A 144179-nucleotide genomic window follows, 5' to 3' on the forward strand; every position below is an offset into this window, starting at 1 on the left:
AGAAGAAACACCTTGGGTTCTGATTCAAGGGAAGAAACTGACATTAAAGGAAGGGGGTTACTGTACAAGGTATAAGATAAATTATGCAGGTTATATATACTGTGAGTGTACAATAGACACATCATAGGCACACTTTAGTCAGGATGCCTGAGTTCTTCTAATTTGTCTCTGGGTTGGTAGAGTCCAGGGGTTATCAAACCAGATATACTTTATATACCTTATATACACGAATATAAGCCGACCCGAGTATAACCTGAGGTACCTAATTATTACCTGGGAAACCAGAAAAGCTGATTGACTCGAGTATAAGCCTAGGATGGGAAATGCAGGATGTGAATTAACACAGAGACCAGAGGGGAGAGACGGAGTGCAGCCACAGACACATCCTTACCAGTTCAGCTGCCGGCGTAAGTGAATCACTACGGGTGCTTCTGCGAATTGGAGCAGTCCACGTCATAGGATGGCTCTGATAGGTTAGATGTGTGTAAACAAACATTCAAAGTCCTGCAGTGTCAGCGGGGCTTCGAATGAACAGCGGAGGAACGGCAATCACCTGCGGGACGTTACATCTTGCTGGGGTACCACTGACCCGTGTATAAGCCAGACCCCAGTTTTTCAGCACAGTTTTTGTTCTGAAAAACTCAGCTTATACACTAGTATATACAAATATATATATATAATATTCGAATATATATATACACATACACATATATATACATACACATACACACACATATAATGTATATATCCCTCCTCTGCTTATACTGCCTATTTAGTGTAATATGTCAGGTTTACTATAATTTTAAAAACTCAGTTGATTCTAGTGAAATTGGTTGGGTGATAAAAGGAACTAAAAAGAACTTGCATCTAATGGTTAAATTTGAATTTAATATCACAGATAAAACAATTAAGTGAAGTTAGTAAGAAACCCATGATGTGAGGCCTTTGGAGAAACCCTTCCTTTGTGAAATGTCAGAGTCAAAGTTCCCAGTCCTTTAACCAAAGACGAAAATTGTTTTCAATATTCTGGGGCAGAACACATGAAGGTATTTATGTGTTTTCATTCTGAACACAAGGAAGTTCAGTTTATAATATTCCAGTGACCGGTTTCTCAAAGCAAGAACTATTACCCCCTAGGGGGCCCGGGAACAATCCAAAGAGATGGCAAAAGCAACACATCTACACTTTATCCTGAATTACGGACTATAGTGTAAAAAAGTTAAGGGTCAGGGGGCCGCTGAATAATTTTTATTTTCTGAGAAGGGGGAAGTAGGACAAACAAGTTTGGGAACCTAAGTATCTAAACTACAATGCCTGCACACAAGCAATATCGGGGGGGGGGGGGGCGGTAAAATGAGCCATGTGTTTGCCTTTCAGAAAACAATTATTCTTATTTACCTCAGAAACAATTTCAAAGATAGATGGCATGGCATGGAGTAATACCCATCTTTATACACGAAACTCTACATAAAATAGTAAAATACTTTATTATAAATCTGCAACCCACATATTCTGATTCATGGAGACATTTTAAAATGCCTCAGAATTGCTACGAGGACGATATTTTCATTGAAATTGCTTTTCTACACAAAGGCGTGCTGTCCTTTATTACCTCTATTGAATGCTTTATATGTCTTGGAAATGGTGTGTGCTAATTTCTGTGAAAAGTAATAATGCTATTTATTTGAAAGGTCCATTTTTTTCTGAGACAAAAATCAATGCTTCTTAATCAGTTATCTAATTCACAAGTGTTGTAGGTATAAATCAAGTTACAAATTGAGTTAGACACAGATTCATTTTGACAATTGCCTTCAAGTGAAATAGCCTGGACTCAATAAAATTCCCTCCATTGATTTCCAGGAATGGCATTTGGGATAGTCTCTTGGCATTAATGTGTTGGTCATGGCCTGGTATTTGTACTCAGCTATGATAGAAGAGTAAGCTTAAATTGATAAGATTGGATAAATAGCATTATTCAGATGTTCTGGATGACAGCCTATCCAACGCAATTGCATTTGTCATCCAGTTTCTATGTGTTATAGCACAAAAGATTTTGAACTGTGCATAATTTTGATGGTGAAATTCAATTCACTTCCTTCTATAATACATATACTACAATTAGAAATTTCCATTATACCTATTCGATCATGTGATAAAAGAATGCATTTTAAATCAACCTTTATGTCAAATATCTCATTTATGGAGCTATGCCGTTTTAAATTGGACAAATGGATTATCTTACAGATAAGGAAAATAGTATTCAAGACCATTAAAACGATCTTTATTAGTTTTGTGACTTACTATTACACATACTTGTATAATAAATTTTAAGAGCTCTGAATCCCTCAGCTTTTAAAATAGGAGAATCCCCATTTGCTGAATTATGGTAAATTGTTAGGCTATGACAATTCAGGTCTTGGTACAGAGAGCATCATCCCATAATGACATGCTAGAACAGTAAAGAACTGTCCCCTGGGGATCCCAAGACTGCACTCTTTGCAGAAAGGACTGCCACATCCATCGAGCAACTGGTGGATTCAAAGCTCCAGCCGTTCAGTTAGCAGCCTACCATTTAACCAGTGTGCCACGGCGACATCAGTCAGTCAGAATCGACTTGACAGCGATGGCTTTTTACTTGTTCTTCTTTGGAATGTTGAAATATGGCTAACGCATTCAATAATTCTCTCTGCTCTTTTAGGCAAATAATAAATATGCACATTAGATAGTGTTATGAGATATTCTGAGCTCTCAGAGCAAGTAATAATAGTGATTTATGCTTCTGTTGCCCCTTTGTTACAAGCTCATGAAAGTCTGTATGGTCATTCACTAATTGATCACCACGACCCTCTTGGGAGTTAAATGGTTGGTATTTCTTCATAGCTCCTCTTGGATCTGGTCACTTCTCAAGAGGCTAATATTTTAATCAATCTCTGCATCTCAGTAGCCATATAACGTGAATGGATGATACTGGTTGAATTATAGTTCAGAAACTCATTGATATTTCTCTTCAGAAGATAGCACAATTTATAAAAAGTTATCCTCTGACCCTATGCACGCTTCCTTTACTTTTTAATTTTAGCTCAAGCACGTTGCCAGGGTTTCCTGCTGCCTATTCTACAGAACCAAAAGATTATAATTGGAAGTGACCTGTACAGTTGCAGGCTCTTACTCAAAGCATGTTTCCCCTCCTTGGAATTTATGAAAGATATGCATTGGGCCAGGACCAGTAATATGTTTCCTACAGTTTGCCATGAGCAAGCTCTCATATGATCCTCTGCCGAACGCACCAATGGGAGGTTATTGCAAATTCTTCAAGATGAACTATTGCAGTTAGGACAACTTGGGTGTATTTTTATGCTGAGACAGAATTTCTCTTTTAGAAGTCCAAAGATGATCTGAGCAATTAATAACGAACTAGCTTCTTTTATTTCAATTTGGAATGGATATATTTCTTTGTCTTACCTATCCCATGGTATATCCTTACACATAACTTTATCCCAAAATATTGACATGGCCCCGAGAAGCTTTGTAGATCATCCTCAAAATCTTCTAATGTCCATACTTGGCTTTAATTTTTATTTTCAGAATTGGACATACTGCTAAAAAACAGTAATTTCCAATCCCCTCCTCCCTCTGGAGTAGGTACAATGTGAAATGCTTTCCATGGTTAGCTGCCACCAAATGGATTCTGATTCATGGTGGCCCTGTGTGTGCAAAGCAGAATTGACCCTTAGGGTATATCTATATTTATGCTGAGTGCTCACGAAGAATTAGGGTGGTCTAGGACGGGGAAAAGTAAGGACAGACTGCCAGGCGGAGATCTGCAAACACAGTGTGATGTTCTAGATATATTAGGCGAGTACTAGAAAGGAATAGATATGGAGCAAGTATCAAGGTCACTAGGAACTTGGGCATGAGTAACAATAGATTTTGGTGAATCTTATAGCTGTCATTTATTAGCTGAGATTTTTCTGCAATCATTTACCTTCTTTGCATTGTTGTTATCCTTAGTGATGCTGGAAATCCTTCATATTTATCAGCAAGTGCTTGAAGTCCTCTTCAGTTCCAACAAGCAAGGCTGTGTCATCTGCATATCAAAGGTTGTTAATAAGCTTTCTCACAAACTTGATGCTGCACTAAAATTCATATATTCCAGCATCTCTGTTTGTTCAGTGTATAGATTGAATAAGTATGGTAAAAGGATATAACCCTGACACGTGCCTTTCCGGATGTTAAACCACGCCATTTCCCTTGTTCTGTTCCAATCATACATGCCTGTTGGTCCAAGTACAGGTTCTGTACGAGCACACTGTAGCATTCTGGAATGCCCATTCTTTTCAAGGTTATGTATAGTTTGTTATGATCCACATAGGCAGACCCTTTACATAGACAGTGGAGCATTTTTAAAGGATTCTCTGCTTTCAACCAAGATCCATCTCTTGTTCCTCATCCTCTTCTGAATCCAGCCTGTATTTCTGGTAGCTCCCTGTCAAGGTACTCCTGAAACCATTGTTGAATAATCTTCAGCAAAATATTACTCGCATGTAACAGCAGTGAAATTGTTCTATAATTTGTGTGTTCTGTTGTTTCACCTTTCTTTCTTTCTCTTGCTGTCGTTTGGCCAGATGGCTGTGTTCCAAATTTCTTGGCATACATGATTGAGTGCTTACAGTGCTTCATGTGCTTGTTGAAACATTTCAATCAGCATCCCATCAAATCCAGGCCTCATGTCTTTCTCCAGTGCTTTCAGTGCAATGCTTTCTTTCTTCAATGCCACTGGCTCTTGATCATTCGCTACCTCTTGGTGTTCTTCAAGGTGAATCAATTCCTTCTGGCATAGTGACTTTATATTCCTTCCATCCTCTTTTGATGCTCCTGAATTGTTCGATTTTTTGTTTATAGAAACACTCAATATTTCCACTTAAGACTTGAATTTTCCCCCCTTCCAGTCCTTTCGGCTTCTGAAGTGCCGAGCACATTCTTCTCCTTTGGCGTTCCACCTCCAGGTATTTGCACATTTCATGCTAATGTTTTTCTTTTCTTCTCGAGTTGATTTTTGAAATTTATGTTCAGCTCACTTGATTTCTTTCACTTATTTGAACTATGCTTATTTAAGAGCAAGTTTCAGAGTCTCCTCAGACATCCACTTTGGTGTTTTCTTTGTTTCCTTACCTATTACTGATCCTTTGCTATTTTCATGTATGATGTTTTTGGTCTCATCTGACTACCCGTCAGTTTTGGATCATCAGTGTTCAATGTGTGGAATCTGTTCATGAAGTCATCTCTAAAGTCAGGTGTGACTCAAGGTCATATTTTTATTCTTATGGACTTGTTTTCAATGTCCTTTGCTTTAACTTGAACTTTTCCTTGAGCAATTGATAATCTGCTCCACCGTCAGTCCCTGATCTTGTTTTGTCTGATATTGAGCTTCTTCATGAGTTCTTTCCTGAGACATGACCGGGAACCAATGGTAAAGTCCAGACTGCATGAAAGCACCGGGGAAAAACACAAGTCGAGGATTTGTTGGAATACCTATTAAAATGTTTCAACAATTAGATGCAATGCTAAAAGCACTCATTCTCTATGCCCAAAATCTTGGAGAAAGTTACGTGGACAATTGAGTGGAGGAGAACCATATTTGTACCCATTACAAAACCAGTGACCCAATAAAATGCAGAAATTATCAAATAATAGCATTAAACTGTAGGCAATTAATATTTTGCTGAAAATAATTTTAAAATTGCTGCAATGTAACATGGACTGGGAGTTACCAGAGATTCAAATTGGATTGAGCGGATTGCACAGCTGAGGAATAGTGTTGCTAAAGTCAGGTACATCTTGGCTGAAAGCAGAGAACACCAGAAAGATTTGTACTTGTATTATACTGACTATGTAAGGTCATTTAACCATTTGTATAACAAAGTAGGGATAGCATTGCAAAGAATAGGAATTCCAGACACATACTTGATCTCTTTGGAACTTGTACATAGAACAAGAGGCAGTCGTTTGAACAGAACAAGGGGATAGTGCATGGCTTGAAATGAGAAAAGGTGTACATCATGGTTGTACCCTTTCATGATACCTATTCAATCTGTGTACTGAGAAAACAAGCTGAGAAAGTAGACAATATGAAAAAGAACGCGGAATCAGAACTGAAGGAAGACTCATTGGCAACCTTCAATATGCAGCAAGCACAACCTTAGTTTCGGAAATCAAAGAACACTTGTATATACTGATGAAAATAAAAGGCTCCATCCATCAGTATGAATTGCAACTCAGAGTAAAGTGAACAGAAATCTTCACAACTGGCCCAATAGACAGCATCATGATAAGTGGAGAAACTACTGAGATGGTCAAGGATTTTGTTTTACTGGTATCCACAATCATGTTCATGGAAGCTCTGGCCAAAGTCTCAAAGGACACATTGCACTGGGTAACACTGCTACATAGACCTCCTGAAACTATTGCAAGTCAAGCATGTCCCATTGAGGACTAAAGTGTGCCTGACTCAAGGCATGGAATTTTAAATCACCTAAAAAAAAGATGAAAGAATAGGAATGCTGAAGAAAATTGGATGCATTTGAGTTGTGTTAGTAAAGAATATTGAACATACCATGGGACAGTGTGCCAAAAGACCAAAGTGATGTGATGAAGAGAGAGTACAGAATCAGAGTGCTCCTTTGAAGCAAGGAGAGGAAGAATTCCCCTCATGTCTCTTGGATTAGAGGGACCAGTCCTGAGAAAAGGAACTTAGGCTTGGTAAAGTAGAGGGTCAGAAGAAAAAAAAAAGAGGATGAGGTAATGAGGTAGTTAATTAATTGTGTCAACCTGGATGATAAACACATGTGGGGTTAATTTAATTGAAGGGTGGAGGCATAAATGACTCAGTGAGCCTCACCTTTCTAGATCTTGGGTCTCTTGTTTTGTGGTGGCTGGACCAGGGTGCAGCTGCCTTAGCCAGTTCCCTGCTTTGGCTGACAAGGCTCACTTCCTGCAAGACATCCCTAAGGAGAAACCACATGGACCTACCTTGATGCAGCCCTGGGTGCTGGAGCAGCCGTGTGGAGACCCCTGACAGCACTGAGATGCTTACACATTCACTGCTACGGCTTTCCTCCTGCAGTTGGTGTCATAGTGTGTTTTGTGAGACGGGGGAGGACTTTGTGGATTGGTGTCAGACATATGGGTTAATGTTGGACTTGTGGGCTTGTGCAGCACTGGGTTGGGATGTTTTCTTGATGCACACTTAACCTTTATATAAAACTCTCTCTTATACACGAGTTTCTGGGGATTTGTTTCTCTAAAGTATCCAGACTCACACAGAGGAAGACCCTCTGTATGGTGAATTGACATAGCGACTATAACAATGGGCTCAATCATAGCAACCATGGTGAGGATGCTGGAAAATGGGACAGTGTTTTGTTTCGTTGTAGATATGGTTGCTATGTGTCGGAATGGCCTCAATGACACCTACCAGCAACAGTAACCATGAGATATAATCAACAACTGTCAATCCAAAGATTACATGGAGCTTCATAAAGAGCCCTAGTGGTATAGTGGCTATGTACTAGGCTGCAATCCACAAAGTCAGTAGTTCTAAACCACTGGCTTCTCCGCTGGAGAGACAGGGCTTACAAGTCCCAGGAAGAGTCAGTTTCAGAAGCTCCCAGGGCAGGTCTACTCTGTGTTGTGGAGTCACTATGAGTTGACATCCACTTGATGGCAGTGAGTTTTTGGAGGGGGTCTAGTAAGTTTATGATAATGGATGAGGAACAATTTAAAGAAATTGGTGTGAAAGGTTGGACAAGTTTTAAGAATGGAGTCAATATCTTTGAAGTGTGCATGTTAAAAGTTGTTTATTCGGTATATGTTATTTTGCGTATATTCTCAACAAAATAACAATAGTACTAATTTATTTCAGTTCATTAATGCTTAGGACATTGATCCTTATGCATTTACGTTTTAATTTTTGACTACTTCCAATTTTCCTAGACTCATACTTCATACATGCCATGTTCCTATTATTAAAGGATGTTTGCAGCTATTTTGTTTCTCTGTTTCAGGCGTGGCACGAAGGTCAACCCTACTTTGAGAAGCCAACTTTTCCCGAGTTGTGTTTTGAGTGCCTTCTGAGAAGCTAGTCTCTGGCACTGTTTCAGACTATATTCTATTGTTCTTCGTAAGGTTTTCGGTGACTAATACCCCCCTAGGAAGGAATGACCGCCTTTTCCTTACTAGTCTCTTTTTCTTTGGGAGCTCTTCTGAAACCTGGCTACTGTGGATGACCCTGTTGGTATTTGATTCAGCATCCAAGCATGTTCCCACCAACCTTGGAACCATGTGACCTTTCATCAACTAGCTTTCGATCTCCTTGCTTCCTTCTTTACCTTTCTGTCTCATTGGCTTGCAGCTATGATCTAGTCCAGTGGTTCTCAACCTGTGGGTCGCGACCACTTTGGGGGTTCAAATGACCCTTTCACGGGCATCTCCTGATTCATAACAATAGCAAAATTACAGTTATGAAATAGCAATTAAAAATAATTTTATAGTTGTTGGGGGTGGGGGAGTCACCACCATATGAGGAACTGTATTAAAGGGTCACAGCATTAGGAACATTGAGAACCACTGATCTAGTCTGAAGAGGGTTTCAGGTTGCATTGAACCCATGGATTGGAGTTGGACTTGGCTGGGATGCCTTCTTAATATAAAATTACATCTTGATACAAAGTTCTTTCTTATACCTATATGAGTATCACTGGTTTGTTTCGCTAAACCATCCAGTCTAACACAGTGATCCAATATTGATAGTTCTTCAAAACATATGTTCTAGGACATAAGTTCTAAAACTTATTTGGCCTACCACTCTCATCTCAGAAAAAATAAAAATAAAACAATTACTCTGCTCCCCCTTGAATTTAAGAACTTTCATAATAGAGCCATAGTGCGGAATTGAGTGTAGCTTTGTACCTCCCTTGGATGATTCCATAACCCCCAATGGAAATGCATGGCCCACTCTGAGAAACACTGCTCTGGGCAGTTTTTAACTCATAAACGAAAGTATTGTTTGGTGTTAAGAAGACTTCAAGGGATTTTGGGGTTTAAAGTTTACACCTTATCTCAGGGCAAAAATTTCATGGGTTTGTCTAGTCTTCATGCTTCCAAGAAGTCTGTAATCCATGGGAATTTGAACTTCATATATATAATTATATAATCATTGATCAAAATATTTGGTAATGGTAGTTGGACACCATTAAGTTCTTCTGGTCCCATGGAAGGAGTTGTTCATGCAGGCAATTAGCGATAAATACAACCCTCTGCAACCCAAATTCCCGATTATTCTTCTTTCTGTGTTACTTCAGGAAAATAGAAACCCATTGTTGCTCTTGGATGGCTGCAAGATTTTGAGACTTTAGGCTTTACACAAAAAATCACAACAAAAGTTGCTGAGGATGTGTAGATATGGTAACCCTTCTTTATTGTTGGTGGGAGCTCAAAATGGTATAGTTTTATGGAAATTAGTGTTTACCCTTAAAAAAATAGCACTTCCATGTGGCTCACCAATTCTAATTATACATCCTTAAAAACTGGAAAGCAGGGACTGAAACCAAAAATGTTTATTGCAATACTAATCTCAATAGCCAAAGGTGGAAACAACCTAATGGTAATGACCAGAGAAGTAGATAAGCAAATTGTTGTATTACATACTGTAGCATAAGACATTATAGTGAATCACATACGTCAATTACAAAAAGACAAATATTGAGTAACCTTATGTAAAAGGGCAAGAAAAGGCCAAGAGCAGCGAGACTGGAGTCTATTCATGATCACCAGGGGAAAAATTGTGGTTTTCTGAGTTTCAGTTTATGGTGATGGAAAATTTCTATTCATTAAAGGTAGTGTTGCACAACCAATTATTATAAGTGCTGGCAAGATAGTGTACAATTGAAGAAAGTTTGATTGGTAAATGTACAGTGATAGGCATATTGACAACAATGACAAAAATAAAAAATAGTGTTGGATCTTTATGTGCACAAAATTCCTCATGGGATTTGGATCCTTGGCTTGAAATATACAATTATGGCTTCATTACACATTCCAGTTTAAGAATGTGTATTTTCTTATTTGGGGAGGATAAATGCCTAAGAATCACTTCATATTCATGTAAAAGCTAGAGAATGAGTAGGAGACTGAAGAATTGATATGTTTGAATTGTGATATTGGTGATACTATTGTGATAGTCTAGGTACTTTAGAGAAACAAATCCACAGAAACTCATATGTATGAGAGTTTTATATAAAGGGTAAGTGCACATCAAGAAAACATCCCAACCCAGTGCCGCCCAAGCCCACAAATCCAACATTAGCTCATATGTCCAACACTAATCCACAAAGTCCTCCTCTATTTCACAAAACACACACCATGAAGCCAACTACAAGAGGAAAGCTGAATCAGCAGTGAGCATGTAAGCATCTCAGCATTGCAGGGGTCTCCACACGGCTGTTCCAACATGTCGGGCTGGATCTGGGTAGGTCCATGCAGCTTCTTCATGGGGATGTCTTGCAGGAAGTCAGCCTTGCCAGCTGAAGCGGGGAGCTGGCTAAGGCAACTGCACCCTGATCCGTCCATCAGAAAGCAAGAGACCTGAGAATAGAAAGGCGAGCCATTTCTCTCTACACCCTTCAATTAACCCCACATGTGTTTATCGGCCAGGTTGGCACAATAAACTAACTAGCTCAACTATGGACTGCCAGAAGAATAAATGATCTGACTTGCAAGGAATGTAGTCAGAATGTTCCTTAGAAAGGCAGATAGTGAGACTTTTCTTGGCTTACTTCAGATATGTTATCGGGAGAGGCTATCCCCTGGAGAAGGACATCATATTTGCTAAAGTAGAAGGCCAGTGAAAAAGAGGAATAAGCTCAAGTAGATGGACTGAGGGTCAACTGGACTGTAACAGTGGGCTCGAAGTAAGAATGGTACTGGTTGGTGACCTTTAATTTTGTCGTATGTAAAATTGCTCGACCTTGGAACCAAGCCAATGGCATCTAAGAGCCAGCAATAACAGCATGGTTGTCTAATGCTGAGTTTTTAAAGAAACTGAACATCTTCTCATGATTTTGCCCCAAGAATGTCCTCTTGAGGGATGGGTTTTTGTTGGCGTTTCATTAATTTTAAATTGGATCTAGCATTTTCTGGGTTTATATATTTTAGTACTAGGAGTATTCCATCTCCAACATATGTGGTTGAGAAAATATTTTTAGAGCCTACTGCTTGTCTTTTCCTTATCTTCGCAAGGGCTTTGCAGAGACAGACATGCGATCAAGTGATCAATTTTTCAAAACAAATGGTGGTGAGGATACTGGCGAAGTGGAACCTTTAACTATTGTTGGCATTCTAACCCATGTGAGATTAAATTCCAGTCCATTTAAAAATAAGCCTCTATGAGAGCTGGTCCAAGAGGCGGTTTGAGCCTGGATAGCTCTTGGCCCAGAACAGAGTGAAGAAATTTTAGTTATGCCAGACGGCTAGCTAAGGGACGAACACGCAGGCAGTTGTAATTTTGCTTATCAGACAGGCAAGATCCTGGGAAGGGTTAGGAGAAACATCAGCAGGTAGTAAATCAGGGCCTGGCAGGATAGACTACATTTCTTGCTAATTGGGTAACCAGGGTATCAGAAGGGGACTGGAGGCATCTCCAGAGGGTCAATGTCCTTCAGGATGTGCATGTGGTGCGGGGAGGTGGGACAGGGGGCACTGGCTGGGTTGAACACAGACCAAACAAGGGTATCATATATACTCGTGTATAAGTCGAGCTTTTCAGCACAAAAAATTTGCTGAAAAACTGGGGTTCGGCTTATACATGTGTCAGTGGCATGAATGGATGTCATCTGGTCAAGCCCGACTTACAAAAGGGGGAAAGCTCATGAAGCGTGACATAGAGTTAATAGCAAAGTGGGTTTGAGATGCATGGGAAGACATTCCAGAAGACGTGGTGTGACGTGCCTTCCAGAAATGTAGTATTAGTAATGCTGTGGATGGCAGTGAAGACTAAGCTTTGTATGAAAATGACAGCAGTGATGGTGATGACGGCAATCTACCAGCCATCCAAATAGATGAGTATTTAATTGCAGATGTGACCAATGAATTAAGTGCAATAGAGAGTGCGTTGATGGTGATAAAGTTGTTTTGTAAAATAATTTAAATACACAGAAGATTGGGCAAAGTGATTTCTCTCACACATTATCAAGATTGTCTTAGTTATTCTAGGTCTAATTCTTTTTCATACAGTTAAAAATAAGCTAGTGAAGCAAAGGTTTAAAAATGACCTTTCAGAGATTTCTATAGGATGTTTTAAAGCACAGATGAATTAGGAGAGAATTGATATCTTTATTATGGTGTACATTTTATTTCCTCTCACTTATTTAGATCTTCTATTTTCATTAGTATTTTAATTTTCTACAAGTCAGTAATATGTATGTTTTGATATATTATATCTAAGTATTTAACATTTTTTGATGATTAGAAATAGTACTGTGTTTTAATTTTCATTTCTACATGTTTACTCTTATAGAGAAATGCTATTGAATTTTGTATGTTGACTTTGTATCCTTGTTAGGCTTACTATTTAAGTCTAGGTGGATTTTTATTTTATATATTTTGAGGGATATTTTATGTAGATAATCATGCTGTCTGAAAAAGACAGGTTTCTTTCTTTCAACCTGTGTATTTGTATCTCTATACATTTTTTCATAATGATGGATAGTGCTGTAAATTAAGCATTAGATTTTTCACTGCAGCCTAGGAAAAACTATATCGGGTCCCTATGGGTCAGAATCAGCTCAATGGCAGTTAGTATTGCGGTGGGTAGATATAAGCTGAATAACAAGAATGAGAAGACATCCTTGCGTTCTTTCCCATCATAGAGAAAAAAACAGGCTTTCAGTGTATTTATCATACTATCATGTTAGCGGATTTAATTTTGTGGTTGTTTATTTGTGGCTCCTTTTTGTCAACTTGAAGCAGTTCTCTGCTATTCTAGCTTGATGGAATATGTTTGTTTTTTAAATCATGTTAGATATTGGATTTTGTCAGGATGTTTCTATACATCAACACAATACAATAAATACTATGCATTTTTCCTTGTGTTGCCAGCCTTGTGAATTACATTGATTCATTGTCAAATGTTGAAACAACTTTCGCTATTGGAATACATTTTACTTGGTCATGATGTACAATTATTTTTATCCCTTGCTTGGTTCAATTTGCTGATATTTTTGAGAGTTTGCATCTAAATCCATAAGTGATATTGAATCTGTACTTTTTTGGGTTATATTTTGGCACTATTTTGATATCCAAGTAATACTGAGCTTATAAAATGGACGTGGAAGTGTTCCCTCTTCTACTTTCTGAAAAAGATCATGTTAAACTGGTGACACTTTAAAAAAATGTTTGGTAGAATTCTCCAGTAAAACTTTGGCTTAACATGTTATATGGCCACAGTGGTCAAAACAGTGTGCTACTGGTGTACCAACTGATACTCAGACAAATGGAAATGAATTGAAGGCACAGAAATAAAAACATCAGCTTATAGGCAACTGATTTTTGATAAAAGCCCAAAAATATCAAATGGGAAGCAGAAGCCATCTTCAATAAATAGTGCTGGAAAAAATGGATATCTACTTGCAGAAAAATGAAGCAAGACCCTTACCTCACTCCATACACAAGAATAAACTCAAGGTGGATCACAGACCTTGAGGTAAAACCCTAAACAATTAGGGCCATTAATGAGGGAATTGGGAAAAACCTGAGAACCTTGGCACAGGGAATACATAGGCTATCGGAAATAGGGAAGGACACAAATACAGAGGAGTCACAAACTGAAAAGTGGGATATACTGAAGATAAATCACCTCTGTACATCGAAAGAATTCACCAAGAGAGTAATAAGAGAGCCCACTGACTGGAAACGCATCTTTAGCAATGACACATCAGACAAAGGCCTTATTACTAAAATCTACAGTTCTTTTCAAGCTTACAATAAGAGAAAAACTAAGTGTCCACTGAGGAGGTGGGCAAAGGACCTGAACAGAAATCTCACAGGGGCAGAAATCCGAATGGCCAATAAACATATGAGAAAATGTTCCTGATCATTAGCCATAAGAGAAATGCCAATTAAAACAACTATGAGAGGCCACCTAACACCCTCAAAGATAGCCCAATTCAACAAATCAGAAAGCAACAAGTGTTGGAGGGGCTGTGGTGAGATAGGAACTCTCATCGACTGCTGGTGGACCAGTAGGTATGTACAGCCACTATGGAAATCAATTTAGCAATTTCTAAAACAGATGGAAACTGAGTTACCATATGACCCAGCAATCCCCCTACTGGACATATACCCAGAAGAGGTAAGAAACAAACCACCACCAGACATCTGTGCTCCAGTATTCATCGCGGCACAGTTCACAATTGCAAGGAGTTGGAAACAACCCAAGTTTCCATCAACAGACGAATGGATTAAAAAACTGTTGTACATACATACAATGGAGTACTGTGCATTGCTAAAAAGCAGTGATGAACACATGAAGCATATCACCGCATGGGAAGAACTGGAGGAAATTATGCTAAGTGAAGTAAGCCAAGCGCAAAAGGACAAGTACAACATGAGTCCGCTGAGGTACGCTGAAAAAAATAAATGCAAAAGAGGCATAGGGAAAAAGCTACTGTATACAAACATTCCTGGGGTGAGGACCACGTAGTATGGCAGGGGCCAGACCAAATCTAAGGGTAGCCAACTAAAAAAGAGGTGGGGAGGGAAGGAGACATAATTGTGTAGCGGGGAAACAGGGCACTAACCCACCCAAGGGGGGGGTATTTGTTTATGTCTCCACAGGGAAAGAAGGACCAGATTTCAACCTGGTGTTCCGGGATGTGAATGCAGCATGCTGGCATTGAATAGTGAGGCAGTGGAGCGGTCTCAGGGCCCCTCCCAATCCCAACTAAATGGACAACCACCCCTTCCCTCAGAAGATTTACTTTAGAGGACGGCACTGAGGCTGCAGCTAGGGTAGAGTGACATGTCTGATCAGAGCACATGGGAGCAAATGAAGGAAGAGAGAGTGGAGCACATCCTGGCCCACCAAGCCTGGAGCATGATATCCCTGCTCAGAATAGCCAATGCACAGAGTTGAACATATGGCTGGCCCCACTATGAGACACGATGTCCGTTGCTGACCCATGGCCCTATGGGGGACAATACTGGAGACATAGTGTTGGGATTGGTTTGGTCTGACCCTACCACACTGAGGCAAAACAGCAAAGAAACAGTGAGAGCACAGCAGAGAGGTCCCGAGGGAGTGCCAAGGATAGACTTTGGGGCCAGGATGTGACACCCCATGGAACTCGACTGGAGGACACTCCTAGAGGTCAACAAACAGACTTTGAATTATTTACAGGTTTTATTTTTGTTTATCTATTTATTTATTTTTGGTCATTGTTTTTTTTCATTGTCATTGTCGCTGTGTTTTCTTTTGTTGCTTTGTTTTGCTATGTCTTTTTTTGCATATTATTAGTTCTGCAAGTCTATCTAGAGAAGATAGGCTGGATTCACAGTCTGGAGGAGAAAACAAGGGACTGATAGTTCTGGGGGACATGGGAGAGGGGGAGGTGGGGTAAAGGAGGTGGTGTTGACTAACCCAGGGACAGGGGAACAACAAGTGATCCAAAACTAGTGGCATGGAGGGTGTGAGAGTTCTGGTAGGCATTCATCAAGGGCAATGTAACCGAGAGAAATTACTGAAACCCAAATGAAGGCTGAACATGATGGTGAGACAAGAGGAAAGTCAAAGGAAATAGAGGAAAGAACTAGGAGGCAAAGGGAATTTATAGAGGTCTAAATAAAGGCATGTACATATGTAAATATATTTATATATGATGATGGAGAAATGAATCTATGTGCATATATTTATAGGTTTAGTATTAAGGTAGCAGAGAGACATTGGCCTCCACTCAAGTACTCCCTCAATGCAAGAACACTTTATTCTATTCAACTGGCATTCCATGATGCACATCTTCCCAACAAGCTCACTGAAGACATACGTGTGCATAAGCAAATGTGGTGAAGAAAGATGATCGATCCAGGCCTTCAAAAGATATAGCATCTGGGGTCTTAAAGGCTTTAAGGTAAACAGGAAGCCCTCTAGTTCAGAAGCAACAAACCCACATGGAAGAAGCATACCAGCTTGTCTGACAATGGATGTTGAAGCGTTCAGGTTTCAAGCAGCTAAGAAAAATAAATCCTATCATTGTAAATGAAGGGGTGTGCAGGTTGGGGACCTAAAGCCCAGCTGTCGGTAATGGGACATTCCCTGACAGAAGGGTTACGGGGAGGAGACGAGCCAGTCAGGTACAGTGTAGCAATGATGAAACATACAACTTTCCTCTAGTTCTGAAATGCTTCCTCTCCACCACTATCACGATCCAATTCTGCCTTATAAATTTGGATATACCAGAGGATGTACACCGGTACAGATAGGAACCAGAAACACCGGGAATCCAGGACATATGATCCCTTCAGGACCAGTGGTGAGAGTAGTGATACTGGAGGGTGGAGGGAAGGTGGAGTAGAAAAGGGGAACCGATTATAAGGATCTACATATAACCTCCTCTCTGGGGGATGGACAGCAGAAAAGTGAGTGAAGGAGGGAGACATCGGACAGTGTAAGACATAACAAAATAATAATAATTTGTAAAGTATCAAAGATTCATGAGAGGGGGGGAGTAGGAAGGGAGGGGAAAGATGAGGGGCTGATACTAAGGGCTTAAGTAGAAAGCATATATTTTGAGAATGATGAGGGAACAAATGTGCTTGACATACAATGGATGCATGTATGGATTCTGATTAGTTGTATGAGCCCCCAATAAAATGATTTAAAAAATACACACACATAATTTTGTCTTGGTTTAAAATTATGAATTCATTTTTTTCATGCTTATAGCACTATTTAGATTATTTGTATCATCTCATTTGGAGTTTATTATTTGTGGTGTTTGAGGAATTGATATATTTTACAAAGTTGTTTAAGTTGCGTGTTAGGTGAGGTTCTTCGGAGATGATGCTATTGTGTGAGCAAATACAGAATTTTATACCTAGAGAATGGACCCACAGTTGTAGAAGCAGTTAAGTCTAGCTTGCAGGAGATGTCTAAACCTTGGGTCAGATGTCAAGCTGGAGGCTTTGACTGGTTTGGTAGCTACAAGAGCTGCTAAACCAGGAAGCAAGAAGATGAGCCAGGAATCGGAAAACATACAGGCTGGTGGAGGAAAAGTTGGATGAATCCACCTAAGGTTGGCAGACAATATGGCAGGGTGTTGATAGCTCCCAGGTTGGTAGACAACATGGTGATAGATGCAAGATCTGGACCACTGAGAAGAGAGGCAAGCCTTCTCTTAGGTCAGTGGTTCTCAACCTTCCTAATGCCGCAGCCCTTTAATACAGTTCCTCATGTTGTGGTCACCACCCAACCATAAAATTATTTTCGTTGCTACTTCATCACTGTCATTTTGCTACTGTTATGAATCCAGCGACCCCTGTGAGAGGGTTGTTCACCCCCAAAAGGGTCGCGACCCACAGGTTGAGAACCACTGCCTGAGAGTCTGCTTAAATCAGAGTTAGTGACACCCCCCCAAAGACATTTCCTTTCAATTTCAGCAGGGTGGTGGTCTGAGAGAGGAGGCTAACCACTCAGGTTCTTACCACTGTTTTGCTGCGCACAGTACTTTGCATCATGGGATTGTGCACATTTTGGTAGATCACACGATGAGGGAGGTCTCAATTGCCAAACAAGAACGCTGACCAGCCGGATTGACATAAAATCCATCACCAGTTGTTTATAGTAGTCATTCAATCTTTTTCTTCATTTTAATTGTCTGATTATGATGTGTCTTGGCATAAATTTCTTCGGGATCATTATATTTGGGGTTTCTCACACTTATGAATTTGTAGGTTGTATGATTTAAGTTGGGGGAATTTTCAGTCGTTGTTCAAATAATTTTCAGTTTTATTCTCTTTTCTCTATGGAAGTTTGATGGTCTGAATGTTTTCCTCTGTTGTAATTGTTCCTCTGGTCTCAAAGACAATGCTCATTTCTTTTTTCCTTTAATCAATTTTCTCTGTTTTTCAGATTGTGTACATTCTGTTGATCACTTGATTCTGTCCTGTGTCCTCTCTGCTCCACTATTGAGCCCAATAAATTACATCTATCCCCGTTATTATATTTTTCAGTTTTAAAATTTAGGCTCTTTTAGGCTTCCATTATTTTCCAGCAGCCCATGTGGCACAGTGGTTACTTGTTAGGCTGGTATGGACAAGGTCAGCAGTTTGAAACCACCAATGGCTACTTGTGAGAAAGATGCTACTTCCTACTCCTGTAAAGAGTCACAGTCTCAGGAATCCACAGGGGCAGTTGTACCCTGTTCAATAGGGTCACGAAGAGTCGGAATTGACTTGATGGCTGAGAGATTATTTACTACCGATTTTGGGCTGCCATTTATTTGAAAAGAATTTGTAGTTGTTTGATGAAACATTTTTATAATGACTGTTTAAAAATCTTTAGATACATCCAGCATACATTTTCTCAGTTTGACCTCAATTAATGTTTTTTTTTAATTCAAAATGTGATTTCTCCTGTTTGTGTTTTTTGCATGAGGAATAATAGTTAATTGTGTACTCTGCTCTGGCCAATTTGACTGTTTATATTGGACGCTGATATTTTTATGTGAGACCACAGGCAACCTGTTCAGGTTTATTCTTCAGGTTCTGCCCTGGGTTTTGTGGGTTGTGGTTCCAATGGCAATTAAGGTTCATTGACTTGGTGTCTGGTGCTGTCTGGTGTCCACTGGCTCCTCTTTGTGCTACTTGAAGGGTTGGGAGGAATGTCACCAGTTCAGGCTGCCTGGGCCTGTGGGTGGAAACGGATTCTCTGGCCATAGAAATACAAAACCTTTTCTAGACACTTACTATGGACAGATTGCTCCCACTGGTGCCACTTGGCAGTCCTATGTCTTTTCATTGTGGGGGAAGAGGAAAAAGGCTCTTTGAACTGGGATATTTATTCCATTGTTGTCCTTTTCAGCTTTAAAATTTACTTTATATAGAATATAGTATAATTCTTTATGTAGTATAATTATATAGGTATATATAATTATATATATGCATATATCTGTATTATCATTCATTTTCCTGGTTCCCTGGTGTCTCTCATTGGAAATGGGAGGATCAATGTGCAGAAAAGTAGAGCGCCTTATGTGGGTGCTCCGTGTCTGTGGGGCTTCTGACCAATTCCATCTGCCATTACTGCTGGGCTCACCTGGTGGTATAGATGTCATTCCCACTTTATTTGTGGGACAAGTGAGCCTGTATAACTCACTCCTGCTGATCCGTAGGATGTTGGGACATACTGGGCCTGAGTGTCCTTCTGATGAGATGACAAGACATTCTCTTGCTGTGCTCCTCCTTCAGTTTGGGGTCTGCAATCACCCCGCTGTCCTAGCTTCACATTTCAGGGTTCTCATTTAGCTGCATTTTAGATTATTCCTGGGGTTTGCTTGCACTTAGTGGGGACAATCAGGATGAGACAAATACATGTCCTCTTGCTCACCCTGGAAATATCGACTATGTATTCATACTACCCAATGACATGGAAATAATTGACTGCCTGCTGTTGCTTACCCTATTATATGGATTTATCATCAAATTTCATCATGACTCTCACTGCTACTGAATCCATGATGACTCATAGTGACCCCCCCAGGGGGTTTCTGAGACTAACTGTTTATGGGAGATGAAAGTCCAGTCTTATTCCTGTATGACTTCAAAATATTTTGAAAGTACTAAAAAAAAACCTTGGTTATTATGTTAATTCATAGTTCAGTAAAAATTAAGATTATTTGTTTGGGCAGCCCTTTTAATTTGGGATCCGCTGATTACTGTCTTTCTTTGTGATTTGCTCCAAGTTATGGTAAATCTTTAAGGTTTCTGAAACCACTGAAGTTCTTTACAAACAGCTGGGATCCCTCCAGATTCCTTCCCTCAAACCCAAACAGCGGTCTGAGCGGCTTACAGAAAAAAGGAGGAAAGTAAAACTGAAATGGACTTAGAGTCTTGTGACAAACAAGTTCACTTCAAACAGTAACACACACACACACACACACACACACACACACACACACAAAGAAACAGCTTGGATCTATATATCATGCCTTGGGATGTGAACATGGAGACTTGCATTTTTTCCCCAAAAAACCATTTTGTCAGGAGTTACTACAGATATATGATTCCATACTTTGATCACATCAAAAAATAGCGTACAATTGCTATCCCAATCAGTTTCAAAACATTAGTTTCCTTCTTGAACTCCTTGACATCAGCTCCTTCCCCTTCACCACGGAACCCAACAGAAATCCTTATTCTATTATCTGTCCCTATAGGTTCATCGGTCCTGGATTTCATGTACGGAAAAACAGAAAAACATAGAACGAAAATTCAAGAGGGCTACTCCAATGACATAACACATCTGAGATAAACCCCAACATGTAAAACAAAACAAAAGCATACAGAAAATGTTGAACAACAGATCAGGGGAGATCAATTGACAAGGTTTTAACCACTCAAGTCAGGCTTATCGTTTCGATTTCTAGCCTCTCTCTAATACACTCTGCTCCGTAACCAGGTTCTTCCCAGCCCTCCATTGTGGAGAGAGGGGAATCACCTGAGGCTGATATCCCAGGTAGATCCCACAAATGTATCTTGGGTTCGCACTGTCATCCATAGCCTTCTGCAAAGTAGATTCCCTCAATTTAGGCTCTGATACTATTCCCTTCGGATCATATGATTTATAATCCTTTGGTCACGGATGTTGGTGCACTTCTATGTGGATTTACTGGACATCTCACTTAGATGGCTGCTTGTTTGGAAACAAGCCTGTAAGACTCCAGATGCTATTTTATCTGATAAAGAAATTAGTACTGCCTAATTTCTTCAACACATTTTTCTGTAACACCCATATCTTCTGTGTTCCCTTCCTGAAGGCGAGTTTTGAACGAGGCCATGATGTAAGAACTGATTTTTCTTAGACAAAAGCTAGGATTTAGTGTGAGCTCAAAACCATTACCTGGATCTAAGTTTGTTTGTTTGTTTTTAAACTGTCTTTAGCTCCCTTTCAATACCTCCTTGTTAATTTATAGTCGAGAGTTTTATTTACCATCTCCGAGGGGCGTGAAGATTTTCTTAATATTGTCTGATTAACCCTTGGTACTAATTTCTTTTTGTGTGTGTGTGTGTGTTTTTGTTTTTTTTTAATTTTAACAATTTATTAGGGGCTCATACAATTCTTATCACAGTTCATACATATACATACATCAATTGTATAAAGCACATCTGTACAGTCTTTGCCCTAATCATTTTTTTCTCCTCTTTTCTTTTTTTACATTTTATTAGGGACTCATACAACTCTTATCACCATCCATACATATACATACATCAATTGTATAAAGCACATCCATACATTCCCTGCCCCAATCATTCTCAAGGCATTTGCTCTCCACTTAAGCCCCTTGCATCAGGTCCTCTTTTTTTCCCCCTCCCTCCCCTTTCCCCCCTCCCTCATGTGCCCTTGGTAATTTATACCTCGTTATTTTGTCATATCTTGCCCTATCCGGAGTCTCACTTCCCCCCTTCTCTGCTGTCCCTCTCCCAGGGAAGAGGTCACATGTGGATCCTGATTAAAAGGTACTAATTTCTTAAAGCACTGTATGTCGGCTACCCCCATATTGCAGTGCCTGAATTATTTGCTTGTACAGAATCATTCCTTTCATGGCTGGATGCTATTTACACAAACAATCAGAGCTGGTTGTCAGGGAAAACTTGTCCCGTGCAGTGGGACATCAACAACGTGGGTACCTGAAAGAGGGACTGCGAACGAAGATGGGCAAGGGCGTGAGAAATGGAGGCAAGACAGGAATCTGATCAAGCCTCATTTATTGAGCTGAGAGCAGAGGTTTAAATAGCCAGCGAAGGGCTGGCACCATTACGTCACATGTAAAATAAGGTACAGCTGAGGTAGCCAAATAGTCGTGCATCTCCAAATAAGGGAGAAATGGCAGGCAACTTATCAAACAGGTAAGTATGCTAATGAAACATACCTTATGCCTGGGGGGAGATGCCACCAGGCATGTATTGACCAATGAACATAGCAGCTGCTAGTGAAAGAGCACCAATCCTAGCAAGGGTCAAGGAAGCCACCCTCTGGCAGGAATTGAGACAAAGGGCAGTAAAGTCACAGGGCAGTTTGTATGGCAGGAAACTGAGAGTAAATTCATAGAGGTTGTACATGGCTTAAATCCAGGGTGGGGGGGGACACACAGTTCCCTACATGTCCCCCTTCTTTACCAAGACAATTACAGGCAAGAGGATGATTTTAATATGGAGTATCCCTTCGGGGACTGCGCCTGGCTTAGGTCGTCGGGCCACTGACTCATCCTACCCATCATTGGTCTCAAGGAATGCACATTTTTCAAAAGCAAACCTTTTTCTGGCTTAGGTTGGTATGAGCCATGCCCAATCTTACCCGTCATTGGCTGTCCAGCCCAGCGCACAAGGGAAGGGATGAGTCCGCGAGTGGGCCACCCCTGTCCATCGTCTCTAGCCGATGATAATGCACCTGGATAGGTCTAGCCTGGATTGCCTCAATTTGTTGTTTTGCGAATGCCATGAGTTTGTTGAACAATACAGGGCCCAGGGAAATAATGATCAGAATTACAACGAAAGGTCCAACAAAGGGGGCAATTTTGGAAAAAAGGGGGGAAGTTTGTATGCTTAGTGAAAGTACAATTATTGCAGTAATAGCAGAGGCAACTAAACAATACAGTTAAAATACTTGCTATAAGCAAACCTACAAAACGCTTAGATTTGGTTAATGCTTTCTCAAATCTTTTCCAATACCTGTAACCATCTTTTTGAATACCAAGGCCCAGTAACATTCACTGGCAACATAACTAAGACGATTAATACAAAATAGCAATGACAATACCTTCAAGGATCTAGGTAATACAATTAGACAAATTACAATTATTACAAAACATGTTAAACTTACAATCATCATGATCTATAATAATATTCACTGCCAAAAGTACATAAGACAATGTTACACAGGCAGTAATGTTCCCTTGCAGTTTGGAGGAAGTGTCCATAAGCTTCACATTTCCAAAGTAGTCTCTATTTTCCATTCGGCAATATTTTTGATTATTATTATTTTTTGATTATTATTATTTGGTTGCTGGACCAATCGAGGATATATGTCTCTTTTTTGATGTTATACTGGATGGGTTTGTCCATGAGACACGATCTCCACAATATGGTTTTATTAATCTTTCACGTCTCTAGTCCACAAAAAGAGAAAGGATTGCGCAGATGATAATACATTTCCTTGATCTTGTACAGGGAACACGTGAGTCATTAACCCACACCATGATTTCCGGACTTCCCAGACAGCAGGATGTAAGAGTGGTGGATCAGTAACTTTAGCCTAGTACTGCTCACTGTGAGAAGTTTCCAGAAGCACTTGCAGGCAAATTACCATCTGCATGGTTTGCAAACTGCACCAAAGTTTAGGGAGCCACCAAGCTTCATCAGCATCTGGTGGGAAAAAGCACAAACATGCCCTCACCCCCAAATTAGGAGGGGAGCTGGCTCTTGCCATTAAGTGGATGTTTCCATTTTACACATGCTTTGTCTTTATATTTGGCAATCCTTTTCCAAAGGCAGACAGCAACAGACTGACCTTGTACATCCAAATTCCAAAATGTTAAAATAAAGTATGATTAATTGTGAGGAGTAGAAGGGTATATCTCCCCCTTTTAATTTTATCTAAATGTCGCTTAATAGTCCCATTAGCAGGTTCCACAATACCTTGGCCTTGAGGATTATAAGAGATTCCAGTTATGTGTTTAATTCAAAAAGTGACACAAAATTGAACAAATGATTTACTAATATAAGCAGATCCATTATCTTTCTTTAAGCATTTACATATACAAATTATAGCAAAACAACGTAACATGTGCTGAATAACTAAAGACGTTTTTTTTCACCAGTCATAGGAGTGGCTACAATAAATCCAGAGTAAGTGTCCACTGTAACATGCAAATAACTCAATTTACCAAATGAAGGAATGTGAGTAACATCCATTTGCCAAAGATGTCCCAGGAGTAGTCCTCTGGGATTAACACCTAAATGAGGAACTGGTAAATGAGTTCCACAATGGGGACAAGATTTTGCTATGTCCCTTGCTGCTTCTTTAGATATGTTAAATGATGTTTTAAAGCGTGGCTATTTTGGTGATGTAGTTGATGAGAACGCTAGGCTAAAGTAATTTGACCTTCAGAAAAACTGGCAAATGCCGCTGCAGCTTGAGTTGCGCAATCAGCTAAATTGTTGCCTTTTGCCAAAGCCCCCAGTCGGGAAGAATGAGCTCTGATATTTGCCACAAAGTAAGGATACTTGCGATTCCAGATTAATTATTGCAATTCACCAAATAAAGCCAAAATAGGTTTATTTTGTGACTGAATACAAGCAACAGTTTCTAAATTATTTAATACTAAAATAACATATAGGCTGTCTGAATAAATGCTAGGGCAGATTGAGCTGGAAATTTTTTAACCATATTATGTAACTGCAGTTCCATTAGAGGAACTATCAGTAAATATTGTAAGGATATGACATATGGGTCTATTTTTACAAATACTGGGGAAAACAAATAACTGTGTTTTTTTTTAGCAAACTGTAATAATTTATCTGGAGGATAAATATTTTTCACCAATCTACAAAATCCAGCAAATGATAATTCCCATGAATCACAACTTTCCCATAACCAAGAAGTTTGGGGTCTGTTATAGGGTATGACTATAGAATTAGGGTCTTTCCCAAAATATTTAACAGACTTGGATCTATCTTTCAACAGTAATTTAGCTATTTATTTATTTTTCTTTTTTAAATTTTTTTAATTTTAACAATTTATTAGGTAGGGGCTCATACAATTCTTATCTCAGTTCATACATATACATACATCAATTGTATAAAGCACATCCATACATTCCCTGCCCCAATCATTCTCAAAGCATTTGCTCTCCACTTAAGCCCCTTGCATCAGGTCCTCTTTTTTTTCCCTCTCCCTCCCCTTTCCCCCCTCCCTCATGTGCCCTTGGTAATTTATACCTCGTTATTTTGTCATATCTTGCCCTATCCGGAGTCTCCCTTCCCCCTTCTCTGCTGTCCCTCTCCCAGGGAAGAGGTCACATGTGGATCCTTGTAATCAGTTCCCCCCTTCCAACCCACTCACCCTCCACTCTCCCAGCATCGCCCCTCACACCCTTGGTCCTGAAGGTATCATCCACCCTGGATTCCCTGTACCTCCAGCCCTCATATGTACCAGTGTACAGCCTCTGCCCTATCCAGTCCTGCAAGGTAGAATTTGGATCATGGTAGTTGGGGGGAGGAAGCATCCAGGATCTGGGGGAAAGCTGTGTTCTTCATTGGTACTACCTCGCACCCTAATTAACCCCATTTAGCTATTAAAAACAAAGTTTTTAGAACTCTTTTTCCTGAAGAAACTAAATATACCCAGAATAATGGTCTTTTCTGCCATAACACACCAGATGTAAAAGTACCAAGGTTTACCATAATTAATGTACATCATTTGTTGTTCTTGAATACATAAATTTACTAAATTTAAAGTTTGTTCTGCTAAAGGGGAAATCTCCTGAGTCGAATTTGGATCAAGATCTCCTTTTAAAATATCAAATAAAGGCTTAAGTTCTCCTATACTTATTTTTAAATATTGTCTAAACCAATTAATATCTCCTAATAATTTTGAAAATCATTCAAAGTTTGTAAGTGATCTTTTTCTTATTTCTATCTTCTGGGGTTTAACAAAACCTTTCTGTAAAATATGTCCTAAATACTTGTAAGGTTCAATAACTCGTACTTTTTCTTCTGCTATAACTAACTCATGCCTTTTTAATGCTACTCGCAATAAGTCAAAAATAAAGAGAACCATCTTTTGGTCCCTATGAGCCATCTAAATATCATCCATGTAGTGAATGATATACAACGATGTTTCAGAAGTTCTTACTGACTTTATAGCTGCAGTTACAAACTTTTGACATAAGGTGATGCTATTAGACATTCCCTGACGTAAGACTCTCCACTGATGATGCTCCATAGGTTCTTTAAAATTAACACTAGAAACACTAAAAGCAAATCTTTTGTAATCTTTGGAATCCAAGAGAATGGTATGAAAACAATCTTTTAAATCTAAAATGTGCTTATATGCATTGGCTGAAATAGCAGAGGGGGAAGGGAGCCCAGGCTGCAGGGCTTCCATAAATTCCACAGCATCATCAATCCTCCTTTACTGTTTCCTTGCAACGCAACTGCTATAGCAAGCCCTGAGTAAAGGAAGGTTTAATGTCTAAACATAGTTTGATATAATTCGACAGGTGAGGTTGAAAGGTCTTAGCACTACCTGGCATTTTAAAAAGCCAATTGTTTAATTTTTTAATAAAATTTCTGATTTGAATTAGACAAAGGGATGAAAAATTAGCACATACTTAAAGGTTACATAGTCTACAAATGATGGCAATATTTTCCTTGAGAATGTTTTTCCATTGGTATAATTATTTTTTAAATACTCAAAAAAGACTCAATTTTAAGCAGTAATAAACACAAGCAAATGTGATTTTATCCTTAAAGTAAACATTCAGAAAAACCTCTCCATACATACAAGTGAAAGAGTATGTAATACACACACACACACACACACTGTTCACATAAGCAGCTTATATCTGCTGTATTTTGAAAACTCTTAAGAAATTTTGATTTCCACAACAAGCTAATGACTCATACTCTTGGTCCCAGGCTACCGCCTTTTCCATTGTTTCATCCCAGCAGGACTGAGTCTCCTGCACCAGGTTTCAAAGTCCTAAATCCTTATCATGATAATGTATTGACCCGCCCTTTAAATGCTTCTGCCAGCTTTCAAAGCCCTCAGTGGCTTCAGTAGCAGAGGGAATTTTTCTTAGCCACAAAATCTGAATACTTCTCTAATCTTTAGTAGCTTATTTTTATTTCTTTGGCTTTTAACATATTTTGAAGCATATTTACATACATATATTTATTTACTAGAACTCTGTCCCATTATTTATTACTTCCAACTTTTCACCACTTACTCTTAATTTTCTATGTAAATATTCATGGCCGTGATACTTAGTGATGTCTGTCATGGGATCCTCTGTTTTTAATCACAACTTTTAACCTTACTCCCTGCGCTTTGAAAGCATCACCGTAATTTGTCCTATGAATAATTGATGCGGACTAATTTCTTGACAATCGTCAAACAAAAACTCACCGGGTTATTCGTCATCACAGGTTAAAACGATAGTGTAGAGGGCTTGATAAGTCAATCGGCCGAACCTTGCTGACTTGTCTGCTTCCTCAGTGGGTTCAGGCTGCTTGAATGAGGAGCGTTTTCAGGCTGCTTGAATGAGGAGCGTCTCAAAGCTTCCAAGCGACAAAGGCACGGTGGCTGGATGTTGCAGAGTATCACTGAAAATCAGCACTTTCGGAGGCCCGCTTTTGGAGCCAAGCGGGTGCAGCAGGCGGCTGCTACAGGATGGTGCGGCATGGCAGGACCCGCGTTGGCGCGCTTTATGGCAGCGTCGGCACGCTTTACGGCAGCGTCGGGCTCGCGCCTAGTGCTCAGTAACTGCAAGCCTTTTGCTCCGAGACCGTGCTAGCGGCTCTGCAGGTGTTACAGCCCAGAGCGGCTTTAGCAGCTCAGTGATGGTGTCAGCTCAGTTGCAGCGCTGTGTTAGCAGCGGGGCGCCAGTGGCACCGTTTTGTTTCAGCATCTCAGCTCAGTGATACAGCATAGAAATATGGCCAGATGCCAGCGTCGCAGGAGCTGAGGCTTCTCTCGTTCTCCCGGCACGTTGGGGCGCCAAAATGTCCCATCCGGCGGGACATCAACAACGTGGGTACCTGAAAGAGGGACTGGGAATGAAGATGGGCAAGGGCACAAGAAATGGAGGCAAGACAGGAATCTGATCAAGCATCGTTTATTGAGCTGAGATCTGAGGTTTAAATAGCCAGCGAAGGGCGGACACCATTACATCACATGTAAAGTAAGGTATAACTGAGGTAGCCAATAGTCGTGCATCTCCAAATAAGGAAGAAATGGCGGGCAACTGATCAAACAGGTAAGTATGCTAATGAAGCATACCTTACGCCTGGGGGGAGATGCCACCAGTCATGAATTGACCAATGAACCTAGCAGCTGCTAGTGAAAGAGCACCAATCCTAGCAAAGGTCAAGGCAGCCACCCTCTGGTGGGAATTGAGACAAAGGGCAGTAAAATCACAGGGCAGTTTGTGTGGCAGGAAACTGAGAGTAAATTCATAAAGGTTGTACATGGCTTAAATCCAGGGGGGGGGCACACAGTTCCCTGCAAAAACTTATAATAATATTCACTGAGAATGTCAGTCTCAGGTTTGCCGGAATAATATATGTCTTAATACAGCATATAGGGCATTGATGTAGCAAGACCATGATTGTCTACCTACCCACAGTTCAACAATCTTGGTATAGTTGTCTTCCGCTTCCTCAGACACCATGAATTTTCCGTCTTGAGTCTTCAGGTTACATTTGTGTCTGAGGTAGCGTCTAGTTCGCCCAGTGGATTTTCTGCATCAAATCTCCTTGATATAGCCTTAGGAGCATGTCATACATCCTTAAAATCTAGGATCTAATGCCCCAGCATTCCATGGCACCAGGCCTGGTTCCCCAGCATGTGCCCAGAAGCTAGGGGCAAATTTTTATAGATATAACTAGTGATGTATGGAATATATATATATATATATATATATATATATATATATATATATATATATATATATATATATATATATAAACCTGGAGGCACTGCTGAATAAACATGGGACTGCTAACCAAAAGTCAATGGTTCAAAGCCACCAGCCACTTTTTTGGAGAAAGATGGGACTGTTTCCGTAAACATTCATAACTTTGGGAGTCACTATTAGTTGGAATAGACTCAATGACAGTAGATTATATATATGTGTTTCCTGAACTCATCTGTGCTATTCATGAGGAAAATGAGGCCTGAAAGTAAATAATGATATTGAAGAAAATTCAGCATCTGATATAGTCAAAGTTTATTGTGCCAATCTGGCCGATAAACACATGTGGGGTTAATTGAAGAGTGGAGATATAAATGGATTGATGAGCTTCGCCTTTCTAGTTCTTGGGTCTATTGATTTGTGATGGTCAGATCAGGGTGCAGCTGCCTTAGCCAGTTCCCTGCTTCAGCTGGCAAGGCTCACTTCCTGCAAGATATCCCCAAGAAGAAGCCACTTGGACCTACCCCGATGCAGCCTTGTGTGCTGTAGCAGCCGTGTGGAGACCCCTGCCAGTGCTGAGATGCTTTACACGCTCACTGATTTGTCTTTCCTCCTGCAGTCTGCATCATAGCGTGTTTTGTGAGAAGGAGGAGGACTTTGTGGATTGGCGTCGGACATATGGGTTGATGTTGGACTTGTGGGTTTGAGCAGCACTGGATTGGAATGTTTTCTTGATGTGCACTTAACTTTCATATAAAACTGTCTCTTATACATGAGTTTCTGTGGATTTGTTTCTCTAAAGTACCCAGACTATTACAGCATCCTTGCACTTAGGACCATGCGTTTTCACCTGATCAAAGCCCGTATCATTCAGCAATGGTGCCACCATGATGGGGCTCCTGACCGGAGGTTGCATGTAACATAGCAGGAATCAGAAGGCCTTTCCTACTCTGGAATTTGTCCTTATACAAAAGTTCAAAACCTTTATAAGGGCCCTAGGATTATCTGAACTGAGGCCCTCCCTCTGATCCTCCTTCAGTGGTACTTTGGTTTTGTCTGTCCCCACCCAACCCTATTCCTGACCCTAAACCTAGATATAACCCCAACCCTTATCATGTCCCCAAATCTTACTCTATCTCTAATCTTCAATCTAACCCTAAATCTAACAGTCTAGTGCTTTCCCTAATGCTAGATCTAACATCCATCCTAACCATAGATCTAACGATAACCCTAGTTCTAATCCAAGCCCAAACCCAATCATTCTCTAAGTCTTACTCTACCTTTAATTTTAATTCTAAATGAAACCTAACTCTAACTCCAAATCAACACTAATTATTTTTCCTCCCTCTAATTGACACTCTACTTATGTCCATTTTACTAACCTTAGATCTAATGCTAACGGAATTCTATACCTAAGCATAAGGCAAATCGTATTAATCTATCCCTATACCTAAGCATAACCCCAATCCGCCTTTCTTTTCTTTCCCTTCCCTTCCGTTTTTTTTCAGATGTACAATTTTAGTGATACCAATCACACTGGTTATATTGTATAACCATCACTCATAATCTGGCAAACTTCTCATCAGCATAACCAAACAATCACAGCTTCCTAATCAATAGCTTGCCCTCAGGCTAACATTTTGTGGTTTTGACAAACTGTTTTCATAGTGATTCCACTGCTTTATAATCCCACTGACACTAGTGGCCGTTTTTGTGTATGTGAAGTGGAATCTCTACAGGTGTAAGAGCCACTTTTAATACTCTTTTTAATTAAGTTGGCACCCAACTTCATTCTTTTTACATGTATATAATCAATTTTCCCACACCGTTTTTTGAGATTACCCTTTCCCATTAAACTGGTTTAATACTTATTGAAAACTGTTCATAGGGCATGGGTATATTTCTAGACACCCAGTTTGATTATTTTAATCTATGTGTCTCATCTCATGCCAGTACTTTGTAATAAGCTTTGAAATTGATAATTCTGAGTACTTTTACTTTATTATCCTTCCTCTTTTTTGGTGAATATTTGGTGTTTCACTTTTTCCGATAATTTTTAGTGTTCATTTGTTATTTAAAGAAAACAGGAAAGCCTGCTTGGATTTGGAGAGTGGTTGCATGGTAGCGATAGACTAATTTGGGTCCTATTGCTAATTTAACAAGATTGATTTACAATCCATAAGCACAAAAGTTATTTTTAAGCATCTCAATGATGTTTTGTAGTTCTCAGTGAAAATTTATTTGTTAAATTTATTTCTAAGATTTTATTCTCTTTGATATTATTGAAAAGAGGATTGTTTCCTTAATTTTTCAGGTGGCTCATTAGTAGTGTATAAAATACAGTTGTATTTTTATATTGATCTAATGTTTTATAAGTTTGCCCATTTAATAGCTCTAGCAGCTTCTGTGTGTGTATTCTCTAAGTTTTTCTCTGTATACAAGATCCTCTTACCTGTACAATGAGATAGCTGCTTTTCTCTCCAATCTGAAAGACTTCTTATTTTTATTGCCTAATTTCCCAGTCTAGACACTCTAACACAATGCCGAATAGCCGTAGCAAGAGGAAATAGGAATGCTCCTTTGTGATTTGCTCCTTTGTGGACATACTGTAACTTTCACACTATGGACATACGGTGCTGTGGTCCAGGGACCAAGAAATAGTCCATGAGCCTCTCTTTTGGGTTATTGTCCATCCATTAGCAGCCAGAGATCACCAAGTGTACTTTATCTTTGTATCAAAGTTCTAGAGGACAGGGGGAGAGGAGGGTGCATCTCATTCTTTGATTCTGCTTCTATCTTGGAAACGGTGAATTTAGTAAATGTGTACAGAATACATAGAGACGGGTGAAACTAGGAATGAGAGAGATGTGGTTCCGTCTTATGAAGGGCATTTTCCCAATTAAGAATGGTCCATTATTTAGCCAATGCTATTTTAATTATGCTGTGAGTTTACTAAGCCTTTGTGCATGAGATTGTAAGCTGGCCATCGTTTATAGCACTGCATCTCGAGGATATACATTCTGAGCTCCAAATAGCCGAGTTACAAATCAACTCAGGAACGCAGCCTGTCTGCGTGTTGGGTATTGCTTGTGCTGCAGTTCTTCGAGTAAATTTGTTCTACTCATTACCTAAAAAGGCCCAATTGTATATAGAAGGCAATGGTGTAGTCTGTGTAGAGAAATGGGCAGTTTATCAAAGATAGACAGTATTTATTAATATGAAGTGGAGAAAATTATGGACAAACTTCTTGTGCTAGTTGTAAATTTTTGTTCTGAATCAAAAGAAGGCTGACGGAGACGTCCAGGTGCATCCTGTAGCGAATGAGGAAATCATAGCTCTTAGTAGCCGGCTTGCTTGGTAAACTGGGTGAGGAAGAACCTGGGAAAGGAAGGGCAACACTGAAGACAAGGGGCAAGAGAGCGATAACTCTCACCCACTGCTATTGAGTCAATTCCAACTCATGGGGACCTCTGAGATGCCAAATCAGAGGCCAAGATGTTCACTTGATCCCATGTTGTGTTCAGTTGGTTACCAGAGTGAACAGTAATGGCTAGTTGAGTGGTTTTGATGAGGGAATTATGCAGCCTCTTTTGTTACAGGGTCAGATACTTAGGAAATCGACTATGAGCCAGCTAGCAGCAGGCAGGATGTTTCTGAGGGAGGATTCTTAGGATTGGTACTGAAAAACAACAACAACAGCAACAACAGCAAAATAGAAAAAGAGCAAGGATGTAGGAAGATGCTGGGCTTTGATGCCATCACTGCAAAGCCTCCCTCATCTAACTCAGAAATGAACTCCAGGGCTGGAATGGCCTTTCAGAGTTGCTATGGGGTAGGACAAGGGGCTCACCTTTTTACCACCCTGTCCTTCAGTCACTGGAGACAAACCGTCCCTGCAAAGAGAGTTTGAGTTATGATCGCAGAGTCCTAGAGCAGGCTGCCAGTGTCTGCCAGCAGTGGGTTAAGCATATTTCTCCCGAGGAAGCAAAGCATCAATGACATCCCTTCAGTGGGAAGGAAAGTGAGCGGGTAGCTGAGAACACATGGAAACAGTGGGGAGGGGTTCACACTTACAGGTGCTAACCAGAGGTCTATGGGCCCAGCGGATTCGCAGATTACAGGAGTCTGGGCACAGTGAAAGGACCATGACTAATAAAGACCCTGATTTATTTTGTCCATCGACTCACATGTTGATGTGTCCTGACAGTGTTAGTTAGTCCTTACGGAGCCCTGGAAGTAAGCATTATTCACTCTGTGTTCTAGAAGGAGACTCAAAAGTAAAAGAGATTTGTACACTAATAGCCGAGAAGTGCTTGAAGTAGAATCTAATATTTCATCTGCTTTCCAATGCCCCTGTTCATTTCTCTGTGTTCAGATCGGATGATAACAGGGGGCTGGAGGCCACCCCACTGTGTTGCTTACATGAGTCTTACAGAACCCCATGTTCTTCTTTAATGTACTTGAGAATCATTGGGGATTCTTCTTCTTCTTCTTTTTAAGTGCAGCTTCTGATTCAATGTATATGGAGTGGAAAGGTTAATTCTCAGGGTACCGAACCAGATTGAACTAAATTGAGGTCCTTTTATACCGCAGAATAAGAGACATTTCTGACTCAAGTGAGGTGATCCATTATTAATGAAGCAGGTTTGCAAATTAAAGTCACACTACACTGAGCGGTGTCCAGAAAATGTAGACTGATATTTGGTTGAAGATGTGATCTTAAGAACCCCATCCACCTCACCCAGCTAGTGCGTATGGAATGAGACATCTGGCTTAGTCATGCTAGTTCAATAACTTAAATTGATTCTTAAGCTAAGGCATATTATAGTTGGTTAAATATTTTTCTGATTTTTACTTTCCATAGTGATAATTTGGTGTATGGAGGCATATTTATTGTGGCCTGAAAGTGTCAGGAGGAAGAGTGGGGGCCCACCAGCCAAGTGCAGTGGCACAAACGGCCTCATCTTGGAGCACCAATTTCCTTCTGATTTGGTGCTAAAGGCTGAACACATTGACGCAGCTTCTCTCTTAACCGTGTTCCAGAGGATGCCCTGCAGATACCCGCATCTTGTTCCGAGGGCCTTCTGGGTGGCCCTGAAATCTACTCGCATCTCTGGTTTCATGTCTAACTCTCCTCTTTGCTGCTTCTGCCAATCTTGGGGCCACTTGATCTCCAGATTAGAAACCTCTTTTGCCCGCTGGCATTTTCTGTCACCTACCCGAGCCTCTCCCCAGTGTAGGCGTGAACAGCAGCCTGCTTCCCATATCTCTCAGAAGCTGGGAAAGGCTCTGGATCACTTGCACAGACTTTTTACCTCTAACCCACCACCAGGAAAATCACCACTTCATCATCTCACGCAAAATTGAGGCCCAAACACGATGCTCCTTCATCTCTCTACCATGCCTTCTTGCATCACCAGAATAAGAGGGCAGGGCACGTATTGGCTTCTGTATCTGCCCCCCCCCCACCCTGCCCCCAACACACACACACTTGCAGGTCCCTCAGTGTACGCAAATGCCAACCCCTCTTGTTCCTCTAGAAGTTTCCTGGGCCAGTCCTCTTTCCTCATGGGCTTTCTGCCTTCTTTGTCACAGGGTGATAGTGGCGGGGTTGCTATCGGGAACAGGGAGAGACGGAAAACACATCCGTTTAATATTTCAAAAATGTTCTTTTTCTATCAGCTCTAGCCATGCAATGAATCATCTTTGTACTTTCTCAGCATCCAATTTCCTCTATGCAGTGCATTCCCACTGCTATTTGCCTTAATTTCTACTGATTTATGATGCCCCGGAATTAAACATTTTGCCAAAGTGGAGGGAAAAGCCTTTATAAAACTTTGCAAATAGTTAAATGGTTCAATTCAATAATTTAAAGAATCCTTTCATCGCTTGATTGTGTGGTCAGAATAATGAATTTTTCAAAGAAAAAAAGGAAGGAGCTGTAGTTAAATATCTCAGAAATTGAAATATTCATACGCTAAGCCATTTCTGATATAATTTTAATGGTCATTTAAAGCCCACAACATATGATCAAAAATCTAAGAGGTCAAAGGCACAATTTAAAACCATAAATATTAATGACTACTTTAGTCATTCTGTTTCCTTTAACATCTTATCAGTATGAAAGTTTACTTTCATTCCCCTTTAATAGGTCATTTCCTACACTTGACAACTTAGCAATGTGTTTAGAAGCCTGTATTCAGGAGTGCTGTGTACTTAGTAACCTTGCTACCAAGAGCACTGGCTTCTCCTGGAGTTTGTTAGAGATGCAGAATCTCAGGCCCACCAAGCTCTCCTGAATCAGAACTTAAAGAACACATTGTCCCGGTAGCTTGTGTGCACATTAAATCTCAGGAACACTCTTCAGCAACATTGGCGAAAACCCTCAAAGAGGGTTATGCAGTATGTTGTTATGAACTTTTCATAATAATAAATCAAATCAAGTGGTGGTAAGCTATTTCTTTTCATTTGGTTTTTGGAATACAGTTTTTTTTCAAATATGGGCCTTCTTCATTGGTCCCTAACCCCCAGGGCTTATTTAAAGAGACAGCTGTTCACTACTAGGTATACTGGGTTAAGCCTAGTCCGGATTCACATCATTTTCTGCATCAATAAAGCCAACGGAGAGCAGCTGGGACATAGCTTCGAATCAGCAGTTCTTCAGGCCACCTGTCACAACAAATGACATGAAGAACACTCCCATGCAATCTCACCTCGAATTCTCCCCCCTCGCTCCCCCAAGAGTAGCCTGCAGTAATTAAAAGCAATAAAAATGGCTTGTCAAAAGTAAATCTTAGTGAAAAGTAACCATGTTGTAGGGCAGGGGAGCTCATTTTCCTGATAGTTCTTTTCCTATACATCAGTTAAAACAGCAGGAGAGGGAGAGAGAGAATGGTGAATTATTAAATTCCCTGCAGCCTCACCAGGAGATGCCTCCACAGCCAAGGCAAAACGTGGATCTAAACAAAGATCTTGCTAATGTAGGCCAAGCCCAGAAGTGCCCGGATAATTGAGGATAAGAGTTGCTTTGTTCTCCCTTCCCACTCCTTGCTAATTTCTTCCTTCTCAATCCTCCCTTTAGTTTTATCCTCCCCTTGCTCTACCTTTTTACCATTCCAGGAATACCACTGAGCACCCACCTCTTCCTGCGCACACCCACCCTTTTCTGTTCAACAGTTTTTTGTTATGTGGTTAAGTCAGTAGCTAGAATGACTTAGAATTAGGGTGTATAACTTGTCCTTAGGGGACCAGAACACACCCAGACAGGGGACTAGCACTCCTAATATCAAGGGTCAGAACCTTAGGGAGCGTAAAGGCAGGTAAAGTCACAGGATCCAAACCATCTGCTCACAAGTATAAGATTCCATCCTTTATTAAGGAGGTCCAGCAATTACTATAAAAAAAGGGTAACGTCTCTACTACATCCCAGTGTCTGCAGTGTGTTCGTTCATTTACTTGTTATATAGCTATGAGGTAGGTATAATGATTGTTATAATTGTCAGCATTATGGGAACATTGGTGGCATTGTGGTTATGTGTTGGGCTGGGATCCGAAAGGTTGGCACTTCAAAACTACCAGGTGGTCCAAGAGAGAAAGACAGAGTTTGCTACTCCCAAAGACTTTCAGTCTCAGAAGTTCGCAGGGTCACATTTACCCTGCTGCGATGAATCAGCATCAACTCAATGGCGGTGAGTTTTGAGTGAGAATGCTTGAAGAAGTTAAGAAAGGGTTCCATAGCGAGTCCGCAATTGTATCAGAATTCAAACCACATTTGAGTCCTGCTTTAAGAGCCTGCTTTTCTAAGGCGTGTGAGATCACATGGGCTGGGGAAAAAAAATCAACCAAGTATATTTCCAATCTTAAGAGAATTATCAATTGCAGGCCCTCATTTTGGGCAGAAGCAGTCATTGGGAACAGAGCATGGAGCAAGCTGGTGGACTGTACTAAGAATAACTAGGTATAACCCCCCAGGGGCAACCACAAGCAAACAGAAGCAGCATAGCTCCCATGCACTTGAGATATGGCTCTGTGGAGCGTGGAACTCCCTCTGATGACCACTGGACGGGTTCTAGAGACCGGGGGTAATGGAATCTCAGGGTGGAGATGGGCACCAAAAGAGAACAGACACTTTCCAGAGCTACCTTTTGCGACTCTAGAATTTTAAGTGGCAGTTACAAAGAGAAAGACTAAGCTTGGCAGAAAAAAGAAACGCTAATAACGAGAAAGCTAAAAATGGAACGGAATGTTGGACGAAGGCAATGCCCTTCCTGCCTCTAGAACTTTCGGAAACACCCCCCCACCCCTTGCTTACAAAGCATTTACTGACTCCCTTTGCATTTCTGATAAAAAGGCTTAGCAATCCTGGTAGCTCCAAAGCCCTAACTACTGTGATCCCTATACGGCGTGCTGAGTTCACTCACTATGAATTCCCATCCGCTCACTCTTTTCTGTCTGGGGTTTGAGTGCTGGGGTTAGGGGTTTAGCAGTTCTTCCTGGAGCAGGACTATTTTGAGTAGTGCTAGATATTTCGCATTCCTTGCGTCTGTTCACTAAATGTCAGCAACACCGCCATACTATCATGTGGCAATCAAAATCCCCCCCATGCCTCCCCCCCAGTGCTGACACTTCAGTGGACACTCACTTTGTAGCTTTCTGTCATCCTTGCGCTCTGACCTGTAAAATCCTTCTCATCTACGGGTGATCATGTTTGCCTTAGATCTCCTTCCCGTGATGTTTCTTTCTCTTTTATTAAAAATCATTTTATTGGGGGCTCATATAACTCTTTTCACAATCCATCCATCCATCCATCCATCTATCCATCCATCCATTGTGTCAAACAAATTTGTACATTTGTTGCCATCATCCTTCTCAAAACATTTGCTGTCTGCTTGAGCCCTTGGTATCAGCTCCTCATTTTGCCCCTCCTTTCCCACTCCCCCCTCCCTCATGAACCCTTGATAGTTTATAAATTATTGTTATGTTGTCCTATCTTTCACCCATGCTGTTTCTTATCACTTTTCCTTTTCCCATCTCTATGGCATTTCCTTCAAGAACATCTCTCAGCCTTATTCAGAACCATTGGCAGCATCTAAAATGATTTAATTTTATTTTTATCCCCTTCCTTCATTCTATTGAATCTTCATGAGAAGGGGAGTGTTTGTGTCATTTCCTCCATTGAAGGCTGGCACACAGAAGAGCTCTCCGCTCATCACACACCTGCTGCCTGAGTCAATTCCACTCATAATCACCCCAGAGACAGAATAAAACTACTCTATTGAGTAGTCAAGGCTGCACATCTCTATGGAAGTGGACAGCCTCATCTTTCTCCTACAAAATTGGTAGCAGCTGAGTGCCCAACCACTGAGCCTCAAGGGCTCCTTCAGTTCCTTCACCCCAACTCATAGTGACCCTAAATAGGGTTTCCAAGACTGTAAATCTTCATCTTCCTGCCATGGAATGGCTGGTGCTTTTGAACTGCCAGCTTTATGGTTAGCAATCAAACACTTTTCCAGGGATACTATCAGCACTCTCGCCAGCTCCCCAGAAGTACTCCACTATGGTCTGAATGAATAAAGAGTAAGGCAATCACTTTCTCAGTCTTCCTCTTCTAAGGATTTAGAAAGATTCTAAATCCTTAGAAGAGCAAGACTGTATCGTGTAGGATCCAAGGTTCCATATTAACTCTAAAGTTCAATTGCATTCTTTCCTATGTGTTTTTGAAGAAAGAATTCTGTTAATGAATCTCTGATGCCATACATGCATTTATTTACCTGAGAATGAATGTTACTGTGCAGTTAATGGTCAATGATAAACACCTCACTTGGAGATGATATTTTAATGATGACAGAAATATTTACCTCATTAAAACAAAACTGCAGGAAATAGAATCATAAATCAGGCATCTGAATACCAAGCATAGTCTACTCTTTCCAGAAAGATTGGGAAGATAATGGAATCAGATGAGAATCCTGAGTAAGTTTCTTGATATAAATAAGGAAACCAAAAATAATTAAATAAAAATCTAAGTCATTCATCCATTCTTATTGCCTATCCCTTGTATAGGATCCTTGGTGACACAATGGCTAAATGTGGGGCACAGGGGCAGATTGAGGGGGGAGAGGCAGTTGCCTGAGTGAGTGTGTTCATCAGAGGCTCTGTGGGTCCAGGTCTTCCTAAGGGAACACCATTCTGAGATCTAGTAACGGCCTTCTCATCTCTAAGGCTGAGAATATCTTTCTAGAGTTTTGATTTCTTGGACTGCTTGGCCATGGTGCCATCGCGTCTCTGACTTCTTTATAAATGCTCCATTGGGAAGTAATTCCTTGTTCATTTCCCTCTATTGAATTAGGAATATATGTGTGCAATCTTCCTATCTGAATTCAACTTTATCTTTAGGCAGATTTTTAACCATTTAAAAACCCAAAGCTCCTTTTCCTAAGAACAATGAAGCCTGTTTCCTCAGCACTTGGATAAAAATGTACACTACTCAAGTAAACTTTGGAATAAGGTTTCTTTTATCTTGTCTAGTCAAGGCAGTGTAGGAGAAAAGAAAATGGGTGGAGCCACTCTCTAGTTGAGTCCCAGCTAGATGGAGACCTTTACAGGAGGATTTCAAAGAGGATGTGGAACAAGGGCAGTTAAGTGAGCAAAACTGCAAGTGTGAAGATGAAGAGGATAGAAATGCGTAGGTGTGAATCTGTGTGAGGAAGTGGGACTGGGTGTTTGTAGGGGTGAAAGTGAGTGTGAGCAGGAGGGACTCTGAGTGTGTAAGTGGGATTAGGGTGTGCATTCATTTGTGTAAGTATATAATTGGGTGTGTGCATCCAAGTGCTTGTGAAAGGGATGAGTGTGGGGGTTCAGTGTGACTCACTCACTCACTCACTCACTGCCTCTGAGTTGATTCAATTCACAGTGACCTTTTAGGGCAGAGTAGAATTGCCCCTGTGGATTTCTGAAATGGAAAACCTTTACAGGAGCAGAAAGCCTCATCTCTCTCCTGTGGAGTGATAGGTGGGTTCCAACTGCTGACCTTACCGTTAGCAGCCCAACATGTAACTCAGTAGACAGTGTCCTCTTCAGTGAGACTAGTGTTAGTTACTAGTGTATATGAGTGAATAAGGCTATTGTGAGTGGTGAGTGTGATAGTTAAAGAATCTGTTGTCTATTTGAGACTTGAGTGGAGGGGTGGAGTGTAGCCTGTCAATCAGATCACAATTTGATGACCTCATTTGGAAGCGCTAAGAAGATAAATAGCTCACTGGGGGCAGGGCAAATAGTCACTCCTATTAGGCATTCCTGAGGACAAGACACATGAAGCTACGCTAGAACCTGGAGCTGAGGGAGCCATGTGGAGACCCCTGCCAGCACTAAGATGCTTCCACTTCCACTGGATCCACAAGACATTCCACTCACTGACCTGTGATCTTCCTGCATTTGGCATCATTGCATGTGCTGCGTGAGTCTGAAGAAGAACTTATAGATTGGTATTGTACATACAGGCTAATATTGGATTTATGGACTTGATCTGGACTGGGCAGGCATGTTTACTCAATATCCAATTGCTATTGTATGTAAAACTCTTCTTCTACACATATGAGTGTCTATGCATTTGTTCCTCTGGTCTACCCAGACTAACACAGTGAGTATACTTGTCTTTGGCACTAGGACAGTGTGTCTGGTCCTGGGGTTGACCCAGTGTGAGGTGAAGGCAGAGGAGAATTACTCTATTAATGAGACCAGGCAAATATGGGGCAATGTTTGGGAATGAGATAGAATGAAACTCTATGGAAGTTATTAGAAAGACTGAGTGTATGTAAATAGGCATAAGCAGGATTGGTTGTGCCAGGAAGTTTGTGTGATTGTGTGTTTTGGGTGAGTGAATATGAAGAGTGTGAGATACGAGTGACACTGGAGATGAGTGTGAGTCTATGTTTGAGTGTGAAGGGCTGTGATTTTATGAGGGAAAAGGATGGAATTTGAGTAGAGTGGCTGAATGTGAGTCAACTGACTGGCCAAGAGAGTGAATGGGTGGGTCTTTGTGAGACTAAGCAGACTGACTAAAACTGTGTAGATTGACTCATGAGTGTGAAGAAGTGTGCGTAGAATTCTGAGGAAGTGAAATTAGTGTGAGTAAATGGGACAGCTGTGAATTATTGAACAAGTGAGTGTGAGTAGGGCTGAGTGTGAATGGAAAGAGCAGAATATAAATTTATGAATATATGGGGTGAGTGGGCATGGTTGTGATCGAGCGTGTCCCTAGGCATATGTGAGTGGGGACTGACTGCATCCATTGACATATTGGTAGCAGTAGGCATTAGTCAAGGAAAACCAAAATCAAATACACGGCTATCCAGTTGGTTTTGAATCATCACGGCTCTATAGCCAAATATAGAGTAGACATTTAAAGAATAGAAGTCACACTGATGATACAAATGAAAGCTGCTTAACTGACAAGAATAATCAAGGCATCATTACTAAAAAATAAATGAAGGATAAGAATCCAGAAGAGCAGAGGACAAGATGAAGGCATAAATTCCGTGGCACCCCCAGCAGAACGAACACTTGGGATCTATTAGGATGGGAACTTGGTAAGCCCCTGGAGTGTTAGCCTGGGTTGACTACACAAATTCACTGACACTCATATAGATGTAAGAAAGAACTTTATGTCAAAGAGTAATTGGATATCAAGAAAGTATCCCAGCCCAGTCCAAACCAAGTCATAAGTCTGACCTAGTCTATAAATCCCCTTTCAGATTCTTGCAGGCAAAAGCAAGATGCAAAATATAGGAAGATGACCAGCCAGTGGGTGTAAGTCCTGGGACTTTATGGCTGCAGGCCCATGTTCAGGGATTGTTCAGGTAATCAGGTAACTTAACATGAAGGTGAAGGCAGAGAGAGAAGGGAGGTTTCCAGGATCCTCCTTATGAGAAGGCCATGCCCACAAGGAGGTACCATCAAGCTGTGACCTGATTGACAGGCTGGACTCCCCCCATATCTTCTTATGGGTATCATGTTGGCACAAAAACCTAATGATCACCCCTGGGAAGCTGGGAAGCTTGCTCACCATGCTAGCTACAGAGAGAATGCGTAGATGCCTCTTGACAGCATGGATAGATCACTGCCAGTCCACTGAGAGCTCACTGGTGAGACCAGGTAGATGATAGAAGGTCCTGTGAGGGGATCATATGAAATTCTGACAAAATAATTAGCTTTTTGTTCTTTCCCCCTTCTCACTTCCAGAAAAACTTGAAATCTTTCATCCAGCACACACATCCCAAGACAAACATCTTCTCTTCATTTTGTGCAAGCTCACTTGTGTCACAGAACTAGTATTTTATGGCTAGAAATAAAAAAATGAGTATATGAGGGGGACACCCCCCAAAAAACAAAACAAAAACGGAAAAGCTTCACTGGGTAGAGTTTTCTTAGTATGTATTTTTCCCACTAGGTGAGCTACCAGTAACTCCCTCTGAGTTAGTGCACCCAGTGTCATTGCCTGGAAAGGTTCTCTCTGGTCACAGTGAATTTTTTTGTAAAAGCAGTTTCACTCAAAGGTCATTTTTGTTTTGTTTTCTTTTTGTGTGTGTGTTGGTCTATTTAAGAGAACACCGTGCAGCTGTGAAATTTTGTTTCCTGCTTGGGAAAATTACTGCAGAAACTTTTGTGATGTTGAACATAGCTTACAAGGACAGTGCTATGTGAAAAACTCAAGTGTATGAGTGGCTTCCTTGTTTCACAAGAGGTGAAATGTTGATTGATGACAAACCTCATTCTGGACATCCATCAATTTCCTGAATAGACTAAAATGTCCACAAAAATCATGCACTTGTGCTGGAAGACCGACAACGGACCGTTGAAGAGGTAGGGAAGCTATTTGGACTCTCTTGGAGGTTGGGTCAGTGAATTTTAATGGAAGATTTGAGAATGAGAAGGGTCACTGAAAAATTTGTGTCTCAGGTTCTTACTGATCAGGCAAAAGAACATCTAGTGGACACATGTCAGGCTTTGAAAGAACAGCTCTGAAGTTACCCAGACTTTTCCCCCAAGGTCATTACTGGGGAGGAGACATGGTGCAATTTTTACTACCCCAAAGCAAACAACAATAAAGCCAGTAGAAAACACCATTACCACCTCACTCCTCCCAAAGTTTATCAAGTGAAATCAAAACGTAGAAAAAGTAAAGAAAAAAAAACGAAGCAGGTGCTGTCAGCCATTTAAACAGATGAGTTTGAAATGTTTCCAAAATTGGAATAGCAGATTTGGCAAATTTATGAAGTGTAATTGAGAGTACTTTGAAGGTGATAAAGCAGTTTCTAAAAAAATTAAATACATAACTTTGAAAAAAATTCAGTTTTTGGTGGGTACCACCTTGTAATGAGTAATGAGTAGACTATAACTCTAAGCTCAATAAGGAAATACAGAAATTGGAATGGAAGCCTGGACCATATCTACATGCCAGGACTATTTGAGCTAAGTTGTAGCACAGTTACTTAGATGACAGTTTGTTGCTTATATACAATAAATGACAAAATATTAACACTACTTTTATATAGCTTTTCCATCAAAACCAAAGGATAAAAAGCATTGCCTCCAAATTACAGAAATCTTTATGAAACAAAAATATCCAAATATGAAGTTATTTTTTCTACATGTCTCCTCTGTTTGGGTCTGTAGAGTACTGAAGGAAGTGTTTACCTTTCTTTGACCTTTCCCCAAAGGTGGCTATGCCCTTTGATTTAAACCAGGTCAACATAACAGTCTATGTACCTCGGAGGACTCAAATTGTATTCCTTTGAAATCTTCTTTGAGTTTGAGGAGCAAAACAAAGGCTCAAGGGGAAAGATCAAGATTGTGGGGTGGATGGGGAAATTCTTATAGGGATCCCTTCATACCCCTCAAGATTGAGCAGCTATATTGACATGATGGGGGGGAGGAGCATCCTCAGTGCAACATTTTGTCCTTTTTTCTCGCCAATGTGGTTTTCAATTTTCTTAAAACCTTTTCATAAGAAGCCCCCATGATTGCTCTGTGCCTTTTAAGACAATCAATTGAAATGAGTTCATTGGAATCTCCAAACCAGTCCCCATAATCTTCTGCACTGGCCTCTCTGCATTTAACTGGTCCAGCAGATCCGCTCTGAAGCTACTGCCTCGATTATATTATTTTTTTAAGGTATCTAATAAGACTAAGACAAATATATTATTGAGAGAACTTTGCACCTACCCACTGATAGAAGACAGGTTTAAAAATGTTTTATTTTACATAAACCTGTGCTTATATGAAATAGATCTGTGTATGCTATGTCAGGAGTTTGTTAAGTTCTAAAACCACAGGTAAACTTCCAGAGGGGTGTAAGGACCCTTTGAAATCATATGCAAAAATGTTGATATGCATTGCTTTTAAGAGAGCAGTCAGAGTGCACACCTGGGATTCAAGGGGGGAGATTCTGATGCCCCATGGTTAAAAGCTGCTGCTTTAAAGATACCCCCTGTTCATACATTGAGGTACCTGTGAGAACTCTGTCTCAGTGATTTCCCTAATGTCTCTCCTGCTGCCTTTGCTAGTGCTGAGTCTTTGTGGAACACCCGGGTCTTCATTTTCAATGGGTTGCTGCTATAGCAACATTGGGTATCACTAAGCTCAACTTTAAAGGTAGGAAAAAACAGGAAGATGAGGGAATTTACCTCAAGAGAACAAGATAAGAAGAGGAAATTCACTTTATATGAGTAAATATAAGTAAAAAAATATCTGCGTATATAGTAATGTTTCAGCAATTTCCCTAGTGATTAGTTCTTTTAAAAAAGTTTCACTCCTTTAACATTTGTGTTTGTCCAATTGACTACCCCATTTTTGTATGCCAGTATACCAGATACATTTGCTCCTGTTAGATAACATTCTTTCAAAATTGAGAATAATCTCTGTCTCTTGCTCCCACTGCATTGTGCTGTCATTATTTTAAATATGCCCTTTCTATCTGTGTTGGTTCTACATCAATTCTATATCCAGGGGGCAGATCCCGAGTTTGATGTGCGTTGGTTCAGTGCAGATTAGTTCGTTAACACAAGTAAATAGTGGTGGCTCTGCTCATTGTGTAACCCACCACTCTTTCCCAAAAGCCTCTTAAGTATTTTAGGCGTGTTTAGTAGGAGAATCCAGTCCTGGAAGAGGACGTTCTGCATGGTAAAATAGAGAGGCAGTGGAAAAGAGGAAGAGCTTCGACAAGATGGATTGGCACAGTGACTGCCATGATGGCCTAGCACACACCATGCTGAGGGTAACACCAGGCTGGGGGTGTTGTGTTCTGTGGGACATAAGGTTGCTGTAAGTCAGAACCAAGTTTCAGGCAGGTAACAACAACAAAAGTGTTTATCATGCCTATTGCGTTGTGTGTCCCCTTGGCCTAAAGTTTATACGATTTTGGGTCTCTCTTCAGGAAGACCCTGCTGCCACGGATATTGAGTTCTGACTCAGAATGACCCCGTGGGGAAGAACACAGCTGCTCCTTACAGTTTCCCAGACTATAAGTCTTTGTGGGACAAGCGTACTTTATCTGTGTTCTGCGGATGGGCTGATGGGTTTAAACCACTGATCTTGCAGTCAACAAGCACATGTGTAACTCACTGCATCAATGGGGGCGCCTTCTTTATGAAAAGGAATAATGTAATTAAATTGTGAACCCACACATGCTCGGACCTATCTCTGATCCATGGAAGGGGCCTCATGGCAGTCAAGGCTCCGGAAGCTTATATTGAATCACCATCATCCCCTGTGAATACACAAACATGAGGAACAAACTTGTTAAACTTTCTTAGGTCGGGGTCTTATAGTCACTTTAGCTATTTTGGGCTTCAGTTATAAGTTAGTGCCCCTTTCATAAATGATACCTGACCAAGTTATTTATTCAACGTCGGCTTGAGAATTTATATGAATTTAGACTGCATGGATGCATAGGAATCCAAGTACTATAGGCAGGGTGCTATTGCTAGGGGCTGTCAAGTTGCCTCGGACCCATATCGAAAACTGCATGGTCCTGCGCCATCCTCTGCCAGAGCCTATTGATGTGGCCATCTTGTTGAGGGACTTCCTCTTTTTACTGCCCCTCCACTTTACCGAACATGACTTCTCCAGGGACTTGGCTTTCCTGACATTATGTCCAAAGTAGGGAAGACGAGTGTGGTAGTCACCTAATCTGGTGTCAATTTAAGGATTACGAGTGTAGGGGCAGAATCTAGGCTGTCAATCTGGAGATAGCCAATGAGACTTCTGTGGGCATGGCCTTCTCCTGAGAATTCTGAGAAATCTGGTCCTTCCTACTTGGAGGCAGAAGCCACCTCTCTATTTCTGCTGCTCCTTGGGAGACATTGCAGAAGACAAGCCACATGGACACAACCAGACCTCATGTTTCCAATGACACGGGACCCAAAGACTTTCTACCTACTGGCCTCTGACCTTCTGCATTCGGCGTCACTGTGTGTGTTTCGTGAGGCTGAAAAGGACTTTATAGATTGATATAGGAAATATGGGCTCATGTCGGATGTATGGACTTGATCTGGACTGGGCTGGGATGTTTTCTCAATGCTCAATTGCTCTTATACATAAAGCTCTTTCTTATACACATATGTGTGTCCGTGGACTTGTTTCTCTAGTCTACCCAGACTAGCACACAGAGTCCTGCCATCCTGGCCTCCGAGTCTGAGGCGCCCTCTCTTCATGGTAGTTCCAGTATTCTTCTTCAGCATCACAATTCGAATGCAACCACAGGAATACAATGCCAAAGCGTAGCTTAGGGAAGAATCGGTTCAATTCACAAGCTCAAAAGAAGGAGAAGAGACAAATAAAATTGCAAAGAACTAAAGAGAGTTGTGTCCTTGAGATTCGCAGAGAAGAGTGTCCTGATGGGGAAAGAAAAGTCACAGAAAAGAAGCTTTGAAATCAAAAGTCAGGTTGTGCCCTAAGTAAAAAATTGCTTCATACTCCTTGGCTCTTCATAAATCACAACGAATAAAGCCAAGTGTTATGGTGTAATTACCAAGGATTTGTTGTTCCTATTAGATGCCATTGGTGCTGAGCCATAATGAATCTATGTACAACAGAATGAAGCACTGCCCTGTCCTGGGCCATCCTCAGATGTGTCCTGTGCTTGAGCCCATTACTGCAGCCACTGTCAAGCCATCTCATCGAGGGCCTTCCTCTTCGTCACTGCCCTCTATTTTACTAAAGATGATGTCCTTCTGCAGGCACTGCGCTCTTCTGACAACACGTCCAAAGTATATAAGATGAAGTCTCTCCCTCCTTGACTCTAAGGAGCATTCTGGCCACACTTTTTCTGAGCAGTTTTGTTTGCATGTTCCTATCAGTATTTGTTTATAGAACACATCTATTTCTTTTCTCCTGAACTTGTCTCAATCTTTCTTGTTCACTCATCGTTGGTCTCTCAGCTCATTCACAGCTATTTTTTTTAACAGCTACGCCCAATGGTTAAAAAAGAAACCAAAGCTAAGTTCATTGGTGTGAAAACTCCTGAAAGTGCCAATGAACTTAGAAAACACAAATTTCAATTATGATAGAAATAATTTTAGTTTATAATAAATTTGTAGGAATCTAAGGACTCTGATCTTTTGAAGAAATATCTGATGACAACAAAATCTGCCTGATTTGGGAAGCTGCAGCTAGAAGAGAAGAAATGTAAAGCCATCCTTATCAAAGGCCAAGGTCAAAACATTGCATTTTTCCTACTACATAATGCAAAGATGTCTGGAGAGGAGCCAGGCAATTAACAAGATACCTAGAGGGAGCTGTTCAGGGTGAAGACTGCGACTTTAGCAGCCTGAGGAGACATTCCCTGTTTCTTCCAAGTGAAACATAAACCTTGATTGTACCTTTATTACAGAAGGGTCTGTATTTGCCAGTGAAATATGGGAATGCTCTCTCCTGAACGGCATAGCACCCAGCTATTTATCTAAAAAAATCTTTTTTCCCCTTCTGTTCCAGTCTTCAAAAAAGATACCAAAGGGATTGTAAAATGGTACAGCCACTTTGGAAAATAGTATGGCACTTCCTTGGAAAGTTGAAAACAGAAGTCCTGTGTGATTCAGCCAGCTCACCATGACGTGTATATCACAGGGAAATAAGAGCCATGACTAGAATGGACGAGGGTAGGGCAGGACACAAACACATGTTAATCACAGCACTGTTCCCTATAGCACAAAGTCAGAAACTACACAGGTGCTTATTAATGGGAGAATGGGTAAGCACTACACATTCCTAAATAATGGTCAATCTGTGAAACACCTCATGATATGGATGAACCGGAGGACATAATGCAAAGTAAAATAAATCAAGTACAAAAAAGACAAATACTGTATGAAACTGTTCTTATAAAAATATCAAGAAAATGTTTTCATACATAAAGAAGCATTTCTCAGCTGACTCATTCCAAGGGTAGGCTAGAAAGGGTGAAGCAAATCAACAACTTGGGGCAGATTCATATTAAATTGGATGAGGTGGAAACAGCATGTAATAAGAGACATGTCAGCATAAAAAATGAAGACAAAGGAAGACACTGAGAGGAGTATATGAATTAAAGGTAGTGCCTTTGACAGATAACATTTCAGCTTATGTGCATACATATTCTTCAACCACTTAAAAGGGAGCCCTGGGTATAGCGGTCACATGATGCTAGGTCAGCAATTGAAAACACCAGCCTCCCCATGGAAGAAAGACGGGGGCTTTCTATTCCCGTAGAGGGACAGTCTCAAAGGTCGATATGAGTCAGTATCTACTTGATTGCAATGAGTTTTTTCTTCTTCTTTCACTATTATCTGTCAGATTTTCATAATGTGGTGGTTTGGGTGTTGCTGTCATGCTGGAAGCTATGTCATTGGTATTTCATATACTATTAAGGTCATCCAAAGTGAACAAGTTTTAGCTGAGCTTTTAGACTAAGAACTTCCAAATTAACCGGATTAAGAAGAAGGAATAGGTTACCTACTTCAGAGGAATTAACCATTGAATATCTTATGGATAGCATGGAAATATTGTCCAATACTGAAAAACGTATGCAAAGCAGCAGACCCTTGTCAGACATAGTGTCTGACTCAAAATGTCAGCTGCCATCTCAAAATCGAGTTGACCATAATTATATGAAAGAGGAAAGTCTGTGGAAATAAAGCCTTTGGAACCTTGGCACTACTCAAGATGAGAAGAAACAGCTGCAACCATTAATGAATACTTGGAATTCGTAATGCATGAAGTATGAATCTATGAAAATTGGAAGTCACCAACAATTAAAGGAGACACATGCAGATCACTGTCCTAGGTGTTAACTGAAATGGACTGGTATTGGCCATTTTGTATCACACAAGCATATGGTTTACTATGCTGGGAATAACTCAATCAAGAAATGGCATCGCATTCACCATCCAAAAGGGCATTCCAAGGTGTACCATGAATTACAATGCTGTCTATGATAGGATTACATTGATTGACATTCAAGGAAATCTAATCAATATATCTATTATTCAAATTTATGCACCGACTACTAAAGGTAGTGATGAAGAAATTGAAGAATTCTACCAATGTCCTCAGTCTGAAACTGATCAAAACATGCAAGGAAGATGCATTGATAATTATTGGCAATTGAAATGCAAATGTTAAAAACAAAGAGGAAGGAACATTAGTTTGAAAATATGATCTTAGTGAGAGAAATGAAGCTGGATATTACATGATAGAATTTTGCAAGACCAATGACTTTTTCATAGCAAAGACCTTTTATGTTGACAACACAAAAGGTGACTATAAATGTGGACTTCACCAGATAGAATGCACAGATATCAGCTTGATTACATCTGTGGAATTAGATGATGGGGGTGGGGGAAGCTCAATATCAGCAGCTAAAATGAGGTCAGGTGCTAACTGTGGAACAAACTATCAATTGCGCATATAGTTCAAGTTGAAGCGGAAGAAAATTAAAATTAGTCCACAAGAGCCAGAGTTAGAAAACCAAAAAAAATAAGAACACATTCAGCATATCTAAAACGGAAAGAACTAAAGAAAAATTCAAGTCTTGGGGGGCAATTCAAAAGTTCCTACGGGCAAAATATTGAATGACGCAGAAAGCATCAAAAGAAGATGGAAAGAACACAGAGTCATTGTACCACAGGTGGGAACCAGTTGACCTTCAGCCACGTCAAGAAGTAGCATATGAGCAAGAACCAGTGGTGCTGAAGGCTGAAGTTCAAGCTACATGAATGCATTAGTCAAAAACAAGGCTCCAGGAATTGATGGACTGCCAACTAAACTATTTCAATAAGCTGATGAAGCACTCACTGGTCTATGCCAAGAAATTTGGAAGACAACTAGTTGGTCAATTGACTAGAATGAATCTGCATTTTGACTCATTCCAAAGAAAAGTGACATAACAGAATTCACAAATGATCGAGCAATATCATTACCATGACATACAAGTACATTTTTACTGAAGATCATTTAAAAACATAAACCATCTCAGCTGTACATTAACAAGGAATGCAAAAGGTTCAGGTGAGTCTGAAGAAGATGTTGGTGTCAAGTGGATCTTGGCTGGAAGCAGAGGATATCAGAAAAATATTTATGTTTGCTTTATTGACAAAACCAAAGCATTTGGCCATCTGGATCATAACAAACTGTGGATAGCTTTGAGAAGAATGGGAATTCCAGAACACTTCATTTTATTTATGCAGAACTTGTATATGGATCAAGATGCAGTTGTGTGAACAGATCAGGAAAAACTACATGATTTAAAATCAGGAAAGGTATGTATCAGGGTAATATCCTCTCACCACACATATTCAATCTGAAAACTGAACAAATAATTAGAAAAGCTGGATTATATAAAGAATAATGTAGCATCTGGATTGGAGAAGACTTATTAACAATGGTAAATATGCAGATGACACAACCTTGCTTCCTGAAAGTGAGGAGCATTTGAAGCACTTGCTGATAAAGATCAGACATTGCAACTTCAATATTAATTAAAACTTAATATAAAGAAGACCACAATCTTCACAATTGAATCAATGGGTGACAGCATGGTAAATGAAATGATTGATGTGGCCAAGGATTTCATCATGCTTGGATCCATAATAAATGCTCATGGAAGCACCAGTCAAAAGATCAAAGGACACATTGCTTTGGGTAATCTGCTGCATGACACCTTTCTAAAGTGAAAAGCCTGAAGGTAACTTTGAGGACTAAGGTGCCCTTTGGTTTATTTGATTACCTCATATACATGTGAAAGTTAGATATTGAATAAAGAAGATGTGTTTGAGGTAAGATTCTGGCAAAAATATTGAAAATACCAGGGTCTGTCTAAAGGACAAACACATCTGTCTTGGAAGACGCACAGACAGAATGCTCCTTAGAGGCAAGTATGGGGAGGCTTTGTGTCGTGTCGTGTGTTTTGGACATGTTATCAGGAGAGACAGGACAATGGCGAAGGAGAGTAGAGAGGCAGGGACAATAAGAGAAAGACCTTTGACAAGAGGCACTGACACAGTGGCTGCCACCCTGGCCTGAAACTTAAGAACAAATGTGAGGATGATGCAAGGATGGACAATGTTTCATTCTGCTGTATGGAGGATCATCGAGATGGAAAACAGTCACGGCACCCAAAACAACAGCTTATGCATATGATTAAGCTATATGTGGGCGAAAGATAAGGCTTTCTACTCCCACAAAGAGTTATAGTCTCAGAAACTCAGGAACAGTTTTACTGTGTCCTACAGGGTCACTATGAGTCAGATTTGACTTAATGGCAACGAGTTTGGTGTTTTATTTTAAATATACCCGTGCATCCAGTAAAGTATACTAACTAGTACAAGAGACAAGGTTATGAAAATTCCTTCGCCATTACCAAACTTAGACAGGGTTCGCTAGAGAAACAAGACGAGAACACTTATGATTTTATATACATATAGATATATACAACATAAGAAATAAAAAGCTAATTAGTCTATAGAGCAGTACAAATGGCTCAGTGCAACTCACTTTCATGAGACAGCTAAGACACTGGCAGTCCTTCAAGTCTCGTGGGTCACCAGGTGCAAGTCAAGGAAGTAGACAGTAGAGTCCTCTGTAGAGCAATTCAGGCAATTCTGCCACAGGCAGCAAACAGCAAGGCAGGTCAGCAACAGTCAGGCAGATGACAGGGTCCGACAGTCCTCAGCTTAAATGATGTATACACCAGCAGTGTAGCAAAGCAGGTCTTGAAGGAACTTCAAACTACAGAGACACAGTCCACAGGTTGGGTGTCTCACAGGTAGTGTAGCTCCTAAGTTGAGGCAGAGAACCAGCTAAGGTAGCCGCACACTGGTCAGATCAACAAAGAGCAAGAGACTGGAAAGGCGAGGCTCGCTGAGTCATTTATCTCCCTGCCCTTCAATTAAACTGCCCTTCAATTAAGCCCACACTTGTTCATTGGCCAAGTTGGCACAATAAACCTACCTATCACAATCTTTTAGGAATGTGTTCTTGGACTTGAGGTCTGAGAAGCATTGTCTTAAAGCACACCAATATCGATTGGCATAACGGAGTTCACAAAGACAATGATCTAGACCCTTTGGTGTTAATTATCACCTGGTGCCTTAAAGGCTGTAAGAAGCCATCTAAAGTGCAACTATTGGTCCCTCCCCACCCTGAGCAAAGAATCAGCCCAGGGAAGTAATGAACCATGCATTCCTCGTCCTTCATGAACTTGAGATCAGGAGAACTGGATGGTACCTGACTCCTACGACTGATCACTCTGAAAGTGATCACATTAGAAGGTCCTGGATGGCGTAGGAGGCAAAGTATGGTACAAAACTCAAAGTTGTATGAGCGACTCAGCTTAGATAGAGACCCCTGGGATTCAGAGACTGTGGTCCGTAGTCACCCTAAAGGCCTGGGTGTACACTTAGCTCTCAGGGACCTCAGGGACAATTTTCGACCAAAAGAAGGAGCAGGAGAAAAAGAAGAAGATGAAGACGAAGAAGAAGAAGAAGAAGAAGAAGAAGAAGAAGAAGAAGAAGAAGAAGAAGAAGAAGAAGAAGAAGAAGAAGAAGAAGAAGAAATCATTTAAAAAACAACCACTCAATCAATATATAAGGAGTCCTTGGATGCGATTATTCTTTTGGAATGAGCAAATTACCATCCTATTAAGAGTTTTATTTTAAACTGTGTCTTGGGTTTCTTTAGAGTTTTCTGATTTGATCAGGATTTCTGCATATGAAAATAAAATGATATTAACGTGGTGACACAGCAAAAGGTCATGACTTGGATTTTTAGAAACTTAAAAATATCATGTTTGACATCTGCATGGTAGTCATTAACAACATTCACCCAATATTTCCAGTACTTCTGTATCTCCATCTGATTTCATGGTTGAATTGAACCAATGGCCGTCTTTTACCTGGGTTGGGTTATATGACTATTTCAAGCTGAATCTTTATGAGCGAAGGTGGCTTTTGTTTTTCTTTGGCTGAGTGTGAGACTCTCCACAGCTTGCTTTTTCTCTGTAATGCTTGAGATGGTGGACATTCACTGAGCCTGAGCTTATGAATGACTAAGATCAGCACAACCTCCTGTCGATTTAGCGTGGACATGCCAAGTGAGTACCAAAAACCTCTTTTGTGTAAGTGATTGACACCTTGGAGCTATTTTCACAGTATATTTTAGCCTCTTTAGACATTTCCAGTCACATGAAAGGCAAACTTGGAGACGGCTCACTGATGAATCATGCTGAGTTCAACAAATCACCTTTGGCAGGTGCAGCTACCATTTTTAGAAATAATCAATATCATTTTATTGGGGCTCTTATAACAATCTATGCATTGATTGTATCAAGCATATTTATACCTATGTTGCCATCATTATTTCCTAAACATTTACTTTCTATTTGAGCCCTTGGTATCAGTTGCTCTGTTTTGCCCTACCTTCCTTTCCCCCTCCCACCCTTGTGACCCCTTGATAAATTATAAATTATTATTATTTTCAGATCTAACACCAACTATTGTCTCCCTTCTCCCATGGTTCTGTTATAGACATGAATTAAAAAAAATATGACTCCAAAGTTTGCTCACACTATGCAATTTTTTAAAAACTTAAGTTGAATCAATCACTTGGATAATTTATTTTTGCCTCAAGAACTGTTTACAGACTGTTTTGAATGGCGGACACCAATGGTCACTCCCTTGGTATATTATGGGCAGTGCCAATTTTCCCGAGCTTAGTTGAGGCTACAGCTAACCATAATCTTGTTGTGTAATGTTTATGAATGTGATTCAAAATGGGCAGCTTTGTTATTCTGGATCTCCCAGGGCATATACATGATTGATTGCAGAATTAGATAGCCTAAGGTAATATAGAGGGTGTTGGTAGGCCCCTAAAACACCGAATTTGTTGGTAGAAAACAATTAGCTCTTTCTATGTAATGGAGTCACTTTTTTTCCCTTAAAAGCAGGAGCCAAATGTCACATTGATTTAACCATGCTTCTGGGAAAAGTATCCTGCACGTTTTTCTCCCATTCACTGACATTTTTACTCAATGTCATAAAGTTTTAGTACCATGAAATCAATGAGAATTTGGGATACATTTCAAATTTATTTTGAACTATTGATAACTTTAAAAATGAACCAATCCCTTCCTCTTGGCAACTCTCGCCTGCCTTTCTTTGTTACTTGAAAGTGCTCTAGTGATCTGGTGTTATTTCCCCACTGGCACCTCTGTATGGAAGATGCATCTCTTCCTGACCTTACTTTGATTGTTATTATACTGCTATAAAACTGTATTATAATACTTGAATTTTGGTAATGTATAAATCATTGTCCCATGTTAAAGATTTTTCACAGGCAGAAGAATCATATAGACTTCATGATCTCCATTTTTTTAACTTCTTCACCTCAAGGTCTATTCTTTTTTAAAATATTTCCATTTTTGATGAATAAAACAATCATTTACTGAACTATTAAGTAAGACACATGAGAGTCACTATAGATTCTTCGTATGTGTTCATACCCTACTGCTTAAACATCTGTAGAATTTATATCTCCCTCTATATCTTTATTAAGGCTGTACAAGTTCTATTCATTTTTTTCTTCTATGAATTAATATAGTAACTCCCTAGCCAGTTCACATTCCTCCAGTCACCGCTTTCTCTAATTTATCTTTCGCAGGGCAGTCAGAAGGCTCTTTCTAAAGACAAATCAGAACATTTCACTTCTTTGAGCAAAACCTATTAGTGGTTCTCCATGGAATTAAAATTGTGTTTCAACTCTCTTATAAGACACATAAATCCTCTTGTAATTATGAGCCCCTTACATTTTGATTTACTGCTTTTGTGCTTTCCATTGTTCCACAATTCTTTAGGCTACCAAATATCCATGTTTTCTTTAATTTCTACCCATGGTTTTCTTTTTGCTCTGAATAGGAATAGGGTGTCAATTCTGATGTTTCTGGGAGTTGCCTGATTTTATGCTCAAAAGTTTCCCATCCTTGGGAAAACCAGAATTATTTACCACTCTGTTTGGAAATCACTTTTCCCGTTGGTCTTCCTCACAAGCTCGTAGGTTTTCTTCCCCTTTTTCTTAAGTGTACTTTTTCTAGAAATACAATTGCAGTCCAATTTTCTCTCCAGGCAGTGATGTGTATACCTACATTACCCCAGTGAAAAAAAGCATTCCCCTATTCTACTTTTATCTAATTCTTCTATACTGAGCTTGTCAAAGCAAGTCACTCCATTTTGCCAGGTTGTAGGTCCATTTTTGAGCATTGTTTCTAACGCGTCCTAGGCCACTGATCAATATCGTTGTCTATAGACCATCTGTCATAATACTGGGAGACCTGGTGGTGGAGTGGTTATGGGTTGGGCTCCTGAATGCAAGGTCAGCAGTTCAGAACCATCAGCATCTGTGAGGGAGAAAGATTGGGCTTTCTATTTCTGTAAGGAGTTCGTTTCAGAAACTCACAGGGGGAAGGCCTGCCCTGTCCTAGGGGAGTGCCACGTGTCAGCGTCGCCTCCACGGCGGTGAGATTTTTCTGTTTGGGTTTGACTTTCATAATGCTACACTCAGCATATGCCAATATACAACAGCGTCGTTGCTGCTGTATGCTGAAGGTGACATCGTAGAATTACCCCATAGTGGTTTCTAGGCTGTAATCTTTCGAGAAGCAGGTTTCCAAGTGTTTTTCTCCCATGAAAGTATTTTTTCTCCCATGAAACATCTGATGACTCCAACTTCCCAGCTTTAGGTCTGCAGCCAGGAGCATTCCTATGGCACCGCTAGGGCTCCTTTGGACCCACACAGCAAGAATCACAAATACTTCATTGATTAAGTTAGTACAGTAATGTCAATGTTTCCATCATCTTCATTTGCAACATAAAGTGTGTCATCTTTTCTTTCTTACTTTCTGTTACTGCTATTAGCTCATAAGTAGTTCTTAGCTTTTTCATTTTCTTCATAAATCATCCTCAGTATGCTTTATCTGCACTTGAGAAGCTCCCTCCTATTTATTTTTCTTAAAAAGTTGTTCACATTTTAGAGATGTTTGGAACCCTTAAGGACATTTTCAAAAAAGATTCTTAAAAATCCCCCTGAGGCCCAGAAATGTCCTGTGATTGCTGTGTGTGTACAGTCAGTTCTTACTTGTAACCATCCTGTAGAGTCGAATTAGCACATGATGCTTCCTAGCTTGTATCATTATGGAAGCAGATCCCCAGGACTTTGCTTTCATTTTCAAGAGCTTGTGGCCTCAGTTCTTGTCAATAACTTTCGGTTCTGCTTTAAAAATGAAAGCTCTTTCACTTCTCAAAGGATGTTAGAAATAGTTTTTTAAAAAAAATCTATCTTATCCTCTGTATCGACTCTACTTCCTGCACATTTTTTCATTTGTTTTTTACGTTAGGGGAGTCTCTCAGAGACGTGTGGTACTTGACTCTCCACTTATATTTAAGAATGAAGCAATGGAAAGTTGAAAACATCCTGGCTTGAGTCAGGTGCCCCTCAGTTCTCAGGGTAGCACTATTCTCAGGTGGCATCCTCATTTTTTCTTTCAAGACTTCATAGAGATTTGATGCAGCAGATTTTTCCAAGGAAATGCATTATTTTGGCTTCTTCTGCTTGCATTGATATGACTCCAAGGAAAATGAAACCCTTGATAACGTCAATCTTTCCCAGTTTATCATGATGCTATTTATTGGTCCAATTGTGAACATCTTTGTTTTCTTTATGGTGAGGTGTATGTAATCTAAACTAAGGCTGCAGTCTTTGATCTTAGAAAGCAAGTCTCACAAGTATTTTTATCTTTCAATGAGCACTGTTGTGTATCTATCTCAGGTGCTTCATGAGTGTTTTCTGATGTTGGCTTCTTCTTCATATATTCCAGTTTCTCTGATCATTTGCTCAGCATACAGAATAATTAAATATAGTGAAGGATACAACCCTGATACGTTGTTCCTGATTTTTAATCATACACTACCCCCACAGGATCTCTACAACATCCTTGCTTTTGGTTTTAATTCCCTAGTTGTTTTCCCGTCTATGGTGTTGTTTGCTCACCACACTCTCCCGTCTCCCCCACCTTTCCCCCCAAGATCCTCTAGGGCCACTGGCCCCATTACTTTCTCTCCAAGCTTGCTTCCCATTCCTGTCTTAAATAACTAGGCAAACCAACCATGTCATAGAGTAAACAATAAGAAAACAAAACACTGGAAAAATAAAAGGAAAAAAAAAGAAGAAAAAGAGAAGAGGAGGGAGGGAGGGAGGGAGGGAGGGAGGGAGGGAGAGAGAGAGAGAGAGAGAGAGAGAGAACACATACATGGTTGCAAGTCTTTCCTCTGGCTTTTATGGCACTCCCCCCTGTGGTCCTAAGGGAGTTCTGGGGCCTGCCCCTCTTAGCGTGGAGTCTTTTAGGGGGCTCCTTAGGGCCTTTGTGTTTTGGCTTTTCTCCAGTTGCTGTTCTGTTATGCTCCCTCCTTGATTTGTTCTGCTGCGGAGGACTCAGACCACACTATCTCCCCATTATTGTCCTCTGTCGCAGTACACTCCAGTGAGGGACATGTCTTGATTTGTTGTTAGTCCCACAGTCCTCTCTGTGCCTTAACAGCTCTGTGCAGGGACATCATCCTCCGGGCTTGGTGTGTCAATATAGGGACTAGGTTGACTGTCCCTTTTTTCTTTTTTCCTTTTTGGTTTGTTTCTGTGTGGCATGGCAAGTCGGCCCCTTACCCCTACTCAAAAGTTTAGTGTTGTTCTCTGGCTCACATACTTCTAAGGCGGGGGTCAGTTTGGCTCTGGTTGAGGTTGGTCCTGTAGCCCAATCTTTTCATGCATTGCTCATGGTTACGTTGTCCTCATGTTTTGGTGGCCCATGGTGCATTCTGCATGCACACTCCTAATTCTGTGAAGACATATCCATACTCTCCCCCTGGGTGGGTTAGTGCCCTGCTCCCCCCATGCCTTCATCTCAGTTTCTCCCCCACCTTTACTTCCTACTCCTTCCCCCCTTTCTCCTTTGTGTTGGACTCACATGCACCTCCCTGAGTTTGGTCTGACCTCCACCTAACTGCCCGTGCCTCCACCCATATATTGTGAGATATGTGTCTTTTCTTCTATACCTACCGTGCTGATTCTACTTACCTCAGGGGACTCATACTTGTCCTTTTGTGATTGGCTGACCTCGTTTAGCCAACCCTTCAGCTCTTCCCATGAAACGTGTTTCATGTGCTCATCTGTGCTTTTTAGTGATGTATAGTTCTCCATTTTGTGCATGTGCCAGAGTCTACTAATGTACTCATCTATCGATGGGAATTTAGGTTGTTTCCAACTCTATGGAAATTTAAGTTGTCTCCAACTCTTTGCGATTGTGAATTGTGCCACAATAAACATTGGAGTGCAGACAACTGGTCGTGTTTTATTTCTTACCTCTTCTCGGTATATGCCCAGTAGAGGGCTGGCTGGGTCATAAGATAGATCAATTTTCATTTTCTTTAAATATTGCCAGATTGCTTTCCATGGGGGCTGTGCATATCTACACGGCACCAGCAGTGGAGGAGGATATCTCTCTCGCCACATCCCCTCCAACATTGTTGCTTTCTGATTTTCTGATTTGGGCTAACCTCACAGGTGTTAGATGGTATCTCATGGTTGTTTTGATTTGCATTTCTCTGATAGCTAATGATTGGGAGCATTTTCTCATGTGTTTATTGGCCATACGTCTCTGCTCCTAGTGAAATATCTTTTCAGTGCTTTTCCCCACTTCCTTAGGGGGATAACTGTTTTCCACTTTTTGAAGGCCAGGGGGGTATTGTAGATTTTAGTAATAAGCCCTTTGTCTGTTGTTTCATTGTGAAAAATCCTCTCCCAGTCTGTGGGTTGCCTTGTGTGTTTTATTCTTAGTAGATCCCACTTGTCGATTTCATGTTCACTTGTGTGTGTACCTTTCCCGATTTCAGTTAGTCTATGTATTACCTGGGCCATGGTGCATAAGTTTGTCCCGATTCCTTTGTTGATAATCCTGATAGTTTGGGGTTTTACTTCTAGGTCTGTGATCCACCTTGAGTGTGTTCTTTTGCCTGGGCAAGGTACACATAATTTCAGTGTTCTACATGTAGATATCCATTGTTTCCAGCACCTCTTGTTAAAGAGGGCATCTGCTTCCCACTGGATGCTTTTGGAGCCCTTATCGGAGATCAGTTGTCTTTATGCTAATGGTTTTATTTCTGGGCTTTCTGTTCTTTTAAATTGGTCTGCGTGTCTGTCATTATGTTAGTGCTACACTGTTTTGACTACTATAGTTGACTAGTAGGTGTTAAAATCAGGTAAAATGAAACCCCCCACTTTGTCCTTCTTCTAGAGGTGTTTCTGCTAATTCTGGGCTTCTTCCATCTCCATATGAAATTTGTGGTCAGTTTTTTTTCAATTCTTTGAGAAGGTTGTTAGTATTTGAATCGGATGAGTATTAAGCTTAAAAGCTACTTTGTATAAGATTGACATCTTTACTATGTAGAGCCTTCCAATCCACGAGCATGGGATGTTCTTCCATTTGTGGAAGTCACTTTTGGTTTCTGGTAATAGGTTCTTGTAGTTTTCCTTGTATAAGTCTTTAGTTTTTTTTGTTAAATATATTCCTAGATATTTCAATTTGTTCTTGGCTATTGTGAAGGTTACTGCCTTCTTAAACTCCTCTTGCATGGTCCTGTCTGATGCATATAGCAAACCAATAGACTTCTGTTTGTTTATCTTGTTTTCTACCATTTTCCCATATTTCTCCACCATTGTCGGTACTCCTGTTGTAGAGATTTGGGGATTTTCAATGTACAGAATCATGTCATATGCAAATAATGATAATTTAACCTCCTCCTCTCCCAGTTGGGTACCTTTAATGGACTTCTGCTGTCTTATGTTGTTTGCTAAGACCTTCAGTACGATATTGATAGAAGTGGGGACAAGGGGCATCCTTGTCTGGTCCCCTTTTTCAGTAGGTTTGTTTTCTTCTTTTCTCCATTGACTATGATGTTGACTACTGCTTTTCATAGATAACTTGTATTAACTTGAGGAATTTTTCTTCCCTCCCTGTCTTCATGAGTGTTTTAATTTGGAATTAGTGTTGGATGTTGTCAAATGCTTTTTCTGCATCTATCAACATTATCATGTGGTTCTTGTACTTCTTCATATCAATGCGGTATATACTATTGATGGATTTTTGGGTGTTAAACTATCCCTGCATCCTTGGGATGAATTCAACCCGGTCATGGTGGATGATATGTTTTATATACTTTGTATTTGATTGGCCAATATCGTGTTAAGGATTTTTTCATCTATGTTCATTAGAAGTAATGGTCTGTAGTTCTCTCTTCCTGTGGGATCCTTTCCCTGTTTGGGTATCAAAGTTATACTGGCTTCAAAGAATGAGTTTTGCAGTTTGTCATCCTTTTCTACACTCTGGAATTATTTGTGGAGGGCCAGTGTTAGCTCTTCCTTGAATGCTTGGTAGAATTCCCCCAGTGGAGCTGTTTGGTCTGGGGGATTTTTGTTGGGAGCTTCTTGATTACCATATCTATTCCTTCTTTTGCTGTGGGTTTTGGAGGTTCTTGGCTTCTATTTGGAATAATCTAGGGAAGGATTGTTTTTCCATGTATTTGTCCATGTCTTCCACATTTTAAAATTCATTACAATACAGTCTTTCATAGTTCTTTGTGTCATCCTTTTAATTTCATTGGGGTCTGTTGTGCTTTCTCCTATTGCATCCCTCATCCTGGTTATTGATGTTTGCTCCTTCCTTTCCTGGGTTAGGTTTTCCAATAGTCTGCAAATTCTGCTGATCCTTTATAGAGCCAACTTTCTGCTGTATTAATCTTTTGAATCGTTCTTTTGTCTTTCCCCTGGTTTAACTATGCCCCGAGTTTTATAATTCCTTTTCTTTTTATATTGTATGGGTTGTTCTGTTGACTCTGTTTTAATTGCTGGAGGTTTTGTGATAGCGTATCAGTCATAAGACTCTCTTCTTTTTTCATATATGCATTTATTGATATCAAGATACCTTTGATAACTGCTTTTGCAGTATCCATAATTTTTGATACATAATATCAGGGTTCCATGGCGATTCAGTAGCCAATGGCAGTGACTAGTCTTTGTAACTGGAGTGGGGCTAAAGCCTGTAGGAACCTAATAGAAGACCAAGGTGGGAGTGGGGGTGTGATCGCGGAAATGGGTGGGGGTGTGATTGAAGGAGGAATAACCCCACTGCCACTGGTGTAGGTGCCGGAGGGGGGGGTATGAGAGAGGGGGTGGGGGAAATGTCTCTACAGAGTGGAGGTGCCTGGCACTGGTGGGGACAGCTGTCACTGCCATGGGACAGGCTGCTGCAGTTGGAGGTGGCTGGAGGGGCGGAGCTCCATGTGCAATGGTAAGGCTGAGGGGGGCTGATCTGCAGGTGTTGGTCATGTTGGGGTCTGAGGTATTGTGGGTGGTATGAGCTAGGGAGCCCCAGGGTCCTGGTCGCTTATCCCCTGGGCTCCAGAACCAGGCTATATGTGAGGAATGTATGCCCTTCAGACTGAGGGTGTACTCCCTTGCTTGCTGCCCGCAGGCTGAGGATGCTGGGGAAGTGCTGAGCCACAGATTGCTGCAGGCCCTGCAGGTGTGGAGGGGTCTCAGGAACCAGTAGTGTATGTGGCTGGGTGGGGGTGTGGAGCAGCCGCAGGCCACCAACCTGCTGCAAGTAGACTTGCAGGTCAGTCCTTGGGATCCTGGGTGGATGGAGAGGGGAACCGTGGGAGAAGAGCGGGGCAGTGCTGTGAATCAGCAGTTGCTGTGCAAGGGTCCCGCTATAGCTGCGAGAGTCTCGGCAGGGCAGTTGACCAGCTCCTGGGCAGTGACCGTGCCAAGGGGTGGGGTTGGGCAATTCGTCTGTGTTGACCGTAGAGGCGGTGCATGGGAGCAGCCCCTCAGGCTCAGCCGGGAAGTCCCAGGGATCAGGTCTCAGATCTCCTCAGTGGGAGGGTCTTCTCGTCAAGAGGGGGAACCCTCCGAGTTGTCATGGGGCGGGGGGATCCCTTTACTCACCAAACTCCTCCCACTAGTCCTTCTGGACACAGGGCTCGCCGTTTGCTAAGGAGCTCTCTATATGTGCCGCTTCCCTGGGTACCTCCTTCACTCTGCCTAATGTGTTTTTCTTTATATGAAATCCAGGTAGAAAAATCTAGAGTCAGTAATTAGATTAATAATCTCCTAGGGGAATGGCATGAGAAGTTGAAGAGAAAGGGGAGTTAATAACAATGAGTACAAGGAAAAAGAAAATATCGCCCCCCAAATCTTAAGACGGGAAAAATATACAGAATCATGGTGCCAAAAAGAATCAGCTGACTTTCAACCTTTTTAGAAGGGAGGGTATGATTAAATATCACTTAACACCATATGCAAGTAAAATGTGCTTAAGATACTCAATGTTTGCAGCAGTAGTACAATGACAGGATTTTCCAGAAATTAAAGACAGAGGACATCAAATAAAATGCGTAATTATTAATGTCAGTGAATCTTGGATAAACTCGGGACTTCCAGAAAGATGTCTAGTTATGTGTTATTGGCTGTGAAATGATATTCAGCTGTATGCATTATAACAAATTATCAATATGATTTCAAAGAATGAGAATTGTCTCCTACTTTTCTTCTTAAGCACTTGTGCATTTTATTTTTAACCCCCTTTATTGCTAGTTAGGGGAAATTTCAGAGAGAAGAAATAGGTGTATGTTCAATCATTGATTAAAGTTACTTGACTCTTCATTTTATGCTTCTATTCATAAATTTATTATGCTCTTGTCTGCCAAATTTCCTTGGTATATTCGTGGGTTGTGTTACATTTCATACATGCTCTGCTTTTATTCTTCTTTGTAAAGAAAACTTTCCTTGTGAACTGGTGAGGGTTTACAGAGCAGATCAGTTTTCCATTAAACAATTCATGAATATTTTACTTATTGTCCCTTCCAAAGCAGAGGCATTTTTCATTTTCCATTTCCAAACATTGTAATCGTAACAAGGGTGTTGCTGACAGAAACACTTCCTGTACAGGACATAGCCTATACAGAAAAGAATACTTTACTGAAAATGAGCCATCCTTAGAAATGAGGAAAATCAAAAAGCCAAAACAGGTTTTCGCTAAAAGAAAAAAAGTGTCCAAATCACCCTTTTACATAAATTTTAAGTATTATTTTCATGTAAAGTAAAAAGAAAATAAAACATGTATTTTTTGAGTGGTTAATTTTCCAATTGCTAATTATTTTCTTTTTTAGTTTTGGATCAGATACCACTAAGGAGTGAGGTCTTCTTTTCTACAACATCAAACCAACTACCTTTTAATCTCCACATCTTATCGATTTTCCTTTCCAGCTTTCTCACTTTGTATTGCCTGTACCCTGGCCAGTCTACTCTCACCACTCACTGGCTCTGATGAAAATGGCAAATACATTCTGCTCTTTCCCTGCGGCCTTTCTCACCTTCCTATAACCTGTTCTCCACACGGTGTTCATAGTAGTGGTTTAAAAATAGATTTAACCCAGAGCAGAGATGCTAAACCTGAAAGAATCCGCGTTGAACCTTAGAATTCTGAAGTCCTTGAAATATAGTCAAATTGTTGCATTTGTGTTTATTTTATTCCAGGGAGAGGCTTTCACATTTCCCCCACATATTTTGTGATAACACAACTATTACAACTACTCTATAGAGAATTAAGATGATGACTGCCCATATGACTAGCTGATCTTAACACACACACACACACACACGCACATGCACACGCACACGCACACGCACACAATCTCCCGTGCTTATCTAGAAAGATAGCTATGTGAATCCCAAACAGCATTTGTGAACCATTGCTATTCTTTTCGCCCTGCATAATGTTTGCAAAAAAATGACTGGTGACTCGTTTATTATAAAACAAGCCACTGTTAAAATGCATCACATATAAGATGTTTTGGAGACTATGAAAGGTATACTTAAATTAGAGAAAACTGCAAGAACAGATAGCTATTTTTAATTACATGCGACCAAAGTGACGTTTTTGATAGCTTTGTTAGTAATTCAAAAATCTGGAAATACCAGAACTGCATAAGAGATTTGGGTCACTGCCTTTAACACAGACACTGAAGTTTAGAAATCCCTACCCGACCGTGAACAGTTGTGCTTTGACTTTTTCTTACATATGCAATTATGAAGATTTCACCTCATTGAACACTTTATGTTTATGCACATGAATATTTACTGGAAAATAGAGCTGGGCGTACTAAAAAGAATCATCCAGCCTTTCTGAACTATATTTGCTTGTTTGTATAGACAGGTTATTTCACAAACACACAGGCTACAAATCAAAGCAATGTGACACCTTCTTATATTATCAGGCAATATGGAGTAGAAAAAAATTGAAATGGAGTTTGTGGACTTTCATACTCGGTGTGACAAGCTAATATGTGGGTGATGGTGTGTAGCTCTCAAATGAGATTGTGTTGTACCATCAGAACTAAGTAAAATGTCTACGGAGAGAAGGAAGCTTCCCAGTCTCAGACAGACTCACTGGACTGGATGAGCCATCGAAGGTAGATTGGAAAAGTGTAAGTCCACAAACATTTGCAGACAATAAAGTACATGAAGTGGAGAATGGGGAGAGACTAGGCTCGCATGAAGAACTTTAATAACTGAACAGTTTCATTTCTTTTTATTAATTTCAGTATAGGGAGGGACGTGAGACAAGGAAGCCACCAATTCTAATGGCTTTTTCCCTTGTCTTTTTCCCTTCCAAAAGGCAATAGTTAGTTTTAGGCAAGCATCATAAAGTAGGTAGGTATAAGATAGAATCAAAGTGTGATTTTATAGTTGTTGTTATTCCTAAGAATACCTGCGTTCCCATAGGCCTAGTCATACACAGGAGAATTCTATATGAATGCTTGGCCTCTGCACCGAGGTGCCGCTGGTCATTTGGAAAAGATGTGCCTATTGGAAACGACAGGTCTGCTAAAAAGCGTTGCTGGGTTTCCTCCCAGACCTACTTACTCCTGATTCAAGGCTGTGCTTCTTCTCTCTGTACATAGACAGGTGAATTATGTTACGTGCTGGGTAAGATGAAAGGGAGGAGATGACTTACCTGAAACCATCTGATACTTTATTTTCTCTGTTAGTATTGACATTATGTCAAAAGGGGATCACTGAATCATACAGGACTAAAGCTTTTTTTTTTTTCTCTTAAGCCAGACTGTTGGGGGCTCCTCTCCTGCTGTGCTGAGTTAGATTGTGCAGGCACAATCAGATCAACTGAAACTACTTTCCTGATTAAATGGACCAAGTGTTTCAATTGAGACCTAAATAAATGGCATTTCTGTGTTAGATTTTACATCTAAAATTTAATAGAAATCGTCCCCTCCATTTTCAAACAGGGTCATAGAAGAACAGGAACATCACTTTGATGTTTGTTATTACGTAAAATTGCGGATCAGGCTATTTCTCCCTTTTCAATTTAGATAGCTTATTATTTTTTATTTTATCATTATAAATATAAAATAATTCTTAGTGATCCCTTACAGCTGCTGGGAAGCTGTGGTTGCTCTGTGGTTAAGGCATTCACTTAACTTCTAATCAAAAGGTCAGCAGTTCAAATCCATGAGCTCATCGGGCAGAGAGAGACGTGCAGTGGGTTCTGTAAGCTCTTACAGCTTTGGTACCCAGTGCAGCAGTTCCACTCGGCTCTAAACTTGCTCTATGTTGGAACCATATTGAGGGTAGTGGGTTTGCAGTGGGTACCAGAACATTCTGGTGGTTAGAGTACTAATCAAAAGGTTGGCAGTTTGAACCCGCCAGCCTTGCCATGGGCCATGGATGTAGAAGTTTGCTTCTACAAACACACAGAGAGTATTGGAGAGATGATCATAGTGAAAATGAAAAATCCTGACTTGAACGATTAAAACCTTATCATTGATCTTCACTTTAATACACGTTGAGCTTGATCTCATTTTAAAATATTTTCTTTTTCTCTCTCTTCAAATTTGCGCTTACCTGTTGTATTTTGTTAGTGTTGGTAGTGTTCTTGACCCTCTATTATGTATCTTTCTATGTTTCTTAGTATAAGCAACCCAGGTAGGGCCATTCTACAGAGACTATAAGTAGAATAAGGAGCTTTTGGGGAGTGCGACAGTGTGTGTGTGTGTGTGTGTGTGTGTGTGTGTGTGTAGCAGGGATCTTGAATGTGCTCTGCTGATGGCTCTTCTTTCTTGATATTCTCGTGAGATTTTCTGTGATGGTTCAGTCTTACACCCAATGCAAAACTGACCACTCTAGAATTGAGTTTTCTACACCTTATTTGCGAGCATCCACCATTTCCTGGGTGGGGGTTACAAAGGCTATGGAAAGAAGAGTCATGGTAAGCAATTTCACTTCACCACATTTGCCAACTGAGAAAGATCTTAACAATTATCATTTGATCTGTGCTCTGATAGGGAATTCAGTTCTGCAATGTCAGTAAATTTCTGGTTCAATTCATCTCATCTGCCAAAGACATCATTTTTGTAGTGAGGAAATTATACTATTGATCACCACTGGAAATTATTGCTTATAAAGTTTTTTATTTGGATAATGTTATCTTGGTTGGTCTAGCAGATGATACTGGTAAAAAAATAATAAAGCTGTTTCCAACATAGTACCGTTGACTTGTAAACTATGATACTTATGATGTTTAGTGTCTGATGTATATTTAGCCTCTGATAATGTAGTCTTTTGTTGAGGAACCAAATGATTCGTTTTCATAATTCTATTAATAAAGAAAGCTACTCTCTAGTTCTCTTTCTTGGACATCTCCCTCCAAAGAAGCATATTTACTGGTGAAAACTTTTATTTCCTTAAACAATTTTTCAGAAAAGACATCATAGCCACTCTAGAGTTAGTCCTTACCCCAAGGCTGAGTTTTACTGACCTTTTTTCCCCAAGGCCTTCCAATTGGTGGGGTGGCCTAGTGGTTGCTAGTTTGGTTACTAAGTGCAGGGTTAGCAGTTTGAAACCACCAGCTGCTATCTGGGAGGAAGATGGGGCTTTCTACTCCTATATGGTTTAAAATCAGGAAAGGTGCGTTTCCGGTTTCTAACCTTTACCATACTTGTTCAATCTATATGCTGAGCAAATCACCAGAGAAGCAGGATTATATGAAAACAAATGTGGCATCAGGATCAGAGGGAGGCTTATTAACCACTTTAATATGCAGATGACACACCCTTGCTTGCTGAAAGGGAGGAAGACATAAAGTGTTTGCTCATAAAGTTCAAGGATTGCAGCCTTCAATATAGATTACAACTTAATGTAAAGAAGATGAGGATCGCCACAACTGGGCCAGTAGGTAATATCAAAACTGATGATATGGTTGAGCTCACCAAGTCAACCACAAGCAATGCTCATGGAATCAGCAGTGAAAAATCAAAGGATGTGTTGCAGTGGGTCAATCTGCTGCACAAGACCTCTGTAGAGTATTGAAAAGCCAGGCTGTTATTCTGAGGTCTAACACAGTGGTTCTTAACCTTCCTCATGCCGTGACAGTTCATATTGCTGTGACCTCATGTTGTGGTGACCCCCCCAACCATAAAATTATTTTTGTTGCTACTTCATCACTGTCATTTTGCTACTGTTATGAACCGGGTGATCCCTGTAAAAGGGTCATTCAACCCCCAAAGGGGTTGAGATCCACAGGTTGAGAACAGCTGGACTAATATGTGTCTGACCCAAGCCATGATATTTTCAACTGCCTCATATGCATGTGAAAGTTGAACATTGAATAATGAAGACTGAAGAAGAATGGATGTATTTGAATTGTGGTGCTGGAGAAGATTATTGAAAGTACCATGCACTGCTAAAAGCCAACTGATCTGTCTTGGAAGAAGTACGGCTGGAGTGTCCTTTAGAGGCAGGGATGGCAAGACTTAGTCCTACATACTTTGGACGTATTGTCAGAAGAGACCAGCTCTTGGAGAAGGACATCATGCTTGCTAATGTGGAGGGGCAGCAGGAGAGATGAAGGCCCTCAATGAGATGGATTCACATCATGGTTGCAGCAATGGGATCAGGCATAGGAATGATTGTAAGCCCGGTGGAGGACGGTGCAGTGTTTTGTTCTGTTATTGACAGGGTCACTATGGGTGGGGACTGACTCCATGATATCTAACGACACCAGCAACAACAACTGTAAAGAGTTACAATCTTCAAAACGCACAGGGGCAATTCTAACCCATGCTGTAGAGTCCTTGTGTGTTGGCATTGAGGGAAGAGCAATGTTTTAGGAATTCATTTTCTCTGCAACTTTGCCATAGGCTTGGTAGCAATGGATTTTGGAGTTCTTTTTCTTTGCAGCTTAGAAATAAGAATTCATTTCCTACTAAATCCGCAATATCTTGGAACTTCGGAACCTTGAAGGCAGAGGGAAAGCTGGAAGAATTAAGGGTGTCACGTGATCTCCCTTGTGCGTGTTACCTCTATCTTCTTCATACCTGCAGCATTTCCCCTTAGGATACTCATGTCCCAGGGCTCCGCAATTTTCTGCAATCACCACTCAGAATTCACAATGCAAAGGAAAACAGATCATGTCTTGGGGGTATTGGTAAGTCTTAGCTCAATATTCAGACATCCATCTGCAGAATCGATGTCTTATCCCCAAGAGTGTGGAAGTTGGTGAAATTAGGTTAGGTGATAAGCCACCATTCAAGTTCCAAGAACCAGAGGTTCAGTGAAAGGAGGTAAACCAGACGCATAAGCTGATGGGCACCCTCCACTCATGATTCTAGCTGGTCATGAAATCCCTTTTCCTGCTTCTGAGAGGGCTCATTTTACACCCAGCAGGATGGCGTGCATGTTGCATCTTGTCAGCAAGCACTCACAACGGAATCCAATTCGTATCTTCCCCCATCTTCTCTCTTCATTCAGACCCAACCGGGAAAAGTCATTTGGTGGGAGTCCCAGAGACTGTGACGAGAAGAAGCCCCCTAAGTAACCCACTGCCCTTACACACAGAACACCACCCATGGAGCTAACGTGAAGGATCCAAGCCCCGTTAAAGACACTTTACTCACTACCGCCTTTCTGCAACTTCCTTTGCTTCTTACCCTCCTAGCTCCACAGCTTGACTTCCCCATGTCAGTTTGTGTGGTAGGAATCTAACACCATTGACAATCTTCTGAAAACCTTAAGTGCCATTATCTCTGCCACTTGTTAGAAGTTACTCTTAATAGCTTGGGTTTGAGGTACCTTACCACCTCACTAGCCTTTCAGTCATAGAAACTCCACTCCATGAATGTGCTGTCCCCAAAGAGATAGGGCATTGTTGACCTAACAAAAGAAAAAAGTCACCCAAGATGAAGGAGCTGCAGTGAAGGGCTTGGCCATAGAGGAGAAACATAGGATATATGAGGACAATTTAAACATATTCTCCAGGAAACAATCAGAGCTGTTCTGACCTTGGACACAGCTTGTATCTCTTTCGTTAGGCATCTGAGGGGATTTGAGTGAGGCTAGTGAATAGTAAGAGTTGAAAGAATAAGAGCCATATGACCTCAGTGAGTAGTATTGTCAGACCCACATTTTGGATACAGATTTCTCATGCACAATGTGCCAACACTGTCTGGGCTCTAAGGAGAGATTTCTCCTGAATCAATTGCCTTTCTCTGAGCCCAGGCCTAGCTAGCCTAGTTATCTTAACTCTGAAGCATGGATAGAGTTCTTTTGCTCCTTGGGGAATGTTTAAAAATACATAAAGCAAAGTTAGATCACCTTAAGCCCATTATGAGCTTAAAAGCATGCAGTCGGCGCTGCCAAATTTTCATTTGCTTGGAGAGTTGGAATAATAATGATAAATGCAGACAGAACTAGGTTTCCCTTGCAGGTGGAATTTTGTGAATCCGTTGTGGAGTTTTGTTGAGGACTTCATCCAAGGAGCTAAATTAAATTTCTGCAGAGAGGCCAGAGGGGGGCACCAAACAATCATGATTGATAGAGTGGTTTGCCTGAGCTTTTGCACGAAGCTGCACACCAGGCCTGTGAGGCCTGTCGCTTGCAGGCATTTCGGGCAGTAAACACATGGAAAATTAATATGCAGGCTCTCGGTCTCCTGAGTCCCAATTCTGTTTGCAGAATCATTGTTAAATCAGGAGCTGACACCCGGCGTCAGAGGGACAAAACATGCTCAGTTAATGGGGAGACGACAGTTGACGGTTGTCTAAAAACAAGGTAGACAGTCACTGCACACTTTGTGTTTCTTTCTGACCTCCTTGGGGACAATGATGGGGCTTTCTTCTGTAAGTTAGTCTCAGAAACCCACTGGGACAGCTTACGCTGTTCTGTAGGGTCCCCATGAGTCAAAAGAGGGTGCCAGGGGCTTAGGTGGAGAGCAAATGTTTTGAGAATGATGAAGGCAATGAATGCACAAATGTGCTTTACACAATTGATGTATGTATGGATTGTGATAGAGTTGTATGAGCCCCTAATAAAATGATTAAAAAAAAGGAATTCTGACATTGAATTCTAACTTGAGGGCTGGGCATTGTTTATTGTCTCATTTCACTGACTCATGCTGCATGGTGGAAAGCATTTGAAAGTAACACAACAAAACAAATCAACAGAGCAATGTATTTGGAAGGTGGGGATACAGAGTGGGGGCCTCTTTGTAATCATTCTTTCTGAGGAATGATCAGCAATTTCCCAGCTTCAGTTGTTCAAGACAACAATGAAGATGGTTGTTTCAGAAATGTCTCTTTGCCCTTTTGAAAAGGCAGATACATTTAACACATCGTAAAATCCCTGTTCATCCATGACTACTAGACAACAGTCTGCTTCCTTGGCCATATTTCCTTAATGAGAATTTCTAAGTTGAAGGCACTGAAAACTTCCATCATAATTGTTGCAATATATCGCGTATGTAAAAGGAGTGTTTCTTGTATGCCTATACGTCCTGTCCCTGAGATTGTAGCTATTTTCCATGTATATATTTCTAGCGGCTTGATTTATGGAAGGGGGGGTAGGACCAGGGGAAAATTGCAATTTTCTTTTCAACTGAGGGCAGTATAGGTATGCTTTCTCTATTCTTTACCAAGGCACCATGAACTTCAACTTATAAAAAAAACGTCACTACCAAAAGGTATTAGTTATAATCATGTAAAATTTAATAACCGTTAAAGCCTTGGCCTCTTGTTATTACTTCAATTCTCTTTTAACATTCTCTGTGGTTTAAGGGTATTTCAGTGCCCTTCTTCTACTTCTTATGATGTTGAATCGATGCACATTTTCTTTGGTTAGCCTATACATATTTCCCATAACTGAGATATTTAATAAGTAAATTGGTGTCTGAGTAAGAGAGGCTGTGAAAATCCTTCCAACTGATGGCACTTTTCCAGGTGATTTGTTCAATGGTTGTTCAGGAATTTGGACTCTGGAGACTGACAAATGAATCTAAGCTCTGCCACTTACTAGTTCTGTAAATGTGTCAATGTCGTTCAATCTCTCTATGTCTCAGTTACAACAAAGTATCATGTATTGCATGAACTAAATGAATTATTGTATTAGAATATAACTTGTTACATAGCAATTGCTTCATAAGCTTATGTTAAGTAAATATTTAAAAGTGATATAAAGCCTATTATAAAACCTTACAATATTTTTATTTCTCCAGAAAAATATGGCACCAGGTGATTTTTATAAGGCATATACAAAACATATACAAAAGTTTATTTCTACTTATGCAGCATCTAGCTCATCATTCTCAGTAGAAATCATTAAGAAAGGACAACTGGAGCAAGCAGAATCTTGTACAAGGATCGTATTACAACTGACACCTCAACATAATATACTTAACAAACCTTTATACATTTACTACACTCCATGCGCTGTTTTCAGCACTATACAAATATTAATTAATGTAATCCTTATTCTAACCTCAGAATGCTCACTGAATTTCAATTAAGTGATGTGGGAACATTCTCTAGCCAGTGTGTGACATGATAATCCGCCAATAAATATTTGTTGAAGGAATGAATACATGTGGGTGACTCCATCAATCGATCTATCTTGTTTGCTTATCAAAAACCAAACAACAAGCCGGGATGTTAGAATGCGTGTTGGAGGAGCTCTGCTGATAGTGGTTGTGTGCTTGACTGTTAACTGCAGGGCCGGTGGTTTGACTCCATCCGTGATTTTATGAGAGAAAAATATGGAAGTCTTCTGATCTAAAGATTCCAAACCAAATCTAGTGCTCTCGAGTTGATTTTGACTCACAGGGGCATGGTAGAACTCCTCCACACAGCGTCTAAGGATGGAATATCATTATGGAAACAGGCTGCCTCATTTTTGCCCCTCTGGAGGGCTAGTGGGTTCAAATTGCCAAACCTAGCAGCCCAACACCTAACTGACGAGGCCAGTAGGGTGCTTGTGAAACGTACAGCCTTAGAATCTCAGTTCTCTTCGCGTCCTGTCAGTCTCTATGAGTCTGACGTGACTAGGCAGCAACAATTGAGACTCCTCTGCCACTGATGGATTACATTTCAACTAAAAGGGCCAAGGTGGCTTGAATGTTGCTGTTCCCTTCTCATTATTAAATGATTTATTATTTTAATATTAAGCTTGGAGGTCAGAGAATTGGTTAAGTCTTTGGTGACTTGCAGACTTACACTTAACCTATATTTAACATCTGAGTGTCCATTTGTAACGGAGTATTTTGGTCATTAAGATTTGCCATTTGTCTTTGCTCTTTGAATGCATTCTTTATTCTAATGTGAAAAATCATAGTTATAGCTTATCTTCATTTGTCACAGTCTTGAGAAGATTAGCAAATAAGTACATAATATATTTTATAATAATTTCTTATAAATTAAAATATACATGTGATAAGGCTGAGCCATAAAGCACTTAAAATATGCCACATCTAGTTAAAAATCCATTTGTGAACATTTGAGAGGTCAATGCTAGAATTTCAAATTAAGACTACAATAAATAGCTCTAGTCAACATGTTATTGCTTCAATCAATTGCAACCTCTTTTCACCGACACCAAATTAATTACATTCAATCTTAAACCCTCTTCCTTAAACACATTAAACAGGATGGAAAAGAGTCAATGTGACAGCAACCTAAGACCGTAAGACTACCCCTTACTTTTCTCTCCCTCTCTCTCCCTTTCTTCCTTCTTTTGCATGCTATCCAGCTACACATCTAAATATTTCTCTCTTCCTCCTTATACCAAGTGGCATGAAATTACTTTTATGGAATGATTGGGGGGGATATTAAACACTTAGAAAAGTGTGTAATTTTATAAAACGAGCTCAAGTTCTTTGGTGGTATGAACGTGACACCCTATGATGTCTGAGATGGACAGTTATTGATACTGTTGGGACAGACAGCGATGGAATGGGTTCAGGGATGTCAGCAAGCCTTTTACGATGTTGATAGAAATCACAACTGAGAAGTCCACAATGGGGGTAGAAGTAACAATTGAGCCTCTTGGCTGCTCCTGTGCTTGATCCAGGAGTCAGAGAGGAAGGATCTCTAGAAGTTCTTAAATTGACAGTCAGTGACATCTTTCTGAACTCAGCCAAGTTACTGGCATGCTTGGAGGTCGGGAAACTGGATATCAGAATGTCCCTAAAAACCCCATCAACACTTTCCATGTGTATAGTACTGGGAGAGGGATGAGGGAACATTATTTTCACTTGATGGGTTACATGCTTGGATATGGGAGCAGGTGGTAGGGAAGGGCCAACTAATGAATGAGGATCTCCTTGGAAAGTCTAGATTGCAGTTTGAATGAAAGCCTCAGTTTGACAATGGATACACCCTCAGGCAAGAACAACTGTTTTCCAGTAAGGGTGGGACACCTAACAGCAGTAAAGGACATATTTTCTCTGTCTCCAGAGGTATCCAGGAATTCCTGTCCCTGGATTCTGAGGCACAAACTGTTGTTTTTTATATTAGTGTGTTAATCTGGGTAATTTAGAGAAACAAATCCTTAGACACTCAGGTATGAGAGAGAGTTTTATATAAAAGGTAAGTGCGCATCAAGAAAACATTCTGAACCAGTGCTGCCCAAGCCCACAAGTCCAACCTTAACCCATTAACTCATATGTCCGACACCAATCCACAACGTCCTCCTCCATCTCACAAAACACACGCAATGATGCCAACTGCCGGAGGAAAGCTGAATCAGTGAGACTTTTAGCATCTCAGCACTGGCAGGGGTCTCCACACGGCTGCTCCAGCACCCAGGGCTGCATCGTAACAGGTCCATGTGGTTTCTCCTCAGGGATGCCTTGCAGGAATTGAGCTTTGCCAGCTGAAGCAGGGAACTGGCTAAGGCAGCTGTACCCTGGACTGAACATCACAAAGCAAGAAACCCGAGAACTAGATAGGTGAGGTTCACTGAGCCTTTTATCTGTCTGCCCTTCAACTAACCCCACATGTGTTTATTGGCCAGGTTGGCCTAATTAACTTTAACTCAATTAGTAAAAAGTTTAGAGGACTCCTGGACATAACAGGATAACAGTAGGAGACACTTCGCCTGGAGGAAAGATTGGACTTCTTTATTTGGTCATAAAGTTGTTCATGTAAATAACTAATAAACATTTGGGCATCTCAATAGGTATTTGTAGGAAAAAGATTGGATTAAAATTGGAATTTATGAATTATGCTATAACACATCATGGGGGAATCTGGGAAGTAGGACTCCAACTTGCATCTTTCTCATAGGCACGCCCCCATGCATATAAATGCCATGTAAATCCTCTCTGCCCTTTACACATCCTCCCTTGAGTATAGTTACATGCATTGTGGAATTCAGCACAGCGACTAGCACTAGCTCAAGTCAGATGGATCTTTTTATTTCTCCCCTTAGTTATTTATTAGTTTTAAATTAAAAGATCATTTTATTGGGGGCTTTTACAGTTCTTCTAACAATCCATGCATCAACTGTATCAAGCATATTTGTACATATGTAATCATCATCATTTTCTAAACATTTACTTTCCATTGAGGAATATTATGCATTTCATAGGCGCACTCCTGCTCCCTAACTGGTTCATCCCCTCCCTGTGACCCTCTGTGATCTTTAATACCTCTCTGAACTTGCTTCTTGAACTCAAACTCACTGACATGGGGGAGATTTTCACACATGCTGGCTCTGCAGGATGTGGTAGCACCACTTCTGTGGGTTTCCCAGTCAATAGCTCTTTATGCTAATAGAAAGCCCTCTCTTTCTCCGAGGGAGAGCCTTGTGGTTTGAACTGTTGACCTTGAAGTTATCAGCCCAACTCATAATCATAATGCCACTAGAGTTCCCATATTTGTTCATCAAGGCAAAGGCGAGAAAGGCTGCAAAGACACTGCGCTACTAATCACGAAGTCAGCAATTCAAACCCACCACAAAGTCAGCTGTTCAAATCCACCAACCATTCTGCAGGAGAAATTTGAGACTTTCGGCTCCCATAAAGAATTACAGGCCCAGAAACTCACAGGGGCAATTCTATCCTGTCTTGTACGGCTGCTGTGAGTTAGAATAAAGTTCATGCCAGGGAGTTAGTTTGAAGACTGAACTCAACCTTCCTTTGCTAATTTGCCCCCAAATTTGCCCTTTATCTAAACTTCTGCAACTTTGTTTGACTAGACTGTACTCTTCTTAAGGCCACAGTTGTGGTATCTTCTGTGTGCTGACCCACGAACCAGGTACCAAAAATCCACATTTGCTTAATGTGTCAGTGTTCCTGAACAAACCCAACCACACTCTTCCAAATTACAGGTTCCACACCCAACCAAACCCATTGCTGTTGAATTGATTACGAATCCCAGCCACCTATAGGATGGGGCATGGCTTCCTATGGGTTTCAGAAGTTGTATATATTTACCAAGGCAAAGATTTTAAACGTGCAATTAGTTTCAAATAATGAACTGCTGATGGGTTTGAACTATGGGATGTTTGGCTTTCAGCACAATGTTTAAACTCATGATGCCACCATAATTCTGCAATTTCAAGTCCATTCAGGTCATTTTGTTTACTTGATTCCTCTAGCTTATTTTAGGTTTATTTCCCTCTAGCATACTCCCTACTAGACCTAAAATTCATTGTACCAAAAATAACTGACTGACATTCATTCAACCATTTTAAGAGGTGGTATATGATCAAGAACTAATGATACTGAAGGAAGTAATCTATGGGGCACTGTAGGCATTAGGCAAAAACAAGGCTTCAAGATTGACAGAAATCAAATAGAAATGTTCCATCAAGTTGGTAAAGTACTGGAAGCAAACACTCACTTCTGCCAAGAAATTTGGAGGACAGCTACCTGACTGGAAGAGATTCATATTTGTGTCCATTCTAAAGAAAAGTGGCCCAACTAGAATGACTAAATTATTGAACACTATCTCTACTATCACTTGTTGCTGAAGATCATTCAGCAATAGTCGCAGCAGTACCGAGACAGGGAGCTACTGGAAAGTCACGCTTGTTTTAGAAGAGGCCATGGAAAAGGGTTATCATTGCTGGTGTCAGATGGATCCTGACTGAAATCAGAGGTTATGAGAAAGATATTAACTTGTGTTTCATTTCATATGAGAAGCCATTTGGCAGGACGGATCATAACAAACTATGGATACCATGCGGAAGAATGGAAATTCCAAATAGTTCAGAGTGCTCATTTGGAGCCTGCACAAAGACTGAGAAGCAGTGATTTGAATAGAACGAGGGCATGCTGTGTTACTTAAAATCAGGAAAGGTGTGTGCCGACACTCTATCCTTTCACCATCCGTGTTCAATCCATAGGCTGAGCACCAACCTGAGAAACAGGACAGTGTGAGGCAGACAGCATCAAGACCGGAGGAAGGCTTTCTGACAACCAGGCATATGCGGATGACATCACCTGGTCTGCTGAAAGCAAGGAGGACTTGGTGCCCTCCTGAAAATTAAGGACTTCAGTCTTCAAGAGGGATTGCAATACAGTGTAAGGAAAATAAAAATCCTCCCTCCCGAGTGGGCCAGTTGCCAACATCATGACAGCTGGAGAAAGGATTGCAGGTATAAAGGAGCTCATTTTGCTTGGATCCACAATCGATGCTCATGGAAACAGCAGCCAGGAAGTCCAACAATGTGTCTCATTGGATAAATCTGTGACATAGAGTTCTTTAAGGTGTTGAAGAGTGAGGATATTTCTTTTTTTTAAAAAAAAACATTTTATTAGGGGCTCATACAACTCTTATCGCAATCCATACATATACATACATCAATTGTATAAAGCACATCTGTACATTCTTTGCCCTAATCATTTTCAAAGCATTTGCTCTCCACTTAAGCCCTTTGCATCAGGTCCTCTTTTCCCCCTCCCTCCACACTTCCCTCTCCCTTATGAGCCCTTGATAATTTATAGATTATTATTTTGTCATATCTTGCCCTATCCGGCGTCTCCCTTCACCCCCTTCTCTGTTGTCCGTCCCCCAGAGAGGAGGTCACGTGTAGATCCTTGTAATCGGTTCCCTCTTTCCAAACCACTCACCCTCTACCCTCCCAGTATCACCCTTGACACCCCTGGTTCTGAAGGTATCATCCACCCTGGATTCCCTATGCCTCCAGCTCCTATATGCACCAGTGTACAACCTCTGCTCTATCCAGACTTGCAAGATAGAATTCAGATCATGGTAGTGGGGGGTGGGGGTGGGGTGGGGAGAAAGCATTTAGGAACTGGAGGAAAGCTGCATTCTTCATCTGTCCTAGGTCGCACCCTGACTGACTCATCTCCTCCTCTAGACCCCTCTGTGAGGGGATCTCCAGTGGCCGACAAATGGGCTTTGGGTCTCCACTCTGCACTTCCCCCTTCATTTACTATGGTAAGATTTTTTTTTTTTGATGATGCCTTATACCTGATCCCTTTGACACCCCGTGATCGCACAGGCTGGTGTGCCTCTTCCATGTGGGCTTTGTTGATTCTGAGCTAGATGGCCACTTGTTCACCTTCAAGCCTTTAAGACCCCAGACACTATCTCTTTTGATAGCTGGGCACCATCAGCTTTCTTTACCACATTTGCTTATGCACCCGTTTGTCCTCAGCGATCGTATCATGGTGGTGTGTACCGAATTATATGATTTTTTGTTCTTTGATGCCTGATAACGGATCCCTTTGGAACCACGTGATCACACAGGCTGGTGTGTTCTTCCATATGGGCTTTGTTGCTTCTGAGCTAGATGGCCACTTGTTTATCTTCAAGCGTTTAAGATCCCAGACACTATCTCTTTTGATAGTGCCCAGCTATCTTCACCACATTTACTTGTTCACCTGCTTTGGCTTCAACAGTTATGTCGGGAGGGTGAGCATCATTGAATACAATTTAATAGAAGAAAGTATTCATGCACTGAGGGAGTGCTTGAATAGAGGCCCAATGTCCTTCCACCACCTTAATACTAAACCTATAAATATAGACACATAGATCTAGTTCCATATATATATATATATATATATGTGTATATATATATTTGCATGTACATGTCTTTGTCTAGACCTCTATAAATGTCCTTTGCCTCCTAGCTCTTTCCTCTATTATGAGAATTAAGATGTGCCTGACCCAAATAATGGTCTTTTCAATCAACTCGCGTGCATAAATAAAGAAAACCACAGAATAATTGATACATTTGAATTATGGTGTTATTGAAGATTAATGAGCTGTCAGAAGCATAAACAAATCTATCTTGGAAGAAGTATAGTCTTTACAAACAAGGAGGGTGAAGCTCTGTCTCAGGTAGTTTGGACATGTTTTTAGGGGAGACAAGACCTTGGAAAAAAACATCACGGGTTAGATCAAGCAGAAGTTTATCGTCTGTTTAACTTGCAGAAGGGCAGCCCAGGGAACGGCACCATGCTGCCTGGCTACTTCTCCTGGTCCTTTGCTGGCTGCCTGGCCAAGACGAGAGAGAACGGCGTGCTGCCTATGATGTCTGTGATGAGAGAGAGTCCCCGCTACTGCCAAATGCGGGGACTGTTGCACTTGGAAGGTCTCCAGCATCAGTTCCTGTTTTGCCAATGTGCAATATCCTGTACGTGGGGTCCACGTTCCATATGAACGCTTTTCGAAGAACTATCCGCAAGGGAGGTATCCGAGCTACAGGAAAAGTCAAGGTTGACATTTCTGAGTTTCCGCCCAGGTGACGTTGTCTTGGTCAAAGTGATCTCTCCGGATAAGGAGCGGCCCAACGTCCAGCTGACCATAGCTGAGATTGAGCTGGCGTGGTGGTGGCCCAGCGTGAAACAGGGGTCCAGATGGTGCCCAGCAGCTGATGTGAGATTCAGTATTCTAAAGGTCACACTAAAGAATTCCTGGAAAAAAGAATTTCGGAAAGTGGCACGTGTCCAGCCTAAGAAGCCTCTCTTCACCCTACAGAGGGCGGCGGCCTGATTGCAAGAGTACGTGCATGGACGTAGCATGAGGGAGTCACGGTCTTTGTTTAGGTAAACAGCAGTTGAGAAGATGTGCAGGGTAAGCGGTGTCTCATTCCGTTGAAACCAGCCTCAGGGTACCCGACAACCTTAACAACATAGAACTCTTCGGAGCTCTAACTATTGCAAACCCTCCCTACCCCCTACCGCCCGCCTCCAAACAAAACTTTGATATAGTTAGATGTCATCTCTGGTGGACAGAGATGCTGACATACATGTTCCCATAATCAACACCATTATTCTACTTGATGTTTTCTAATAAGTTGAAGAAGAAAAGTTTAGAAACGGATCTGATGAGAAATATTCTAGAACTACAATGCTCACGTTTATGATTCTATTAATAATAAAATAATTTATTTCTCCATAGGCATCACTTCCATAGGAACCAGGGTCAAACATAATATTAAACATGTCTTTTTTATGGTAGGCTCTTAATGAACATTTGATGTTAGTTACATTATTTTGACATGTATGTATATATATTTAAATGTGTTGTTTTTACTTTTGACTTCCTGATATGTAATAAAACCCCTCAATCTGGATTATTGTGATACATTGCCAAGAATAATGCAATCGGATAGGAAGTTATTATTTATGACCAAATTTAAAATGCTTTGAGGTTAATAGAGGCGTCTTTGTCTCCAGGCAGCTTAGAAGACAACGGGCTGTTTTACAGAGGTGATACTTAGTTGTTTTCTTAGGTTCACAGTGGTCTATTATTCTAATTGTTAGTAGCACAGAGGGAGAAACAAGTACCTAGGCATGATTATGTGTTCTTTGTTCTGTTTCCGTTTTTCTCCCTAGAAGATTTCTTTTTCAAATATATACAGCATTTAAATAAAATCAGTTTTTATGCAAACATGTGGCATAAATTAATATTCTTTCTCGGTAAGTAGATGGTGATTATTTTTATAATTCTCTTATGGATTTGATACCACTTAAAGAATATATAACTTAAATCCTGAAAAACTTTTCTTCTTCCTAAATAATGCCAAGAAGATCATCTTTTCCCTTTCTTTTCTGGATTTGGGCTGTGATTGAGCTATCGGAAGAGGATAGAGTCGGAGTTGCTTTCCTGCCTATAGATCAATAGAACAATTGGGGGAAATGCGAATACAGCTACAATTGCACTCTGGAGCCTGCGTGCTGATAAAGGCTGGGGCTATAGACTGCTTACACTTAGTTTTCAATCTACTGCCAACTGGCGCAATATCTTAACGGCCATTTAGCTTGATGAAGACTACTTTTACCCTTTCTCCAAATAATTTGATGAAACATCTCATTCTCTGTGGCGCCAGGAAAAAGCAGATTCCATTGTTTGGTTGCATATAGTATATTCCAATTCAAATTAGTGGCATATAAAGTCATCATTTTGTTTGAACACAAATCTTATTAAATTGAGTGTGTCTTTAATTCCATAAAATTGAATTAAATTTTTTAGCCTGTTATTTTTCTAGTTGGCAATTTATTGAGTTAATAGAACACAAGTTACACAGCCTTTTGGAGAAATATGTTACATTCTGTTCCATTTTTCTTTACCACGGTATGCTTTTAAAGAAGTCTTATAGCCTAAAATTTTTTAGGAAATAATCAGAACTATGACAATTTTATAGGTAAATATTTATTTAGATGAATTTCCCTGAAGCATTATTTATTAAAAAAACTGGAATGACTATAGTCTCTAACATCAAAGAGCTTGCTAGGACAATTGTGATCTTCCCATTAGTGTAATTATATATATATTTAAGGTCTAAAAGAGCAGGAACTTCTTGGCAATGAAGAACATTGAAAATAAAAGAAACTGTATAAAATTGAATTTTGATTAATAAACACAAACAAATGTATATAAGACAATAAATCACACTCTTACTACTGTTACCTCTGCATTGATTGATTTGTTAGGCCATGGTAAGTTTCCACTATAGTCTAGGTGGAATCCCTTGTTAGGGAAAACGTTCAGTGTTGTTGGCTACTATCAAAAGGTAGACAATTCAAGTCTAATCAGAAGCATCTTTGAAGAAAGGCCTGCCTATTGGTCTACTTCCCCCAAACCAGCCATTGAAAATCTGAGGGAGATAGTTCTACACTGAAACCAATGGGGACATCGTGAGTTTGAGTCCACTTGATGGCAACTGGGTTATGTTCTAGGTTCTAAGCAAAGCACTTTTGAAGGCCTGAAAAAGTTAAATTCTTGGAGGAGATAATGAGATTATTTTAGGGAACACTGATAATCCACTGGATAAATGGATTTTTTAGGTGAATGGTTTTAAGACATCATTTGGGAGTTAAAATTCACAAGAAAACAATTTGGAGGCATGTGAATTATATGTGATCAGACTGTCTAAAACGTAGCATATACTAGTAGCAAAAGGAATTGAAGTGTTAATTATTAAAACATCAAAAACTGAAAAAATAGAAAATAATGTTAAATGTTTACACTTCCATTTTTCCCCCGAATTCCAATGATTCGTTGGTTAATTTTAGAACTGAGTACTTACAAGGTTCATGCTAGAATCCTTAGGCTTCTTTGGACTAAGAGTGCTAACCTTCTGGGGAAGTAAACCAAAGTTTTGGAATGCATTTTTATTCATGAAGGTGGTCTCTTTAGATTCCCGAGGAGAAGCTGCTGGCAGCTGACGAAAATACGCTACCCCTGTTCTGACATGTATGTCCATCAAGTCCAGCGGATGGTGAGTACTTGAATAACCTTTCCATAGCCGTGACTGACAGTGACATTAGCAAAAAGGTTTGGCGACACAGAACTTCTCTGCGTAGGCTGCACACCAGCCTCAAGCTCTACAAGGAGTTGGATGTTTCATTTGAATCTATGTAAATTCAATGTTTCATATTTAATAACTTCATTACGATGGGAAGGAAAATGAGGTTCATGTGATTTTTGGCGGGCAAGATCTTCAATAAGGAAAACTATTTCCTGGATAACTGAAGGGCTAATAGCCACTGAATCAGGAATAAAGAGGGCTCTCTATTTGTTGAGACATTCACTCGGGTCAAATTTGTGAAGAAAAGGTTGAAAGGGATTCAGAAGCATCTCTACTTAAATCCCATTGGATTTAAATACATTTTATTGATTCAAACATTTTTTCTATAAAAATTAAGTACTCTACCAAAAAACACAAACCCTGAATATTGAATTATTGGAATGACTTTATTAATAGGTGACTGGGCGGTAAACCAAAATTATATCTTGAGGAAATTTAGGCATGTTCAGGGATACAATGAAACTAGGGTTATCTTTATAAAAACAAAAAACCAAACCCACTGTCACAGTCATAGGAAGCCTAGAGGACAGGGTGGAACCATCCTGTGAGTCTCTGATACTGTAACTCTTTACAGGAGTGGACTTTTTTCCTTGGATGGGCTGGTGGTTTTGAACTACTGGCCTCTCAGACAACCACCCAACACATAACCATTATGCTATGGGGATGGTCTAAATCTCATTAGCTAGCTAAGAAGAAAATGCTCACTATTTGCTTCTAGAGATGATTGAAGGCTGTGAAATAGAATTTACTGATCAAGGAGAGAAACTTTCTGTATGAATGCAACTTAGACATTCGAGCCAAGCAAGAGTGGGATAAAAATCCACCCATGGACACAGCTTATGGTGGATAAGGGAGGCAATGCAGCAGCAAAGAGAAACAGCAGCTCACGGAGGAGATTACTCACAACTGAGAGAAACATCCTTACAGCCAGGATTTTCCTGGGTGCTTCGGAAGAAAACAGCTGCCACAGACATGTAGTTGGGGCAGAGTGCATTAAGTTATGGATTTAGGCACCGGTAACAAAAAGATAAGACCGAGTTGGTGGTTTATATTGAAAACCCAGGGAGAAAGATGTGATGATTGCAATAAATATTTCATATCTGTTGATACCACTATTGAAGATACAAGCAGTGTTGAACACAGAAAAGGAGACGAGAATCCAAATCAGAAGAGAAGCGAATGGTTTCCTTTGGCTTGCCTGGGTCTCCGTTTGGGGGGATCTGGAGGCTTATCTCAAGGCCGGACTGCAATGCACCACAGATGAGTGAAGAAAGAGTGTGTGTTGAGCTTATGCTTCTGTATCAGGGCTATTTTTCATTCAAAATGTTCTTTTGGATCCTAATGAGAGAACCCTGAAGAGAGTTTTATATTTTGCCGAGGTAGCTTATGTGCGATACTACAGAGGGGACAAAGAACCAAATGGCTCAGCGTAAAGCAAGTGGATTGAGCGAGGCTAAGGGAGGAGGTCTGGGGAGAGAGGAGGCAGTTGATTCACAGACGCAGAGTTTGAGGCAGACAAAGTGGAAGAGGAATTTATGAATAAATGAAGAGCAGTTTATGAATGGGAACGCTTGGCGTTTTTGAGAAGCCGTGTTTGATTTCTCTTTCACGTCTACATGGCCATTTTAGTAAAGTGATGTCTTTTAGAAGCTCAGAGTTTTGTGTGTGTGTGTGTGTATTGAGATATGACATATAGAGCCTGACTTTAAGGCACAGGTGGCAGGAGAGGAGGGACACCCAGTTCTATGTGACTTATTTATTTTAGACAGTATGACATCACTATTCTATAATCTGTAATATATTTGATAATATGAATGTATGTGTTCAATGATTTTTCATCCCTTAAAAGTGTTTATAAAATGCTTATTTAATCTCCTTACATATTATTATGGCACCTAACCACCACCACAACAAAATAGTATTATTACATGTAATTAATTAAATTGAAGAAATTTCTGCTGACAGTTGTCAAGACTCTCTGCCTGGAATGAATAAATCGATGTCCCGATGAACAATTTCAAGACAAAAAACAACCTTCATTTGTTAGCATGCGCTCGACGTACTTTTACGTGCTATGCCTTGTCAAAATAATGAAATCATTTATAAGCTCTTTCTCAGTCTCAGTCAAAATCAAATTCCTTATCCAACTAACGAGCAACTACCAAAAGGACATTCCAATCACTTGGACCATCCTTTTAGTAAGTGAAATATACATTCAGTTGGTGACACAGGTGAGGTAAGTTTGGGAGTACTTATGAACTTTCTGAACTGACGGTTCAGCACCAAGTAAGTTAAAGCGTTTGTAATTTACTGGATTTTAAAAGCTTGGTGCATTTTTCCTTAAAAAAGTACCTGAGGGATTAAAATACAATTTTTAATTTCAGTAACTACATTTACTTAAAACAGGAATGATATATTATAAAATAATTTAAAAGCATATGTATCAAGCATTATGCCCAGTTACTCTAGGAATACTGAAGGATACATAAAAATAAGCCTCCCTTGAATTCCCTCAGTCCATTGAGCAAGGATGTGAACAGCGTTTTCCCTAAGAGAGAGTGCAATGGAAAGATATAGTTAGGTTAAAATTGAATATCTTACCATTTGTTTTCTTTTTTTGACCCATTTTAACTTGTTCTAGTTGCTATTACTTTATGCTATCCTTTGGATTGAGGTTTTTCCTGTGTCTTATTCTGTTGTTGCTTAGTTTCTTAGGGTTCTTACAAGGGAGGTTGGGGGGAAATGAAGAGCTAGTAATAATGGTACAAGAATGAAGAAAATGTTCTGAGATTGATTGTGGTGACGGATGCAAAACTCTTTTTAACATATTTAAACCACTGTGCTATAGGACACATGAATTATATGTCCAAACGGTTGAAATATATTCACTTTATTTGTAAGAAGGGTGAATGTCTTTTGCAGTTCTGCACTTGTCTGGACTAAGCATTCTTGAGGCAGCTGAAAGAACACCTCAACCGAATGTCATTGCGTGGATTCTAGCGCACAGTGACCCTATGGAGAATTTCCATCATTGTCAATGGTACCGGGGCAGACAGCATCCTCTTTCTCCTGAAGAGCTGCTGCTGGATTGGGGCACCAGCCTTACAGTTGATTGTCCAGTGCTTATCTGACAGCACCCCCAGGGATCCAGTAAACTGATAGGTGTCAGTGACTCAGGGGTTCATCTTGGAATGTAGATATGTATCTTTTCTTCTCGGTTCTTTCTCTGCAGACCTGTAGCGTGTGCGCGCCACACACACACACACACACACACACACACACACACACACACACACACACACACACACACACCCTCGCCAGTATCAGCTGCCATACAGCTATGCAGGTCACACACACTGCATCCACACGCAAGCTGCCTGTGAGTTCAATGTCACGGGCAGCCTACACAGTGTCCTTTTGGTAAAGTAGGTTGGTAAAGGGCTCTTCAGCTTTATGCTCTGTACGAGAAATAGCCTAGAATTTAAAAAGGGGTGGTGGTGGAAGGCGTAAACCTGCATACGTGTGATTCAACTAAAATATTTTCCACCCTATAACTGTTTTTATCTTGATTTCTTTCTGTGTGCCAATAGGTTACAAACCTAAAAGTGACCAAGATAATTATTTTCTGACTAAACTCCTCTTTTAAGTGAATATTGAATTCATTCAAATTTAAAATTCATGTTAGCTTAATTGGTTACCTCTCTATCTTCCTTTTTGGGGGGACCAAGTCCTCTGGGTTTAGGTATTTTGTGCCGCTTATTTGCCGACCATGTCCTCTGCCTGGTTCCCTCTACCACTGACATGTCTGCTCTGGACATGTCTGTTCTCCCAGCACCAGCTGTGGAGCAGGAGTGTCTACGTGGTGGGGCTTCTCTTCATGACATCTTCCTTTCTTACCTTTGCTTATACTGATGCTGTGGATTCCTGAAGTTTGACCATGACCCCCATTTAGTCTCCAGGGTAGCAGTCTGCTCTGTTGCTGTGATCTCACAGTCACTTCTCTCACTGAGACACCAGCATCACCTATTGTTTTGCTTTTCCTTCTCAGACGGAGGACACTGCAGGATGCCTTCCATTCACATTTAGGTCCCAATGACTGTGGGGGATATGGCTCCAGGCCTCCACTCTGATTGTAGTACCCACTTGTATTCCAATACAGCTGTCCCACACTGGCCTAAGTTTATGGAAGGGATTAGCTCCCAGATTGACAAATGGCACTTTGCTCCCTCTTGAACGAATCCAGGATTTTTTTTAAATTTTTTTAAATTTTATTTTAACAATTTATTGGGACTGATACAATTCTTTTCACAGTTCATACATATACATACATCAATTGTATAAAGCACATCTGTACAGTCTTTGCCCTAATCATTTTTTTCTCTTTTCTTCGTTTACATTTTATTAGGGACTCAAACAACTCTTACCACAATCCATACATATACATATATCAATTGTATAAAGCACATCCATACATTCCCTGCCCCAATCATTCTCAAAGCATTTGCTCTCCACTTAAGCCCCTTGCATCAGGTCCTCTTTCCCCCCCCCTCCCTCCCCATTCCCCCCTCCCTCATATGCCCTTGGTAATTTATACATCGTTATTTTGTCATATCTTGCCCTATCCGGAGTCTCCCTTCCCCCCTTCTCTGCTGTCCCTCTCCCAGGGAAGAGGTCACATGTGGATCCTTGTAATCAGTTCCCCCTTTCCAACCCACTCACCCTCCACTCTCCCAGCATCGTCCCTCACACCCTTGGTCCTGAAGGTATCATCCACCCTGTATTCCCTGTACCTCCAACCCTCATATGTACCAGTGTACAACCTCTACCCTATCCAGCCCTGCAAGGTAGAATTCGGATCATGGTAGCATCCTGGAGGAAGCATCCAGGATCTGGGGGAAAGCTGTGTTCTTCATCGATACTACCTCACCCCCTAATTAACCCATCTCCTCTCCTAAACCCCTCTATGAGGGGATCTCCATTGGCCGACACTTGGGCCTTGGGTCTCCACTCTGCACTTCCCCCTTCATTTAATATGATATATATATATACATATATACACATACATATATACATATACACATATATACACATATATACACACACACTTATATCTATTTTTTTTGCATGATGCCTTATACCACATCCAGGATTTTTATCTGCTCTTTTTAACCCCACCCCCAATGCTAGATTCAAATATGTAAATCTCTGCAATCACTCACGCCTTTTAGCCACTCCTTTTTCTGTTAGCTCCAGAGGAACACCCTTATACCTCATCCTTCGTTTTGTCAAAACTGTGGCAGTGTTTGTCAGTATTAGGGCTTTGAGTTTGTTGGAAAGGAAAATGAAATTTTAGGAATGTAGAAAAGAGTTTTCAAATTAAACAAAGTAGCCATCTACTGTGCAACTATTGGTCTTTCCACGTCTGAAGGGACCCAGGGGGATGACCAATCAAAGACGCATGGAAACACTTAGCCCAATGAGCTAGCACCATGTGAGTCTCAGTCTTCATGATCCCAAGACCAAAAGAACTAGAGGGTGCCAGGCTACTACCATCCACTGCTCTGCAACAGGATCACCTGTGGAACAAAATTTATAACCATAAAAGCGATTTGGCTTCCTAGTCTGAAAGAATCTGCTGGGACTCACAAGTCTATGGATCGTAGTCACCTTCAGATCTGGAATTGAACACACCCCTGTGGATCAATTTGCAGTAAAACAATAGACAGGCCTATATGGGAACTATAACACTAAGCAGGTACACACATCTTAAAATAGTTAACCATTTGAGATTTAAAGGGAAGTATTTACCCAAGGACAACGTTCAGGAGAAAAAAATCTGGTTGGCTCCTCAAGGCTGAGCAGAGGTGTGTCTATAATTGTTGTTAGACACTACTCAGTTACCCTACGTACAACATCACGAAACACTGCTCACGTAGGGGACAGGCTTGGAATCATTTCAATGATGGAGTCCACTCCTGCAGCCAGTGTGGCAACCCAGTTTGCTGGCACTCTTTCTTGTTTTTGCTGCCCTTCTACTTTACCAAGCCTGATGCTCTTCTCCCAAGACTGATCCCTCTGATAACATGTCTGAAGGACATAAGACAAAGCCTCCTAATCCTTACCTTGAAGCAACCTTCTGGTGTGCATCTTCAAAGACCAATTTGCTCTCCCTTCTCCTGGTTGATGTTGCTGTCAGACGCCATCGAGCCAGCTCCTACGCCTACTGACCTGACGGGGAACCGAAGGAAAGCTTCTTGCTTCCACGCCATCCTCCCAATTCGTGCTATTCTGGAGCTCATTGTCATTGCCACTGGGTCAATTCATGTTGCTGAGGCTCTTTCTGTTTTTTATTGACCTATGTTACCAAGCAAGATGTCCTTTTTAAGGGACTGGATTCTCTGATGAACATTTCCAAAATATGTGAGACCAAGTCTTGCCCATCTCACTTCTAACTATCATTCTAGCCATACTTCTTCCAAGACAGCTTTGCTTGTTCTTCTGGCAGCCAACACCATCATTTAAATGCATACCTTTGTAGTGGTCTATTTTCTTTACAAATATGTGAGGTGATTAGCAATAACATGGCTTGGGGAAGGCTCAGTTCAGTCCTCAATATATTATACAACAGATTTGCCCTATGTGATATACCATTTGACTTCTTGACTGCTGCTCCCATGAACCTTGGTTGTATACCCAAGCAAAATGAAATCCTTGGGAACTTCAATGTTTTCTCCATGTATCATAAGGTTGCTTATTAATCTAGGTGGGTGGATTTTGGTTTTCTTTATATTGAAATGTAGACTGCAGTCTTTGATTACCATCAGCAAGTGCTTCAAGTTCTCCTTGCATTTACCAAGCAAGGTTTTGCCATCTGCATAGGATAGGTTGTTAGTAAACCTTCCTCTGAGCCAGCTTCTCCGTTACATTTCATACAGTCCGGCTTCTTGGATTGTTGTTCAGCATACGTATCCAATAAGTATGGTGAAAGGGTAGGACCCTGACCTATACCTTTCCTGATTTTAAACCATATGCTATTCCCTTGGTCTGTTTGAAAGACTGCCTCTTGCTCCAGGTACAGGTTCTGCATGAAGTATTTCATTCCACAATGAAATATTTTGGAATTGTAATCTATCTCAATGATATCCATGGTATATTCAATATTATTCACCAACATCAAAATTCAAAATCTTCGGCTTTTTAAAACAATGTTATTGTGACATAATCCACATGTATAATTCAATACTTCGATCGTATCAAGAAGAGTCTGTAGAATCATCAGCACAATCAAAGTTAGAACAGTTTCTTCTCCCTTGTGTCATTGTTCTTAGCTCCCCATTCCTCCCGCTCTCTTCTTCCAAATCTCCAAGGAAACACTAATCTGTCTGTATATCATGCATCCTGGATCTCATATACTGAAAAAGATACAAAAACAAAAAAACAAGGGACAAAAGATGACAACAATGACATAAATTAGAAAAAAAATTTAAATAAAAAAAGTGGAAATATTATAAAAACGAGGACTTTGCAATGGGATTTTTAAAAGCGAGGTCAAATGATAAGGTGTGACGTTGTAATCTGGTGTGTTATTTAGATAATTTTAAGTCAACTTGAAAGTCCATGAAAATGTAGGGGTGGAATCCAATATGCCAATGAAGTCACAGCCTAATTGTACTCCCTTGTGTGTGTGGCCTTCTCATAAGGACAGACCTGGGAGCCTCTTTCTCTCTCTTCCTCTCCATCTTCCTGCCTCTGAGAGTTGCTGGAACCTGCTGTGTTTCCACCAACCTTGGACCCACTGACCTGTGATCTTCCTGCATTCTACGACATTGCATGTGACTGGTTGAGTCTGTAAAGGGACTTATGGCTGAGTATTGGATATAAGGATATTAGTTGGACTGGGCTAGAATTTTTTCTTGACATATAAAGCTCTTTCTTACACATATATGTCATTGGATTTGTTTCTGTAGTCAACCCGGCCTAACACCCCTAGCTACATCTGCCGTAATCCACTTTCCAATGCAGTGTGCATGACAGCAAGGCCCTGGTCTATATTCAGAGGGCAGTCATCAGAGGCTTAATCCACATGTGTTCCCCATTTGCTTTTTTATTTTTAAAACGGATACAATTTTTAAATGTGTCAAAAGTGAGATCAAATAAGATGTTACAATTCTTCCTAATTACACCTATTATAAAAGTCTACATAATACTCTCTGACTGATCGATCATAAGGCCATTAATCACAACCATTGACCATGGTTAGAGGGGATGTGCCCTCTCTATGTGCTCACTCTATGTGTAGACCCTGCTCATGGATTTTGAGCTTCCACGTTCACTCATAGCCTTCTGCAAACCAGGTATTCACAGTTTTAGCTCTGAAACCATTTCCTCCTTAGGATTTAGATGATATTATTTACCATTCTTGGGTCACACAGACTGGTGTGATTCTTCTATGTGAACTTAGTTGATGCTTCACTGAGATGACTGTTTGTTTGAAAACAAGCCTTTAAGGGCCCAGAGGCTATTCTTTCTGATAGCTGTGGTAGCCAAGCACCATCTACTGTATATATTCGTGTATAAGCCACGTTTTTATGCTGAAAAAGCTACACTCGGCTTATACTCCAGTGATGGTCCCCACTTACCTGTTCTCCGGTGTAATGTGGGTGTTCTCTGGTCTCTCCAGCTCATCTGCGGGCACCTGCAGCCTCTGTGGGTGGTCCCACGACTGCTGATATACGGCTCTTCTTTTCTCCTGCACGCCGGCAGCCTCCGTGTTGTCCGTGTTATAGTGGGTAAGAACCTGCCGGCTTCTGTGTGCTGGTACCTGGGGCGCACCGCATCCTTGTCAGATGAATGTTGGAAGTGGCCGCTCTTCTTCTCCCTCTCTTCTCCAGGGTTGTGACCAATGACGCAACCTCTACAGTCTTACCGTGCTTGTTCACGTCCCCTTGCTCCGCCCAAGCATTGCTGAATACAAGCACCGGTATCTCTCTGGTATTGCCTTTACAGTCCGTTTATTTGTAGTACTCCGTCTGCTATATTTTATTTTTTATTTCCTTTTTAACACCAATCTGGACCTATTGTTGACTCTGCTTGCATAGAGCAGCCTGTTAGGGCTCATCACATGCTGACTTGTGTGCGCACTGTGTTACTGCATGTCCTGTATTAGCACTTCCCATACGTGTGCGATAATGCTGTGCATGCAGTAACGCAGAGCATGCACAATGCAGCTTGTATCTTAGGAGCCCTGACACAGGCGGCTCTATGCAAATAGTCATGTCATCACATTCTGGAATATCATCAGCCTGCGATAGGCCTCAAACTATACAAGCTGCGTTGTGTACATGTGGTAAGGCAGTGTATATAGTAATGCAGCACATGCAGTAACGAAGCGTGTATAGTATGAACCCTGACACAGGCTGCTGCTCTATGCAAACATCATCATGTCATCAGATTCTGGAATGTTATCATATCAAAGTCTCCAAATCCTGAAGTACTGTCAGCTCCCTTGGCGAATTAGCATGTTTTGGGTCTTGTGGTGTCTTTGAGTGCGATTCTTTTGGGGGATGAGGTAGTTTATTCTGCCAACCTGGCAATAAATACATGTGGGGTTAATTGAAAGGTGGAGGGATAAAGGGCTCAGTTAGCCTTGCCTTTCGAGTTCTTGGGTCTCTTGCTCTCTGATGGTCAGACCAGGGTGCAGCTGCCTTAGCCAGTTCCTTGCTTCAGCTGGCAAGGATCACTTCCTGCAACACATCTCCAAAGAGAGGCTTCATGGACCTACCCTGACGCAGCCCTGGGTGCTGCAACAGCCATGTGGAGACCCCTGCCAGTACTGAGATGCTTACACATTCACTGACTTGACTTTTCACCTGCAGTCGGCATCATTGCGTCTGTTTTGTGAGATGGAGGAGGACTTTGTGGATTGGTGTTGGATATATGGGTTAATGTTGGACTTGTGGGCTTGGGCAGCACTGGGTTGGAATGTTTTCTTGATGCACACTTAACCTTTAATAAGACTTTCTTTTATACATAAGTTTCTGAGGATTTGTTTCTCCAAAGTACCCAGACTAATACAGGGGAATCTGTTTTCCATGGTGAAGTCTATCTGTCTTTTTACATTCTGTTGCCAATTGATTTTGCTTGTTTATTTGTGTATCGGTAGTTGCCTGGATACCACCATTTTTACTGTAAATTGACCTCTTTTAAAAATTATAACTAGGGCTTATTTTTGGAGTAGGGATCATAGTATATTTTGAGAATTCAATCGCTATGGTACGACATCCTTTTCAAAGTATTTTTTTTTAAATCCTGTTAGAAATGTATCTCAATACTTCTAATCCTGGACCAAAACAAAGACACAGGTCAGAGAAAGCTGGCTTCAAACTCAAGGTTGTGTCAAGAACAGAAGAAACCAATAACACTATTGCAAATAGGGAGTTTTGTGTTAAAGAAAAACAAGGGAGGGAGTGGTGGAAAATGAAAGCTGATTTGGAAAAGATTCCAAAGGCAAAAAAAGCTTGATATGGTTTAATGACTTCATATGGGGCTCTAGAGACTGAAGTTCATAATTGGTTTATGGTGTGTCATCAAAATGTTTACTGCGTAACATGCATGGGAATTCATTTACATGCCCTTCACATGGCTACAGACGACAAACTAAAAGCACCAGGCATTGAAACTGTTGTTACGTCAGCAAGATGGGGTGCCCTCTTCATGAATAGGTTTGCCTTATGTTTGCAGCAAAGAAAAAGATTTGACAGGAGTTGTCAAAACACCTTGATGAAAAAGGGATGGCATTCCATTCACTTACCATAAAATAAAGGAGGATCTATAACTATGACCTGTGAGATAGTGGGAATATGGATGAAACACCTATAACCTTTGGTCTTCCAAGCAACGGAACTGTGACAAGTTTGGGAGACAAAATTATTTTACTCAGAACCACAGGAAATGAAAAAACCCATTTCATAGTTTTCTGTCATGTTTGACTAATGGAACTAAGTTGCAACCTCTGATTATTTTTAAAAGAAAAACTTTGCCTAAAATGGTCAAATTCTCACCATGAATTACAGTGCACACACTATTAAAGGCTGGCTGGATGAAGACAGAACAAAAAATGGCTGGAAGAAAGTTGGAATGGATGACCAAGAGCAGCCTTAAAGAAAAAACCACCACTGCTAGTTTGGGATATGTTGAGAGCCCACACATCTGATGACATAGAAAAATTGGCACAGTCTTCTCAAGTTACTCTGGCCGTTATTCCAGGTGGGCTTACATCTGTACAGCAGCCCCTAGATGTGTGTTTAAATAAACCTTTCAAAGACCATGTGCGAAAGATGTGGCATGAAATGATGTCATTTGGTCAAGCCCGACAAAAAGTTGGAAATCTGATGAAGCCCGATATAGAATTGATAGCAAAGTGGGTTCGTGATGCATGGGAAGAGATTCCAGAGGACATGGTGCATCGTGCCTTCAAGACATGTGGCCTCAGTCATGCTCTGGATGGCAATGAAGACAGCGCTTTGCATGAGAACAACAGCAGTGAGGGTGATGACTGCGAACTCAGTGAGGATGACAATGTCTGTGCTGATAACCTCCCACCAGCTGAAGCTGAAGCTCTGTTTGGACCTACAGATGATGATGAGGAATCCAGTTTTGAAGGATTTTGACTCTTGTGTTTTAGCGTGGTTGCTGATTGAGCTAAGGTTTTTGCACTTTTAAAGTTATTGTTGATACCATATTTTGCTGACCCTCTTTTCCACTTACAGAGCTAGTTTACTGTTTTTCTTTTAAATAAATATTCAAAAACATTTAAACTACTGATGCCTCAGCTAATGTAATTTTATTGGTATCTGTTTTTATTTTGAAATTTATCAGTAGCTGCTACATTTCCCACCTTAGGCTTCTACTCAAGTCAATCTGTTTTCCCAGTTTTTTGTGGTAAAGTTTGATGCCTTGGTTTATATTTGGGTCAACTTATACTCGAGTATATCTGGTAATTTCTTCACCACACTTTGCTAAAGCACCCATACCATCAGTGATCTTTTCATGAGGGCAAGTCCCAAGGCCCTTCAAGCAGGGCCATTCCATAAGAAGTACACACTCTTAAACTGAGGTTAGAATTAAGCATGAGCCCAAGGTCCATTCATATATCCATGGTCTATATATTTGTTTGGTTCACCCTAGAGACATCATTGCCATTTTATAATGGAGATCATTATCAGTCATTTCCATGGGACAATCACTAATTCCATTGATAGTGCAATTAATTTAGCTAATGATATAGAAGTGTTGATATAGATGATATAGAATATATCCAATGATATAGAATATATTTTCTAATGCTTAGAAAAGTCCTGATGCACAACTCTATGAAGTAAGGGCATAGTGAAAAAGCCCCACCCTCATTTCTAATGTGTGGTGTGAATAAGCTTGAACACAATTCCCACTTGGAAACAGATCTTTCCTTACCTCCCAACAGTTCTTTACTGATAGCCAGCTGTCCTAGTGACATGCACTCTCTTCAATCGCAAGCCACTCTGAGCTGGATTGGAGCTCACACGGTCGAAGGACTCTGTCTTTAGAACAACTACCAGACCACTCTTCTCTGATCCATCTGCACCAAGCCACGCCAGAGTACACAAACTGCTGAATACACAGACTCTCACCCCTGCTAGCTCTTATTTGCCCAGTGGGCTTGTTATTTAATTGAAATTTCTCATAGAACTCATGGGTAGTGCCTGTACTTTCATTTCTCCATTGATTATAACCAGAAGGGATACAGACAAAGAGAGATAAAAGACATAGGTCTATGAGGTTCCTGGTGCAAAGCTTTGGTTTTGCAATGGATGTATGGCCGTCTATAAATGGAAGTCCCAAATTTTCTATACAGGGTCTTTTATTGGCTTCATTGTACAATCATGATGTGGGGGGGGGGGTAACAGTTATTGTGCGGTACTGATTGGGGCTTTGTGAATATATATATATATATATATATAATATATATATATAATATATATATATAAAATATTTCTTCCAAAATGGCACCTATAAGAAGATATGGGTGGAGTTTAGCCTGTCAGTCAAGTAGCAGTCTGATGAGCTCCTTTGGAGGTGAGACCAAGATGTGTAGCTCTCTGGAGGTTGGCCTGTCTCTCTCTGCCTTGATCTTTCTGCCTGCTGGCCACCCTAATAGCTGCTGGGGACTCTGCCATGTTTTCCACATGACTTTGTATCCACTGGACTGTAAACTTCCTGCATTCTGTATGGTTGCATGTGGCTGCGTGATTCTGAAGAGGGACTTCAGGTTTAGTACCAGAATTATGGACTTGAGTTGGACTAGGCTGGGGCTTTTTTCTTGATATATAATTGCTTCGTTATAGAAAGCTCTTTCTTACACATATATGTACCCCTAGACTTGTTTATTTATTCAACCTAGCCAAACACAGGCCTCATTACATGGTCATTATCCATTTCGTCATTTAATATACTGAGGGCAACTGACTGAAAGCAGAGCGCATTTGTATACATTGAAGTGTTGTCTGGCTGTTTCGGAAAAGAAAGATGTTCCATTGCTTAGAGATTTTCAGGAACCAGAGCGAAGGTCATGTTAAGTTCTTTGTATCACACTGATCATCAAACCAAACCAGCGATTACATAAAGCAGTGTGTTAACTCCAGTTTATATTCTTGCACTGCATTGTGTAGACCCTCAGTTTACATGTTATCACATTGGACCTATTGACAAGTTGCATCATTCAAGTGTATCTTAAGAGCAAATGTTTGAAACTTCTGAATTGACTGTACATTTCCTGAAGTGAAAATTTCTTCTCTCTCCTATTTATGTGAGGTATATATGTATGAGTACAAACAGAAGGATAAATATAAGGATATATATAAATATAAGGATATATATCACAGATTAAAAAATTTCATAGAGTTTTATATCACTGTTTTTATTATTCTCACCTGATCCAGGTATCTTGTGTTCCAGCACTACCTGTCTTTTATTTGTGGGGGCCACTAAGTAACCCCTAAATGCTAGAAGTTGGTTGGCTCAAGTAACTCAACATTTGCACAGTTTGCCTCATGAAAGCAGGAGAATTCTTCTACAGTCACCTCACCTCTCTATCATCGGGTGGTCTCTGGTTGCAAATTCAAACAAATTTCTCTTAAAGAAAGGAGAGTGAATGGCCAGAAATATCAATATAGTCAAACTTTAAATTAAGGCTATACTTAATTTATTATTTATTAAATTAAAAAAATAACAAAACACTGTCTGTTAGGTATATTTGCTAGGTACAGGAAATTGAACGTTGAATAATAAACAGCATGGATTCTTGCCTTCAGAGAGTTTACATTCTATTAAATAAGAATGTGGCAATGGGGGTTGGAGGAAGGCTTATATTCAGCTGACACAACCTTGTTTGATTAATGTGGACTTGCAGCACTTGCTGATGAAGGTCAAGATTTGCAGCTATCAGTAGGGATTACAACTCAATGTAAAGAAGATGAAAAAAATCATAACTGAACCAGTAGGCAACATAACAATAAATGGAGCAAAGATTGAATTCAAGAATTTTGCTTTATTTGGATAAATGATCATGGAAGCATCAATCAAGAAATCAAAAGACATGGGTTGCATTGGATTAATAGGTTACATAAGACCGCTTTAGAGTATTGAAAAGCAAAGATGGTACTTTGAGGACTAAGGTGCAGCTGACCCAAGCCATGGTACTTTCAATTGCCTCACATGCATGTGAAAGTTGGACATTGAATAAAGAAGACCAAAGACGAATCCACGCATTTGAATTGTGGTGATGGAGAAGCATATTGAAATACCATGGACTGCCAAAGGGAAGAAGTAGTCCCAGAGTGCTCCTTAGAGGCAAGGACGGCCAGACTTTGACATACTTTGGACATGTTGTCGGGAGAGACAATTCCCCAGAGAAGGACTTTGTGTTTGGTAAAGTATTGGATCAGCCGAGGAGAGGAAGTTCCCAAGGAGATGCATTGACCCAGTGGCAGCTTCAGTCAGCTCAAGCTTAGGAACCATTGAGAGGATGCCTCCAGGCCGCACAGTATTTAGTTCTGTTGTGCAAAGGGTCACTATGAGTCAGAACCAACTAGATAGCACCTAACAACAACAACAACAACAACAACATGTGTATGTTAGATCTACTAAAAGGTCTTGAGAAAATCTGAAGTGGAGATATGAGATAGAAAATATCAGGGGAGCTGGCAACTTAGAGAGGCAGATTTGGCCTCGCTGAGAAGATAATTTTGAAGAAAACGTGGATTGAGAAGGAAGATGAATGACTGTTCCAGGCAAAAGGAATAACAAAAGCAAAGGTTCTGAGGTGGGGGCATGCTGGGCTCTTTGTGGAGCCGTAACAACACCTGTGGGAGTGGGTCAAGAGAAAGCTTAATTTCAAACACTGAAGAATACACAACCAGCAAGCTTGTAAGTCTATTGAGCATGGCCCACCTCGAAGGAACATTACTGATGAAGCAGAGCGTAGGAATGACTGCTCGGATTACGTCTGTCTTCACTGTGGGTGTCCCGCACAAGTGGATGGGCTGACAGTGGCTTAGGCAGAGATCGTTCCCCCCATGATAAGTAGTTGAAATTAAATAGGAGGTTTCAACAAGTTCGTGGAAAAATGGAATGAAAGGTTAATGGGGGTTTTCTGTGAATTTTTGATGCCCCTTGTGTAAGGGTTGATGCAAGGAAACAGTAATGATAGGGAGATGAGAACATAAGACGTTCCCTTGATTGCTTGTTTCTCAGTGAAGCAGGAGCAAAGATGCTATGAAAACGGAGTGAAGAATCTGTATAGGAGATTTGAAGAGGAAGAAAAGAATCTGAATACAGTCGTCTAGAAGGTTAGCAAGTGAATAGAAAAAAAATGGGTTGGATATAGGGAACATGATACAATTTATAAACCTTGGCCCTCTCCATAGTACCTGACTATAATAAGGTTGAAATGAGTTTCAAAATGACTACATTAGGTGTCTTTCTGTAAACATGTTCTGCTTTGTGGATGTATTGAAACATGGATATAACCTGGATTAGGTTAAAACTCAGATATTTGGGGAAAAAGTTATGTTGATAACTACTTTGTGAAATTTATTACTTAGAATAATTACTAGGTCACAGATAGTTGGAATGATTTATCACACAGTCTCAAACTAGTTACTGGTATTAATTAGGACTTGAATTTGTGAATCTTTTAACTTTGAAGGCTATTCTAAACTGTATTTTTTTAACTGTATTAGATGGTTTGAAGATTCTTAAAATCTATTTAAATAAATGTGTTTAATTATATTTAATATTGTATGACTTTTAAAATCATAATAAGGTCAAGTACGCTGTTTTTTATGGAAGGATGGAATAAATAGACAAGGGCGAGAGGAAGCCCAAGTTAGATTCTAGGGAGATGTCATTTATATCTGGTTTCCTCTTATTTCAACTTGTCAAGAGGGAGTCATTTACATATGATGGGATAAAGGGAAAATATGCAATCAATTCTCTGTAATCTTTAATCAAATACATAGCCCCATCCCAGCTCCCCAGTGCTTGCTATATTCAGTGGCAGCATATCTTTGAAGTCTGCAAGTGCATGGGCAGTGACTGTGTCCGAAAGTAATTGGTAGAGAAAGGAGAAGCAACATAGAGCATAGAAAGAGTATCTGTCACAAAAAAAAAATGTTGTCAATAGCTTCATAGTGTCAGCCATCAGGAATTCCGGACAGTGGTTGGCTAGCAGTAAGATTTGTTTTCACTCCGTCTGTTCATCTCCACAGTTGAAAAACGAAACTGGTTCATTGGCTTCTGTTTGCTGTTTATAGTTAGCACCACTTTGTGAGAATAGAGCCATTGCTAACAGATAATCTTATTTTTCCTACATTCTGATGTGACAAGTGCAAACTAGATAAGACAGAGTACTTTCAAATCAAAGCTATTGTTGAAACAAGAGGCGAAGTAAATGATAATATTGTAATACTTCTGAGACTGCAGAACAGAAGAGGACTAATTTTTCAGAGGTTCTAAAGATGTTATTGGTGGTGGGTATTATCCAACCTTCTCTAATGGCAGCCTCATGCACAACAGAACAAAACCCTGGAGACATGGTTGTAGTCACTGTGTAAATCCATTTTGTTGAGTGTTCCTCTTTTGGGGGGCTGACCCTCTCTCTTATAAAGCATGATGTTCTTTGCCAGGGACTGGTGTTTCCTGATAACGTGTCCAGAATACATGAGATAAAGTCTGACCTTCCTTGCTTCCAAGAAGCATTCTGCCTGTGTTCCTCCAAGGCGGATGTTTGTTCTTCTGGCAGTCCACAGTACCTGCACTATTTGTCATCAATACCAGGATTCAATTGCTTTCCCCTAGTCTTCTTTATTCACTCTTAAGTTTTCACAAGCACATGAGGCTAATTAAAATAGCGTGGCATGGGCCAGGTGCACCTTAGTCTTTAAGGTTATATCCTTGCTCTTCGACCCTTTAAAAATGTTTTGTGCAGTAGATTTTCCCAGTACAGTAAGTACTTCATTTTATGTGTTGACCGCTGCGTCCGTGAGCGTGAATTTCAGATCCAAGTAAAATGCTTGGTAACGCAAACTCTGCTCTGTTTATTGTGAAGTTCTTCATTGGCTCAGTTGTAAGGATTTCTGGCCCCCTTCTCCCCCATTTTCTTACACTGAGTGGTAATCCATACTGAAAGTTGTAGACTCTTGTCTTCATCAGCAAGTACTTCAAGCCCTCCTCCCTTTCAGCAAACAAGGCTGTGTTATCTGTCTAGCACAGGTAGCTAATGAACCTTCCTACACTCTTGATGACATGTTCTTTTTCATATCATCTAGCTTCTCCATTTGTTTTTGCTCAGCATACAGAATGATGATGTAAGGTGAAAATTGGATGTGATCTTGCTCCACACCTTTCTTGATTTTATATCACACAGTGTCCCCTTATTCTGTTCCAATGTTTGTCTCCAAGTCTATATAAAAATTCTGCATGAGCACAGTGATGTGTTCTTGGACCCCCAATTTTTTCATCGTTTGCTGTGTCCACACTGTCGAATCCCTTGCTGTAGTCAATACAACTCAAGAAACATCCTTCTGGAAGTCTCTTCCTTCAGCCAACATCCATCGAAAGCTAGTTAGATGAGTGAGTGGGATACATGTGCCTATGTTTTACTTTTTATTATTTGGTTACATAGTTAACACCTTACTATGGATCAGTGAAAGGTGCCCTTGCGGTGCTGCCAGGAAAGCACAGACCTTGTAACCACCTGATCTGTGCTCCTTATGCACCAGGTGTGCTGTAGGCGAAAGACGAAGTTATCTGCTTCCAGCTGAAAATGAATAGCATAAAAGGATTTCAATTTTTATGCTGTTGTACAATATTAAGAAGATGGGTGATCTTTCTCTGTGTTTTTTGCATATCCCATTATGAACATTGAGGCTATTTCCATTTTGTTACTATTGTGAATAACACTACTTTGATTATACTTATATATGACTGTTTGTAATGGGTTATCACAATCTTGGATAAAAATACCTGAAAATCTAATGTGGAGTCAAGACAATGTGCATTTTAGGTAATGTTAGACACCATCAAGTTATCCCTACAGATCCCTGTGCCATTCATTTTCCACCAAATGAACGTGTGTTGCTCTATAACCTGGCAACACTGAATTATACCAAACCTTATCATTTTGGTAGAGCTGCTGAAAAGTTGCATCTTGCTATAATTTCTAGGTACTAGAGGCTGAATCTATGCACTTGTACTTTGGGTTGTCCTCTGTACATATTTCACCCCCCCAATTTTTATGTGTGCCTACACGATTATTTTCACTCCAAATACATGTACTGCTACATGCATCGCAAATATTTTCTCCCAATCTGTTACTTATCCTTTAACGTTAACACAATTTTATGTTCGGAAATTTAAATTTTATATAATCATCTGGCTCTCATTTAGGAAAGCTTTCAAACTTTTATCTTGTAATACTTTGCATTTTTATACCTTATTCGTTTGTATCATGATCTTTTAAACGTCAGATCTTTTATTCATCTGTCATCCATTTTATGTTAATGTCCTTATGTTTTTATTCTCTATTCTCGACTCCAGCATTTGTGTAAAGCAGATTCAAGCTGTATGATCAATCTTCAAGTTGATTACTTTAAGACAAATGTAATGATAGAAAATAAACGGAATTTCCTTCTAGTTAGTACTAGAAAGTATTCATAAAGTCCTTTGTCTTCGTAGCTCTGGAGCAGGTGAATTTTTGACTGCGCTCCTTTTTGCCTTCCTTACCCCTCTTCTCTGCCTGGATACAGGTGGATGGTGTAGTCCTCCCTGGGTGGGGAACAGGTGAGCAGGTTTCTGACTGGGCAAGGGTAGTGGCTCCTTTTCAGAGAGCAGAATTGGCATTGAAATGAAACTTTTGAATTCCTTCTCCATTTCAATCCAGGTGAGTCACCCTTCAAAATGTGTGCTATCCAAGACCTAGAAAAAATGTTTTGAGAATGTGGGTATATCTAGATGACTTTCAAAGACAAAGGACAACCACATACCCGGGGACGCACTGTTCTGGAGTTGTAACTTCAAGAGGTTGACAAGGCAGGACTCAGGAAGGGTTATAAGGTGGGACTTTGAAAAGGGATGCTGAAAGGAAGCATCCCTTCAGCAGTGATAAAACCAATCAGTAGATTCCTTACTCTCAATACCAATGCTTCCCACATACTAGGTGAGTTCACTTTGATATTCATCGCAGATTGATAATACTTTGTCCTCAGTAAGGAGAACAATAGAGAGACTACAAAGAGTCTGAAAGAACATACCACTGAAATGATTGTCCATAAAGACGAACAAAATAAAAATGTAAGTGGGAAGTGACAGCTATTTTTTTCTCTCTGATTTTACCAGTTTCCAACCACATCAAGAGACTGCTCCCAGGAATTTTGTAACTTGGATGCCAACAAGATTCCCCACAATCTTCCGGCTCACTTGCTCATGTGCTTCAGAGTAGGCACAAGGAATCTGTTTAGTAAGACATGCTCTGCACATTGTCTAATCATATCCACACCACTTCATATCACAACAAACATCACATGACACAGCACAGCACCATGCACCATGCCGCCCCAGCTTTGACATGCTGAGTCATTGGTCCTATTTATCTTTTCTGTAACACTTAGTTGACTGTTCTGTAAGATGACTGGGGGATGCAGACAGTTAGGCTTTGGGTGAGTAGCTGAAAGATTGGTGGTGTGAAGACCATTACCTCCGACGTCCTATAGAGAACTCTGTTTTGCACACACGGAGTCCCACGGCAAGCAGTAGCGGGCTAGATTTCACGTGTGCTCATTACTTACTGTCCAGTCATCCAACTGGAATGTCATGTTCAAGGTGAGCATTCTGTGTATTCAGTTCAGGTTGTATCTTCAACGCCTCCAACAACAGTACCTGGTGTTCAAGAAATATTTGTGTGGAATGAACGAATAGTCGATCCAAATTTCTCAGCTAAAAGGTCGGGGAGGCAACACCTGAGCTGCCATTATCTGATTCCTCATTCTGTGCTCCTAGAGATGCCCAGGTATTTTGTTGACTATGAATGTGATATTCTGGGATAAAGTAATGATACTTGCCGTGGATATTTTGCTTGTTTCTTACGCCGGACATTCCTCTTAGAGTAGCACAGAGGGGACGCTAAATTTGCTGAAGTAAATGCTGTTGTCGGTCACTCTGGAGTCTTTGTGAGTTCAGGCAGCGGAAACAGACAGAGGCTGTCATCCCCTGAAAGACTTCCACTCCGCCTGTGGCTAGACTGCACCTCTCTATGAGGCCCTTCGTGCAAATCTTTCTCTTTCACACTCGTTTCAGTAACGTGCACTTTCAGTCAGAGCTCTCTACTTTTGTGAAAAATGGAATCGATACAAGATTAGTAGAATGGTCCTTAAAAACCAAGAAGGCTTCCAACAGGATGCAATCTTCTATTTGGGTAAAGATAATACTATTTCTTTCAGAGAGCCTGTTTTCCAATTTTCCGAAAATTATACATATTACCTCTTCATCTTATGATATTTCTACGTGGAAAATAGAATCAACTACATACAATTTTAGTAAGAAATCTGTGTAGCTGCGGTGAGCAAAATAAACCCTAAGAGTTCTGGCTTGTTTATTTAGATTGGAGACACAGATCATTTTACTATCTGAATTAAAAAAAAAATGAAGCATACTGACAAGTTGGCATGGAAACCTTACCCACTTTCCAATTTCATCTCAAATCTGAAGTTATTTATAAAATGACCTTAATCTCTTCCACTGATGCAGAACTTTCCTAACTTAAAACAAGGAATCATTTGCTACTTTTGCCAAAATATTTGCTGACTTTGTGTCCTAAGAAACTTTATGTGTATGGTGATGTAAATCAGATTTTGATTTTAAAATTAATAGTTGAATTTAGGATAGTCCTTGAAAAGATTTGTTAAGACATGTTGCAATGTTAGTATCACCATAAAATAATGTGATTTCTATTAAGCTTGATGCTTAAATATTTGTTTTTAGAGGTACCATAAGTGTTTGTTTTAACTAAGTTATATAATTGAGCATTCATTAAATTATATTCCAAAAGTCTGAAAAAAAGAGAATCTACCTTCTGTCCCCAAAATATTCCAGTGAAAAAGCAAGAAAATTAATGTTTGGACTACAAGGCGGAATAACAGAAAACAATAGTGAGCAACCCTGAATTCTTCATTATCATTTGGAGGAATCTGTGCCGCACGATCTCTAAGTTCTTGCTGTACAACTCTGGCACCAAAGGAAGACAAACACATGTGAAAAGAAAAACTTTTAGAAATGAACTATGAAATTATGGAATTTAGTAAGCTGAATACTTAAGCTAAAGGAAAAAGCTTGTATTTTCGGATTATATATGCACCATAAATATAATCCATCAGACTGCTAGAACCATTTCCTTCTGTGATGTTGCTAAATGAGTGGATTATCAATGTGTACAGATCCCCTGTGACAGGCTAGACATTTCCCACTAGGTTTTCCAGACTGGGAAGTCTGGACAATAAGGAAGGCCAGAGAAGAATTGATCTATTTTAATTATGATGCAGGCAAAGAGTATTGAAAGTACCGTGAACTCGTGGCATAGGTTACAAGTTGGACCGCTAGCTATAAGGGCAGCAGTTTGCAACCACCAGCTGCTCCTCTGGAGAAAGATCGGGTTTTCCACCCTCAAATAAACCCACAGGGGCAGTTCTACCCTGTCCTACAGGGTTACTGTGAGTTGGCATTGACTCAAGAGTAGTGATTTGATATGGGCTACCACAAGAACAAGCATATCTGTGTCGGAGGAAGTATAGTTAGAAAGTGAGGATGGTGAGATTGCATTGCATGTGTTTTGGTTGTTATAAGGAGACAGAATCCCTGGGAAAAGGTGCCATTCTTGGTAAAGCCTAATGGCAACAAAGACGTTTGTCGGCAAGATGGGAAGTTTTTGGGTAAGATGGACTGACACAGTGGCTGCAACAGAGGACTGAAAATAACAACCATGGTGGGGACGGCACATAGCCAGGCAGTGTTGCATTCAGTTTTACATAGGCTATTTAGGAATTGAAGTCCACTGCAGGTCATCTAATTGCAAAAACAATAGTTATTGGACCAGGTCACCAAGCATTTCTTCTGCAGAGCAGGGGGTTGGGCTTGAACCGGCAAGCTTTCTGTTAAAAGTCAGGCAGTGCAGGTGCATAAGCAGATGTGGTGAAGAAAGCTGATGGTGCCCGGCTATCAAAAGATACAGCATCTGGCATCTTGAAGGCGTGAAGATAAGTGGCCATCTAGCTGAGAAGCAACAAAGCCCACACGGAAAAAGCACGCCAGCTTGTGTGATCATGAGGTGTGGAAGAACAAACAAATCATATCATTGTGAGTGAGGGGAAGTGCAGAGTGGAGACCCAAACCCCATCTAAAGGCAACTGAACATTGGGAATAAATCATGATGACCTATATATAACCCCCTAACTGGGGGACAGACAACAGAAAAGTGGGTGAAGGGAGACATCAGAGTGTAACACATGAAAAATAATAATTTATAAAGTATCATGGGTTAATGAAGGAAGGAGGGTTCGGAGGGGGGGGAGGGGAAGAAGGGGAAGAAATGAGGAGCTGATACCAAGGGCTCAAGTAGAAAGAAAATGTTTTGAGAATGATGATGGCAGCAAATGTACAGATGTGCTTGACACAATGGATGGATGGATGGATTGTGGTAAGAGTTGCATGAGTCCCCAATAAAGTAATTTAAAAGAAAAGAAAATAGATATACTTGTAACTGTAAAATAAGAATATAACCCATTAAATTTTCTACAAAAAAGAAGACGATATTCTGATATCTTGGTGAAGATTGTAAAAGATCCTCTTAATATAATTGAATGATTTAATTGTATGAAATGTTAAGTATATCTCAGTGAAAACATGATAAAAAAAAAGCCCGACAGTAATGGTTATGCCACTAGGGTTCCTTTTCCCCATCTTATAACCCTGATTTATTAAATCATATTAAGTATGAGGGAAGGGTTCATTTAGATTACTTAAACAGTGTTGGATATTGCCTCGTTAGCATGTTTATTCTCAACACCTTTTGCATCTATTGAATACTTGAGTGCCTTTTTTCACATCACTATGAGCGAAGTATCTATTATAGGCTTTCTGCAGCTACACATCCAGAAATTGGTCAACTGGTGCTTTCTTGGAAATTTTATTTCAGATGAGATTTATTTTTGTGTGACACTGTTGGTATTTTTTTAAATTTTTGATCATTCTATTAGGGGCTCATACAACTTCTATCACAATCCATACAGACATCAATTGTATAAAGCACATTTTTACATTTGTTTCCCTCATCATTCTCAAAACATTTGCTCTCCACCTAAGGGCCTAGCATCAGGTCCTCATTTTCCCCTCCCTCCCCACTCCCCCTCCCTCATGAAGCCTTGATAATTTATAAATTATTATTTTGTCATATCTTGCTCTGTCCCACCTCTCCCTTCACCTGCTTTTCTGTTGTCTGTCCCCCAGGGAGGAGGTCACATGTAGATCCTTGAAATTGGTTCCTCCTTTACAACCCACCTGCCTTATGCCCTCCCAGTATTGCCACTGGCCCTGAGTGGAATCATCTGCCCCGGATTTCCTGTGTTTCCAGTTCCCATCTGTACCAGTGTATATCCTCTGGTCTAATCAGTTTTGCAAGGCAGGATTTGGATCATGACGGTGGGGGGAAGCGCGGAAGTATTTAGGAACTAGAGGAAAGTTGTATTTTTCATTATTGCTACATCACACCCTGACTGGCTCTTCTCCTTCCCAAGACCCTTCTATATGGGGATGCCCAGTGGCCTACAAATGGGCTTTGGGTCTCCACTCCGCACTTCCCTGCTCATTCACTATGGTAAGGTTTTTTGTTCTGATGATGCCTGATACCTGATCTCTTCAACACCTCATGATCGCACAGGCTGGTGTGCTTCTTCCATGTGGGCTTTGTTGCTTCTGAGCTATATGGCCGCTGTTTACCTTCAAGCCTTTAAGACCCCAGACGCTATATCTTTGATAGCCGGGCACCATCAGCTTTCTTCAGCACATTTGCGTATGTACTCAGATGAGATTTATAATGCCATAGATCTTTACTAAAACCAAACTCACGGCCATCAAGTCAATGCTGACTCATAGAGACTTCCTGTGGGTTTCTGAGACCAGAACTGTTTACAGGAGTCAAAAGCTCAGTCTTCCCCCGCCCCATGGGGCTGCTCGTAATTTTGAACTGCTGACCATGGGCATCACAGCCTAATGTGTAACCACCACATCACTAACTAACTCTCTAATGTTTGATAGCTACGTTGATGCAACGTGATACTGGTGGAGACTCATGGAGAGCCCAGCCACTCATTGAAAATCCTTTGCCATAGCAACCTTACTATATGGTGGGCCCAAAAGACATCATCCATTTGTAGAAGATTGTGAAATGAAGTGGAAATGGATTCCAGGGAATTTAGACTAGGGCTGGGGATGATCTTTGCAGAAAATTCTGTTGCTAAACCTGTCAGAAAAAAATAAAGTCTCCCTTGGTTAAAAACAGAAAGATATAGAAAAAAAATCTTTCTAGCCAAGCCCAATATACCTGACTTATGTGTTGGTCATTTTCAAGGCTATATTGTTCTTTTTTTATTGTAGATAAATAGCAGCTAGGGAGTTGGACAGGAAGTAGAGAGAACACATTTATTTCTTTAAGAGAGTGGTGGCAAAGAATAACTTACAAATTACAATCATTTGTTTCTCTCTGTTTCCTACCTAAATATTTATGCAGTGGTTCTTCCCTCTGCCAAGCACAAGGCTGGATATCAGTCTATTACTAAGGATAATATCAGGATGACAAACTTCTCTCTACATGCCACGCTTTCATCGGGCATTGACTCTAGAAATAAACACTGACAATTACTACAGTTAGTTACGTAGTATGGCAGAGACCCTTAGACTATTATCCTTCCTTGACATTTTCATTATAATTCCCAAGAAAATGTGATTTATTGTCTCAAAATCCCCATATGCTATACAGAATCAGCGTTCAAGGTTACCGCTATAGACCATACCCTAGCTTTCATTTTGGATCTATCAAACAAAAACAAAACTATGGCCCGACCGCTCCCAAACTGTTTAGATCATAGTAAAAGTATGCCTACTGAACGTTTAAGAAATGCTAAAGTTTCTGTGAGGCTGCATATACTGAGGGCTGACAATTTTCATATATTATTGCTGGTGTTAACCAGCACAACTACTCTCTATAGGGTCTTTTTCCAAGTGTCAGCATGTTTTAGGACAGATGTTACATCATTTGAAGCTGCTTTTTGAGTTTATGGTATTTAATATCCATGAGTACAAATAATTCCATAATGATGGATATCATTAAAATGATATTTTGCTGTATTCTAATTTATTGTCAGAAAAATAATACATTAGTAGTAACAACATCCCATTGATAATTTTACAAACTATCTCAGAACTTTTTACTCTGTTTTTCTTTTCTACTTTATATAATCCAGTCTCCCAGATTATTTACTTAGTTTATAGACTGAGTAAATATGGAAGAGCTTTTATCTTTCCTTCTTTTAAACGACTCACTGTCCCCTTGCTCTGTTCACACAATTGCCTCGTGACCCATGAACAGGTTCCCTGGGGGCACAATGAAGTGTTCTGGAATTCCCGTTCTTCTCAAGGCTACCCATAGTTTGCTGTGATCCACACAGTCAAATGCCTTTGCATAGTCCCCCCAAACCACAAGTCCACCTCTTTCTGGTACTCTCTGATTTTAGCCAAGATTCATCTGACCTCAACCATGAGGTGCCTTGTTTTCTGTCTTCTTCTGAATAAGGCCTGCACCTCTGGCCTTATTGTACTGGCAGTTACTGCTAGAACGGTTGGATGATCCTCAGCACAACTTTAGTTGCATGTGTTATCAATGACACTGTTCCATATTTGAGCCTTCTGCTGGGTCACCTTTCTTTGGAATGGGTGAAAATACAGAGCTCTCTCCATCGGTGGGCCAAGTAGCTGTCTGGCAAATTTCTTGGCATAGAGTGCTTCTAGTACTTCGTCAGCTTGTTGAAACATTTCAATGGGTATTCCTGGAGCCTTGTTTTGTGGTCATGATTTCAGTGTAGCTTACACTTTTTCAGTATCATTGATTTTTGGTTCATATGCTTCCCCTTGGGATGGTTGAATGTGAACTTGTTCTTTTGATCACAGCGACTCTTTCCATCTTTTTTGGATGCTTTCTGAATCATTCAGTATGTTGCCATAGAATCTTTCAATATTGCACCTCCAGGCTTCAATTTTTTTCTTTTATTCTTTCCATTTAAGATATGCTGAGCATTTCTCTCCCTTTAGGTCATCGTATTTGGTTTTGCCCTCTCACACTGCCCTTTGAAATGTTCTATTCAGCTCTTTGAGGTCAGCATTTCTTCCATTTGCTTTAGTTTCTCTACACTTAAGAATAGGTTTCAGAGTCTCTTTCTGACCTCTACTTTGATCTTTTCTTTTATTCCGGTCTTTTTAATGACCTTCTGCTTTCTTCATGTGTGCTGTTCTTCATGTCATTACGCAGCTCCTTAGCTCTTCTATCATTCGTGCTCAATATGATACATCCTTTCTAGAGATGTCCTCAGCATGCAAGTGGGAATGACTCAGACTGTATCTTTTCTCTCACGGACTTGTTTCCATTTTCTTCAGCTTTATCCTGAACGTATTAATGAGCAACTGATGGTCTTTTCTAGTCAACCCCTAGCCTGGTTGTTGCTGATCCCTTCCATCTCCTTCTGATACCTGCTATGTTGTTCAAGATTTTCCCCAGAGAATTCCTTAGTCTTGTAGCATAAGACTTAATTTTTCATTGAGTTCTTTCAACCTTAAAAATATCAAGCATACTCTTCCCTTTTGGTTTTCCGGTGTTAAGTTTTGCATAGTTCATTCTAACACTATACTTCACCTCCTCGAGGCACTATTTGAAATCCTGTGTTTAATATTTGGTTTTATGTTAATTTCATCATTCCTTCTATTTTCTTTAGCTATTCTCCATTCAAGATAAAGTTCCAGAGTCTTTTCTCACATCCACTTTAGTCTCCCCCTCCTTTCATGTCTTTTTAATTATCTTTGATCTCCTCTTGTATCATGTCCTTGATTACATTCTACAACTCACTGGTTCTTCAGTTATTAGGATTCAATGCATCAAACCTATTTCTGAGAATATCTCTAAATTTAAATGGGATACTATTTGTACTATTATTATAAGTTAAGATTGTACTTTGACTCTCGTGGACTTATATTAATTTTCTTCAGCTTCAAATTGAAAATGCTTTTGAGCCATTGATAATGTTCTGTAACTTTCTCTTGACATTGATCTGACTGATGAGACTGAGTTTCTCCATCTCTTTGCCCAGATGTAATGGATGTGATTCCTGTGTATTCCATCCAGTGAAGTCTAAATTACTGTGGAAACGAGTTTTTGAAAAAATAGTATTTGCAATGAGTAAGTTATTTATTTTGCAAAATTCCACCTTGTTATCTCTAAGGTCAGTGCTTTCACCAACATGATATTTTAAATTCCAATCATCTGTGTTATCTGACTGTTCATTTGATTGATTGTTATTAATATGACAGGTTTTAATATGATAGGCAAGGATCTGTCCCATGGGAATGATATAGGAATTTCCCCCTAACACCAACCCCCATGCTAAATAGAGTTCGATCAATTAACCTCCCTGGTGGTCTAATTATATCAGTAATTTTGTACCCACAGCGGTACATTGTTTTGCATAAAATTTGTTGTTTTATATTGTAGGCCTGTAATTCTTAATAAATTACTCATTTTAATCTCTCTAATAGACATTTTAGGTATGATAAACTTAAAAATATTTTATTGGGAGCTCTTACATATATCATAACATTCTATCAATGACATAAAACAGTATTGTACAATTGCTACCACAGTCGTTTCAAACATTTTCTTTCTTTTTTTACATAGATGGCATATAATATTTAAAAATACTATTAAACAATGTATTATTTAAGGTTAAGTATAATATGAGGGGATAAACTATAATACACAATTCTGCGAGTAATTCTAACTCACTGTCGCTGTCATTTATCTGGTCTAAAACTCCTTTTGTGCTAAAGTGACACTTTTTTTGATGCCACGGACAAAAAATTACCAGGTAAAGAATTTTCCAAATGACAGTAAAAAGGCAGGCAGGGCACTGGAGGCTGATCTAGGGACAAATCTGAGGTGATTTGTTTTGATAAATTGTAATCTTCACAGGTTACACTGTATCATTGTTTGTGTGTGTAAATGCCTCCTTTTTTAAAATTTCATTTTGATCATTTATTTATTATTGTTATTAAAAAATCATTTTATTAAGGGCTCATACAACTCTTTTTACAATCCGTACATACCTCATTTGTGTCCAGCACATTTGTACATATGTTGCCAACATCATTCTCAAAACACCCATTCTCCACCTGAGCCCCTGGCATCAGATCCTCATTTTCTCCTCCCTCCCTGCTCTCCCCTCCCCCTTGATAATTTATAAATAATTATTGCTTTATCATATCTTACACCATCCCACGTCTTCCTCACCCAGTTCTATGCTGTCCATCCTCCAGGGAGGAGATTATATGTAGACCTTGTCATCTGTTTAACTACCTCATGGTTAATATAGGAAGTTCATAGGCCAGTGTGTAGAAAGTCTTGTGGATCGAGTGTCAGTAGAAGCATCTCAGCACTGTCAGGGGTCTCCACGTGGCTCCTACAGTTCCCAGGGCTCTGGCTGCATAAGTGCAGCCCCATCTGGCTTGTCTCAGGAATGTCTTGCAGGGAGTGAGCATGTGTCCTGCCTCCAGAGAGCTATTTATCTCCCTGTGGCTCTAAATGAGGTCATCAAGCTGCGACCTGATCAAATTGACCACATACTGTAAAACCACCACAGAGAGCTTTATATCAAGAAGCTTATATAACGGGGAAACATACCAGCCAAGCCCATCTTAAGTTCATAAGTCTGATACTAGTCCATATGTTTATCTTCAGAATAACAGCCACACGCACTGATGCAGAATGCAGGAAATTCATCGCCCATTGGGTGGAGGTCATGTGGATCCAATGATTCAGTTCATCACAGGGCTCTGGGTGGTCACAGAGTGCTTCACCAGATAGAAAGTGAAGGCAGAGATTGGGGAGATTCCCAGGCTTCTCCCTCTTGAAAAGGTTCTAGTAATTTATGGGATTCCAACTGAGATTTTAAAAATAAATGTATGCAATTTTGAAGCACACAGGTGATGTGTGCATCATATTGCATATGTAATGAGTTTTGAAAACCTATCCCTGGTCATCTGACTAGAGGAGATCCATCTTTGTGTTAATTCTAAAGAACGACAATTTAACAGGATATAGAACATATTAAATATACATTTTAAAATATATTGAAAATTATAGTAGCAGAATATTGATAGGGAACTGGTAAATATTCAAACTGAATTTGGAAGAGGATGTGCAATGAAGGATATTACTCATGTCAGCTGTATCTTGGTTGAGACTAGATATTCAATGTCCCATACACTCATGAAAGTTGTATATTGAATAAAGCAGACTGAGAAAAACCTTAATGCACTTGAACTGTGCTTGAAAGTATCATGGGCTTCCCAAACAAACCTGTCTTTGAGTATATACAGCCGCCAGAATGCTCCTTAGAAGCCAGAATGATGAGACTTTGTCCCAAATATTTTGGATGTATTACCAGAAAAGACTGGTCCCTGGAGAAGGCTACTATGCTTGGTAAAGTGGAGGGGCAGAGAAAATGAGGAAAGTCCTCCACGGATGGATTGATATGGTGACTGTAACAATGGGCTGAAGCATAAGAACAACTGTAAGCAGGGTGCAGGCCCAGGGGGCATTTCCTTCCGTTATGCACGGGCTCACTATGAATTAGAACCAACTCAGCAGCACCTAACCACAAAGGAGAACACCTGAATGGCCAATAAACACCTGAGAAAATGTTCCCAATCATTAGCTATCTGGGAAATGCAAATCAAAACAACCATGAGGCAGCATACAACACCCACAAGGATAGCCCATTTCCAGGGAATGTATGGATGTGCTTTATACAATTGATGTATGTATATGTATGGATTGTGGTAAGAGTTGTATGAGTCCCTAATAAAATGTAAAAGAAGAAAAGAGAAAAAAATGATTATGGCAAAGACTGTACAGATGTGCTTTATACAATTGATGTATGTATATATATGAACTGTGAAAAGAATTGTATGAGCCCCAATAAATTGTTAAAATTAAAAAAAAAAAGGATAGCCCATTTCAAAATTATGGAAAGCAACAAATGATGGAGGGGGTGTGGTTAGATAGGAAGTCTCATTCACTGCTGGTTGTCTTGTAGATGCATACAGAACTATAGAAATTGATTTGCCAATATGTTACTTTATGACCCAGCAATTCCACTACTGGGAACATATGCCCAGAAGAAATAAGAAACAGGGCATGACCAGACACCTGTACTCCAATGTTAATTGCTTTGCAGTTAATAGTTGCAAATAATTAGAAACAGCCTAAATTTCCACCAATAAATGAATGTATTAAGAAAACCTATTATATACACACAGTGGAATACTATGCATCCCTAAAAATAGTTAAAAAATTATGAAGGACTTCATCTCATGGAAGGAGTTGGTGGCTATTATGCTGAGTGAAATTAAGCAAGCACAAAAGGACAGGATACAACATGCATCCACTGAGCTAAGTTCAAACAGCTGAATGAGCAAAGGGGAAAATGTTCATAGAGCATAGTTCCCTGGCTGAGGACCAGATACTCTGGCAAGAGCCAGACCAAACAAAATGATGCATACATCATCAATCAATAAATAAACAAGTAAATAAATAAATAACATTAAAAAGATGCAGGTAGCACCTGTGTAGAAAGACATCTCCCCCTATCCCCATCCCAGACCCACCTCATATGACCTACGGCCCACAGAGGGTTGGGGAAGACAAAAGATGGCCATCGGGAGCAAGGTACTAATCCAACCAATGGGAGGAGTGTTATTTATATCTCCACAAGAAAGGGAGAAAGAGAGTAGACTTCATTCAGGTGTGCCAAGCTTTGAGGATGACATGCCTGTTCAGAGCAGCTCATTCACAGAGAGACTGCAGGGCCAGCTTCAACTGCAGACATGATGTCTCCTCCCTAGATGACAGCATTACAGAGGACAGCACTGAACATACAGTTCAGGAGTGCAGCCAGTCTGACCCACCCACACGGGCAAACCAAGAGGGGAGTGCAACAGACCAGCAATGGGAGCAAAACCACACAATCCTGGAGGAACCCAGATCGTAGACTTCTAACTTGGGAGTAGAGCTTGGTACCTCAGCTGAACTGTTTGGGTGTTACTCACAAGGGGGACACACTGCAAGTCTAAAGGTGTAACGGGGTAGGAGGGCACTAGACCATCCTTGACAACAGGAAGAGCACTGGGGTCGTGTCGAAGGTGTGACCCTTGACATGACTGCTGAGAATTAAAAGGGTATAAGTACTCTTTGGTAAGTGGGTCCTGGGGATTGGACCAATGGATTATAATAGGGCCTTCTCATTATTTAACAAAGAGCTACTCATCTACTCTGGATCAAGACAACCGTTAGACTTGAAACTATTGGAACTAAGGGTATGGTCTCTCTTTTCCTCTCTCTCTCTCTCTCACACACAGACACTCTCTCCTTTGGTGTCTATCTATAGACAGGGTAAGTCATCCCAGTGAAACAGCAACAGGACCAAAGGTTGGAGGTTGGGGCCATGGGAGAAGAGGAGGAAGGGGGAAAGGGGAGCAGTGATCCAATAATGACAGAGACAGGGGAATATCAATCCAACATTAATGGTGAGGAGGATATAGTGTTCTCAGTTGTGTTTGCTCAATTGCAATGTATCTGAGAGGAATTACTGAGAGGTAAATGATGGGTAAACATGATAGTGGGGGCAGGACGAAAGAAAAAAGTAAAAGAGGAAGAACAAGAAATGAAATATATATATATACATTTACATATTTATAAATTCAACAAGAATCAGAGGGAATTTGGGCCTCTGTTTAAATCTTACCTCAGTACAAGAATGGTTTGTTCTATAATGTGGCATGGTATGATACTCACCTTCCAGACATGATCACTGAAGAAAAAATGGGTGCATAAGCAAATGTGGTGAAGAAAGCTGTTGGTGCCCGACTATTAAAAGATAAAGCATCTGGGGTCATAAAGGCTTGAAGTTAAACAAGTGGCCATCTAGCAGGGAAGCAACCAAACCCACATAGAAGAAACGCACCAGACTGTGTGATCATGAGGTGTTGATGGGAGCAGGTATCAGAAGTTCAAACACAAGACATCAAATTGACATGAAGGAGTATAGACAAAGTGGAGACCCCAAACCCATCTGCAAGATACTTGGTCAGTCCCTCACAGAAGGGCTACACAGAGGAATGATATATCCAGGGAGCAGTATAGCACTGATGAAACACATAATTATTCCCTAGGACTTAAATATTTCCTCCCCTTACTATTAGGGTCTTAGTTTTACCACCTTAATCTCGTTAGACCTGCATATGTTCATTTGTATAATCAAGATTGTGCGATGCATTAAAACCAAGATAGATAAACCCTTCAGAAATAGTAATGGGAGTATGATTCCCTGAGGGTACGGGAAGAGCAGGGGGAGAGGAACCTGTAGCAATGGTGACTGTCTAACCCCACTTGAGGGGACTGAATAACAGAATTGTAGGTGAACAGATACATTGGATGATGTAAGGTAGAGCAAACGATAATAATGTATAACATTAAGAGTTCCTGGGGGATAGGGTGGGGGAGGGAGAGGATAAAGTGGAGCTGATATCAAAGAGTTCAGGAAGAAAGAAAATGGTGTGAAATTGATGGTGGCAGCAATTGTACAATTATGGTTGATCTCACTGGATTATGAATTGTTATAATATCTATAAGAGCCCCCACTCAATTGATTAAGTGAAAAATAAAGATCTCACTTTGAGGACTAAAAGGTGTTTCACCAAAGTTGTGATATTTTCACTTCTCTCATATGCCTATGAAAGCCAGTCAATAAAGAAGGAAGATCAGAGAAGAGTTGATGCACTTGAATTACAGTATTGAGATTGAATATTTAATGTATCACACACTTCCATAAGAATAAACATATTTGTCATGGAAGTAATATAGCTGGAATGCTCCAAAAAGAGGAAACAGGTGAGATTTTGTCTTGTATTATCAAGAAAGACCAGTCCTTGGAGAAGGACTTCATGTTTGGAAAAGTAGAGGGTCCGTGAGAAAAAGGAAATCCTTCATGAGACAGAATGCCATGGTGGATCGCATCAGTGGGTTGAAAAACCCATAACAGCGAGGATGCCGTCCAACGGGGAACAGTTTTGTTCTACTGTGTTCGTCATACAGAGGCTCTCTACGAGTTGGACTAGACTTACTGGCACCTAACCACAGAGCAAAATACAAGATAGATAGTAAAACATAACATACACACATACACACACGCTCGTCTTTGTCTAGTATCAGAAATGCGCTCTGAGAGAGGTGGGACTTCATAGCAACCCTGTAGGACAGGGTAAAACTGCCGCTGCGGGGTTTTGAGACAGTAGCAGTTTGCAAGAGTAAAAAGCCTGATCTTTAACAAAGATTTCTTTCTTCACTGATAACCAACTTGTTTCCTATTACAACTGATAAAGGATGTTCTCAATATGCTAATGACAGGAGGGGTGATCTGGATTTGGGGTTTGGCTGTCCAGCACAGTGGTTCACAATGGGGCCACTTGTCCTTTCGGAGGATGTTTGGCAAAGCCTGGGCTCCTTCTTTTGATTGCCAAGACTGGGGAGACTGAGAGTAGGCATATTGAGATCTAGGACCACGGGATTTGTTGTGTTTATACAAACAACGGGCAACTAAATGCAAGGTCAACAGTTCAAAACCACAAGCTGTTCCAAGGGAGAAAGATGAGGCTTTCTGCTCCCATAAATAGTTACAGTCTTGGGAACTCACAGAGGTAGTTCTGCTGAGTCCGACAGGGGTAGCAGGAGCCGGAGCCCACTCAATGGCAGTGCGTTTGGTTTGGAGTGGAGAGGATAGTGGCTAGGGATTCACTCCGAAACATTCTACAAGGATCAGAACATCGCTCACAGCAGTTTCTTCTTCCAAAGGGTCTATAGTGCTGAGGCTGTGAAACTCCGCTTGAAGGGACTCTTCTGCCATTTGATCTTTTGAATACAACAAATTAGACTTTAAATACAATATTTTTTAGACAAGTAAAAATAAACAATAAAATGAAGAGTGGTAATAGCGTAAGCATTGTTTTTCACAGTTTATAGGTCAGGTCCCTGAGCTGCAGAACAGAATAAGAGAAAGTACAGTACCCACCTGATTCATCCAGAAAAATAATTTAAAAATTACTTTTATTAGGGGGCTCTTACATCTCTTATTACAAACCATGCATTCCTCCAGTGTGTCAAGCACATTTGCACGTATGCCGCCATCCTCACTTTCAAAGCATTCTCTTCCCACTTGAGCCCCTGGTATCAGCTCCCCATTTTCCCCCTCCCTCCCCTGCCCACACTCCCTGGAGAACCCTTGATAAGTTGTAGGGTCACAGGGAACAGATGAGCCAGTCAGGGTGCAGTATAACACCCACGAAACACAATTTTCCTCTAGTTCTTTGGTGCTTGTTTCTCCCCACTATCATGACCTCAATTCTACCTTACAAATCGAATTAGACCAGATCCTGCAACACAGAGAATCCAGGATAGATAAACCCTTCAGGGCCAACAAGGAGAGTAGAGATACCAGGAGGATTAGGAGAGAGTGGAGGGAAAAGGGGGAATCAATTACAAGGATCAATCTAGAACCCCCTCCCAGGGGGATGAATAATGGAAAAGTGAATGAGGGTCATCTGGGGACAATATAAGATATGGAAAAATAATTTTTTAAAATAGCTTCATTCACTTTTGCTCTTTTTTCTTTTTAACATTTTCATTTATGTTTATGAAAAAGCAAACAAACAATGTTTTGTAGTGAGAGGAACTTTGAATTGCCAAGAATAATGCCAAATAGCTGTTTTGTTAGAAAAAAAAAGTTTCATAGCAAATCAAAACTTCATTTTCCCTTGCTAGGGTTTTTATCAGCTCCTTTTCCTCTGGGTAAGACCATAAACTTTCTGCAAATTCCCTCCTCTGGTCAAAAGGTGCTGCCGGAACCCCTTTCAGGGTGAAGCCAGATAACTGCTTTCTGGTGAGCTAATTGTATTTCATCTGTTTATTTCTGAATGTCAGCACTGATTAAAGCATGTGAAAAATGAACTAATGTGAGATTGCACTGACTCTGGGTTACGGAGATACTTGACCCATAGTAAATCCTGTCGCTGCTTCATTTGGTGCCCTAGAGAGAAATGTGGAATGTTGAGCATTTGAAGTGACCCTTGGGAGGAAGGAAATCAGACATTTGGATCTGCAGTGAGGTTTTTGAGAGCGTATGGAGCACAACTTCTCTGAAGAGGAGGCTGTAAGCAGGCAAGGTTCTGGTCCTGAGTCACTATCTCCTGATTCTGGTTATCATGCTCTTCTGTGGGTGCTTATATACGGTGGCTCATAATTATGTGGTCAATGCTACTCAAAGTAAAAAAATACCAAGGGCAGTCCATAATGCCTTATATACACTCACCACTTTCAGCAAATTCTTGTCACATATATTACCTTATTATCTAAATTGTACAAGCATTTTTGTTTTGTTGATCAAGGAAATCAAAGGTTAAAGTTGTTAAGTAACTTATAAGGTAACAACTAATAAACACAGATCTAGAGAGTCCAAACTAGGGGCCTTTCCTCTTCAGGTTTATGGTAACGCTGAATAATTCTACACTGGTTAAAAAATGCTTTTTATAATTCCTTATATTGTATGTGTGGTCCAGTGCTAAATGTATGCATTAATCAATTTATTTCTTTCAACCGTAAGGTTGATATGATTATAAATCTCATTTATCAGATATTAGTAAGGTTCAGTTGTCTGCTTAATTACACACCACCAATAAATATAGACCAAGGCCCATCTTATATCAAAGTCTGTATTTTATGCCTTATGTTATGCTACTAGCATTGTTCAGTATGACCTGCCTATGACTATTTTGGTAAATCATATAGATAGCTTCCTGATTGGAATAACTATTGCACATTTAATTTATGAATTAATGGTTTGATATTTAAAATATACAGTTTACCACCTTTATTAATAGTGGATAATGGGAGGATTGAGAGCAAGGGTAAATAATTTTCTCTCTTTCTCTTTTATATTTACCTCTTAGGTCCTATCTGGTTTCAGTCCCTCAGTTTTCCTTCATTTACTCATTCAGTCTAACCTACCGATGCAGCAAGAAGAGCTTCCTGAGAAAGAAATCTTATAACCTTTATTAGATCACTCATTACTTAAAATATAAGATACTCCCTGCTTTATAAGTGATTTTATCTCCTACTCATCCACTGCTAGATCCTAACTCTTGCCATTGTCAAGTTTGGTAGTTCTCCAGTAGCATCATGCCAACATTTTCAACTAATTGGAACGATCCTTCCACATTGCTCCCTGTTTCTTTCTTTCCTTCCTTCCTTCCCTCTTTCCTTCCTTCCTTCCTTCCTTCCTTCCTTCCTTCCTTCTTTCCTTCCTTTCTTCCTTCTTCCTTCCTTCCTTCCTTCCTTCCTTCCTTCCTTCCTTCCTTCCTTCCTTCTTTCCATCCATTTTCTTCCTTCTGTTTGACCCTCTTATTTAATTCCCTTTGTTCTTTAAAACTCCTTTCAAGAGGGAAGAAATTCAGGAATAGAGAGAGGATCTGGAGTGTGTCACCATTTGCTTCCACAAACAAAGAACTACTTCTTTTACCATGCAACTGTAAAAACAGGAGGTGCCCAACTGCCAACACCAAACATCTTATTCAAAGACTCTACAGAAGTATCCCAATTTAAAGGGGGAAATGTAGAACAGCATTTCTAATTCTCATAGAATTCAGAGTTCTATAGCCAGTGAGGCTGATGAACTTTCCAAGTGATTGCTCTGAGATAATTTTTAAATCTTAAACAAACAAACAAAAAGTTCAGCCTAAGTTCCAAAGAATCTCTGCCTTAAATTTTATGCTATTTATAAAACCTATAAGAGGTCTATTTGATAATAGCAGCATAAAAGAATAGACAAGAACTTTAAAGACAATGAGCTTATGCTAATGAGGGAGGAGGAGCAATAGAAAAGGAGGGTGACAAGGGCTGAACAACTGTAAGGATGCAATCGATGTCACCTAATTATACATATACAAATGGTTAGATTGATGTATGCTTTGATGTGCATATTCTCAACAACAACAAACAAACAAAAATACTGCTTCTGAACCACAAAACACAGAGAACACAGTTCCGACAGGGTCCTTACCACTGTAGTGGATAATTGACTCCCCTGGTGATCTATACAATGAGCTATCTGATAAAAACAACAACCAGAAAAATCATTGTCAGATTTGATTTTATCTTATGGAGATCCTATTTGTTACAAAATGAAACTGCTCTATTCAGGTTTTTTCTTTTCAAGTTGTATGGATAAGTATATTTGAAATTTTTTCCTCAGCATCTACTACATACAGAAGTAAATAACCACTACTACATACAGAAGTAAATAACCATGAGATTCCAGTTCAAAAGGACCGAAAATATAAGCTAGATTTAAAGTGCTGTATTTAAAAAGGGAAACAAAAATACAGATTGCTTTTTAGGGCAATTAAAATTCTTTCATTTTTGAAAGACCAAACTAAAAAGAATGAAAAGCACATATAGGATCATTATTCTAGAATTCTTCTATTTTATTCTATAAAAGGTCTTTTTCAGATAGTAGCTGTTCAAATTTATACTGGAGACCTTTGTTTATCTGTACTCAACCAGAAACTTCAGTGGCTACTATACCAGTTATTCTCAACGTCTTTTAAACAAGAGCATTCTCCTAAAGCTCTGAAGTCACACCTGGTTCATGTCCCTCAAGAAATGCATAGTCTTTTAAACGGTCAGAAACAGTCGTAAACTAGAGTTTGCTGAGAGTAGAGGTACCCTGGTGCACGTGCATCCACAGTGGTGTCGGCGAAGAGAAGCAGCAAGCATGAGTAACCATGAATGCAATCATGACCAACACCTGTGGAACAAGTTTTCCTCCCAGTAAAAAAGCTATTGTGTTTTATTTGGCTGTTGTGATAGTTACATAATCTGGTATCAAATTGAGGGTCAGAGTGAAGAGGTGGAGTCTACCCTGTCAATCAGGTAGTAGCTTGATGACCTCATTTGGAGGAGTTAAGGAAATAAATAGCTCATTGGAGTTGGGACACATGCTCACTTCCTGCAAGACTACCCCGTGGAGAAGACATGTAGAGAGATACTGATGGAGCCAGACCTTTGGAGCTAGAAAAGCCACAGGGAGACCCCTGCCAGTGCTGAGATGCTTACAATGCCACTGGATCCACAAGACTTTCCATCCACTGGCCTGTGATCTTCCTGCATTTGGCATCATTGCTTGTGTTTCCTGAGTCTGAAGAGGACTTTATAGATTGGTGTCAGACATGGGCTAATATTGGACTTATGGGCTTGATCTAGACTTGGCTTGGATGATTCTTCAAAATTCAGCTGCTTTGTATATAACGCTCTTTCTTATACACATATGAGTGTCTATGGATTTGTTTCTCTAGTCTACCCAGACTAACACAGCTGTAATCTCTATGGAAGCAGGTTATCAGGCTAATTTCTTTTTAAGTAGTGGTAGTAGGTGATTTTGAACCACAAATCTTTTTTTCTCTAAAGTTTGTATGAATTTATTGTAGAATTCCACATGTACCATCTAAATGTAAAAATGAAATAAATTCACACACTGTTTTACAGAATACTATGTTTCAGCATCAAACTAACTGGGCATAGCCCATATTTACTATTCTTCTATTTCTTTTTATTTTGTTTTACCATTTTATTGACACTTCATCCACATATCATAAAATTCAATAGTTCAATTATATGAGGAAGGGTTGTACAATTATTACCATAATAAATTTTAGAATATTTTCTCCTTCCTTGTACTCATTATTATTTCTGTAATTGTTATTTTTTTAATTGTGGCAAAAACGTACGCAACAAAACATTCTCCCATGCAGCAACCTCTACATGTGGAATTCAGTGCCCTTGATTATACTGTTTGTGCTGTACAACCATTACTGATATTCTGTGCCAAATTATTTCACCACCACTGACATAAACACAATGCCGCCTAAGCCAAACACCTTCCTCCTTCACCCACGGTAACTGTATTAGTCTGGGTACTTTAGAGAAACAAATCCACAGCAACTCATGTATAAGAGAAAGTTTTATATAAAGGTTAAATGCGCATCAAGAAAACATCCCAACCCAGTGCTGTCCAAGCCCACAAGTCCAACATTAATCCATATGTCCAACACCAAACCACAAAGTCCTCCTCCATCTCACAAAAAACACGCAATGATGCCGACTGCAGGAGGAAAGCCGAGTCAGTGAATGTATAAGCATTTCAGCACTGGCAGGGGTCTCCACATGACTGCTCCAGCACCCAGGGCTGCATCGGGGTATGTCCATGTATCTGCTCCTCAGGGATGTCTTACAAGAAGTGAGCCTTGCCAGCTAAAACATGGAACTATCTAGGGCAGCTGCACCCTGGTCTGGCCATCAGAAAGAAGAGACCTGAGAACTCGAAAGGCGAGGCTCACTGAGTCATTTATCCCTCAGCCCTTCAATTAACTCATACAGCTCTTATCACAATCCAGACTTCAACCCGGTGCTTCGAGACGTGAATGCAACATGAAGCAGAGAACCAATAGAGAGATCTGAGGGGCTGGCCCCAATCCCAAATAAGTGGACAGCACTCCCCTCCCCCCCACCCCCCACCCCCGAAGAATTCACTTCAGAGGACAGCACTGAAACTACAGCTCAGAGAGAGGGACCTGTCTGGTCAGAGTACACAGGAGCAAACAAAGGGGTAGGGAGAGAGAGTAGAGCACATCTTGGCCCACAAAGTCCTGAGGATGATATTCTTGCTCACAGCAGCCAATGCATAGGGCTGGTCCCACCACGAGACAAGACATCCTCTGGATTACTTTTGTGATAGATACATAATTTCATGTCAACCTGAAGATTTATAAAATTGTGGGTGGTGTTCAATTTTTCAATTAGGTGACTCCTTGTGGACATGGTCTTCTCATGAGGAGGGTCCTGGGAATTCCCCCCTCTCTCTTGGTCTTCACCTTCCATCTGGTGAACCACTCTGAGAACTGCCAGAGTCCTGTGATGTACTGCACCATTGGATCTACACAGTCTGGCACCCACCGGCCTGTGATCTTCCTGCATTCTGCATCATTGCATGTGGTTGTCCATCTGAAGAAGGACTTATGGACCAGAGTTGGACTGGGCTGATATGTTTTCCTGATATATAAAGTTTCATGATGTAAAGCTCTTTCTTATACATGTATGAATGTCACTGAATTTGTTTCTCTAGTCAACTGGCCTAACACAACTTTTGCAGTCATATTATGACCAAAAAAAAAATCCCAAACATAAAGCAACAAGAAAAACAACAAACAAACAAAATACCCCCCAAAACAAAAGAAACAAAAAAGAAAAACATTGTCAATCATCCCCCTGGGGTATAAGGCAATTATGTTGATAACATCAATACTTTAATCAGTGGCTTAGAATTTAAAGTACTGTTGATATGAGGAGTTTATGCAAGTATAGTCTGACTGCAAGCTACAACCTATGAGTTGTTTTGTACCGATCAATTTCTTGATTAATTGAGCTTTATTTAGCATGGGGGATGGTGTTAGGGGAAAATTTCCTGTCTCATTCCTTAGAAGGGCAGACCATTGGCTACTAGATTAAAACCTGTCATATTAATCCTAGGGGAACATTGAGGTACTAAATATATGAGGTACTAAATATATGGGGATTCTGCGTCCCCTTTCATTGGACAGCCATTAAGCTAGGGGTCCAACCAAGGTCCATTGACCGCCATTTCCAGTCCTGGGGTGGCTATGCTTTTCTTTCTTTCCCATCAGACTACTTCCTAAATCCAAGGGCAAGAGTAGATTTGAGATGGGCCCTATGTTGAGCCCTTCTGGTGTGGCCCTTGGGGGCTGCCATGTTCCCTGCAAAGCCAGCATCAAAGGTCATCCTAGTGCTTAGTCCATGGCATGTGAATCACAAAACTTTAGGTTAGTATCTGAGATATCTGATAGAAAGGGGACAGTTTCTTATTTCTTCTATTTCTTTAATGCTTATCCAAGTGCCTGGCACGGGATCGCAAGCCATTAAAAGTACACGATTGTAGTAGTATCAAAAGGATTTCATGATTGAGTAGGTAAAAGAAGTGAAAGGGAGAGAAGAGTGACAGTTTGAAATATTTTCTCAAGGTAGCAGGGAAGACTGTAATGTTATTAACAGAAATTTCGAGATGTAAGAGAAAATTATTCTAGTGGGGAAAAGGGTAGGTGGTAAACTTGAGTTTGCTTCTGTGACATGTTGACTATAATATGCCCACAACAAAAACCAAACCAAATTTACTGCCATCGATTGACTCATAGGGTAGAATTCTTACAGGGTCGAGCTTCCCCCATGAGTTTCTAAGGCTAACTGCTTACAGAAGTAGAAAGCCAGTCTCTTTCTGCCTCAGAGTTATTGGTGGTTTTGAAGTAGAGCTCTTGAAGATCGCAGCCCAAGGCATCAACACTACACCACCAGAGCCCCTGATATGCCCACAGAGTAGTAATTCCAACTTACATGGTATGTCCAGAATAACACAGCAGTCCAATGAATGCATCACTCCATGTTTGTTCAGACAACATCTGACCTCAACAATGTCTGTGGCACGGAAAGTTTTTGTTGTTAAGAGGAAAACCAACTACTTTTGTCCTGCATTCCACTCTAAAGGTTTTAAAGATCACCAAACAAAGACATTTGTAGCATTGCACTGTGGGAGGTAGACAGGTAGGTGAGGCAGAGAATAGGAGTGTGAGTGTAGGTTTTCAGTTTTGTCAGTAGGCATATGGTGGCAGGGGACGGGGTGGGGACTGTAGGGCCAGGATGCTCCTGTTAACTCAGGCTGCAGGAACAAAAGGCAGGGCGGAAGGAGCCCTTCCCCATCACTTCCTTTATATCTGTTCCAGTTGTCATTGCTGCCACCAGTTTCTCTGCCCCCACCAGTCGATCTAGCAGCAGCAGCATAGAGCTACTGTGATGACATAATTGGGACAGGGTTCCCATAAGCTTTAATGTGGTGCTCCTACAAGGTCTAGATCACATGAGGTTGTATTTCATAGAACACACTGTGGATATTAAGTGGCTCATACCTGTACATAGCAATGTGGATTTCATGGATTAATATATTCTAAAAGGCTCCATTACTTAATTGTAAGATGTTCATCTTCAGTTCTCCGATGAACTTATTGATGAAAAAAAGGAAAACAATGGGTTAGACTCTAGGTTTTCTTCTATTACCTTTTTTCATATTCCTGAAAAATCAGAAACTGACCTTTCAGCAACTGAACTGCATCAAGGGAGTAAATTCTCTGAGCTCCAGTGAAATGGGATGCGATCTACAAAGGGACAGTCTGCTCATTCCTACCCCTCATAGCTTAGTTTGTGGTCCTTCATACCATTCTGCAAATACCATTCATTGAATGAGCAGACTAGCAGGAGTTTCCTTTATGATGTCCATGTGATGTCTTTGGCGTGTAAGCTTTACAATTGAAGCAGAAAACTTGCTTATGCATGAGGTCTCCCTGTTCTCAAAGCCTGGACAGTGGGAAGCTAGTCTAGGTTGGAAATAAAGAATATAAATCAGCTGCCTGTGAGGCATGTTTTTTTTAATAGTTTTATTAGTGGCTCATACAACTCTTATCACAATCCATACAGACATCAACTGTGTAAAGCACATTTGTACATTCATTGCCCTCATCATTCTCAAAACATTTGCTCTCTACTTAAGCCCCTGGCATCAGCTCCTCATTTCCCCCTCCCTCCCTTCTCCCCCCCCTCATGAACCCTTGATAATTTATAAATTATTGTTTTGTCATATATTTCCCTATCCAATGTCTCCCTTTACCCATTTTTCTGTTGTCCGTTCCCCAGTGAGGAGGTCACATGTAGATTCATGTAATCGGTTCCCCCTTTCCAACTCACCCTCTCTCTACCCTCCCATTATTGCCACTCACACCACTGGTCCTGAAGGGATCATCTGTCCTGGATTCTCTGTGTTTTCAGTTCCTATCTGTACCAGTGTGCATCCTCTGGTCTAGCCAGACTTGTAAGGTAGAATTGGGATCATGATAGTGGGGGAGAAGAAGCATTTAGGAACTAGAGGAAAGTTTTATTTTTCATTGCTTCTACCTCACACCCTGACTGGCTTGTCTCCTCCCCAAGACCTTTCTGTAAGAGGATGTCCAGTGGCCTATGTCCAATGGGCTTTGGGTTCCCACCCCGCACTCTCCCCTTAAGAGGCATGCGTTTTTCTGGTAAGAATTCCAGGGGTACAGATAAAACAGGAGTGTTGAGAGTGCACAGTTAACCATTTGGCTCTTCCTGGAATGAACACACCTAGTTACTTCACCTCTCTTTTACCTCCTATGTAGTGCTTATCTTTTGGCAAAATGTTCCCACAATACATTTTTAAATAATGTGTTTTATTTTTCTGATTATTCAAAATATATGGAACAGAATACACACCCATTTAATGACTTCCAAATATGCTACTGTTTATACTACACAGTGATATTGATTATATCCTTTAAGTTGTGAAACCATTTTTAACGTTTTTCTGGTGGTCTCTTATTAACATAAACCTACTCAAAACCAACGAAACAAAACAAGACTCACTTCTGTTGAGTTGATGCTGACCCTCAGGGAACCCATGAAACAGGGTAGATCTACCCCTATGTGTTTCCAAGAGTATAACTCTTTACGTGGGTGGAAAGCCCATCTTTCTCCGGTGGAACAAACTTTCTCCGGGGGTTTCAAATTGAAACCTCAAATTGACCTTGAGGATTGCAGCCCAATATGTAGCCACTACGCCACTAGAGCTCCTTCATAAATGCACTTCATCTTCCAAACTTCCTAGTTAACCTTTCAAATTACTATTGTTTATCTCATCCCACTTAGCTAGCTCTTTAAGAGACTATAATGCTCAAGGAAGATCTTTTTTAAACTAATTATTAAGGTACTACAAGGGGTACCTCCAAAAAATGAATTTTTCTCCAAAGCTATGTATTTAATTCCTTTTTAAAAAACAACCTTATCACCTTCAAAGTGCTCCCCATGACATTTAACACACTTGCCAAATCTGGGATTCCATTCTTGGGAATATTTTTCTAATGCATCTGTTTGGATGGCTGACAGCATTTCCCTTGTTGTTGTTGTTTTCTCACCTCCTCTATGTTGTCAAATTCCTGTCTTTATATGCCCCTCTTCATTCACGGAAACAAAAAGAAGTTTCAAGGAGTGAGGTCAGGTGAGTAAGTTACTTGAGGCAAGAGAGGCATGCTTTTTTTTTTGTCAAAAACTAGTGCACTGAGATAGCTGTGTGAGCAGGTACATTGTCATGGTAGCAAAACCAGTCCTCTGTCTGCCACAAATCAAGCCTTTTTTTTGTTCCACACTGTTAAGTAATCTTTACAGAACTTGTAAATAGAAAGCTTGATTAACAGTCTGATCTTGTGGAAGAAACTCCAAATTAGGGGTGCTCAGTAGTCAATCGTGATCTACTAGTTGATTGCAAATATAGTGTGGGTAGATCTCATGGCTTTAAAAAAACAAATGTAAACCTACCATCAATCCCGTCATTTAATTGATGTACAGCATAGCCAATCAGATGCAATCTTAGGTGTCAAATGCATATGAAAACAACTGCGTAGACCGCAAAACTGACAAGTTAAGTTATTGCCTATTTTTAAACCTTGTTTGTTTTTTTTCCTCTTAAATGTAAGAAAGGGTTTTTTAAATTTTTTTTTAAGAAAGGGTTTTAAAATGAATGGAGGAGCTGGACCAAGAAGAAGACAAAATGTATCACTTTTTTATGGAATGGGAGATTTTGACATTACAAGCCGACATTCAGCTGACGTCCAGAATGCATGAACAGTTCTGGAAATTACTTGCAGAAGGAAAGTACCCCAATACGAGAAAATCTGCTACCTCCTGGACTACATTATTCGGCTCTACTTATTTATGTGGGTCAGCCTTTTCCCACATAAAGATCATTAAGTCCAAGTACCATGACTGATGATCCACCATGACTGATGATCATTTGGAAGTGTGCTCGAAGCTGGTTCTCAGCAGCTACTGTCCGAACTATCCATCCCTGGCTCATTCCATTCAGTGCAAGGAATCAGAGTAAACTCAGGTCATGACAAAAATTGTACATAGTTAATTGTGTTGTGTTGTGCAATATAGACTCAAGCAGTTATGCAAGGTACATAAACATACATTGTACATATAAAGAATTCTCAATGCATTTATGAATAAATGTAATAAATAGATAATAAGTAAAAATATGTTTTGAATTTTTATACTTGGTAGAACATTTTGACTTGATCATGTTATAAGTAGCTCACATGCTGAGAAAGTGTGAGCACCATGCTCCAAATGTATTGGGAGATGACATTTTCGTTCATTTGGGAAGTTAATGGATGTCCAGAATTAAGTTTGTCATCAATTAACATTTCACATTTTTTGAAGCGAGAAAAGTACTTGTACATTTGAGTTTTGCCCATAGTGCTGTCTTCGTAAGCTCCATTCAACACCACAACAGTTTCTGTGGCATTTTTCCCTGAGCAGGAAACAACACTGCACAGCTGTATGCTATTTTGTTAAATTGGCCATCACAAAAAATGAGGTTCTGAGCGAAACTGCTTTTACAAAAAAATTCACTGCGATCAGACAGAACCTTCCCAGGTGATGCCACTGGGTGCACTAACTCAGAGCGAGTTGCTTGTTGCTTGCCTAGTGGGGGAAATTGTATACTACAAAAGTTCAGCTCCACCCAGCACCATTCCTGGTTTTTTTTTTGGGGGGGGTATACCCCCTTGTATTGTTTGGTTTAAAGACTTTAGGGAATGTTTTACTTAGAGTTTTAAGTTTAGCTAAGAATTAACAGTCATCCAGCCTCAGTGGTTCACAAAGTCTGGATCTTAGGAAAATTGAAATTTTGTTCCTTGGATCAAGATTCTTCTATAGAATCTTTTATCAAATGTTTGGTAATGTTAATGGGTCATCATTAAGTTGTCATGGCAACATAGACAACTAGCCACTCATTCCATTTCCTCTTCCCATTCCTGGTTTTCTTTCCCTGTCTTGCTCCCAGTGAATACTCTCAGAGAATAGAAACACTTGTCCTACCTTCCATGCTACTTCCAAGTTTTCCAGACTTTAGGCACAATGGAGAAAATTAGGAGGTAGAACAGAAACACTGAATTGATTATTAGCCACTTAACAGTATGTCCCAGGATTTGATGGCCCTAAACCTCCAAACCAAGAAATCAAATCCAACGAGGTATTTGACTGCGCATAAGTAACCTCAGCAGCTGTTCTTTTCTGTTGTGGCTGCAAAAATATGTGTCACACAACATTTGTAAATTTAGCTTTTTACAGTGCAGTCTATTGGCATTGTTACATTAACCAGTTGGCCACAATGATTTTTTTAAAAATTCCACGGGGATTTTGAATAGAGTGCCTCTCTTGTTCTTTGATGGAGTGACTAGTTAACATAGTTTAGAATTATTTTAATAATGAGTTTACTGTGGACACAGTTTAAATATGAGAGTGGTGAGATCATTACTGGGAAGTGGGACTCTGGCAAGGAACTTGGTTAAGGACTTGGTATGAACCCACCAGCCTCTCTTCGGGATAAACATAGCAGCTGCTTCTGTCAGGCTTACAGTCTTAAAGGCTTCGTGGGGCAGTTCCTCTCTGTCCTATAGGCTTTCTTTGAGTTAGAATCAACATGGTGGCAGTGATTTTTACTTATGTATTTTTACTTGGGACCATGCAAAGCACCTCTAGCTAACAACAATTTTAGGGCATTCCAGGCATTTCTTGGGGCATCTCAGTGAACAATCAAATAAAAGTTTTCTGAATAAAAGGGATATTTCCCTATCTTTTAAACTCTCTCATTTATAGAAAGGTCTCAATTAAGTGTTTCTGAACCAATGGAGTAGGAGGGGGTGGTGCTGGTCTTTGTGAAAGGGTACCCGTGGTTTGTAGGAATATGCACCACTAAAAGTAGTATACATTAAAAAAAGATCACAAATTAATCAAGAAGTGCCATTACCTTAGATGTTGGTCTTATGATGGGTGCTATATGCTGGGCATACTTAAAGGAGTTGGCTAGGCTCCCTCCTCAGATAGCACATCACCTGGCTTTGCTCCTTCTAGAAAAGGGTCTCTGGGCACATTACTTCACACAAGGTACCTTCCCTCTTCACTCCTCCTCTTGTCTGCAGCAGGACTGATGCTTTTTGTTTTGTTTTGTTTAAGACACGAAGGCATAAATCACTTAAAGAGCCTCCTAAACACATATGCGCAAACTTTTCTGACAGTAGATAGAGAGTAGAGAGAGTCATTACCAGGGATTGCTTTCTTTGTCTTGGCTCAAGGTTAATAATAGATGAATATTAGGGCCCACAGAGATTTAGGTATTACTCATTCATCAATGTCATTTTAGATCTTTACTTTGGCTTGTAGCAAAAGATAAAGATAATATTCAACCATGGATGAACTTTTAATAGAGTTTACAATTGAGTTGAATGAAGCATAAGATGCACATGGTCAAGTTAAGGTTAGATCAATTTTTTTTTGCCTCTCATATCGAGCGTTGGTAAATATCCCCTATGTATGTGAGGGTATTTCAACATTTCAACTTTCCTTTCTTGGAATGGAAGTTACTCTTCAGTGGGATATGTACTGGGGTATCATGCATTATTCTGGCTCTTTATCTTCACTATTTTATTTATTTCCTAAAACTCTAAGGAATGAACATAATTGTTACAGTTGTGTTACTGATGAGAAGATTGAGGAACACAAGACTTTAACTCATCTGATTAGTCAATGGCAAAACCAAAGTTTAGAGAACGTTTAAGGATGCCTGATGCCTGATTGTGCATTGATTCGAAAGAACATTGTGCCCCTACCATTAGTTCCTCAAGAAAATAGACCTGGGGATCTGTTCTTGTAAAGATTATGTCCTAGGGAACCCTGGTTGTGGTCTCTTCCATAAGTTTTTAATGTATATTAGAACTATCGACATAAAACAACCGAGACAGGTTGACATAAGTCTAGAGCATGTGATTGCTTTGCCATATTATTTCTCCATTGCTATAACATTTATCTTTTGATCTTTCTTCTCTCTCTCTCTCATGAATTTTATGTGTGAAAGAGGTAGAAATGCAAAGATTTGTAATTTTTTGCTTTTAAAAAATCCCATATTCTTTTCCTCTATTTAGTTAAATTTTTTGTTGTGTTTCTGTAAACCATTTACTAAGGAAATGTCCCATTCCAAGCCTTGCTAGTGTGTGTCTGAATCCTTCTCTTCTCCCCTCCTCCCTCCCCCACCTCACTGCCTTCTGGAAGCTTAGCTTTCTCTGCTTTATTACCTACTATGTCTTTTTCTGATATGCTCTACGTTTCCATCCTTGATATTGTCTGAAACCACACCCTGATTCCATTTTCTAATATGTGATTGATTCCACCAAGCACCTGAGTTGTGCACACTGCTAACATGCTAAATGCCCAGCCGAATGTTTGGAAGCTCATGTACACCGTGATAGGCCAAGGAAGAAAATTCAGGCAATCTACAACCAAGAAATCAGTCAGTGAAAACTCTGTGGAGGTCAGTCTTACTCAGACACACATGGGTCACCAGGAGTCAACATTGACTTCTTGGCAACTGCTCCAGCAGAGATCTGGATATAGTTAACTATTTTAAAATTTTCTGTTGGTTCCTGTCATTTTACTTTGTACTTTGATATGTAAAATGGAAGCTAATCTTCTGTTTAGCAAACTTCACCTTGTAAATAGAAAAACGACTCACCGGTGGCACCATATGAAACAAATCTGTGATACTGTTCCCATATGTTCTCAGTCTCAAGGGTCCCTCGAGTTGATAAACACAAAATCTCATGACAGCTTAGTACAGCATGATTCAGATATTCATTTTCCAGTATACACTCCAAGGAGCACTAGTCCTATGGGAATCTCTTTAAAATGATAATCACAGTATGATCTCTCATCTGCCACATGTGGCTCTCTACTCAGCGGGGTATCAGAGATGGGAGCCAGTCACAAACACCTGTGCGCTCTAAGTGGGAGCAAAAAGTATACCTTATACCTCACGACACGCTCATTTTTCCACTCCAAAGTGAAATTTACACCTTCACATAATGATTTACCTTTTCCTAAGATGCCATCAAACCCCAAATTCCCCATTTTTCCCAAGCACTGCAAGAATCCCATCTTTGAGTTCATGCCCCATTGTTAAGTCTTGTTTACATCACAGTTTCAATATGACCACACACCCTTAACTGAGTCTCAGTTTACCTTCTCTCTACTGTCCCCTTTACAAGTGCCATACGTTTTACATAAATTAGGAGAGGCTAGGTTTTGCCTATACACACATACTCCTTAATCAGCTTGGCCTCATAAAGCAAAGGTTCATTTCTCGCTTCTGCTTTATGTTCAGCATTAGTTGGTGAGCATTTTTCTCTACACCGTGAGCCCAACATAAATCTGAAAAAGACAATATGATCTTCCATCTAAAGCATCTGAAAGTGAAACCTTTTGGGTGATATCAGAAGCTGACAATTGAATGGGAAAATTACACTTCCTCAGCCTAGAAGTGAAACATTTAATTTGTCAACTTTATTATGAGACACATTTATATGACCTAGCTAAGTCTATGGAATGGAGCCCTAGTGGTGTAGTGGTTATGCCTTGGGCCACAATCCGCAAGGTTGGCAGTTCAAAACCAGCAGCAACTCTGAAGGTGAAAGGCTGTGCTTTCTACACCTGCAAACATTTACAGTCTCAGAAACCCACAGGGGGTTGATGCAGGTCATCATTGACTAGACGGCAGTAAATGAGAAGTATAATGGAATCAATAAGTCTATCTTACTTGAGGTTTAAAATGGAGAACTATATATTAGTGATCACCAGTAATGCCTAGACAGTCTGTCATTGAAACCTTCCCTATTTCCCAATATGTTTTCTGAAAGCTCTTGTTGTTAGGTGCTGTCTTAGGGTGGGGTTACTAGAAAAGCAAAATACTTTTATGTGTATGTGTAGAGAGACATTTATATCAAGAAAGTGGCTCGAACAGTTGGAGAAGTCGGCAAATCTAAGTTCAGAAATATTCCAAGTCCATGGGTCAGATGCTAAGATGGAGGTTTCTACTGACTGGACTCAAGTAGTTGTAGAAGGTCATGAACCAAAGATTGTCAAAAGAGGTCACAGACTTGAGGCCATAGAGAAAATGAATCCAAGGTCAGTGGGTCAGTTGTGTGGCTACAGAAGCAAATGACTCCAATCCTAATGCCAGAGGTACAGAAGACCATTGGTTCAAGACCAAAGAATTGGAGGCTGATGAATCAGAGGCAAGATCCAGATCTTAGAAAAAGTAAGCAAGCTTTCCCACAGGGTCTACTTATAATGTAAGCACACCTGAGGAAATGTCCTTTCAATTGATTGCAATAATTGTTCTGAGTAAAGGTCTTGCAACCCACCCTAATCGTATCCCATTATGGAGATCTACAATGGGTTATCTGTGATTGAATTGTGTTATGTCAGGCTTTGGGGACTACTAGGTGTTACCTGCCAAACCACTTAACACCCTTATCCAGCCAAGTTGACACAAAAATTCACTATCACAGATGCCCTGGAGTTTGTGTGCCATGGGCTGCAATGTAGCCTGGCCATCGACCATCCTCATCACAGGTCTCATGTTCTGTATTGTTGCAGTCACAATCAATTGCCTTGAGGGGCCTGCTTTGCTGACTCTACCAAGTATGATGTCCCTCTTCAAGGACTGGTTTCTCCTAATAACATGTCCAAAGGCCATGGCCTGAAGTCTCACCATCCTTGCTTCTAAGAAGTATTCTGGTTATACTTCCTCCAGATTTGTTTGTTCTTCTGCAGTTCCTTACACTTTCAATCATATTTGCCAACATCATACTTCAAATGTATCATTTCTTCTTTTCGCCTTATTCACTGTCTGGCTTTCACATGCATATGAGACCCTTGAAAACACGATAGCTTGTATCAAACACTCCTTACTTGTCCAAGTGACATTCTTATTCAACATTCTACAGAGGTCTTATGGCACAGAGCTGTCAAATTTGTTATTTGATTTCTTGACTACAGCTTCTATGAACATTGATTATCAGTTTTCATAAGCATTGATTCAGCATCCAAAATGAAAATTTTGGCTTTGATCTTTTCTCTATTTATCATTATGCTGTCTATTGATCTAGTGGAACCTCTTTATATTTCTCTTTATATTGAGTTGTAATTAATACTTCAGGCTGTAGTTTTGATCTTCAAGTCCTCCTCATTTTTAACAAGCATAACTCTGTCATCTGCATATCACAGGTTGTTAATGAGGCTTCCTTCAATTTTCAGACCCAATTCTTCTCCAAACAATCTACCATCTCTCGGGTTATTATTTGGTCAATTTACATATTGAGTAAGTAGGGTGAAAGGATACAACCAGATGCATATTTTTCCTAAATTCCAACCCCGAGTAACACTGGCCTCCTCCTTGGTCTATTCAACTTCTCACTCTAAATGACATCTGGATTTTTTTCAAGATCACTCTTCTCATGCAGCTGTCAATTAGTGGCTCAATTTCTCCTTCATCCAATGTGTTCCTGGCTTGTAGGAAGAATAGTGTGCCCCTGATATTTCTTCTAGAGTCTGGATCTCACTTCTTTTGCTTTCTGCAAAATTATCCTCAGTTTCTTTAAAGCTCGTGTGAGCTGATTGAAGTATTTGAAACCTTTCATTTTTTGCACCTATCATCTTTCTGGTCAACTGTCTCCTCCCCACTATGGTGAATTATTGTATTTTTTTTCCCTTTGTGTCTCTTGCCACAATTCTTGATGACTCTCAATGCCCACCAGGATAATTCATCCTACCTCTTGCTCTCCTTTTCTTTGACTAAAAAAACATTTTGTCTTTTTCTTTACTCTGACACTCATTTTCTTGAGACTTATTTAGAGGTTCTAGCAGGGCACGCAGCTACTGGTATACCCTTGACCGAATGAGGGTCTTCCTTCTATTGGAGAAAGTCATCCTCTTCAACTGAGTGTGCAGTTTCGGGAGGGACGCACATGGAGTGGTGAAGGAGGAAGGGGTCACCCGCCTAGCCAGCCAGATCAGCTGAATCGACCCTGGCGATCAATGGGTGACAGATGTTGCAGCCAGATTACCCTGACATCCGATACTCATTTTCTTGATCATGCTCTGGACCATGCCTGTGAAATCTCAGTTTCTAGCATCTCATTGACCCTCTGTCACTTTCTGTTTCTCCATCTCAACCCCCTCTTAATATCTCTCAGCTGACATTTCATGGTTCAACACCTTAATAATTCCCTTTGACACATTTGCTTCACTGGGTCCTCTCTGTCAGATTTGCCTGTTCCTGGCTCAATCTGACTCTCACTTGAACCGCTTGGACTCCAGCTGGAAAAGATTAAAGGAAAACAACTCCCGCACGGTTTACTTCCCGGAAGATCTTTGTCCTTAATTGAATGAGGCCATTGTGTCACCACATGGCTTCCAGTGTCCTTTGGGACAGGAAAAAGATGTAAAGGAAGCTGACACCTATCTAGGGAAAGCAACTTAAGAGGACAATCTTTACTTTTATTTTTCCTTCTGAGAAAGTGTCTCTAAAGAGAAATATTTTTAAATCAAAGTATTTTCTTTTTTTCAAAACAATTTATTAGGGGCTCATACAACTCTTATCACAATCCATACATATACATACATCAATTGTATAAAGCACATCTGTACATTCTTTGCCCTAATCATTTTCTTTTTTTTTTCTCCTCTCTTCTTTTTTTACATTTTATTAGGGGCTCATACAATTCTTATCACAATCCATACATATACATACATTTATTGTATAAAGCACATCCATACATTCCCTGCCCCAATCATTCTCAAAGCATTTGCTCTCCACTTAAGCCCTTTGCATCAGGTCCTCTTTTTCCCCCCTCCCTCCTTGCTCCCCCCTCCCTCATGTGCCCTTGGTAATTTATACATCGTTATTTTGTCATATCTTGCCCTATCCGGAGTCTCCCTTTCCCCCCTTCTCTTCCGTCCATCTCCCAGGGAGGAGGTCCCATGTGGATCCTTGTAATCAGTTTCCCCTTTCCAACCCACTCACCCTCCACTCTCCCAGCATCGCCCCTCACACCCTTGGTCCTGAAGGTATCATCCACCCTGGATTCCATGTGCCTCCAGCTCCCATATGTACCAGTGTACAACCTCTGCCCTATACAGCCCTGCAAGGTAGAATTGGAACTCTATGATGCTCACTCTCCCGACACAACTGCTGATGCCAAAGTGGGTGAAGAAGTAAATTTGGTGAAGAAAGCTGATGGTGCCCAGCTATCAAAAGAGATAGTGACTGGGGTCTTAAAGGCTTGAAGATAAACAAGTGGCCATCTAGCTCAGACACAACAAAGTCCACATGGAAGAACACACCAGCCTGTGTGATCGAGCGGTCCCGAAGGGATCATTTATCAGGCATCAAAGAACAAAAAAATCATATCATTGGCTGCCCACCTCCATGATACGATCGCTGAAGACAAATGGATGCATAAGCAAATGTGGCGAAGAAAGCTGATGGTGCCCGGCTATCAAAAGAGATAGTGTCTGGGGTCTTAAAGGCTTGAAGGTGAACAAGCAGCCATCTAGCTCAGAAGCAAAAAAGCCCACATGGAAGAAGCACACCAGCCAGTGTGATCACAAGGTGCCAAAGGCACCAGGCATAAGGCATCATGCAAAAATATATATATATATATGTATATATATGTGTGTATGTATGTATACATACACACATATATACATATACATATATATACCATATTGAATGAAGGGGGAAGTGCAGAGTGGAGACCCAAGGCCCAAGTGTCAGCCACTGGAGATCCCCTCATAGAGGGGTTTAGGAGAGGGATGGGTCAGTCAGGGTGCGATGTAGTACCAATGAAGAACACAGCTTTCCCCCAGATCCTGGATGCTTCCTCCCCCCAACTACCATGATCCGAATTCTACCTTGCAGGGTTGGATAGGGCAGAGGTTGTACACTGGTACAATCAAAGTATTTTCATTTCAATCTTCTTTTATTATTCATTATCTGAAACTCACCTACACTGCTAAATGAGTCAAGGATGACTATGGTTATGCAGTGGGTACAGTAATCGCACCTCTCTCTCTCCAACACCCTCCCCCCCTTTCTCTCTGTGTACTTATGTTTTCGCATTTGCATGTATGTCTTTTGCATTGATTTAATAGTAGTATATTCATCTTACTTTTGGGAGAGAAAGGGTGTAGAAAGCGGAAGAGAAATAATTTATGGGAAATTTTGAAATCTAGCATATAGAATGATGCAGCTTATTTGAAATGTGTTCCATCACCTGGTACTAACTAGTGAAGAAAGCAAAGGCCCAAAATAAGCCTTTGAAAACTCGGTCTTTCTAAACAGTTCTCTTTTGCTTGTCCACCTCTACTGTTACTATTAAATAGAGAACTTTAAGAAAAACTTTCTTTGAAAAATGAAAGCTTCAGTTTTTAAAGCTCACTTACTTTCCAGTGGAACTAGTTTTTCTAAAGAGGAAGCTGGTTGATTGCATTGAGAAGGACCAGTATCTGGTCCCCATGGTAACAGCATCTTGAATTTTCCAAGTGTTCACCACCTGGTGTTTTGAGGGCCAATTGCCATATAGTGCCACCGTATAATGTGAGTGTAAGAAGCTACATGAATTGCACATATGCAGGGCTTTAAAAAGTTTGTGGAAAAATGAATTAAAAATGATTTTTTGCCACAACAATTTTGATGCACAAGTTTCATGTGTCCACAGGTGCAGTTTGGTATCAGATCAGCATGGCTGGTGGCTTATAAAATGATAAGAATATGGTTAATCATAGTGAGATAAGTAATCTTCCTGGAGACAGTTGATATGATGATTCACTTTCTTGTGCCAATCTTCCCAATAGGAACATGTGGGATTAATCAGGTCGCAGTTTGATTGGAGGGCAAAGAGATAAATGGCACTGCAAGGCCCGCCCCCCTCTCTCTTGCGCTCTGGTGGTTGGAGCATGCTGGAGCGTGCTGCTGCTTTAGCTAGTTCTCTGCCTCAATCTGTGAGCTACACTATTTGTGGGACAGTCAACCTTTGGATTGTGTCTCTAGAAGTTGAGGCTCCTTTGAAACCTGCTTCACACACTGCTGGTGCATACATCATTTGGGCTTGAGGCTGGTGGACACTGTCACCGTGCATTGCTTATGTTTGATATCTTATCTGGACCAAATGTGTTAAACTCTCAAGTCACTGACTGTTGCTGATCCACCCTGCTGTTTGCTGCCTGTGGGCAGCCTCTTCTTTCCTTGCCCAAGGACTCTGTTCTCTCCTTCCTTGACCTGGGACCAGGTGGCCCACGAGGGTTGAAGGAATTCTAATTTACTAACTCTTGTATGAACGTGAGTTGAACTGAGCCCTCTGTACTGCTGTGTGGACTAATTAGTTGTTATATTTCTTCTTGCTGTATAAACCTATCCATATATATATTCATAAGTGTCCTGGATTTGTGTCTCTAGAGAAGACTGCCTAACACAGTTGAATAACCGCTTCTTTCAAAGAGTAATGCTTCCAGCAACATAGCGACAGACAATGTTTTAAAGCTTTTAAATACCCCAAAGACATGAGGCTTATTTGTATCTATGTAGGCACGCATGGAGGAAAGCATATTCACAACTCACGATATGAAGATGACACAGCCTGGGGTAATGAAAGCAAGGAGGACTTGAAGCACTCTAATGATCTTATGAATCAGCTCCTTGATCTAATAAAGATCATGGACTGCTGTCATCAGTATAGATCGCAACTCAGTGTAGAGAAACAAAAGTCTTCACCACTGGACCAGTAGGTTTCATCATGATAAACAGAGAAAAGACTGAAATTGTCAGGGATTTCATGTTGCTTGGATACACAATCACCTTCATGGAAGCAGCAGTCAAGACATCCAACTGACAAACGGCATGAGGTAAATCTGCTGTACAAGAACTCTCTGAAGCGTTGAAATGTAAGGATGTTACTTTGAGGACTAAGGTGTGCCTGCCTTGAGCCCTGGTGTGTTCAGTGACCTTCTATGCCTGTGAAAGGTGGACACTGCATATGGAAGATGAATAATCATTATATTTGAACTCCGACGTTGGTGAAGAATATAGAAAGCGTCAAGCACTGCCAAAAGAACAAACAAATCTTCCCAGGAGGAAGTACAGCCAGAAGGCTTTTTGGAGGCAAGGATGGTGAGACTTTGTCTCGTGTATTTGGACATGTTATCAGGAGAGATCAGTCCCTGGTGAAGGACAGCATGCTTGGTAAAGTGGGGAGGCAGTGAAGAAAAGGAAGGCTCTCGATGGGGATGGGAAGGATTGCCACAGTGGCTGCAACAATGGGCTCACACATCAGAACAATTGTTAAGGTGGTGGAGGACTGGGCATTGTTTTGTTCTGTTGTACATAAGGACACTATGAATTAGAGCCAACTCAGTAGCTCTGAAAAATAACAACCACAAGCACCCATGTGCGTGCGCGTGCACACACACACACACACAAACATATTCTGGGACTCTGATTTTAAACAAAACACTCACAACTATAATAGGTCTATTATCAATTACTATAATAATTTTAAGTATTATTCTGGCATGAAGTTTTAAAAAATGTATAAGACTATAATGTCTACGTTATCAGATATTTGTGTGAGTGGTTGCTTTCCATGGAAAATTGTTCTCACTCATAACCCTTTGTCTCAATGGATGATGTACGGGCTTTTAAAAATGAGGATTTAGATTCAAATCCAGCTCCATCTTCATGCAGTGATTTAGGCACCTAAGTGACAGGCTTAATATCGATCTGCATCTGTGACTACTGTGCATCATCTGTGAAGCTGCATAGGAACCATGAAAGAACACATCCTCGCTCACTAAGGTCGTTGAATGCCTGCTGCTGCCGCTGAAACTCTGAAGCAATTTTCTATTATAAACCCCATAGTAATAGAATTCTGGAAAGGTGTGTCCCTAGGGGGATTGTAGAAAGAATGTATGTGGGATGTTTTTGAATGAGTCACTATGCAGGATTAGAGATGTCTTCATCTAAGAAATAGGAGCTGGCGGGTTGCTTGGAAAGGTGGATAGGCCTTTTGCAATAATAAGAGATGATCATCTTCCTTGAACTCTGCACTGAAGGTGACACGGGGGGAGTCATTCCTAGGAGGAGGATTTCCTCATGGAGGGGATACAGATAAGTATGAAGCCTTAATTTGGATACTAGCTGCCAACAGTAGGCTAAAACTTACCCCCCATGGGAGGCTGGCCCCAGCACCAAAAATTAAGTGGATTCCTGCCCCTCCCTGAAAATAATTTGTTTCAAAGGACGACATTGATTCTGCATCTCCGGGAGAGGGACATATCTGATCAGAGCACACGGGAGCAGATGAAGGGGGAGGAGGAGAGAGAGGAGCACAGCCTGGCCCACCAGCCGTGAGGATGATGTTCCTGAGTAGAGCAGCCAGTCCACAGAGAGGACATGGCTGGCCCCACTATGAGACGATCCCCCTCAGTGACCAAGGGCAATACAGGGGACAGCACCGGACACACAGTGTGGGAATTGCACCTGACCTGATCCCACCACACGGAGGCAAAGCACTGGGGGAGTGCAGCGGAACAGCAAGGGAATGGAGCGGCAAGGTCCCCAGGGAATGCTGAAAGTGGACTTTGGGGCCAGGGCGTGGTGCCCCAACAGACTGGACTGGAAAACACTCCTAAAGGCCAACAAGCGATCCTTGAACTAAAAAAAACCAAAACAAAACAAAAAAAACCTGACCCCCCCCCATCGGTTAATCAAATGTCGGTGTAGGCTAACATACGTGAACAAGTGTAAACGGATGTAGAAAGAACTTCCATTTTCAGTAACACCTACAATAAGGTGACCAGACGTCCTGCTTTTAGCGGGAGAGTCCCAATTTTTAACAATTTGTCCCGCATCCCGAGGCGTTTTAAAAATGTCCCAATTTTTGAAAAGAATGCATGAAAAGCTAGGGAATGGCAGGAGAACGGGAATATACATAATACATAACGCCATTCAAACGGCTGCTGCTGATGTGTTGTCCGTATTGTGGAAAATATTGTTATTAAATATATTCTTATTTCTATATATACACTGTGCACTTTGAAATGCTTAAAGAATTTTGTGAAACTGCGGAAGTCAAATATCAGAAAATACTTGGATACAGTAAAACACGCTGGTTAGCTCTTTTGCCAGCTGTCAAAAGAATTTTGAAAATATACGATCCATTTATCACAGTATAAATGTCCTAGAATTTTAGAAGAGTTTTTTGAAAAAGAATCTTCAAAAATTTGGCTAGAGTTTGTACACAATCAAGCAACTCTTTTACAAAATGCTATAAAATTTATTGTTGGTGACAAAATTTCGGTAATCGAAGTAGCAAATGAAGTTAATAATTTAAAATTTCAGTGTCAAGAGCGGTTAGAAAATAACTTTCTTCTGTTAACTATCCATAATAGTATAAGCCAGATAGAAGAACAAGGTGCAATAAATCGTGCAGATATCACGAATCACGTTAAAAAATTCTATAGTAACTGCATAGATTATTTAGAAGAGTGGACGGTACATTACAACGATATTGAACATTTTCATTGGGTTACATTAAAACAAGAGCTTAATTGGAATGATGTGCAAAAATCATTCGATCATATTACTAAAAATTTCCCATGTAGTAATATTTCCAAAAATGATCTTTTTAATGAGGTATGATTATTAAAAATATATTGAACAGGAAAAGGTTAAATCTTGGGCATCAGCAAAAATCACAATAGAGGAAAAATGGTCAGAAATATTTCATCATTTTGAAACAAACCATGTTCCATACAATAATGGACTAAAAATTGTGGAATACGCGCTGTCCTTACCAGGAACTAATGCTGCGACTGAACGTGTTTTTTTCTACAGTAAATAAAGTGTGGACATCAGAAAAATCACAATTAAGTGTTGAGACTTTGAAAGCCATTTCATGTGTCAAATATAATTTAACAAATTCTTGTGAAAAATTTCATGACCTTTTAAACAATGACAGCCATCTACTAAAAATTCACTCAAATGAGAAATATGTCAAAGAATAAGATAATACTATAATTTTAATGTATTATATTTATAAATTGTACTTATGTTGAAATTTTAAAAATATATTACAATATTATTTTTGCATTCTATGAAAATTTTTGATGCTCCATATAGACCAAATTTTTAATCCAGAAGCCCCCCCCCCTCAATGGTGTCCCGCTTTCCCAATGTTAAAATCTGATCACCTTAACCTACAATGTAAAGGCTTTGCAGCAATTCCATGAAGACTTGGGGCCTATTTCCTTATTCCTTGGATATGGGTTGATATTATGACTTGCTTTGGTCCATAGAATGAGGCAAATAGGGTAGCAAAGGCCTTGTGTACCATGCGTTCACATTCTGTTTCACCGAGCTGCTGAAAACCAGGGACCAACAGGCACTGAGATCTCAGGGCTGCTGCATAGACTTTTTAGTGGAAGAAAGCAGCAGGGGATGTGAGCATCTTCACAACTGTGCTAGTCAGGTCTCTTTGAAACTAGATGTTGCTGATCTCAGGAAAGAGAGCTTATGCCCCGCAAAGACTCTCCTTACATGTGTCTGTTGTACTCCTTGAGTACTCCTTCAGAATCCAGAGGGTGGCATTCTCGTCAGTTGCCACCAAGCCTGGCCCTCAAACAAAGCAGCAGCACTCTTTCCATAGGGTTTCCTTGTCCATTGTCTTCACGGGAGCACATTTCCAGGCCTTATAGTGCAATAAGCTGCTCAGGGGGGTTGAACACCCCCCTTTCAGTTAGCAGCTTTTGGTGAAGTGAAATTACTTGCTATGGATCATTACTTGCTCTCCATCGCCTGTGTAACCACAGCAAATTATTCAGCGTGTAGACAAGGCATCGAAGGCTCTCACTCAGGGATTGGTCAGTTTTATCAACCTACATTTATCAGTGCCAAAGGAGCTTTGCCCCACGCAAGGGAGAGGTCAAGTGGTCTGATGGCCGAGAGGCAGGGAAAAGAGAGAGGCGTGATTGCTGTGGACAAAGGACTGTATTCTTAATATCTTCTGGTCTTCATCTGTGGTAATCGGTTAACTTCCTGAATAAACCAACATAATTGTGTGTGAGTTGTGTGTGGCCATTGCAGTGGATTCTTGAGCCCATCCGGGAAATCGAGTGCCATGGAAAACACGGTGGGTGTCAGATCAGGGTAAAGGAGGTTGGAGGCTGGAGGCATGTCTGATCTCTGTCTCATAGGAATCACCCTTGGGCAGATGTGGAATAGGATCCTCCTTCCTCCTTGTCTAACTGGAGGAGCTCAGAGGTGGCCCCATCCCATTTTCTCACAGCTGGTCCCAAGGTGACTGTGTCAG

The 144179-nt window shown here is 40.4% G+C and overlaps 1 pseudogene; it reads left to right on the forward strand.

Annotated features, from left to right (window-relative positions):
- Positions 1 to 10507: 10507 nt before the first annotated feature.
- LOC142440669 (exosome complex component CSL4-like) lies at positions 10508 to 79900 on the forward strand (annotated as a pseudogene).
- Positions 79901 to 144179: the final 64279 nt, after the last annotated feature.

Source organism: Tenrec ecaudatus, chromosome 2 (assembly GCF_050624435.1).
Source record: "Tenrec ecaudatus isolate mTenEca1 chromosome 2, mTenEca1.hap1, whole genome shotgun sequence".
Classification (NCBI taxonomy): Eukaryota; Metazoa; Chordata; class Mammalia; order Afrosoricida; family Tenrecidae; genus Tenrec; species Tenrec ecaudatus.